The sequence below is a fragment of the Thyridium curvatum genome (assembly GCF_004353045.1).
Source record: "Thyridium curvatum strain D216 chromosome Unknown NODE_107_length_115339_cov_83.001128, whole genome shotgun sequence".
Classification (NCBI taxonomy): domain Eukaryota; kingdom Fungi; phylum Ascomycota; class Sordariomycetes; order Thyridiales; family Thyridiaceae; genus Thyridium; species Thyridium curvatum.
Window position 1 is genome coordinate 1 of NW_022156862.1, and position 115,339 is coordinate 115,339.

Below are 115,339 nucleotides of genomic sequence, written 5' to 3' on the forward strand. Positions count from 1 at the left end.
TAAGTAAAGAATAGAATAAGAGACTTTAAAGAAGGCCTATAGCGCCTATTAGAATCTGTAGTTTCTTATATAAAAGAAAGATAGAGGCTTAAGGCTTATTAACAATACTATTAATATTAATCAGTATATAATTAGAGATGCCTTTATTCTATCTAGAGCTAATAAACTATTTAAAGAGTTTGTTATATATAAGATCTTAATGCTTTATAATTTATTTTCTAGATATAATTAAATTCCTTTAATATTAGCTAGCTATAATTTAATAACTTTTACTACTCTGATTAGACTTCTTAGAATATGTACTCTTCTATAAGAAGGGATAAATTCTATTGTATAGTTTATATAGATTATTATTTAAATTTTAACTAGCTTAATTCTAGATATTTACTAGGCTTTTCTTAACAATCTTTATATTAAGAGACCTACTACTACCTATAATAATAAGAAGCTAGAGCCTAGAATATAGTATTATATTACAGAGTATATTAAGAATGTTAATAAAGTTTTAGTTAACTATAAACTTATAGATATTACTATTACTGTTTTAAAATCACAGTAGTATCACTAATTAGTAGTAATAGTTGGTTTTCTTTATAGAATAAATAGAAGAATACTAGAAGAGGCTAAAGTGGTTAAGATTTAGAAGTAGCCTTCTTATAAGACCCTTAAGTAAGTATATAGGTTTATTAGATTAGTTAGGTTTTATTAAATTTAGATTAAGGACTATACTGTTATTATAAAACCACTTTTCAAACTTATATATAAGAATGCTGTGTTTACTTAGAGGAAAGAGGAATAATAAGCTTTTAAGACCCTTAAGAAGATGTTGATAAAGCCTCCTATTCTAATTATATTAGACTATATTAGTAGAGATATAATCATTCTTACTATAGATATAAGTCTTAAAGGATAGAGAGCGGTTCTTATATAAATTAGTAATAGTAAGTATTTACTAACCTGCTATAAGAGTGGTATCTAGTTAACTACTAAAGCTAAGTATGATATTACTAAGTAGAAGTGTTATAAAGTGCTATTTACTTTAAAATATTTATGTTATTATCTTTATAGTATTTATTTTATATTAGAAATAGATATAATAGTTCTAGTATATTAACTAAATAGGACTATAACTAATCTATTAGAAGTAGTTCTTAATAACTAGATTATCTAGATTAGAATATTTAATTTTAAGGTTAAATATATTAAAGGTTGTTAGAATATAGTAGCGGACGCTCTATTAAGACATCCTACTACTAATTAGGACAGACTTAATAAGAAAATAGAGAGGGATCTCTCTAAATTTATAGAGTATTAAATTTATTTAAATAAGTTAGAAGAGAAGGAAGAACCTCTAAACCTTAAAGAGGAGTAGATAGAGAAGTCTAAGAAGATTATATGCTATCTTACTTATCTAGAGATACTAATTAGGTTAATAATTGCTAAGGACTATTATTAGTTTGTTAAGAAAGTACTAAAATACTAGGTTATAAGCTAGGTTCTTTAGTATTAAAGAACTTATAAATATAACTAATAAAGAGTTATTAACTCTAATTAATAGTAAGCTGCTATTATTAGAAATACTTATATCTATAGAGGCTACTATAGATAAGAAGTTATTATTAGCTTTATTTAGTATTATTACTACTAGATAGTAATAAGAAGAGAGATTAGTAATATAATTAGAGGCTATATCTCTTATTAATAATAAAACTCTTAATAATTTAAAGATAATAAAGTCTATATAGTACCTCCTACTATATCCTTCTAGAAACTCTATATAGATATCTAGTACCTATCTAGAGTAGAAGGGAAGGCTTATACTATTAAAGTGAGATATAATCTAATAGGCTATATAGAAGTCTAGACATTCTTCTCTATTAATTCTAAGAAGATCAGGAAGTTTATCTATAAGAAGATTGTTTATTAATATAGACTGCCTATAGTTCTTATAGTTAATAGAGGATTAGAATTTAAGAGTAAGATCTTATAGCTAGTAAAGAGTTTTAGTATTACTAGATATTATATCTCTTTCTATAATATTAAAGCTAATAGGATTACTAAGGCTAGCTATATTCTAATCACTTTATTAATTACTAAGATAATAGAAGGAATATCTAGAAACTAGCCTAAGCTATTACTAGTAATACTCTTTATTAATCAGACTATTAAGTAGGCTTCTTATAGAAAGATCCTATTTAAGTTAGTCTATAGGTACTAGCCTATTCTTCTAATTAAGATTATAATTCTATTCTAATAAGTTCTTAATTAAAGAGACAGTATAACTACTAAAGAACTACTCTAAGAGTAGATCAGAATGCTTAAAAGAAAGTCTAATAATATTAAAGCTATTGTTAAAGCTATAGTAGAATACTAGAGAAAACTAGCTAAAAGAAGATAGGATGCTAACTAATACTACTAACAGCCTGCTAATAAAGCTTTAGAGCCTAGAGATCTTATCCTACTATTTAATAATGTCTAGTAAATAAATATATCAGTAAATATTAAACTAGTATATTACTAGTAAGAACTATATATTATTAAAGCTATTAAGAATAAGAATATATATATCCTTAAGATACTTAATAGGATTAAGTTAAAGAATACTTTTAATAGCTAGCACCTTAAGAAGTTTGTTAGATTAGATAAAAGATACTAGGAACCTATTAATAAGAAGTTCTTTAAGATATATAGCTAGTTTTAATAGGATGTTAAGAACTAAGCTTTATAGTCTGATATAGATAAGTTTAAGGCAGAAGATATTGATAATATAGGTCTATATAACTTTAATTAAGAAGATAAAGACCTAAAGAACTAGAGCTATATAGCTTTAGATATAAAAGAAACCTTCTTTAATATTTCACTTAGAAGTTAGGTATAATAGTAGCTTCTACTATCTAATCTACTATATCCTATAGGTATAAATACTAAATCTTAGAGATATATAGAATTTTAGTGTAGTTTTAGCCTCTACTAACAATTCTAGGCTCTTAGGATAAGAGATAGCTTAATAAGAAAGAAATAACTAATATTAAAAGAGAAAAGTAAAACTTCTTAATAAGATATCTAGAAAAATAAGATAGTGTATAATATAGTAAACTCTAATTAATATAGTAGACCTATAAAGTATAGGATATAGTAAAGTAAAAGAGAAGAAAATTATAAAAATATAAAAAATATTATAGCTTATTAGATTTAATACTACTATAATAATATCTTTATAATAAGATAGTTTTATTAAAAGAAAATTATATAGTTACTCTAATTAGAGTTAAATTAATATATTAAGAGAAGAGTAGATTGATTTCTATTAATATTATAAGAGTTTTAAATTTTAGTCAATATTTTATATTATAGAGTTATTTAGATTTTATAAGCCTGCCTATTATCTAGGCTTATTTATTAAGAGAGAAAATAAGAAGAGTAATAGGTATCTAAAAATAAAAACCACCTAATTATATAGAAAAGCACTACCTAAATCTAGTAGCTAGATCTTATAAGACCCTTTAAAATTTTTACTAAAAGAATGTAGAACCAACTAACTACTACTTAATACTACTCTTCTCTCTAATTAGATTTCTCTTCTTTCTATATACTATAGCTCTTATATTAAGAATATAAGGGTAGGTATACTCTTTCTAATATCTCTTCTTAAGAGCTATATTCTTCTCTTAATCTACTACTAAGAAGAAATAACTAGAAGAAGTAGTCTAATTATTTAGGATAAGACTGTCTTAAGAAGCCTAATTTATATTAGCCTATAGTTTAAGCTAGTAAGACTAATATATATTAGGATTATTAATAAAAGTATACTTATAGTAATTAAGGTAGTAAAGACAGTTTCTATAAGCCTCTTCTTAGAACTAATTAATAGAGATATACTTAAAGAAGAGCTATATAATATAGATTAGACCTTTAGGATTATTAGTAATATATTTATAGTATTAAAGCTTGTAATAAGAATAAGATATAATATTAATAATACTATATAGCTATATAAATAAACTATAGATATATCTCTAATTACTAATAAGATAACTAAGAATAGAACTAAGTAGCCCTCTAGCCTAATAAGAGATGTAAATTAGCCTCTAATAACTAATAAAGAACTAATACTTATTCTAATATATTAGAGTGTAAATATCACCCTAATTCTAGTAAAGAGTACTTTAGATATTAAGAAAGCTATTCTTTATATTATAGGCAAGAAGTTTCTATTTATAGTATTAAAGTTTATTAATACTATTAAGATTAAATATCTAAATAACTTAATTTAGGAAATCCTAACTAGAGATATAGGACTAGAAATAGAAATCCTAGGAAGATACTCCTCTAATAAGCTAGATAATATATTGTTCTTTATAGACCCTAATTATCTAAGTTAGATCCTTATATTATATAATAATATTAAAGTTAGATAGTAAAACTAGTAATAGCTTCTTCTAGACATTCTTTTATAGAGTCTAGATAGAGGCTATACTAATAGACTAAGATACTTAAGATAGTTCTAATTAAAGTACTCTAGTTAGTAAAAGTAGAGAGAAAAAATATTAAGTAGGATAATAATTAACTTATTAATAGAGGGATACTTATTTATAAAGAAGAAGAAGAGAGATAAGTATCTTAGTAGTAAGAATAATTAAAAAAGTAGAGAAAAAAAGATAGATTCTTATAATAAGAATAAAAAAAGGAGAAGAAGAGGGAGAGAGATCTAAGGCTATACTATTTTCTTTTGTTAAAGTGGCTAGAGAGAGAAGAAGCAAGCTTATAATTGCCTTTATTAGTCTAATTAATTATACTTTCTATTTATTAGCTAATTTTATATATTTACTGCCCTTCTTTTAATTTAAGACTACTTACTTACTTCTCTATTCTATTTTCCTAACTCTTATTATATTTCTCTTAGTTTAATCTCTTCTATATAATATCTTAATTTTAATTAGATTGATTATTATTACTTTAAAACATCCTCTATATCTAAGTATCTTTATAAGACTTACTTCTTTAGAAGCATCTTATTAGTCTACTCTACTTAAATCTTCTTAATAATATTCTTCTCTCTTTTTATTTTCATCTTAAGATACCTATACTTTATTACTATAATAGATCTTAAGAGCTCTAGTAAGTATATATACTCTTAGAGTAAATAAGATAGAAAAATAGATCCTTCTATATTAAGGTTAACTTAAGCTACTACTAAAAAACAGTATTAGAAAATATTATTACCTCTACCTATCTAATCTAATAATTCTAATTAAATACCTAAGAAAACTCCTACTAGCTCTTAATAATTCTAAACCTCTTAGTATCCTAACCCTACTACTTTTAGTTCTACTAGATAATCTAAAACCCTAGCTAAGTATAGATAGTAAAAATAGCTTTAAAGCTATCTAAGAGCTAGTAGTTAAGTTATTAAAGTAGTAAAAGAACTAGAGCTTATTTATAGGTATATAGTATTATAAACCTCTAGCCTAAGTAGATAGAACTTTCTAGATATCCTCTTAAGTAACTTCTTTAAATAACTATTTAATATATATACTAATCCTACTATACCCTACCTACCTAAGCTAATTAGAATATATCTAGCCTGGCTAGCTTAATCTACTACTAATAAGAATAGGAAGCCTCTTAAGAAAGTGATATAGATACTCTTCTCTAGGCTGAGAGTTTAGTTATTCTTTATAATAAATAGCTGTCTTAGTAAGGTCCTTTAGTATGATTACCTAATTAGAATCTATAATCTAGAAGGTTCTCTTTAGTAATAAGAGTAGATAAATTTTAAAGATCTTATCTTAGAGCTACTCTTTATAATAATAGACTGATAAGTATTCTACTAGATGGCTACTATCCTAGCCTAGCTAATCAGCCTATAGTATAAGTTTAAGTATAAACTAGATCTAGAATGCTTCTTTAGCTTTAATCTAAAAGCCTATATTAATAGACCTCTTTATATCCTTTCTCTTTTTATTAATAATAACTATTAATATATAGCTTTAATTAATATAGAGGATAGATATCTCTACCTCTATAACTTCCTATACTATAATAAGTGCTATAGAGATTATTATATTATTATAAGAGAAATTACTATACTCTACTAAAAGGTAGGGCTCTTATAGAAAATAGAAAGACTGGTCTCTTATTATTAAAATATCACTTAATAAGCTAGAAGTTAGTAGTACTAGCTTATAGTTCTTAAGATTATTTAGATTGCTATATATAAAATCTATAGTTATTATAATAACTAGGCTAAAAGTAAAATCCTAAAAAATACTAATTATCTATCTACTATAGAAAAGACTAAAGTGGTTATAAGGGTATAGTTAAAAGCACTCTATTAAGAACTAGACTAAGCTAGAGATACTAGTAGAAAGAGGCTATAAGAACTAGTAAATCCTACAGTCCCTATATTATAGTGGAGTATATACTATAATATATCTAATATAGAAGTGAAGATTGCTTAGAAGAAGGCTAGAAGCCTAAAAGAATTACTATTAGCAGATTCTTTAGTTCTAGTAGATATGCCTCTTTAGTCTATTAAAAACAACCTAAATATTATTAAGGTAGAGATTAGACTTAAGATAATAGATATTAGCCTAAGTAGACTAGTGATACTCTTTATAGTGTAGACTAAAGAGAATCACTAGCTCTATAATAATATTACTAAGTATCTTATACTAATATCTAAAGATTAGTATACTATTATTAAAATGATTAATAGTAAGGTAATTTATAACTATAAGAGTGTTATTATAGATATAATTAGCTGTTAGAAAGACAGGAAAATAATCTTAAAAACTAAGATTATATTTAACTAGATCCTAGGTACTAGGCCTATAGCCTAGCTTATACTAACATAAACTAGGGTAAAGAAAGCTATTGCTTTATATCTTAATCTTAATAAATTTCTAGTAAATACTACTATAGATATAATTAGGTATAGAGTTAATATTAAAGAAGTCTCCTATAATGATATAGTCTAGTAGATTAATAGAAGGAAGATATAAGGTAAATCTTCTGTTCTTAACTATAGACCTACTTATTTTTAATATAAAACTAATATACCTACTTTAAAGAAACCACCTATAAAATCATCTATTAAAGATATCTTACTGATACCTATTATAACTAAAGTAGTAATAAAGGAACTAGTAATAGACTTTAAGAACATCTACTACCTCCCCTCTAATAATAAGACTAAGACTCTTAAGATAGTATAATAGAATTAATTAATAGATAAGTAGGAGTCTCTTGCTCTTATAGAGATATCTTAAGTTCTAATTAATCTAGATAGAACTAAGAAGCTGGTTTATAAGTAGATAAATAGTTATCTTATTAAAAATAGGATTATATACTACTACTAAGAAAATCCTAAGGGTTTAGTAATTATATTAGACTTTAATTAAATATTACTATAACCTAAGTCTTATTTAAATAACTATATTATTAAAGCTAAAAGGCCTATAGTAGATTTTAATAAGAACCTAAGATATCTAGAAGCTAGCTAGAAAGAATAGCTTAATTAGTATATAGATCTTCTTAAGTTTATAGAAATAGATTATTAAGTAGTTATTAAGATATATATATATAGGCTGGAAGTTTAATATATTATATATCAATCTATAGATTAGTAGTAGAAGATAGTCCTCTTTAAAAAGAGAAATAAGATGGTTAGAATAAATTATAACTAGTTTAATAATAAGGCTTATATAATAGGTAAAGATAAGATTAAGATGGCTAATCTCTACTACCTCTCTAGCTATCTTAATCTAGAAGATCTTAAAGACTCTAAATAATAGAAGGACTATATAGAGGCCTTTAATAATATTATTAATAAATTAATTTAAATAGTATTACAGTATATTAAAAGCCAGTTAATTCCTACCTATAATTACTTAGGTTTACTAAAATAGAGTATATTACCTATATATCTATTAGGATAGATTAGATAGACTAGGTATAATACACTCTATTAAGTATAGAGCCTAAGTAGGAAGGAAGTTACTTTATAATAGGTAACTAAGAGAGAGGCCTGTCTTTATAGATAATAGGCCTTAATCTTAAGATAGTAGTAAAATAGAGAGCTTAATTAATTGTAGATTAGATTTAGTATAGGAATAGAGATTGCTTTTTATAATAGTACTACTAGCTAGTTATAATTATTTAATTAAAGAGTTGTAGATATAAAAATAATAATATTAAGCTTTTATAGAGGGAGGAGTAGAATAAGTTTACTTAGATCAGCCTTCTAGGTATATATATAGGTCTATTAGCTTGAAAAATTTATTAAAATACCACACTTATTAGTTTAGCAATAAGATTTAGTAGAGAAGAAATAATAACACTCTTTTTATGAAGAAGCATATTTAATTAAAATAAGCTGTGATGTCTTGAACTCTGATTAGAGTTTAATCTTTATAATATAACTACTTCTAGAACCTCAGGAGAATCTAGGCAGTGTTGTGGTTGTTAATAGTCTGTTTAGGTTCACCCTTTTTAATATATTAACTAGTAACTAGTATTATTAATATAGGTAATATTATAATATTATACTATAGTATAGAAGAGGTAATAATAAAGGTTAATATCCTTATTAGCCTAGCTCTCTTTAAGCTAAAGAATATTATTATTACTAAAGGCTTCTATATTAATCTAGTCTCCTATAGAGTAATAAGAGAGATAGAATACTAATAGAATAATAATAACTATAGTATCACTAAGAGTTCTATATTAAAACTAGTAGTCTTTTTAACTAAATAAATTAAGAGCTATATTATAATTAACTTCTATTAAAGTTAAGAATAGACTAATAAATAGTAATTAGATAAAGCTATTAATACAGCCTTATTATAAAAGCTTATTCTAGAAAGTAAGATAAGATATAATATCTAGTATAGAAGAATAAGATATCTTAATAATAAAGCTCTAGGCTACTTATCTACTAATATTAAAGAAGTTATAATTATTAGTAAGTCTAATTAGCCTTACTAAGTATATATTAAAGCTAAGATAAAGTAATAAGTCTTAAGAAGGCTAAGTAGTCAACTAATAGAATACCTATTTAATTAAATCTATCTAGACCTCTTTATAATACTAGACTATCTTAATAGTTTAATAATAGCTTTAATTATTAAAGATAAATTCTTAGGCTTAAAAGTCATATACCCTCTATTAAATAAGAAGAAGTATACTCTTCTTAAAACTCTTTATAACTACTATAGCCTAGTAGATTAGTAATAGGATCTCTAGGTCTAATAAGATTATAATAATAATAAACTAGCTCTTAACACTAATACTATTAAGAAGTAGAAATAATATAAAGGAATTATATAGAAACTATTATTAATATATATATATTAATCTAATAGCTATACTAAGTGATTTAAAGAGATGATATAGATAAAGGCCAATATAATAAAGAAGGTGGATAGAGTTATCTATTACCTTCTAAGGATAAAGAAGCTAGACATTCTATTTAATAGGAATAACCTAGATCTCTTATTTAAAGTCTATATTAATACTTTATTTAGAGATGACCTAAAGAACTAGAAGTCCTTCTAAGAATATCTTATAATATTATTTAGAAGTATTATTAATTAGAAAGTAGTTAAGTAAAATATTATTATTATCTTATCTACTAAAGTAGAGTTGCTTGCTCTTATAAGCTTCCTTTAAAAGACTATTATTATTATATAATTCTTTAAAAAGATAATATTATAATTATTAGACTAGTTTATTATTTATTATAATAACTATTAAATTATTTATTTAGTTAAAAGTAAGAACTTATAACTTAAGATAACTTTAAGATATATTAATATCTACTATTATTAGGCTTAATAAGAGATCTAAAAAAAGATAATAGAGATAGAATATCTAGTTATTAATTAGATACTAGTTAATAGGCTAATTAAGATTCTTTTAATTAATAAGTACTAAGAGTTTATTAAGTAGTTAAATCTTTACTTTTATTCTATTACTATCTTAAAGGATAATTAGAACTAGTAAAAAGACTAGTAGTCTCTAGTTATACTAAATAAAAATAATAAACTTCTTAGATTTAAAGATATTAAAGACTTTATTAAAGAATCTAACTAGAAGTTAAATTTAAACCTCCTACTAAAAAAGATAGATATTCTATTATTAAACTATTAGAACTACTTATAGAAAGCATTATATTATTATTTTCTATATATCTCTTTCTATTATTATTTAAGAGAAGAATAAAAAGATTAATATCCTCTATAGAGATTAAACCTATAAAATCTTCTAGTCTAGTTAATCTAAATAAGAAGCTAATAAATTTAAGAAATATCCTAACTAAGACTTAGCCTAAGTTTATAAAGATATAATAAGCTAATATTTTTATAAATTAAATAGATTTAACTAGAATTTAAACTTAAGTCTTCTATCTTAAAAGATAGGTATTATAACTACTAAATTATTAGATTAGTTATTAGAAAGAGTAGAAGTTATTTAAAGCTATATAAGATATATTAAGATATATAAAAAAAATATAAGAATTAATAATAAGAAGAGATAATTCCTATAAGACCTTCTATCTAATATATATCTATACTAATATCTAATATATAGTTAAAAAGACTAAAAGTAATTAATTAATCTTTAATATTAAGTAAAATTATTAATTTCTTATTTAAGATATAGAAATAACTTTAGATCTCCTAGAATTCTAGATTCTAGAGATTTAGAGGGGTGTATCAGAAGGGGCTGGTCTACTAAGGACAACCCTAGGGCAAATTTAGTATATGGAGCTGTCTCTGCCTAACCACACCGCCCTTTAGGGCCACCCCTAAGGGCCGGCGGCCCCCCTAGCAGCCTTCCCCCTTGTCTCCCTTAGAATTAGACACCTCAATGAATAGAATTCGATTGATCCGACCCTTAGTTGACAAATTACCTTCAGCGTGGGACTTGCAGTAATTACCCATCTAGCACACTTCAGTCCCATATCACATCACCTACCTTAGGCTAAGGTAGGTAGGTATGGATGGACCTCTGAAGCTTGTGCGAAGCCAAGGAGAAACCATATCAATGCCAAGCCTACTCCAGTATGGTATCGCTTGTACAAGTACTTGTATGAGACACGGCGCCACGAGCGCGCATGGCTGGTGGGCCTGAACCCTCCAGGCAACCGAATTCATACATCTTGGCACCTCCTTCGACCTCTCCCTGAAGCCCATCTTCCCGACCAACCGACGTCTCTAGCCGCTGAACCAACTCTCTTGTGCCGGATGATCGGCAAGTAGTCATGGTTTCTGGTGGCGATTTGCTGAGCCAGAGGGCTGTGTGGTGGTGATCCCCAGCACGCCGCTTTTTTGCCACGCAATCTCGAGCATGCTGGCTCAGTGAACGACGGTGATGGTATTGTTCTGTGGAGTGGAGATTTCAATTGTATGGCACCTAGCAAAGCATGTGGACAGAGCCTTCTACGGGTTGAGCTGAATACTATGTTAACAGGGCTCATCGCGAGGGGCTGGGCAGGGAGCAATATCCCATGCGCTTGTGTAATATATCTATCCTGCATCCCATGATCGAACCTTGATTTTCCCGATCGAGCGAACGATCACGGCCCTGTTTTCGAGCGATTACGCAAGATTCTTTCTCTTGTTGCCTATGATGGGTCGAAGGATCAGTACAGTTGCCAAATGTCTTTTCCAGCCCCATAGTTCAACACTCGTGTTCGCCGGATGGCACAAATGTGGTCCAGGGTGAGACGGGCGCCACTTGGGTTTGATATGGGGAATCCATACTACTCACAAAGGGATAATAAGGGATCGACTATCGATTGGCTCTCGGGTGAGTTGTCAAGTTCGCTTCTGGTGGTTGTTGACATCCGCCGAAACAGGAGGCGCTTGGATAGTGTCCAGGCACCGAGATAACAGACCAACCATGTCAGACAAGACTTGGAGGACGGGTTCCACTCCTCTCACAACGGAGGCAGTGAGCATGCAATGCCACTTCCAGCAGTCGTTTTTCTGCAGATCTCGAGTGACTGCCAGGTCCTGTGGAAGAGTACATATATAAAGGGTCTGTCTATGGCTGGCCTTCTTGAGACCCAAACAAAAACGGAAAAGCCATCCTGAGAGACCACTATCAAATACAGTACCAACCCGATAACTGTACATACCCAACTGCAACCTCGATACAAGCAAAGAATCATGGCGACCGGTAGCTCCCAAGAGGAGACCCGTCCCCTCAACCCAGAGATGGTCTACCGTCCAGACACTCCCGCGAGCACCTCATACAATGCTCCTCGCGGAAGCAAACCGACCAAGATACATCGGATCGTTCTCGTGACCGTGCGAGTCCTTCTCTTCTTCCTGGCTCTCACTGGCATCATCGTCGGCTGCATGACCTACGGTCAACTGGGTCAAGTCTTCCTCGTCATCCTCTTCTTCCTCTGCCTGTTCTGGAACCTCGCTCTGATCCTCGGTATGCTCTTTGGCAACGTCAAGTCGAGGCTGGAGTGGTCTCTCCCCAAGTTCAGCCTTCAGATTGGGAGGCTTATCTGTCTGTGCAACCCGGAGTCCACCGATGGCGACGATGACGAGGACGAGGAAGACCCCGAGAGAGCAGTCTTGATAGGGCGCGATGACGACCACAAGGAAGTATCCGGTCCTTCTCGGACGTGGGCCATCGACTTCATCTTTGGTCTCATCGCCCTCATCATGTTCATCTGTATCATGGTGTCCTACCACCGCCGCTACGACGTCGATGAGGGTGTACTGGCCTTTGCTTTTGTCATTGCGTGAGTTCAGATCACTGAAAGCTTGTAATTATATGTATACTGACCATCAGACCAGATTCTTCGAGTTCTTTATCACCATCATGTCCTGTGTCAAGATCTATAGGAAGACTGGAAGCCAGAACGAGTATGAGTACCGTATTCGCCTTCCCACCGAACCTGAGCAGCGAAACAACGCAGGAAAGAACATCTCCGTCGCGGCTTGATCAGATAATTGACCCCTTACAAAACTTCAAGAACCGCATCGCGCCCCGTGTCACCACCGTTCGCAATGCTGAGAGTACGGCTCCTTATGATGGTGGTGAGACAACGTCAGGACAAAACAAATTGTGAAACAAAAACATAAGGCACTACAATGGCAGGTTACTACGGAGTCTATCAAGGCGTTTATATGATTTCAATATATACATGTATGGTTTAGTTCTTCCTTAGCATCCCTGATTCTTCATCCTTGCATAGTCATATCGTCGTTTGTATATCCAGTAAGAAATATCATGAGAGATCCCCTATGATCTATCTCAACATGGCCGCGACGTCATTCCCCAAAGCGTACAAACCTGCTCGCAAGACATGCACTTCACCAGCTCACGAGACAACCCACCCCAACCAGCCTTATCAGCCCTGGCGCACCTGCACGCCGCACCGCTCCCAGAAAGCCCAGCTCGTCAACACGGTAGTGCACAGCATCGCCACGCCGACGGGACCCGGCGACAGGTCGACCCACCCGACCACGGACCCGGGCAGCGCCATGTCCACCACGTCGGCCAGCAGCTTGCGCGCCACGGTAAAGACCCTGCCCTTCCTCTCCGCCGCCCGCGCGGCCCTCGCCTTCTCGAGCTCCCCCTTGCTCTTCTTCTCCTTCGTCTTGGTCTTCTCGCCGCCGCCGCCGAAGCCCTCGGCCGTCTCCGGCACGGGCGCCAGCGCGTACAGGTTCACGAGCCGCAGGGCGCCGGCGCAGGCGCCGCACGCCAGGGCCAGGAACCACATGCGCTGCGCCTCGAGGTTGAGCCGGGCCGCGGTGGCGGGGGACCAGAGCCCGACCCCGGGGATGCCGCAGGCGTCGAGGGTGCCCAGCACCTCGAGCAGGAGGTACATGCCGTTGTGCGCGCGCGACGCCATGTCGAGGTAGTCCTCGGTCGAGGGGGGCGCCGCGGCGGCGTTCTCCGCGAAGAAGCGGCGCACGACGACAAAGTTCTCCAGGAAGCGGAAGGCGCGGGTGAAGCGCCGGACGAGGTTGAGCTGCAGGCGCAGGGCGTTGAGGCCCGCGGCCGTGAGGGCGGTCGTGGGTGGGAGGAGGGAGAAGGTGGCGGTGAGGAGGACCGGGTAGGAGAGGATGATCTGGAGCAGGGCTTGGAAGAAGCGGCATATGCGGTCGATGCCGACTTGTGAGAGGAAAGAACAAATATGTATATTAGTCTGGGTCCTTCTTGTGTGACAGCGTATGAGGGCCGGCTTTGAACAGCCTGATGAGCTGTGTTGCAGTTCATGGAATGCCTGTATACTCACAGGAGTCAGTCCCAAAGCGGATGAATTGATCTATTGTACCCGCATCCATCTTTGCACTTCAAAATTAAGAACTGGCTGCTGAATCTTGCGATTTGCGTTAAGGCACCGAGGCAGTATGATAAAAATTGAATGAATATAAACAGTAAATTATGCAGCTTGAAATTGTCGCTTAGAAAAATCTCAAATGAATCTTCGCAAGGTGTGGCCCCTCTGTTCCCTGTCCTATGATATCCTTGGCGCATACCTAAGCCGATTCGGGACAGATAGAGTCACGCTATCCTCTATGATAGCATACCTCAGATGATCGATATCGGCACATTTGAAGTTGATGATGTTGCTGATATACATAGTCCAATGCCTGGCTGGCTGAACGACACTTATTATAGCTTATGGAAGAAACAATAAAGGGTATCCAAAGTTTCATTTTCGATGTTGGAAAAGCAATATTTCAAGCAAACCGTTGACGATATTGGGAGCTCAGCAGACAACAGAACAAACAATAAGATAATTAAGTAAAGATTTAACAATCATTTGAGCTTCTCAACTGTAGAAAAGGCTCTACAGATTGCTGGGTTGTATAAAAAAGCATTTTCTCAACGGGGAACCGCTGAGACAACACTGGACCGCAAGCGCTGTCATGGACAACTTCCTGAGAATATTAGGGATATTTAACTTGAAGAAGTCTCAATATCCCTCTCATACAATCTCCGATATTAAGAACGAGCTCAGAGGCCGAGCATTCGGGGGTGCAAAGCAATCAAGAACCAAGTTCCCCACGGAGTTGTCCGATGCGGCTGCCCGCGGCCAAGTCTCCCCGCATATCTTATCCGTTGTTACTGACAAACAGAGTCGTATCGCGCGTAGATCCGCGCTGCGCTTCGGTAATTCATTTTCTCGCCGAGCGACTTACACCAAAACGGGAAAGGGATGTAGCGGGGAATGGTCCGACAGCGGGCACGCGCCCCCTCAAGTGCCTCTAATTATTAATAGATATATCGAACGGATGCGCTTTAGGGATCAATCATGCCAAGGTAAGGCTGGCAACTGGTCCTTTTGTCGCCCATATCAAAATGGCAAAGCCAACTGCGCAGAAAGCGAATGCCAGAGCCACCCCTCCAAAGGGAGGAGGCAGTACGAACTGGGTGCGGCTCGCTGGCCTTCCCGTAGTCCTGGGAGCCTTGATACTTGCCAATGTGGCTGGTGTACGAGACCGGCTCGGCCTCAGCAAGCCGCCAACCCCCACGGTGACTATCAGACAAGGGACCATCCTCGGCCGCATGGTTGACGATGGCACGTTTCCCGAGCCTCTCGAGGGTTTCATGGGCATCCCGTACGCTCTGCCGCCGGTCGACAACCTGAGGTTCCGGCCTGCTGTGCCTGTGCCGTCTAGTAACCAGACTTTCGAAGCGTATTATCTCGGGCCAAGGTTAGCTCGCCTGTACTATCTACTCTCGGAGTGCATCCAATTGATCAGCTTGTGAAAACTAGGTGCCCCGGCAAGCAACTTGTGCCGTTCCTAGATGATGACGGTCTGGGCCCTGATTATGAATCTGAAGACTGCCTGACTATCAACATCTGGCGGCCAAAGGGGCACTCACCGGAGAAGGGCAAACTGCCTGTTGCGGTCCTGATCCCTGGTGGCGCGTTCAACCGGGGAGCCGCCAGGATGCACAACACCCACAGCATGCTGGCTCATTCGCCCGAGCCGTTCATCGGCGTCTCTATGCAGTATCGTATCGGCGTGTTTGGCGGGTTGAATACCGAGCTGACAGCCAAGGAGAAACTTCTGAATCTCGGCCTGCGCGATATGTATGCTGCACTGGAGTGGGTGCAAGAGAACATCCCCGCGTTTGGCGGCAACGCCGATGATGTGACAATCATGGGCCTCAGCGCGGCGGCACACGGCGTAAGCTCATGTTGAGACCTGGGTTGATTCGAGACGAGTGGCACTGACAGACACCCCAACTTGACAGATCGGCCATCTCATCATGGACGTCAACCAGCCCAAACGTCTCTTCCACAAGGCCATCATGGACAGTGGCGCACACACCGCGAGAGCAATGCACCTGCCCTCCGCCGAGCTCAACAAGCAGCACTTCCGCGAGCTCCTGGACCTGACGCCGTGCGCCCACTTCGCCGACCTGCTAGACCCGGAGATCCTGGCCTGCCTGCGCGCCCTGCCCTCCGACGTCGTCGACCGAGCCGGCAAGGAAGTCTTCGCCAGGTCGGACCCCTCGGTCCGCTGGGCGTGGCAGCCCGTCATCGACGGGGACGTGATCTCCCGCCGGCCCCTCGACGCCTGGAAGTCCGGCAAGTGGCAAAAGGTGCCCATCCTCACCGGCTCCGCCCACAACGAGGGCTCGTTCTACGTGCCCAGGACGGCCAACGCGTCGTCCGCCTTCACCGACTTCTTCCGCACGCTGCTGCCGCACCTCTCGGGGGCCGACTACGACGAGCTAGAGCGGCTATACCCGGACCCGGAGAAGGACCCGAGGTCGCCCTACGCCGACACGAGCGGCGACCGGGGCATAGGGTCTCAGTACCGGCGCATGGAGGCCGCCTACGGGCACTACGCCTACACCTGTCCCGTGCGGCAGACAGCCATCTGGGGCACCTCGCACGCCAAGTCTGACCCGCCCGTCTTTCTGTACCACTGGGCGCTGAACAAGACTGCTCTGTTCGGTGCGAACCACGGCGACCAGATGCGGTACCAGACTTATAACCCGGAGGTGCGCAAGATCTCGCCGGCCCAGGACGAGGTCGCTGGCAAATTCCACGCGTATTGCGTGAGCTTCATCACCAAGGCGGACCCGAACGCCATGAAGGATGGCAAGTTTGCCGACAGGCCCGAGTGGAAGCCTTTTGTCGGTGGCAAGGGCCTGACGATGGTGCTTGGCGAGGGCAACGACGAGCGAGCGGGAGGGACAGGTATTGGGGTTGCAGCGGCGCTCCAGGACTATCGGTGGGCTGAGAAGGAGTGCAACTTTTGGTGGAGGATATCGGGGAAATGGGAAGAGTGATCTATTCATTGGATTTCATTTACTTGAAATGGCAGAGAAATCAAAGGGAGGACCCCATCGAACGAGACATCAATGATTAAGTATCAGCTCACGAACTGTTGTTACGATCCCGCCATTAGATTTCTTTCGCTCAGAGTTACGTCTCTTGATTTTGGCGAAAGATAATGTGCTCATTGTTCGGTACCGCAATATGTAGCTGTCTAAAGTAGCCTGGGTGATGCACTTCGTTTAAGAGGTCATCCGCTTGTTGTTATCACAGCTTACCAGAACTTGAGGTTGATGAGCCTTGAGGCAGAGTACTTCATATCGAAGGAAAGGAGACAAGCAGTTCTGATCCTATTACTAACTTAAAGATAGATTCCTCCTAGTACTACGCTTGAAAGATAAAGAGTGAACTAATTTAGAACTCGAAAGACAAGACGCCAGCGGTGCAGATTCCCATCACATGACGATGATATCACACCCTTCACGATGAAGCATCCTCAGTACGAGTATCTGAAAGTCGGGTTCTCAAAGTCAGTCAGATCCTGGATAAGATCGTTCTGGTCGAATCCGGGCGGAACGCCCGCAGCATCGCGAGCCTTGTTTCGGCGAATCAGGACAATGCGCAGGATGACCGCGATGGCGCTCTGGCCAGCGATGCAGGCAATGATGACCTTGCAGCCGGTCTCATAGATGGGGGCTTCCCTGCCGAGGAAAGCATGCGGGCCAATGATGTTGCCGATGCAGTATGCGAGGAAGACGAACGCCGTCGCGGTCGTGCGCTTGGTATAGCCGCCGATGTTGGAAGCGGGCATCTGCAGGGCCACGATGAGAGAACCGACAAAGGCAGCGCACTGGCAAGGCAAATGGTCAGTCAAGATGGATACAAAGGCGGCACGGGTGGAGCATTTGTAAAAAGGAAACTTACCAGGTAATATCCAGCAAGGAGTCCGCCCTTGTTGCCGCGCGGCATCTTCCAGAAAAAGCACGCAGCGATGAGGGTGGGCCAGAGCCAAGCTACCATGACGATCGTCCGAGTGTTCTTGACCTTGCTCGCAAAGTACGGCCCCGTGAACATAAAGATGGCAGTGCAGGCACCGTAAGGGATGCCGTAGACCGTTGTGAGGAGCGCGTCGTGCGTGAAGCCTTGCACAATCAGCTTCGAGAAGTTGGCGATGCCGCCGTTGATAGTCTCGTTGAGCAAGACATAGAAGAACAGCAGCCAGACCTGGACGTCGCAGAGGGCCTCCTTGATCTGGGCGGTTTTGATCTTGCGGCTGTAGATGCCGGTGTTGTTGGCAGCGCTGCGGGCCACGAGCATCGCGCGCTGCTCGACGGTGTAGCGCTTGGCCGTGAGGATGTTGTCGGGCAGGAAGAAGAAGAGGACGACTCCCCAGACCACGGTCAGGCCGCCGCACAGCACGTAGATGATGCGCCAGATGGCCCAGCCCTTGGCCTGGCCGACGGCGTAGAACAGAATCCCGCCGACCATGCTACCGAAGCCGTTGAAGCAGTAGAACAGACCAGCCCTAGCCGGCTGCTCATCGCGCGTATACCATTGCGACACGATCAACATGAAGGCAGGAGTGATGACGGCCTCGAACATTCCGAGCAAGAAGCGGCAGACAGCGAGACCGGCGAAGTTGGAGGCCGCGGCCGTGCAGAGGAGAACGACGCCCCAGCAGAGAACACAGATGCTGACGACTTTGCCGGTGGGGAAGTGCTGTGCGAGGTACGAGGCAGGCCACTCGAAGGCGAGGTAGGCAAAGTAGAAGATCGACGCCATCCAGCTGTATTCGTTGCTCGTCATGTGGGTGGTTTTGAAGAGGTCGAAGACGGCCGAGTAACTGAGGGCTTGCTTGTCGACATACTGGAGGAGGTAGGTGCCGCAGAGGAGGGGCATCAGCGTCCAGTCGACAACGCGGCGGAGCTTCTTGACTGCGGCCTCGTCGGCCATGAGCTCGGCGAGGCGAGAGTGCGGGATGCCATGTTGCTGGAGGAAGAGTTCGGCCTCGTCGAGCTCGACGGTGACCCCGTGCTTCATATCTGCTGCCTCGACGTCCAGGTCTCTCGGCTTGAGCTCGATCTCGCCGCCTTTCGAGGGTTGAGGCTGCGGCTGGGACTGCTCGTGTTCGGCCATCTTGAGACTTGGATTGAACACCCCGTAACTCTGATAGAAGTTGATTGATCAATGATGGATCTTGAGGGAAGATAGATGGAAGTGTGCCAAGATGGACCTCCTCACGAGTCGTCCCTGTCGTCCTTATGTACACTAATGGAATGGACTAATTGGAGCCCCCTCAGATACCACTATCATGGGGTGTGGTGGAGCAAAAGCTGGGGGATTATCTGGAGATGCATCCCTGCTCCACCCCAGATAAGGCTGGCGTGGCAGCTTTGCCGATGGTGACAGAATTATCACCGAGTCCGTCTATATAAGACTCGACACGGGTCCGACATACAGTAGCTTGTAGTGAGACTTGCTAGGTTATCTCTTGGGGGTCCACTCTGCGACCGCGGCCAACGGTTCCTTGCCATGGTTGACAATTCATCGACAATCAGTTGTGGAATCGAGCTGAAAGTGGTGATATGATACTCGTTGTGCGGCTTGGAATCAATCCAACGTGGACTGTGCTCCTGATGAAGAAAACCCCCTCAAGATTTGTCTCGAGATACAATTGTCCCTTGTACGACTTTTTTGCCCATCAAAGGGGGTTCATCTCAACAAAAACTATGATCGGTGCCGAAGTTAGGGTTGCCCGACGAGGTTTCCCGAAGACTTTCCCGACTCCATCTCCAAACCAGGCTTTGCCGACCACGTTTCCCGAGACTCTGATTAACACCCCTCGACTATTACACCAAAATGATCCTCCTGCAGATCTTGGATCCTATATCTTCGCAGTAATAGGTTCCGCGCTCCACTTTTGAAGGATATCATCTACCGTTGCAACTGCTTCGATAGCCATGCCGTAGCCTGCTTGGAAGCCCGTGCCCCCCGTACCGTAATTGTGGACCGCAGCACGAGGCTCTCCGTTGACATTGACAGTTGTGCGCTCGATACGGGCGCCACCATTCCGTGATGGTCGTAGGCCAGCTACGGCTGCCAGTATCTCGAAGTTCTTGGCAGATAACTCGGGGCTCAGAGCTCGGGTTCTCTTCTTGATAGACTCCGTTTCGTGTGAATAGGTTGCGCTGTCACTGGAGGCATGTCAGCTTCGACGCGACGAAATCCGGAGCACAAAGTAATGGAAGACCCTTACCCATTGCCCTTCTGCATATAGCCTCCGAGGATGACGTTTCCGTTTGACTCAGGCCTGGGGATGATGTATGTCTCATAGTCTCTCCCGTGTCTCATCATATTGGTTCGCACATTGGGAGCCCGGGCCAGCAACACCTGACCTCTTGTGGGATAGCATTCTGTGTCTTCCACGCCCGTTAGATGTCTTGCGGCGTTGCCGATGCAGTTGAAAACAACTTTGGTCTTGGGGTTTGCAAAGGCATCCCCGATAGCCGAGATCTTCTTTCGTAAGAACCGGACGCCATATTGCAAAAGTACCTGATAAAGGTATTCCAGATGGCATGGGGCATTGACGGTCAGAGTTGTGAAGGAGACTCCAAATTTAACGCCGGAGGGCAACTGATCCTTGGGAATTACTCGAAACTGCTTTGGGTTTAGTGAATGTTCGTTCATATCAGCCAACAGGGGTATCAAGAGATCTCTTACATCCTCAAGGTACTCCGCCATGTCCTGGATCTTCTCGTGTGGGACCTCGTCATCCCAGTATTCGATCGACGGAGTGCGTCGAACAAAGGACTTGGCACCTTCCTGTGATGCTAGCTTGAGCAGATGAGCATACCCCAGCTTGTCCCAGCGCAGCGCGTTTTTGTCACGACCGGATATGGCCGAGAAGTTACACCCTGCCCTGGGACAGACGACGTGTAAGCATGGTCATGTACTCTTTCTCTCACTGCATCATTGTTCATGTCTGCTCCTTCTTACCAAGGGGATGTGTATGTGGGTGCGGTATCACCTGGCAGGTATTCGGCGATGACTGTCACACGGCTCCCGAACCCGCGCTGAGCGAGCACAAGGGCGACATCCAAGCCAATGACGCCGGCGCTCATCAAGCCAGTCAGCAATGATAGGTCGCTATCCGAGCCAGTCCAAGGCCGCACTTACCCGACGATCACGATATCTTCCTGATGTGCCGCTTTAGGCATGGTGTATGGTCGTTGGTCTCTGGCTGCTGGAACAAGCTGAGCTGATCTGGGCAGACAACTGGCGTCAAACGCTATCGAACTCTAAACGCTCAATGCAATCCTAGGGATTCCAGATGTTGATTCCGGCGCTTTTATCATTCAGTGTTTGCATCGTGTGAAGCCACCTCTCGGTTGACTCAGACTTTTCCGCGGGAAAGGCCTCGGCCCCATATCCCATATCTAGCGTGGTGGGCAGTTTACCCACAGATACACACACACACACAGATACTTTTCCCACGGAAAGGGTGCCGCTCCTCGGGAGGCCCGCCAGACCCGTTATCGGGGGTGAGCCCCGGGCGCTGTATTTTACCCCGGATTCGAGGCATCACAGATAGCTCTGGACATGGATAGGGAGCGCCGAGAGTCATGCAGAATACTCCACTGCCCAGGGTCGGTGGTACGTATCTCTATAAAACTGCACGGTCTTGAGTCTGTGGGATCCTCAACTATCGCGTCACTCTCGACCCATGCCTACTTCGCCGAAGATAAAAACCATCCCATTGTTCAACCCCCCCCTGGTTTATCTTTGTAATATCCACACGCCAGCTCGCCAAGAATGGTCGAGACCACACCATCCCCCTTCACGCCTGAGGTAAGGGCGAGGTTCCAGGCCAACGCGGAGAAGGCCTCCCGGGACTTCAGGTCCGATGTCGTAACCGTCCCGACGGAGGACATGATGAAGGTATGGTGAAAGGACCGAAAAGCATCTCGTGTGTGTATCTCGGAGGAGTACGAATTCTAAAAGCCCGTGTTAATGCGTTTCCCCTTCCGTCCGGCCAGGCCGTCCTGGAGGCATCCGTAAACGATGACATCTACGACGAAGAAGGCGACCCCTCGGTCAAGGCCCTCGAGCAGAGGCTCGTCGAGCTCACCGGCATGGAGGCCGCCCTGTGGGCCGTGTCGGGCACGCAGGGCAACCAGATCTGCCTGCGCACGCACCTGACGCAGCCTCCGCACGGCGTCGTCCTCGACCACCGCGCCCACGTCCACTGCTGGGAGTCGGGCGCCCTGCCCGTCATCTCCCAGGCGTCGACCACTACCGTAAAGCCCAAGAACGGCGTGCACTTGACCCTCGAAGACATCAAACCTCACATCATTCCCTATGGCAACAGTAAGCCAAGGCCACACCCCCTTCTCCTCCCCCCTAACAGAAGGTATGCTGCCCCGTCCCTTATATCAGCGGCTAACGCGAGCCACGACGATTGCAAGTCCACTTCCCGCCCACGAGAGTCGTCTCCCTCGAGAACACCCTCTACGGCACGGTCCTGCCCCTCGCCGACGCCCAGGCCATCTCGTCCTACGTCCGGGGCCTGCCCGTGGCCGAGGGCCAGCAGCCGGTGCGGATGCACCTCGACGGCGCGCGCGTCTTCGACGGCGTCGCGGCCGAGGGGTCCGACCTGAGGGCCTACGCCGCCTGCTTCGACAGCATCTCCGTCTGCCTGGCCAAGGGCATCGGCGCGCCCATGGGCAGCGTCGTCCTCGGCAGCGGGGCGTTCGTCGCGCGCGCCAGGTGGTTCCGCAAGATGCTCGGCGGCGGCACGCGGCAGCCGGGCATGATGGCCGCCGCCGCGCTGGCCGCGCTCGAGCACAGCCTGCCGCGCCTGCCGGCCGTGCACGGGATGACCCGCGCCGCCGCCGTCGAGCTCGAGGCCCTGGGTTACCGCTTCTCGCTGCCGCCGCAGACAAACATGATCCTGCTGGACCTCGATGCCGTGGGGATCCCGCCCGCGGCCTTTGTCGAGTACTGCGCGCGCGAGAAGATCGCCGTGTTCCCCATGGCCAGGCTGGTCTTCCATCATCAGACGTCCGAGGCTGCCGTCAGGGCCCTTGTCAGTGCGCTCACTAAGCTCATGCAGGATAAAAAGAAGGGGGTGGCGCTGGAAGACAAGAAGATTGGCGGAGGGTACAGCTGAGGAAAGTAAGGAGCCGGGGACTGAAATAGAAAGGTTCCAACCGAGCCTGATAAACAAATTGCTCGAACAAAGAAAATGGGAGGGTAGCCTTGCTTGTCGCTGTCGGTACGTTATCGTCAGTCTTCACAGTAAACAGATCTTTCCATCTAGAGATACAAAGTAAATACACCACCACCTGGTCCCTGAGAGGTAAAGAATATGGTCTACCTGATGATTCGTATGCACAATAAGTTACACAAGGGAAAATGCGGTGTTCAGGTCCGCGTTTTCAGTCGCGGGACGCCACTCCTTCTCTTCATCTTTCGCATCACCCCGTTCTAAGCCCCTTCTCTCTACCTACACATCTATTGTCCCGGGGCGACCAGCTTGCCCTGCTGCCTCGTGTTGTGCGCCCAGCCACCACCCAGCGCCGCGCCGCCGTTCTCCTGAGCAAACTTCTGCATCCGAGCCTCGAGCTCGGGCCGGAAGTGGCGGATCAGACCCTGGATGGGCCAGGCGAAAGCCTCTCCCAGAGCTACAAGAATATCGTCAGCATTTACTGCAAAACTTCCAGCTTCTTGTCAGGGTTTCGACTTACCGCAAATAGTGTGTCCCTCGACCTGCTTCGTCAGCTCCTGGAGCATGTCGATCTCGCGCTCCCGGCCCTGGCCCTTCTCGAAACGGCTCATGATCTGCTCGGTCCACTTGCTGCCCTCGCGGCACGGCGTGCACTGGCCGCAGGACTCGTGCCTGTAAAAGTGGCTGAGACGGCTGATGGCACGGACGACATCGGTGCTCTTGTCCATGACGATCACGGCGGCGGTACCCAGACCGGACTGGCTGTCCTTGAGGGCGTCAAAGTCCATGAGCTGGTCGTCGCAGACACTCTTGGGGAGGATGGGGGTGGACGAGCCACCAGGAATGACGGCGAGGAGGTTGTCCCAGCCACCGCGGACACCGCCACAGTGCTTCTCGATAAGCTCGCGCATGGGGATCGACATCTCCTCCTCCACGGTGCAGGGGTTGTTGACGTGGCCGCTGATGCAGAAGAGCTTGGTGCCCTGGTTGCGCTCACGGCCGAAGCTAGCAAACCAGTTGCCACCGCGGCGGCAGATAGTCGGGGCGACGGCGACGGTCTCGACGTTGGTAACGGTGGAGGGGCAGCCGAAGAGACCGACGGCAGCGGGGAATGGCGGCTTGAGACGGGGCTTTCCGGGCTTGCCCTCGAGGGACTCAATCAGGGAGGTCTCCTCACCGCACACGTAGGCACCGGCACCGCGGTGGATGTAGACGTCGAAGTCGTAGCCGGAGCCGCAGGCGTTCTTGCCAATGAGACCCTCCTTGTAGGCCTCGTTGATGGCGTTCTGGAGGACGGCGGCCTCGTAGACGAACTCGCCACGGATGTAGATGTAGGCAGCGGTGGCGTTCATGGCTCGGCCGGCGATCAGGCAGCCTTCGACAAGCTTGTGGGGGTCCTTTCGCATGATCTCGCGGTCCTTGCAGGTGCCGGGCTCTCCCTCATCGGCGTTGACAACCAGGTATCGGGGCTTGGTGTCCTTGTCCCAGTCCTTGAAGTTCATGAATGACTGCAGAATGACAACTAGTCAGTACATCTCTCGCGGAATTCGTAAATCTTATGTCCTCCAATCTCGCCAAGGAGCATCTAGGCGACATACCCATTTCAGGCCCGAGGGGAAACCGGCACCACCTCGTCCTCGCAGGCCGGAGGCCTTGACCTCGCCAATGATCCAGTCGTGGCCCTTGAGGATGATCTCCTTGGTCTTGTGCCAGTCGCCCATCTTCTTGGCGTGCTTGAGGTCGGGCGGATAGCGGCCGTAGAGGTTCTGGAAGATGCGGTCCTGGTCCTTGAGGCCGCCGTAGGTTCGCTTGGCCGGCGTGCCATCCTGGACGGTCGCAAAGTTTCTCGACTGCTGCTGGGCCACGCAGACCCGCGACAGCGTCTTGGCCGAGGCCTTTGACGGTGCTGCAGTCCTCGACAACATGGTTGCTGCTGGTGGTGGCAGAATTGGCCGTGTAGAAGCCCCAATCGAGCGGTCGGTTGATGCTTTCGTGGTCGAACGGCTTGGTGCGTGAGTTTGCCGGATGGAATTGGAAACTTGAGGTTGATTATGGGGATCGCAATTTGCCTAGCCGTGATTGGCTGGTGCGGGTGTGGTCTGTGCGCGGCCGTGGCGAGAGCTTTACCGCACCAACGGCGGCGGGCTTTTGGTGATGTCAAGACTTGGTTCAGTGCTGGACATCGCTACAGTCCAGGTGGGTCCGCCGCTGTACATCTGCTGTAGCGCGGCCGTGCCATAGCCTAGGTATCTCGAGCTGCATCAGACTCATCTCCTGCTGCCGTTGTCTGACCGACCTGCGTTGGCAGTGGGATCACCTCGAGCCACCCGGTCTCGCAGGAATTGCAGCAACAATTCTGCAATGAACACTCCCCTCTCACAGAGGTACCATACCAACCGCCTACGAGGCCAATAGAATCAACGGCACACACTCACGATGTCCGCCTCGGCCTCCTCCTCCTCCGCCGCCGCCGCCGCCGCCTCCAGCGCCGCCCGCCGCCAGTCCATGATGCCCTCGAGCGGGACAGCCGGCCCCAAGGCCCCCGCGCACTTCGCGTCCAACATCACCGTCGCCGACTCGTCCATCCTCGTCGGCTCCTACCCTATTACTATCAGCTCCGAGAGCGTCATCCACCCGCGCGCCCGCCTCGACTCGGCCTCGGGTCCCGTCAACATCGGCCGCCGGTGCATCGTCCACGAGCGCTCGCACGTCGGCGCCACCCCGGGGCCCGGCGGCGCGGAGGGCAGCGTGACGCTGGCCGACTTTGTCACGGTCGAGGTCGGCGCCGTGGTCGAGACGGGCGGCACTTTCGTCGGGGAGGGCACCGTCCTGGGTGTTAAGTCCAGGGTGGGCAGGGGGGCTTCTATCGGGAGGGTGAGTTGTCTTTCTAGAAAGACGAAAAGAGACGAACGCAGAGTATGTGGTCATAAGGATGCTAATCTGCAGTTTCATACAGCACTGTACATTGGCACCACAGACAGTCGTCGCACCGGGCGAGAAGATTCCCGACTTCACCGTCATATACTCGAACGGGCTCAGGCGGCAGGACAAGAGGGGCGTTTCGGAGCTTAGAGGCAAGGCACAGGCGCGGCAGATTGAAGTGCTTCGAAGATTGATACCCAGCAATCCGGCAAGATTTGCATGATACCCCAATACTATGTCTCCGTTTTTCCTCACTTTCGATCATGATCCAGAACCGGAGACAGTCAAGCTGTCGGGCCCTTAGTCGTGGAATGAAGCGTAAATAGCAGGTCATGAACCAAAGTTTTCACCGATACATATCCATCATTCCATCATAGCAGGTAGGTGATTGAGTTGTATGCGATCAACCGCCGTGGACTACGGTTCTCCCAAATACCTCCACCTATGCGCGTCCCTTGTGTCGACATCGCGCCAGGTTCGAGTCCACCAATCCCTCGTTGGAGCTCTGCCTTTGTTCCTTGTCCTGACGTCCTCCAGGCCGTCGAGTATGTCTGCAATCCTGTAGCCAACCTTCTTGGCCCTCTTCCCGTTCATGCCCGGGGGCTCCCCAAGAGCGTAGTCCTTCCACCACTCCAGGACGGGAAAGTGACCTCGGCGCGTGGGCTCGTCCAGGATGTGCTCTGTGCCATACAGCAGATCCTCGTCCTTCATAACCTCGCGACAGACATTCAGCAGCTCGACGTTGCCCCAATCCGAAGCCTCCCAGACCCCGATGCGCCGGTCCGCCGTCCCGACCGCACTCTCCATGAGCATCCTGAACATCGCCGGGTCGCCCACTGACACGGCGTACGTCAGAGACCTCCCCGACTTGAGCGGGACCTCCGGGTCTTTGAGAGCGAGGCCTCGCCACCATTCCAGGACTGCGCTGTGCCGGTGGAGAGTGGCAAGTTCCATTGCTGCTTCGCTGTATTTGAGCGCCAGCCCGGACTGCCTCCACCACTCCAACACATGCACATAGCCGTTGCTGGAGGCGGTGTCGAGCGCACGCCTGTCCCATTGCAGGTCCTGGAAGCAGCTTGCCTTGGACCACCAGTCAAGGACATCCGTCCGACCATAGACGCCAGCCGCCTTCCAAGGTATGTATGACTGGTTCATGTGCCTGAAGACTAGAGGATGGTGGTGTTCGAGGACGGTGAGGACTCGAATCAGAGAGTAGCGGAGAACGAGCTTCAGAGCGAGGGCCGAGATCTCCTCGAGGGGCTCTGGAGATTCAGACAGCTTCTTGCATATAGCATCTTCATCAGCACTCAGCAATGTCCACTCGAGTTCATGCATGAAGACCTGGGTTGGGTCGTGTGGGTTATGGGGCTCTTTATGCCATCCCAGCTCGCTGGGGAACGGAAGGTTCGCAGGAACCCCCAATGTCTGCGCCAACTCCCAGTCGCCCAGTTCCTCCATCACCATGCTCCATATCTCAGGAGGCAGCTTCGTGTTCGTGGGGACCATCTCGATCAAAGGCAATTTCGACGGCCAGTTGACCCAGCCGCTGCCCAGGGTGGCCATATCTGCGTGGTTCTTGATCATCCTCACGACGTCGTTGAAGCTGTCCCATCGAGCCATGGGCCGGCCGTTGGAGTCCAAACTCGCCTCGTCAAACCCCCACAAGATGGGCGGCACCAAACGGATCCACGGCATTTTCTTGTTCACCTTGGCCATGTGTTCCTCTGTGGCCGGCTGGTTCCAGACCTGGCTCGTCATGCCTGGGGCAACGATGACTCTTTTCGACACGTCCCAGGCACGCAGGACCTCCGAGAGCACATCGCCAGTGAAGGCCAGCGCGAGCTGCGCCAGCTGGTTCGCTCCCAGGGGTACGACCACGAGGAGGTCCGCCCACGCGGCCAAGTCGTGTGCCTTCCTCCGGATGTCTTCGGTTGCCTGGACGCTCTGCGTCAGGGTTATGGGAGAGTTGACGTGCGCGGGGAACTCTTGGATGAGCCGGTGGGTCAGGTCATCAACCAGGACCGTGATCGCGATCTTGGGTTCCTTGGACAGGCGCACCGCGATGGCCTGGGCCTGGGCGACCTCCTTGAGGCCATTGGCAGCTACCAAGAGGTTGATCTTTTCATCTTCCATGGCGACTGTATTCATTTTATGTACATCAAAGACAAAGGAGTTGCTTGTGTTGAGCATATCTGTGCGGATGATAAGCCGTTCGCCGGCAACAGTGTCCTTCGGGCTGAGCCGTGTGATGTGTCATCCGCGCCGTTGGCGAGGGTTGACTGGCCTTTCGATCGCTGAAGCAAAAACCAAGGCTAGTTGCGATGCCTCATGATTTGAGGATTCGGATGGACATTGTCGCGAATATCAAGACTTATGGCATCATGAGGTGGAGTATTTGCAGTGGTCAGACAAATTGCGAGGAACGATGCGCTATTAAGACGACCTATGCTTTAGCTGAGATGCGCCGAGCCCAATAATCAGAGCTACTTCAATTCGCATGCAAACCAACCCTCTTCCGCGTTTCTTCCATCAACCAAATAAGACAGCCGAGTCTCGCAATTTTGAGGGTTTCTGGTGGCTATGACCAGACACAAGAAATCTGCTAGGAGAAATGCAGTCGCTCGGGTGAGATACTTCGACTCTGTCCAATTAATCTCAGCCCCGAAAAATCACCTTGAACTGCTTACTTCTTTTAGGAATAAGGCGACATTTTTAGGATTACACATTCGAGACATCAAAACTAGACAAGAGCGATGGCTGCTTCTTGACAGCTACAGTGTGCAAGCTTGGGCCCAGCCATATGATACAAGACCGCTCACGAGGAAGCCATCCTCTCAAAAACGGAGGCATCCAGCGGGACCTCAGGGCCCATCCAGAGTGCCCTTGTGGTGTGGTCCTTCCTCATCTCTACCGCCCTCTCGGCCTTGCTCGTACCCTCCGCTACAACGGTGTTGGGATGCACCAGCGCCGACAGGGGCCCTCTCCACACGGAGAGCCAGGGGATGAACGCGCCGAACTCTGCCGGGCTCAAGAGGTTGACCTCAAACATGGCGATCGGGTGCGGACCTATGGGGCCCTCAAAGATGCTGTAGATGCGCAGTTCGGGGACTGTGGCAATGGTCAATATCCCTTGAACAACACGGCTGGTTGAGGTCGACTCTGAGGGATTGCTTACACTCGTGGCGGACACGTTCAAACAGCTCACGAGCATACTTGACCTGCTCAGGATTTGACTGAAAATAGTAGATGTGAACATCACTGTGTGAAAACCTGTTAGTATCTGGATTTTGCATTGGGTCGACAGAGATACAACATACAAGCCGCCTCTGATACCGTTGTCAAGAGGCTCGGTGAAACGGGTGTAGGCCTCGCTCTTGACACCAGTCTGTGCGTTCTTCAGGCTCTTTCCATCCTCGTTCATCTCACTACCCAAAGGCTCGGCATTCTCGTAGCCCTTGAGGGGTGAGGGATACGACGACACGGGCGGGTTGTAGATGTCGGCCATGGTTCGGCTCCTCAGTTCGGAAACGGATCACCCGGATGCGGTGCTGGCTGTGATGGGATCAAGCTGTTCAATATCCTTTCAAAAGAGGCAGTAGTAAGCTTTTATACAATAAATTGATATACCGAACAGCCTCCCAGGACGAATATGGAAGAACACGAGTCTCGAGCCTTTTTTGTACAGAAATGCGCGCACCCGCCGTCGGGGATGCCCTCATGCTGCACGACTCGAGGGCCCCGCGGGGCGGCGAAGAGTTGCCCCACCACCGGCCCGCCCACTCGGCAAACCACCCGCAGCGCGCGGGTGCTTGGTCAGCCAGGCGCGGAATCACCTCATTCACCACACTAGTTCGCACAAAGGGGCGCCGGACCCTTTCTTCTCCTCATAATGGGTGCGGCTGCTGGTGTTGAGAAGCGCGCGCGAGCAGTCATTTTACACGTACAGGGGATGTCGTCATAGTTGGGATCGCCTTGGGCCGAGACCTGGTAGGAGTTGTCAATGGGAAAGCGCAGGAAACGGCGTTTCCACGGGCATTACCGAGATGCCTCGATCTTGCGAGTTGCAAGGTTGCAAGGTATGCTTCCCTTCTTTCATATCAGTTGTAGAACGTGCGAGTCTTATGATGTATATGTAGTAGCCCATCCCGGTTCCATCACGGCTGGGTGAAGGCCCCGCGTATGTAGAAAGAAGCATGGGCCGGTTAAAATAGAGGATAGAAAGCCCTACTAAAGAAAAACGATGGGCTGAAGTGATGATAGTCTATGAGCAATTGAAGAAGTCCGTAGCCATACAAGACAGCTAAAGAAAATATGACTTCTCACCGCATCTCCGGACTTACCGAAAACAGCAGCATTGTTTGAACATATCAATGGCCAGTATGGGGCACCATATGCCTTGAAGATAAAGTGGGCACATGTAGGAGTGATCTGCATATATTGTGAAGTTTAACACCCTCGTCACCTTCCCGTTCCGGGTTTACAGGAGCCCGGCGGGGAAGTCGAGGTCACGTCACCTGGCAGGTTACAGGGTAGGGTACTGCACCGCGATGCGATGCATCATTGTCGAAGGGACAGTGATGCGGGAGAAAATAGAGATACTTCTTGTCCACTCGCACATCAGCTTGATCAATGCTGCGATTTAACCTGGATCGACTTCCCGGTTCATTGACAAGCTCCTACGGCAACTCCAACGGGCATCCGGAACATCCGTATCTGCATTTCCTGTGCAGAAGTAATGATAGATAAAACGCACCTCGTCACTGCGGCAATATGACCAGACCGATGATTGTCATGCTTCTCGAAATAATACTCAGCACGGCGAGCCTCGCATCAGCTCAAGCCGCGTCCGGGGCCCTCTCGTACGTCGATCCGCTCATCGGCTCCACAAACGGCGGCAACGTCTTCGCCGGCGCCACGCTCCCGTACGGGCTCGCCAAGGCCGTCGCCGACGTAGACGGGCAGAACACGGGCGGCTTCGCCACGGACGGGAGCAACGTGACGGGGTTCAGCTCCGTGCACGACAGCGGCACCGGGGGCAATCCGAGCCTCGGAAACTTTCCCCTGTTCCCTCAGGTCTGCCCCGGCGATGAGCTGGACAACTGCGACTTTCGGATCGGAGACCGCAAGAGGCACTATGTCAACGGCTCCGTGCAGGCTCGGCCGGGTCACTTCGGCGTCGAGCTGGAAACGGGTATCGGAGCCGAGATGACCGTGGCGAAGAGGACGGCGCTGTACCGCTTCTATTTCCCCAAGGATGGGCAGGGCGGAAATGGCACATATAAGAGGAATACAAACGCAACGGCACCAGAAAGTCACCCGTTGATCTTGCTTGACCTAACGGATCTGTGGCAGAGCAGACAGAATGCCTCGATCGTCGTGGACCCGATCACGGGCAGGATGACAGGCAATGGGACCTTCCTGCCGAGCTTCGGCGCGGGGACTTACATGCTACACTTCTGCGTGGACTTCTTTGGGGCCGAGATCTTCGATACGGGCGTATGGGTCAACAACAGAGCCGGCACTGAGCCAAAGAAGCTCTTTGTGACGAGGGGATTCAACCTGTTCTACCTTGAGGCTGGCGGCTTTGTGCGCTTCAAGTCACTCACCAATGACACCGTGACGGCGAGGATGGGCATGAGCTTCATCAGCGCTGATCAAGCTTGCCGCAGCGCCGAGAAAGAAGTACCTGATCCGCTACAAGACTTTGGACGCCTGGTCAGAGAGGCGGAGACTGCATGGGAAGACAAACTCAACTCAGTCTCCATAGCTACGGGAGGTGTCAGTGACAATCTGCAGAAGAGCTTCTGGAGTGGTTTGTACCGAACGATGGTTTCGCCCCAGAACTACACCGGTGAGAATCCGAACTGGGATAGCGGTCGGCCGTACTTTGATTCGTATTACTGGTAAGTTACTCCTCCCATAGCTTGATAATCAAGACTGAGATTTCTTTGCAGCATATGGGATTCTTTTCGCACCCAGCACCCACTGCTCACCATCATCGACCCGGAAGCGCAAACGCAGCTGGTCAACTCACTGCTCGACATATACAAGTACGAGGGATGGCTGCCAGACTGCCATATGTCGATGTGCAAGGGATGGACCCAGGGCGGCAGCAACGCCGACGTCGTGCTTGTCGACAGCTACGTGAAGAACCTGACTGGCGTTGACTGGCAGCTGGCACTGGAAGCTATCGTCAACGATGCTGAGAATGAGCCCCTAGAGTGGTCCTTCGAGGGCCGAGGCGGGCTGACAAGCTGGAAGAACCTGAACTACATTCCGTACCTCGACTTTGACCCTGTCGGTTTTGGCACGAACTCAAGGAGCATCTCGCGGACACTCGAGTACTCGTACAACGATTTCTGCCTTGCTACTTTAGCCCAAGGCCTGGGTAGGGATGATCTGTACGCCAAGTACATCAAGCGCAGCACAAATTGGCGTAACCTGTGGAGGGCGGACCAAAAGTCAGCCATCCACGGCACTGACACTGGCTTCACCGGATTCTTTCAGCCCAAGTACCTGAACCAGACCTGGGGCCTCCAAGATCCCATTGCTTGTTCTGCGCTGGCAGGCTTCTGCTCGCTTACTTCGAATCCTAGCGAGACCTTCGAAGCCAGCATATGGCAGTACCAATTGTAAGTCAGCAAGCAGCGGCTCAATCCAGTAATCGATACTGACTCCTTGACAGCATTGTGCCGCAGTCCATCTCCAGCATAATCTCCTTAATGGGCGGTGATGCTAGTTTCATTTCGCGGCTTGATTTCTTCCACACGTCGGGACTCGCGGACATTTCCAACGAGCCAGTCTTCCTCACGGTGTACCTGTACCACTGGCCTGGCCGGCCTGGGCTGTCGACGAAGCGCATCCACACGTACGTGCCGGCTGGCTTCAACACCACGAACGGGGGCCTGCCTGGCAACGACGACTCCGGGGCCATGGGCTCGTTCCTGTTCTTCTCCATGATCGGGCTCTTTCCAGTCGCAGGCCAGAACGTCTATCTCATCTCGCCTCCGTTCTTCCAGGAGGTCAACATCACGAGCAAGGTGACGGGAAAGACGGCGACTATCAAGAACATCAACTTTGATGCCTCTTATGAGAAGATGTATGTGCAGAGGGCCACTGTGAATGGGAAGCCTTGGACCAAGAGCTGGATCGGGCACGAGTTCTTCACAGAGGGCTGGGTGCTGGAGCTGGAACTGGGGGAGAAGGAGAGCGACTGGGGGAGCAAGGTGGAGGATCGACCACCAAGCTGGATGGGCGCCATGGATATGAACTAGGGTTGCAACAAGATACAGATAGATATCTTGTGATAATAAATGAATAATATGATACCTATCTGGTGTATGTATCTGCGTAGCTGCATGAGAGTTGCCTCCTTTGGTCAGGATTCTGAGCGAGACTGGAGCAAAAGCCCACTAAAGACTCCCACTACTTGTACAGTGTCCCGCTCTTACCCGCCATGACATCGGCCACGCCACCGATAGACGCCAATGCTTATCAACGATAACGCCCTCCAGGTTTGAAATGTGACATTACTGAACACCACACCCTCAACCTTCTTGATTCACACATTCCGCGACCGCCGGTCCCAGGCCCTCTGCCAGTCGACAAGGGAACATATTTCCAACACAACTTCGACCTCGACCGACCCCCCCTCCCCACATTATCACAAACACCCAACAACACCCTCTAACACCCCCCGGCCCCGGTTGCGCGGGACCAAGAAAAGCCCGCCCAAGATGCAAGGCTTCAACATGGGCCGGTACGTGCCCCCGGAGCACGCGGGGCTCGCCTCGGCCAACGCCCTGCACGGCAAGCACCCGCTCGGCAAGCGCGCCCGCCCGGACGGCGCCCTGGTCGTGCGCTTCGAGATGCCCTTCCCCGTCTGGTGCACGACCTGCCGGCCCCGCGAGACGCTCATCGGCCAGGGCGTGCGCTTCAACGCCGAGAAGCGCCGCGCGGGATCCTACCACTCGACGCCCGTCTGGGCCTTCCGCATGCGCCACCCGCCCTGCGGCGGCGCGATCGAGATCCGCACCGACCCGGCCCACACGGCCTACGTCGTCGCCTCGGGCGGGCGCCGGCACGACGCCGCGGGCGACGGCGGGGCCGGCGAGTCGCTCGTGTCCGCGTCGGGCGAGGTGCAGCTGCGGACGGCGCGGGAGCGCGACGCCGCGCGCGGCAGCGCCTTCGCCCACCTCGAGCGCACGATTGAGGACCGCGCCGCCCTGGCCGCGGGCAGGCAGCGCATCGGCGAGCTCGCCGAGGCCGCGGGCCGGCGCTGGGACGACCCCTACGCGCGCAACCAGGCGCTGCGGCGGGCCTTCCGGGCCGGGCGGCAGGAGAGGGAGGCCGAGGGCGCCGCGGCCGAGGCGCTGCGGGACCGCCTGAGCTTCGGGCTCGAGCTCGTCGCCGCGAGCGACGAGGACGCGCGCAGGGCGGCGCTCGTGGACTTTGGGACCGCGGAGCGGGACGCGGCGGGCGCCGTGGACAAGGCGCTGGCGCGGCCGCTGTTTGAGGGCGGGGCGGCGTCTGCTGCGGACCGCACCGACAAGGGCGCCGGGGAGGTCCTGAGGAGTAATAAGAGGAGCTCGACGAGAGATGGGACGCCAAAGACCAAAAAGCTCAAGTCCGAAGTCGTGGCGGACAAGACGAAGGGAGCTCTGGTGTCAGAGATATTGGGCAACACAAGAGCAGCCAAAGATCCGTTCTTGGAGGGCTGGAGCAAGGAGTCTACTAAGTCTCCCGGCTTGCTCCCTGGACTGAAACGGAAGCGCTCGACGGTCGAGACAGCGGTTGCAACCGAAGAGTCGTCGCCGCCTCCTGCCAAACCGACACCTGCGTCCAAGAGTCTGGTAGGATATGACTCGGATTCCGACTGAGATGGAGGAGATACAAGGGGCAGGGAGGGAGTGGCAGAGCCTTCTAAGGGGCCAAGTTGCTTGTTGGAGATATGTTTTATTATGATACCCCATAGACTTCAATTCTACATCCAGAACACCTACCACATTTAGAGCCAGTCCGTTGCGAGCACATTGCACGGCCAAGATGAATATGCAAAGCTGAGTTCCAAAGTGTGTTTTCAAGGGGCGAGGGGTTTCTATCTACGATTTGCGCTTGTAAATCCAAGCAATACTCAGCCCGCCCGCTGCTGATGATTGATGGTATGAGAACTGGCTCGGCTTCCTTCCTCGCAAAACCAGTGTACGCCAAAGGGGGAAAAGAAACCGTCCCAAAAAAAAAAAGGCAATGCATGCCCCAGGTTGGCAGAGGGTGCAAACAATCTTATGCAAACTCCAGTATTCATGACCAAGTCCCAGATAGTAAACCTCATGTCCAGTTACGCCGATCCTCTCGGAAATGGGAATGTTCCTCCCTCTTCATACGTCGTCCATCTGTCCGGCCGGCTCGTCGTCCTCGTCGCCAAAGCTGGCCACTGAGGACATGTCGTCGTCGTCCTCGCTCTCGGCACCTGCTTCGTCGGCTGCGTCCTTATTCGCATACCTCAGAACATACTCTGTATAACCACCAGGTGTGTCAGTGGGACCCAAATCAACCCGAATGTAAGCCCTAGTGTGGGGGACATCGCACCCTTGACCTTTGCATCATAGCTCTTGGGTTCCCGCATGAGCAGCGCAGCTGCCTCGCCGTTCAGAGGATCGGTCGGGTTCGGGTAGCGGAGAAGCTGGGGCAGGAAGACCTCAAAGATGTTGATCATGTCGTACATGGGCGACCAAGTCTGGTTGATGACATCGAGGCAGACAGATCCGGACCTAGCAAACAAACCCCTTGTTCAGTATTCCCCTTCCTTGTAACGGTGCTCTAACCCCACTGTCGCTCCGTGCCGGTCCACTCCACTTACAGCTCATCGATATTGGGGTGGAAGATGCGGTTGACGAATCCAATGCTAGGGGATCGGTACGGGTACTGGTCGGGGAGCTCGACGTGGACCTTCCACACTCCTCCCTCGAAGGGGGCTTGCTGTGCGTTAATACATCGCCCAACGCCTGTACTCTAGTTCGTGCAGTGCTACTCACTCTCTGCGGGTCCCTTGAAACGGACATAGAACTCTTGCCTGGCGTTCCATGGATGTCAAAATCGGGTTCCGAAAGGGGGGGAAAATGAGTGAATAGGTGGCCATACACTAGGTCGGATCATTAGCAACCAGGTGGCAGACAGTCGAGTGCCGTTCCATGGGTGACCTACTGTTGTCATTCACCAAGGTAACCTCGTAGTCGCTCATAAGCCTACAAGATGCTTCTGTCAGTACGCGGGGGGATTCGTGCGAGGGATCGTCGAGGTCGTACATCCTGCGAGTAAGGTTAGCACGGCACGTTGGTATTTGGAGAGTCGTGGTATGACGCACTTCATGACCTAGTTGCAACGAGCTCGCTGTTAGCATATTCAGGACCAGCTGTAAGTATTTGCAGAGCGCTCGCTTACATCTGTCTCAATTCTGCGCCGTGGACTCGACATGTTGGAGTGATCTTCCCGGGTTTGTGGGTTGGAGTTTTGTGGTTGGGCGCTTGAATGAGCGCAGTAGTTGAGGGCAGACAACCGGGTATTAGCGGTCGAGCTTGCGGGTGCGTTGGCGCAGATCTGAACCAGTATCCGTGGGGTTGGTGATTGGAGATAGGATCAGAGCCAGATAAGTAGAGATTGGGAAGGGTCAAGGTTTCCTCTGGTTCTCTGTGGGTGTTTGTCAGTAGAAGAGGGATTTGGGCGGCGCGGAGAGTAGAAGGGTATGAAAGAGGCGTGGTCAGAGACGTCGCGGTTGCGTGAGGAGTTGAAGGTTTCAGGCCAAAGGTCAGGTCAGGTCAGTAGGTACTTTGCAAGTGGAATAAGTACGGCAGGTTGACGTGACCGCCCATCGGAGGAGCCAGGTCACGGGCACCTTGTTAGTGAGTGATGATGTGGGCGGTGATGATAAGTTAGTCACTCCCTCCACTGACGATGCTGCTGCGGGGCTGCCTAATGAGCGAAGATAGGTAGCTGCCGGAGGCGATAAGATGGAATCGTTGGGGGGCACTGGCACTGGGGTGACTTTTGGCGTTAATCCCAAAGGGGAATTGGATTGGACCGGGTTGAGCTGGGTTCGAGATCAAAAGACGGACGAATTACTCGCATCATTACAGCCAAGTAAGAAGACAGATCACTCCGATGTAGGCAAAGGCAAAATGAGGCTGGGCCATTCCCGAGTGCTTTTAGGTACAAAGATTGAAGATCAACGTTATTGGGCTCAGGAACAAAGTGCCAACCAAGCAGGGTCATTTTCCTGGCTCCTCCTAGGTACCGCAAACACCATCAGCCTGGGCGAAACACCGTTGCTCAGCTGCTGCGGGAAAGCCAGAGCAGATGGCCCTCCTGCATCCGGGCTGAGACAAGAGAGCCAGCACAGCCTAAAACCACATGAATGACACCTCCAAGCAAGTCTCAGGCTGTTTGGCGTCTCCCTTTGTTCCTGGACGGAGGCGCTGGGAGGATCCATATGCAACCACATCACATCACATCCCATGCCTGATTGGGGCGCGTTCCTGACCCTGTGACCGTTATTCCTGTTCACACTGGATGTTGGTTCGGAATGCCTGGATGGTTGTGGGGGTGCGAGGGAGGGACCTTATTAAGAACGACAGCGCTGTGATGTTCGGCTCACAAAGTCTGCACAGCTGGCAGCCCAATCCATGCCAGTTGTCGGCATCTCTTTTCTGGCATTGACAGCCTGGAAACCGGTACATCCAGGCCTGGACATACGCCCTGAACCGCCCCTCGGATTGAGCCTCGGCATTCGGTCTCAGCGGCCGCTGCTGCCACGCTAGCTGACCACCACCCCCAACCAGCCAAAGTACCTCGCCTGGCTTTTCCCCGGCAAACCCCACGCCATTGAGCTCCCATGAGGTACAAAGGTACTTCATCCTTTGCCTTGCTGACCAGCCGCCGGGTCCCAAAACGGCTTGCGCAGGACAGGTATGGAGAAAACACCACCAAGAGTCTCAATTATACACGGTAAAAACCATCATGACCAAAGAGTCAAATAAAAACGAGTCCCCTGCGACCGGCAGCAACGCAATTCAACTCTCGCCTGTTTCTCCCTTTTATTCTCACTGCCCGAGGCCAATGGACTAGTTAAGCCATATGAAATTTCCCCCGGATTATTTATCTCGTTTGGTAGCACTCTACATATATAACAGTAATCCCCCCGCTTCCATCACACAGTGATGAATTTATTGCCGGCTGTGACGAGGCCGTGCGCCTCATTGGTCAGGAGCACGCGACCAGCTCTCCGCCTCGCCAGGCCAGCCCTATCATCACAACAACCCCAGCACAGATGGAGCTCGCATTCCCCCATGGGTGCTGCCTCTCCCGTGGCAAGGAAGAAGGTCACCCTCGGCACCATACGGTCGCTGTTCAAGAAAAAGGAGCCCATCACCGTCATGACCGCCCATGACTTCCCGAGTGCCTACGTCGCCGACTCGGCCGGCATGGAGATGATCCTCGTCGGGGACAGTCTGGCCATGGTGGCGCTGGGCATGGAGGACACGAGCGAGGTCCTGGTAGAAGAGATGCTGCTCCATTGCCGATCCGTCTCACGAGCAGCCAAGGCGGCCTTCACTGTAAGTCCATTCTTTTGCTTTTGTATGTATCAAGACCATATACTGATATGCCGTATCATAATCATAAAGATCGGCGACCTCCCCATGGGCTCGTACGAGGTCTCCCCAGAGCAGGCCCTGCAGACCGCCATCCGCTTCGTCAAGGAAGGCCGCGTCCAGTCCGTCAAGCTCGAGGGCGGCCGCGAGATGGCCCCCACCATCCGCAAGATCACCGCCGCGGGCATCCCCGTCCTGGGGCACATCGGCCTGACGCCCCAGCGCCAGAACGCCCTGGGCGGGTTCCGCGTGCAAGGCAAGACGTGCCCGGCGGCCCTCAAGGTGCTCGACGACGCCCTCGCCCTGCAGGAGGCCGGCTGCTTCGCCATGGTGCTCGAGGCCGTGCCCGCCGAGGTGGCGGCCATCGTGACCGGGGAGCTCTCGGTGCCGACCATCGGCATCGGCGCCGGCGCCGGCTGCGCGGGCCAGGTGCTCGTGCAGATCGACATGACGGGCAACTTCCCGCCGGGTCGCTTCATCCCCAAGTTCGTCAAGAAGTACGGCGACGTCTGGTCCGAGAGCTTCCGGGCCATCGGGGCGTACCGCGACGAGGTCAAGAGCCGCGCGTACCCCGCCCCCGAGCACACGTACCCCATCGCCAAGGACGAGCTCGAGGCCTTTGCCAAGGCTGTGGAGGAAAAGTAATGTCTGAAGCGTTCCGATCCTTTTCTTTTTGTTCATATGGTTAGCATATTATTCCCCAGAGCCAAGGGGATTTTCCCGCATGGCAGGCGTTGTTTTGATAGATACCTTGGTGGAAACCTCGATCCGATCATTTGTTCGGCCTGGTGGTAGTGAATAGATGCGATGAAGGTTCATCATGACCAAACACACTCCAAAGTGCCCAAGTTGTGTTGTATCGTTCATGACGAGACTTCATCCGAAAGCCGGTGTCATAGAGTACGACACATTGAGCTGGCCATTCGAGTCCTTGAAGCACTGCACATCGTTTCCGTAGAACATCAGCACCATCCTCTCCCTGAAGGGGACCCTTCCCTCGCGAAAGGTAAAAAAGGGCACCCAACATAAACATGACACCACACACACACCCATAAGATTCCAAGAGAGATGGGGAAAAAAAAGAACTCACCCTGTGCAAGTTCCCAACGACCTCGTCCAGCGCCGGCGCAAACGTGCTGTTGACGTACAGGAACACGCTCTCGCCGGGGCCGACCCTGAGCACCCGGCGCAGGTACGCCACCACGGCCTCGAACTTCTGCCCCGCGCTGATCTTGCACAGCTCCCTGCGCACGGCGGGCGCCGACCCCACGGGCTTGAACCGCACGACGACCTTCCTGTCGCCCTGGCCCTGGCCCTGGCCCTCGAGCGCCGAGACGGCCTCGGCCGCCGCGCCCAGGGCGTCGCGCGGCAGGCGCGTGAGGACCGCCGAGGCGGTGAGCGTGAGCGGCAGGTCCGGCGACTGCTCGCGCGAGGGGATGGTCGGGGAGGCGGCGGCGGCGGCCGGCGGGGAAGGGGTCGGCTGCCTTTCCTCCATGGCGGTTTGCCTCGGTGGCTTTCGGGGATGGCTTATGAGAGGAGAACAGGGCGTGTGTATGTATGTGTGGGAAAGGTGTCTCCCCCCTCCGGAAGAGGCCTTGATATGGGCTGGTCTGAAGACGTATCGGTATTGTTTTCGCTTTTTTTGTTGTCCTCTTGGGAGCGATGATTTTTGAGAGAGTTAAAGACCCTTTCCGAAAATATGCTCACACTTCTCAGCCACACCGTGTGGTAGGTAGCCTGTCAAGATATGGATAACTTGGGGTGAGAGGCTCAAGCAGCACAGGTCATATTTAAGCTGGAGGTCGTTCCGGCCCCACCAGACCCCTATGATGTGCCACTAATAGCTCCCTACAGTAGGCGGGTGTGGCCTGGCAAGTAGGGATATTGCCAGACCTGAATCCAACGAACAAGATATTCATATGATTGATTCATGGGAGAATAGAACATGTTTGATACATCAAATAACAAGTAATAATTCTATGCAAACCTAAATCTTAAAGATCAAAAAAATTCATGGCATTTCAGTTGCTGTACTTGAGTTTCTATCATACAGTTATGCACATGCATGAATTATATCTACAAACCATCCACGTATTGGATGGTGAGGTGTAAGTCTTGGAGGCGTATTTCTCGCCTTGATATTCATGAGCCACACAAAAAGAGCAGCGAATAGCAATCGCCATGTTTGTTTCAGACAAGCAACGCTCCGGCCCTCCGCCGCCATTGACCATCCCATGTGCCTATATCTCTGTCGTCTCTGCCCTGCTCGCCAAAAGTGAACCAAAGAGGTGAAAAAGGTATACATCGAGAAACCCGAGTCGCCGACCTTTCAACACCCGCGCCAAAAGGATGCCTGGTTGTAAATGCATTTGTCCGACTTGATGCCATGCAATGTTATGCGGTGCCGAGGTGCCTTCCATGGAACCCACGGCTTTGTAATGCTGGATTTTCAGGGGTAAAAGGAATATAAAAAAAAAGGTCAAAAATATATGCGTGAAGGGGTATCAATGCTTCTGCTTCGGGATATCAGAAGTCTTGAGGGTATGAAGCCGCAGCCGCAAACGCAAGATGATGCCCGCCGAACACGTAAAAGATAAGGACAAGAAGTAAAGCAGGGAGAACAAGGACCTCGGGATCGAGGGATTCGCTGAGGATCCGAGGTCCGGGTATTGGCCATGAGAAGATGTAGCGTTTCTTTTGGTGGGCAGTTGACAATGCTGAAGCCAAAAACAGAATGATGCCATACAGTATGTTGGAAGACCCGATGCAAGGGCCGTTGAATTAGCCGTCATGAAGTCAGTCGAGGTTTAATGCGCGCTTTTTACCAGCAATCATCATCGCCGTCGACTTCATATTTAGGAATTCGCTTGAGATGGGAAAGCAAGGCGTCCAAGTGAGTCCAGTTGTCGTCGTTTTCGGCAAACCTGCGATGCTTGCGAGAAAGAATATGCTGCCGACAGGGTCAATAATGATCAAAGGGGAACCCAAGTGCCTACAGATACATACATCGTCAAAATCGTCAAACTTGTCCTGGCAGTTTTCGCAGTACCCCGGCTTGGGATCACGCTTCTTCTGCTTGGCAGCCTGCACGGGAACACTCTGCGTGCGCTTGTGCTTCTCTTCACGAGACTGCGACTGGTCGTCAATCACTTCGAGCTTGCGGTGAGTAGCCCGGCCAAGGCTCTGTGAGCGCGTGTAAGACATGGGGTCCATGCTGTTCTCGGTCATTCTCCGGGAACTGAGATCCTGCGAGGTGGGGGCACTCTTCTGGAGCACTTTCCGCTGCAGGCCGTGGATCTCCTTGCTTGTTCCAGCCCTGGAGCCCAGCGTGCCCGTCGCCGAAGAGATCATCTGAGAGCGAATGGCAGATGTGATACCCGAGGGCTGCACGCCCGAAGCTACCGGCTCGCCGGCAAGGAACAGACCAGTCTTGGCGCGACTTGTGAATGCATTCTGAGGCTGGAAGTCAACAGACGGGGCCATGGCAGCCTTGGCGGCGTCGAAGACCTCTGTCGGCCGCACGGTAGCATAGGGGCGGCGGTTTTGCCCGTCTTCCATCTCGGCCAACGACCGCTTTCCGGTGACAGCCCTGGGAGGCTCAACTGCAGGTGGCTGAAACCTAGGAGCAGACTCGACGGCGGGTTTAGCGGCGGCCTCCCTCATTCGCTGTCGCTCCCTCTTCTCCGCGGCAGTCTCGTAGTCTTCCACAAAAGGGCAGCGTCCCGTGCTGCTGGCTCGAAACTGCGGCCAATCGCCTTGCTTCTTGTCTGCAACCTTGTTGTACTCCCTGACCATGATCGGCTTCTGCTTCTCCTCGATATCATAGACGTAGATGTAAGGGCCCTTGAAGTAGTTGAGCTCGCGTGTCGCCACAGTCGGATCGCGGTCGGATGGACCGTTGACGCGCTCCTTATTGAGCAGCTGCAAGAGCGTCGATTCCTCGGTGGTGCGTGACGCACCAGCACCCGCGCCACGCGAGCCAAAACCGAGCGCCGCACTACGGTACGGGTCTGGCTCGATGAGCATGTCGAGAACCTTCTGCAGCTTTTCCAGGGACCAGATCCTCTTGCCCATCTCGCGGGCGCGGTGGAGCACATCCGCATTCCTGCTCGTGGTAGGCTTGGGTCGTCGAACCGCCTCGTCCTGTGCCTGGAGCGGCATTCTCCGGCTTGTGGCAGTCTCGAACAGTCTTCGCGTGGGCGCAAGGGAGGTCGTAGGGACTGAATTGGCCGAGCGATGCAGCAAAGACGGGTTGATAGTCTGGGGTTGCTCGTGTTCAACCTCGGCGGACTCGACTCGCTCCTCTTTCTGAGCGACTGGCCTTTCGGGGGGTACCGAGCGCGATGTGACGACGTGGGTAATGTCGATGGAGAAGAACTTGGCTTCCCGCTGTTGAACGCGTCAGTTTGTCTGGCTCAGCGACTTGGAGAATAGTGTATGGCTTACAGCTCCAAGGTGTGCCACCTGCTTGGCCAGCTTCACGCGTTGCTCGTCGGGAATGCTTTCAAAATAGAAGACAAGCTTGGGGAACCTGGAGCGTTGGCCCTGCTGCCACTTGCGGACCTCGTCGACCTCCTTCTCGGACGGCTTATGTACGGAAGAAGACTGGGATGGTCGCTCAGTGGTAAAGGAACGGGACGTGCCGCGCTGGACCAACGTCTTGGACTTGACGGGGGACCTCAGTGCCGTGCGTGCACTGGGATCGAGCATCTGCCTCTTGGCCGGAGGAGGCTGTCCATAGGCATCCTCTCTCTGGGTGCTCGCGTAAGAGCGTCTCTGCTTAGCATTGGCAGCTGCGAGGGAGGCAGCAGCTCCCCGCAGCGGCGAGTTGGCGACATTTGGGTTGGCGGAGAGGGGGACTCGTCGAGAAGACATGACCGAGAGAGGAAGGGGAGAAGGGGAGAGAGATACTGCTGCCATATAATTGACCGACTGCTGTGGACATGCTCTATGCAGTGGTTCTGGAGGGGATTGATTGAAGCAGATGCTATTATGCTGCTGCTTGTGTTTGGCCTTGAATCCCTCCCTGTTGTGGGAAGAGGTGGTTGGGGGGAGAGGTCCGGGAATGTTATGTGTCGAGGGCAGATTTGGTGTTAGTTATGGGGCTGGCCTTGGCTGCGAGGGAGGGGTTGCTGTGGACTACACGCGACGTGCTACTGGCAAACCCAAACACGCCCTGCTTCGCTGCCGCTGCGTGCCTTCCACAGTGGGCCAAACAAAAGGAACTCCAGCTCAAGCAAGGAACTCGCACAGAAAACGACGGTGCAGAAAAGTGCAGTAAATGGGAAAAGGAAAAAGAGAGAGAAAAAACTAGGGCTCAATTGAGGCTTATCCTCTTGACAGTCTCGTTCCCGAGAGCTACGGAGTAGGTTTAAAGCTGCGATGGTGGTGTGTGTGGTCTTTGAGGGAAGCTTATTGAGCACAAGACGCAAGAGAGAGAGAGAGAGAGAGAGCAGAGCAAGACCGTGTCGTGTAAGCAGGCAAAGCTCGAGTCCCCTACCGTGGACCGCGCAAGGGCGTTCCCTGGGCGTATTTTCGGGGCAGCGTGCCGGATCTGGTTTGTCAGTCAACAATAATAATCCCACTATGGAAAGGCTCGCTGCAGCACGGGCCACACGACGCAGGCACCCACCGCCCGCACAGCAACCGCCGTTTCCCAGCGCAGGCCACGCCCACAGCTGTGCGAAGTAAGGTACCTATCCGGCAATCGCGTGGAACATTTCTAGAAGGAGTCAGTCCAGTCGCCTGTGCTTCGTTATCTGATATCAATTTGTACTTGTAGACTACATGTAAAGTCGGGCTATCCTCTCTCCAAACAGCCATCCCACTCAACTCACGGCACTGCGTGTTGACATCAGTCGTGAAATTGCCTTGTCTTCCTTTTCTTATCGTCAAGGGTGTTCAGTCATGAGATTCCGGTAGCAGACATCCTTGGTTATATATCTATCCGTATCTGGCTGCGGAACAAAAACGTGGGGTATTTTTGTTCTTCACACACACGCCCCAACTTCCACTACCGATCATAAGATCATGCGCCTCTCTTGATTGAACCGGCTCACAACAATGAAGCTACGGGCCGGCCCTCTCGGGCAATTAACACGGCAACATATACCCCGGACCGCCGCGAGGCTACCTATACCCGTACGGACCAGGCAATGCACAGCCCTATCCAGCATATCGCAACCATGGCCCAGAAGATGCTACGCTTCCGCCGTCTCGGCCTCGGACCTCACCTTCGGCCAGCCGGTATATGAGACGCATCCCCACCTCCTCAAGCCCGGCGAAAGTAAGCAGCCACTATTTATACAGTCTACAGCACCGGCCTTCCTCCCCCTAATATCTCTCTCACAACAGCTAGCTAACACGCCGCTCTCTCCTCCTCCAAACAGTCACCCCAGGCATATCCGCCCAGGAGTACCACGACCGCCGCGCCGCGCTGGCCGCGCAGCTGGCCCCGGACTCGGTCGCCGTCCTCGCCGCCGCCGACCTCAAGTACCGCTCCGGCGCCGTCTTCTACCCCTACCGACAAGACTCCAACTTCCTCTACCTCACCGGCTTCGCCGAGCAAGACTCCCTCGCCGTCATCCGCAAGACCGGGCCCCAGCCGGAGGACTTCCTCTTCGCCCTCTTCGTCCGCCCCAAGGACCCCCGCGCCGAGCAGTGGTCGGGGCCCTGGAGCGGCACCCAGGCCGCCCAGGACGTCTTCAACGCCGACGAGGCCCTCGACATCAACGCCGTCGACGCCGAGCTGCCGCGCCTCCTCAAGGGCGCCAAGAAGGTCTACACCGACATCGAGCTCAGCCGCGGCGGCCGCGACACCAAGTTCGCCGCGCTGCTCGGCCGCCTGCGCGCCCAGCCCCTCGCCCCGCTCGTCCACGCCCAGCGCGCCATCAAGAGCGAGGCCGAGGTCGCCAACATGCGCCGCGCGGGCCGGCTGTCGGGCCGCGCCCTGACCGACGCCATGCGCCGCCCCTGGGCCTCGGAGCGCCAGCTCGCCGCCTTCCTGGACAACGAGTACGCCCTGTCCGGGCTCGACGGCCAGGCCTACGTGCCCGTCGTCGCCGGCGGGCCCCGCGGCCGCATGATCCACTACGTGCAGAACAACGCCGCCCTCCGGGCCGACGAGATGGTCCTCGTCGACGCCGGCGGCGAGTACGGCACCTACGTCGCCGACATCACGCGCACCTGGCCCGCCTCGGGCCGCTTCGCCCCCGCCCAGCGCGACCTGTACTCGGCCGTCCTGCGCGCCCAGCGCACGGGCGTCTCCCTCTGCCGCGCCGCCGCGGGCCTCAGCCTCGACCGCATCCACGCCGTCGTCGAGGACGCCCTGCGCGCCGGGCTGGTCGAGCTCGGCTTCGACACCTCGGGCGACGCCATGTCGGTCCTCTTCCCGCACCACGTCGGCCACTACGTCGGCCTCGACGTCCACGACACCCCCGGCTACCCGCGGCACGTGGCCCTGCGCCCGGGCCACTGCGTCACCGTCGAGCCGGGCGTGTACGTGCCCGACGACGCGCGCTGGCCGGCGCACTTCCGCGGCATGGGCGTCCGCATCGAGGACAGCGTGTGCGTAGGCGAGGAGGACCCCTACATCCTCACCACCGAGGCGGTCAAGGAGGTCGACGACATCGAGGCGCTGCGGGAGCAGTAGGCGGTGGTGACCCATCCCGAGACTGTGGGAGCAGTTGGGGGTGGGAGTATGGGATAGACTAGATCATGAGTCGGTGGTGAGGATAGGAGTGTACGAGTGCATGATAGATGCTGTCAATTGCGCAGCGCGCAGCAGGTGTATTGATCAATATGTAATATTAAAAGTACAAATGTAGAAAAGAAAAGTTCGACAGAATCATCAAGCCAGAGGAAGAGATTCGCTCAGTATCAAACCCAATCCTACATAGATATTTATACATCCCCACCAGTCAAGGTTGCTCAATATTTCAATGCTCGGTGAGATTTGATCGTGCCGGCGTCAGAAGACGACAATGCGGATATAATATAAAAAAAAGTAGCTGCTTGGTACGCTTCGTAGAATCATTAAAGACTTTCCGCGTCCCCAAAAGCTGATGCGGCTCTGTATCTCTTTCTCGTTCATCAAAGCTCCCATACAACTCTCTTCTCACTTTTTGATATTCCCCCCCCTTAATTTCACCTTGCGCCTGATATTGCGCCATCTATCCGTATGTATATGTAACAGAACACCTTCATACAGTAGTTATAGTCCTGGGCCCCAGTGCTGCTGACGCCGTTTTTCCCATTCGAGATCGGCCGGAGTTGTAAAAAGCAACGCTGATGCAACCATTCCCGTGCATCATAAATGACCAAAAGACATTCAAGAGTTGGCATATCAGATGGACGTTTTCTCAAAAGACATCGTTGAAACTCCGGCGCAACGAGTGTTCCTAGGTAGACAATGACCGTAAAGACCATCGTATGATCGTAACCCTCCTTCTTCGAGTCCACACTTAACAGAATGCTCTGGGATCGAATAAAGTCCGGCTGTACATCGGCATCTGGTAGGATGGTCGGGCGGTAGCGTTGAGCAGCTGCTCAAAGGCCTGCAGCCGCCTCGACAACTCCTGGTGTTGCTGCATAATGGCTTTGTTCTTCTTCTCAAGGTAGTGGATGTACTCCGTGGCCTTGGTCAGCACAGTTCCCTAGGAGAATATTCGTGTTAGCTTTCTCCCCGTGAGAACTTGTAGCCACACACGGCTGATCTTCAATGCAGGACTTACCTTGCTGACTTTGGGTGCTCTCGACGGGTTGTTGGAGCTGTCCCCGTCATCGACCGAGTTCTCAGGTATCGTGCGCAGTGCTGGAACCGCGTCTCGGAGCTCCGAGATCTTGTCCTTCAGATTCGTGCGATATTTACGCTCGATATCGTTGTGCGCCGTCCTGTCGCCCGGGATGGGTAGGGCCTTCTCCTTGCCCTTGTCTGATGCGCTCGGCTTGGCTGATGACGCCTGCGCGCGCGAGGATGATCCCTCAGCATTCTGGTCCGAGTCCTCTGGCGGCTCGGGTTTCGGGTGTGGTGCCATGTCGGTGATCTGGTCCATCCCCATGCTTCCGAACCCTGAGCTGAAGTTGGGAGGGTAGGCCGCCCCAAAACTGAAGGGGATATCGGAGCCCAGCCCGCCCATAGAGCTGCCCGAGTTCATTGCTATCGCTATCAGCCGCCGTTGTTCTGCCTCGTTCAATGACGGCGGCTGCAGCCCCATGAGAGAATCGAAACGGAGTCCCATCTGAGGTTTCTCCCAGCTCAGGGGTGTTGAGTAGAGCCCCTCCCGCTGTGGTATATCTGCCGGTGGCATGGACTCAATCTTGGACATTTGATCCGCCAAGCTCATAGAAAACAGGTCATCCTCGTCTGATAGGGCCTTCTCCAAGGCTGTATCGTCGGCCGACTCCTCTGCTTTCAATGGCGCATTGGAAGAGGAACCTGCTGCCGCCGGTGGGTTTGACGCTTGTCTAGACCTGTATTAGTACATAATGGAAGCAGAACAAGGAGGAAAGAGAGGGAAGTATTACTGTGAGGCCGCCGTCCGGCTCCTCTTATGCGGGTTCGACATGTTTGAGACGGATGGTTCAGCACTTGAACTGTCCGCCACGGGGTCCTGATTGCCGTCAAACTGCAGCCAGTAGTCGACCGAATCAAAGGGCGTCGACTCGGTGCTCAGTTTTGAGCGTTTCCTCTCACGTCCGTCCCTCGACCTCGGTGTCCTCGTCGGCAAGATAGGTCTAGGCGCCTGTCCGTATAGAGGGTGACCGAGCGTCGAGGCACTGAAGGATGGCGTCGTCGGGGCCGTGGACTGAGGATAGTTCCCAAATGAGAAATTCGACGGTATCGTCGACGAACCTGCTAGCGTGCCATCGACATTGAGAGCGAGGGGGTCCCAGAGGGAGGTTGGCTGCGTGGAAGACGACCCCGCTGGGTCAACAGACTGGTCACTACGGTTGGAGGTCTGGTGAATGTCAGCATGGAGGGCCGCTAGGTGAGGAGCCTGACAAGGCACTTGAGGCATCTAGAACAGCCCGTACCTGGTTATTGGGAACCGAGAAATATTGCATCTGTCGGAGGAGATTGGGATCCATGGTCACCTGAGCATTCCGCCTTGGTGGCTGTCGTGGGGTGATGGATCCAATCTTCTGCAGGACACTCCTGGGCGTTGGAACGACGCCAAAGCCGGCTGGGATGAGATCAAAGGGTGGTTCAGAGACAGACATGCATGGTTCGGCGGCGCGCGCGAGGGAAGGTCAAGATCAGAAGGCGATCGAGGATCTTGTAGGCTCGGTGGTGCTAAGCGATCGGTGGTGCTCGCAAAGGTTAACCCAATCTAGGTGGGAACGGGCCCGGTAAGGCCACTCCGGATATCCCTACGTCGTTCAAGCTGGGTTCCGATGCCAGTCACAGGCGAATCGCATGCAACAGAGGACCTCTGGTGACGAGCGCCGAGGCAGCGGATGCAAGCGGAACTTGGTTGGGGCGCTTCGACGTGGGTGGATGGGGTTCAGAGACGTTGGCAAGTCGCCACCGCTGGGGAGGTGTGCGCAGACAGGTGATGCCGGGCCCAGCTGAGGAGAGTGTCGGATCGAGGAGCAAGGACTGACGAGTCGCGTGCGAGCTGCAGAGTCGGATCGTAGATCGCGAGGGGTGAGAGCGACTGGAGACTGGACGGTCGTACACAGGCTGGGAGCGCGTCGGCGATGGGCTGCTCGAATGCGTCAAGTGCCGAAATTCGTGGTGCCGAGAGGAATAGGTGTCTCTCAATGAGCTGTACAGCAGCAAATTGGCATGCGAAAAGAGGGTCGACAGGCGGGATCGAATGTCGGACGGGGGTGGTTCACACAGAGGAGCGAGTCGGAGCGGTCGCTTTGTCGGTCTGGCGGTGGTCTGCGTGTCTGGGAGGCTTTGGCTCTGGCCTTGCTTTGCTTCGCTTTGCTCAACGCAGCTCAACCAGTGGCGTTCGGGTGCTTGTGGGTAGAGAGGCGAGAGAGCAAGAGAGGCAGATGGAGGGAGAGAAAGTGGGCTGACTTTTTGGTGGTGTGTCTGCGACAGTCAAGCAAGCCTCGCTCTCGCGGCAATGACAGCAAGCGGTTGCACTTGAACAGAAAAATTCCCGGACAGAGGGCATGAAACGACACACACAGCACGTATAACCCACACACGACAGCGGGATGAGGGATGGAGGGATGGGGGAATGAATTGGTCTGCTACTCTGTGGCCTCTCTCTCTCTCGCTGTCTCTCATCAAAAACTGTGTCCGCGTCCCCCTTCTTTCCCAATGCACCACCCTCCTACAGCGACGGGAATGGCATGGCCTGACCTGGAGTGGATGGAGTCTTTTTCTCTGGGTGGTTCCTCTGTGCCAATGGTCGCTGTGTCTACTGTTGCAAGAATTGCAGAAATCAGACCACCTGTGGAAGGCTGAGGAGGGGAATCGTACAATGCCCACCCGAGAGATTGCGACAGGTAGCGCCCGCGAACAGGAGACCTCGTCATCTGGCGTGCCACTGACTCGCCGGCTGCTCTGCCGGGGGTAACCTTGACATGGCAGTTACTTGGGCTAATTTCGACAGCGGCAGCGCCCCGCCGCCAGGGTCGCCCAGGCGGGTCGCTGATTGGCCTTCTGTCAGAGCACAGGGTCGACAGCCTTGCAGTAGCGGTCCCCGACTAGGCGAATGAGCTGGCGTTCTAGACCCGATCTTCCGTGCTCTCCTTCCCCCCAAAGTCGAAACAGGAACAAGAGAGAGGATAAAAAGCACAGGCACTGATCATGATGACCTTTTAGGCGGTTTCCTGCAGCACAGCACCACTCACCATCCACTCGCCGTTATGCTTCACCTTGGGCGCACGCTAGACGGGTTGTGGTTGGTTGAGGTGAGTCTTCCAGTATCAAGCTGCTACTGCTGTGAGCCCGTGACCCAAATGCACCACCCACTCTGTTGTCGCTGCCAAACTCTTTTCCGACGAGGAAACACTACAATGCATCGGTTGAATCCGCCCACGGTCTCCAACGGACCTCGCTCTCTCTCACGCCTCCGAGAGAGAGCACAGGGTTGGCGAATAGCTTGCGAATTCTTTTGTGTCGGTATTCGGACCAATGCGAGTTGAACCAGGCTCGGTTCGTGCCTCTCCAGGTCTCTTGTGTGCACACTTGATTCGTGGATCGCTAGGCCGGCGCTCCACACTGCGTTTCCCGACCGAGTTGCAGGTGTTACAAGTACAGCACATGAGAGCAGGAATCGCTTCAACCAACCTCTGTTCAGCTTTTAATAATACCTTGCTCATTCGTCCATGGCTGTATTCTTGCTGTGCATCAGTTCCTGCTCCCCTTGAAATTACGGACGGAACGTGGTCAGTCACAGGATACTCCGCCAGGAGGAGGATGTCAGTCATTTCGGTACCAGGTGCCTTGTGTAATCCTGAACAACCCGCAACTTCAATCAAGAATAGGTAGGTAGGTATTACAAGTAAGTAGCTGGGACAGTAAAAATTGACTCGAAAACGGAAGCAGTTGGGCGTGCAAAGCCAAGCTTCTCAAAGCGAGTAGGCAACAACGGATCAAGATATGAGTGTGAGGCTCGCTCTTGCTATGTCAGGCATGTCACGTCGCATTTTGTACCTGTAAACGGAAAGGGCGAAACAGCTGGCCAGCGACCATCACCACCCGCCACCATTTGTCAATTCCGTTCAGCCTCCCCATCTCCCATCACCGTCGCAGAACTGATGCGCTGCTTCAACCAGGTAGACTAAGTGCTCTGCCGACTCTCGACCATGGCGTCTTTCTTCGGCTTGGTTCAACGCATGCGTCAGGCGTTCAATCCGCCCGAAGCACCCAAAACTGCCGATGCTCTCAAGTTTGGCATCCTGGGAGCTGCAAGCATTGCGTAAGAACTCTAAATCCTCGTGCTGGGGGTACTGAGCATCCTTCTAACAACCACCTCCAGTCCCGTCGCATTTATCACGCCCGCCAAATCGCATCCAGAGGTTATCGTTCAGGGCGTTGCAGCGCGCGATAAGGACAGGGCAATAGCCTTTGCCAAGAAGCATGGCATCCCCCAAGTCTTTGACAACTACCAAGGTAGCTCATCCACCCCTCTCTCCCATTCCTTCAGGGCAGGAGTTTGAGTGCACTAACATCGGCAAAGCCATCCTCGACGACCCTTCCATCGATGCAGTCTACATCCCACTCCCCAATGGACTACACTACGAGTGGGCCCTCAAGGCCATCGCCAAGGGGAAGCATGTCTTGCTGGAGAAACCAGCCACGTCCAATGCCTCGGAGGCCGAGTCTCTCTTCCGCCATCCTCTCCTCAAGCAGCCCAATGCACCTGTCGTGATGGAGGCTTTCCACTATCGCTTCCAGCCTACATGGCAGTACTTCCTGTCCCTCGTGGACAGGCCGAATCTATCTCACGTGTATTCCGTGGTGAGATTGCCGTCTGTCTTCCTCGACAAGAATGACATCCGCTTCAAGTACGAACTTGCCGGTGGCACAGTCATGGATCTCGGCACCTACCAGCTCTCCGTCCTGCGTGGAGTCACTGGTGCGGAGCCGGAGGAGTGCCTCGAGTGCACACTCAGGAAGTGTCCTCCACCAAACGAGCTCTGCGATTCTGCCGTCAAGGCCAAGTTCAGATTTCCCGGAGGAATCGTTGGAGAAGCGGAGGCCGACCTGCAGGCCGGGTGGAAATTGACAGTGCCCCGAGTCGAGGTCACTCACAACCCCGTCCCCGTGCCCGATGATCAACTGCCAGCCGAACAGGAGAAGACACGGGCCCGCAAGTTGAAACTGCACAACTACATGGTTTCCGGCTTCTGGCATCGCATTGACCTCGAGGACGAATTCGTGTTGCGCGAGAAGAGCAGCGGCAACGTCATCAAGCGATGGACGACCACCGAGTCCAAGAAGATCTACACTTTCCGCGATGCTGGCATCCTCGACCAGCCAAGCGAGCCGTACTGGTTGTCGTACCGCCATCAGCTCGAACAGTTTATCAACCGTGTCCGCGGCCGTCAGGGCTCTGGTCTCTATGTCGAGAACGAAGACACCATCTCCCAGATGAAAATGGTGGACATGGTGTACGAGAAGTCGGATCTGCCCCTGCGACCGACTAGCAAATTTGAGTTGAGCGGCTGAAGGCTGGGCCTCGCTCCTTGGACGAGTGCTGTCCTCTACTTGTGTTTAACGGGGTGCGAGATGGCTAGTGGTCTGTTGCACGTCAATGCCTGAAGATCGAAGGTCGCTAAGTCCATTTTTCATTGTCCCATCTTATCAGGTTTTCTGTACGATTGTCATTGGGCTTTCCGGGCCCTGTTTTCTCACTCATTGAATATACCCTCTTCTTGCGATGAACGTGTGATTCTTGACGAGTTTCTACATTCCCATGCTGCATTAACATTCTCTATATCATAAATATCTAGTCATTATTTCCCAGCGGAATATCTTGCCAGCAAGGCCGTGACTTCATTTGATAAACCCTCTATCCCCCCCCGCCCAGCCGATGAACCCTCTATCGTCCCCCGCCCAGCCCGCGGCCGCGGACGCCGTTTCAATCTAGACGTGCCGTTTTCCACCTGATCCCTGAAGTCCTGCTGGGTAGGCCAGCAGATCTTGTTCATCAGGTACAGCAGCCGTTCAAAGTCCTCCTCCATCATCCGGCCCTCGAACGTCGCCTCGTGGTCGTAACGGTGCGTGATGGGCTCCGTCAGGTGCACCGAGCTGAGCCCCTGCACCACGAACCGCCCGCACGGCGCGCCGGCGTCCTTCTCGCAGTATAGCGTGCCGTGCGCCGTCTCGGCTGGCTCTGGGTTGGCGTCGTCGACGTCGCGGATCGAGACGCACTCGTTCCGCCGGCCCGAGCGCAGGCGCGCCGCCCCGCGCCCCGAGTATGTGTAGATGGGCAGGGCGGTGACGTGCGTCGCGTAGACGCCCACGACGACGACTTTCCGGTACTTGGAGTGCACGGTGCCGAAGCCGGTCGCCGTGCAGTGCGGGTCTGACGCGTCGAGGAAGGAGACGCTGTTGCGGGCCCGCGCGGGGTCCCAGGGGGGCAGGCCGTCGGCGACGGAGCTCCGACGGCTCCAGGCGGGCGACCACAACACCGGGGAGAACGCGCCGCCGCCGTCGCTACTGGCGGGGCTGCTCGGCATGACGGGGCTGTAGAAGACTTCGGGAGGGGAGCACTCGCCGCCGTTGATGGGCGTGCGCATGCCCGAGTCGTCGGATCCCGCCTGCGAGTGGTGCGGGATGCTCATGATCTGGCCCAGGAAGTAGTCGCGCCTGTCATGCCGCCGGTCGCTCGTCCGGTGCAAGGCGAGCACCTTGCCTTCCGAAGCCTCGACCTGCGCGCTGAGCCTGCGGACCGTGCGCCGGAGCTCGGCGAACCGGTCCCCTGGGGTTGGCCTGCGCTGTTGCGAGCTGGAGCTGCCTGGGCGCGGGGTCGTCGGGGTAAGGGGTTGTGGGGAGGGCGTGCTGGGAAACTGGGAGGGGTCATAGGGGTAGAAGGGGAGCTGGGTGTTCCCCGGGGACGTTGGGCTCGCGAGGGCCAGACCAGCTGGCGCGGTCGTAGCCGAGGCCGGGGCCCGGGCGGCGGAGACAGATGATCTCCTGGGCGTCCTCGCCTCCTGCTGCCGAGCGGCGACGGCCCTGCCCTCGTTGATCAGCACCTCGTTCCGGAGGGAGGTGGGCCGCCGGCTGGCGGTCGAGATGGAACGCCTGATGTCCCTGGACTCCCTGGCGCTCACCTCGGCCCGCGAGGTGGTCGTGTATTGCGGCCGCCTGGTCGAGTGGTTCGAGCGGCTGGAGCTGTCCCTGCTGTAGGACTTCTCGACTCGCGAGGGACTGCCCGCGGCCGGCCGCGAGCCGCCGATGCGTTTCCCCCTTTCCCTCTCGGTGTGGTTCGAGGCCACGGAGCTGCTTCTCTCCTTCATTTTGAACTGTCCCTTGCTGGGAATATATATGTGTATATAGATGTGAGAAACCTGGCCCCTAGTAAGGTTGGATAGGGGGTTATGATGGTTAGTGATCTCTTTACTGAGTCGCTGTTCTCGTGTACGGTTCTTCCAATGTTCAAGAGCACAACTGTCCCCCCTGAAAGGGGTCATCATGATGAACTTTATACGGCTCCATGGGCAAAGTTTCATCTCCCTCAACTTGGATGAGTCTGAACAAAGCCTGGCCTGGCAGTATGGTTCTCTTGGTCCTCTCTTTGTCTCAAGTGCTCATGAGGGTTGTGCTGGGACCGCAAGGCCATATGTTTACACGAATGTTGAGAAAATTATTCAGTTGCCCAAGCGCAGACAAAGAGACTCCTGGCTCTTTGGTCCGAGAATAGATCTAGAAACACACAAAGATGTGTTTGAAGAAAAGGAGATTCAGGTAGCAGCCACGCAGCGATTCTAATTATATGCAGCGACTCCTCAGGAACAAAGAAGGGTTCCCTCAGGAGCAATGCAAGCAAGTCAAAGAGTGGCATCCGACACACTGACCTTGAGCGATTGCCAAGAATGTTTTGAGAGGATGCGCTATGAGCCTGGAAGGAGCTCGCGAAAGGCTGCTTGTGATCCTCATTACCGTGATTCATGTCCCAATCATCACCACCATCACATTTTCACGGACATGTTCGGGCAAAAGAGTTATCTCAACTGCTTGATAGAATTTCCCTACTACTCATTGACGACCCACAACGCATCCCAACACAGTCTATCTCACCAATAGTTTAGTTACTCACACTCAACTCTCGTGTATATCTCTTCTCTATCATGCAACATCAAGCTATCCACTATCAAATTAGGAGGTTGTCTAGCAAGGTCAGACCAGACGAACCAGTCAGCCAGCCATGCAGTGCTGTCATGTCCATGTCCACACAGCAGAGAAAACAAGTCCCAGCAGCCAGACCTAGCAGCCATGGCTTAGCGAGATATCAGGAGACTGTAACAAAGAAACCAGAGTTGTAGTAGTCTATCAATGATCAAAATGTCCGTGCCTAATCAGGAAAAAAATAAGAAAGAAAGAAAGAAAGAAAAAGAAAAAAAGACCAAGGGGGGTATCAATGGAGACACCAGAACAAGAAGGGGTTTGAAAACGCACACAGACATTGCGCTTCCGTCCGTCCCATCCATGAATAGTCCCATGCCATGCATGCAAAGAAGATAGATGCTGAAGTTGCAGAAATCTCCCAGACGCGCAAAAACCCATCTAGTATGAACCCGTCATTTGTGTCGTTCAGCTGCCCGAGGCAGCGTCATGTTAACCAAAAGAAGAAAGTAGCAGGGCCGAAATTGTCGTGAAAAGAACAGTCCATCCGGTCCTTTTTGTCCGAGGTTGCCATATACCGATCATTAACCCAGCCACATCCAACCACCCCCCCTTTGAATCCGTCTCTTTTATCCCCTGCCCCTTCCGCAACCGTCCATCCCGATACGAAAAAGACCCCCGCACACGTAGTCGAAATCTGCTCACTTACTCCCCCATACCAGCCATGCCCGACGTCGGCGCAAAGCTACCGTACATCTCCTCGTCGCTGCTGTCCCCGCTCTCGCTCTGCGGGCTCTGCATCCCGCTGCCCCCGATGCTCGGCAGGCCGCTGTAGCTGCCCACGCCGCTGCCGGCAATACTACCCCCTCCCATGCCCATGCCTATGCCCATGCCGCCGCCGCCACCACCACCGCCGTCGTTGCCGAGCGCCAGCATGCTCTGCCGCCGCGCGGCGTCCATGTCGGCCATGCTGCCGCTGCGGCTCAGGATCGGCTTCTCGGGCAGCTGCTTGAGCAGGCCCGTGCTGATGTCGAGCATGCCCATGGCGAAGTCGGTCAGGCCCCGGCTGCCCTCCCCGGGCTTGGACGACACCGACAGCGTCCAGCGGTACTCGCCGAGGCGGCGGCGGTACCAGTCCGCCTCCTCGCGGCCCGGCGACGTCGCCCAGAGCAGGGAGCCGAAGGTGCCGATGAGGGCGAAGTTGGTCTTGGAGGCAAAGTACCAGAAGGAGCGGAGGTGCTGCGGCGTCAGGCGGTTGACAAAGTCCATCGCCGAGATGAGGCGCGCCTTGGCCGCCGAGCGGCAGATGTGCTGCACGTACGGGTCGACGGCGCCCTGGCCCGAAGGCGGGGTCGAGGGGTTGACCCCGTTGGGGCCGGCGTCGGCGGCCGCCATGGAGCGAATGATGCGGCGGTGGAGGGTGATCTCGGTGGCGAAGTAGGCGAGGTGCAGGTAGCCGATGCTGGACAGCCGACTCGAGGGGGTGTTTGTGGTCGTCAACGACGAATCCATCCTGATCTGCTGAGGGAGGCCAGAGTACCAGTCCTTGAGCTTCAACTGTATGGGTTTGGCAAGTGACAAGACGAGATGTGTCCCTTGGGCTCCCGCGTTTGTCACCGTCTGATTTGCCTGCAACGTGTAAAACGTGTACAGAATCTCGGCCAGGATCTGGGACAAGACGACCATTTGCGCATACAGCGTGCGTCCCTGCTCGATCTCGATCCTCTCCTCAACGCCGTCCTCCTCCGATTCGACGTCCGGAAAATCATTCGGTGTCAGAGGCTGCACTGCCCAGTTCGAAGTGAAAATATGCGAGGGCCGTCCATGGACCAGAGCGCCCCATTTGTCTTGCATGTACAAGGCCCAGGCGAGTCGTTTCCTCAGCCCCTTCTCCCAAGGTGGGATCTTCCAACCAGAGCAGTCCAGGTGAAGGCCTAGCTCCTGTGCGATCGCGACCAGTTGCGCCGTAGGTGCCCACTGATCCCCCTCGGGCCGTTGCGACAACAAGAGCCCAGCTTGTATCGTCGAGAGCTTTGGCCTGAACATCGCATCTGCAAGTGTCGTCCTTACCAGCCTCTCCAGCTCTCGGACCTTGGGTCGTGGGTAAGCAGAGAGCGTCTCATCCTGGTCCCACCAGTTGATCGCCAAAAGGTAGATCGCAGCGAGAAGACACGGCGCGAACTCCCGGTATGACCGCTCGTACTTCTCGTAAAAGACTGTTTTCTGGATGATGGGAAACCCCGGGTGCACGACCCGAAAGTATATGTCTATTAGCTTGCGGCCGTGTGGTGCCACGAGCCTCTCGATCTCCTCGAGGTCTTCGGTAATGTGCTCATACCCAGGCGTGAGGTTGTCGGGTAGCATAAGAAAGGTGTCGATATCGCTGACTTTGCGGAGAGTGCCCCTCGCAAGGAGGCTTTCATCGTGCGGGTCAAAAGACGACAGGTTGATCAGTGACGGCTCAAAATCAGTCGTCGGTCCGATGTACTGAGAGTACCGGTCTTGCTGCAGACCTAAAGTCCGCTTGAGCAGGTGCGGCCCGCCTATGTTGGCCATGTCTTCAATAAGTGCCGCACTCGTAGCAGTGCTCGATAGGCTGGACTGGTGCGGCCTCCTCCTCCTGAGGTCGGATCTTCCAGGTGAACTATACGGGCCAATCGGGTGTTAGATAATGACTTCTGCGCACAAAAACACACATGGCTGTTCGGGGAATTCGAACGCGCAAAAGGATAGCAGCACATAACCAACAAACAATGCAGACGAATAGATCGGATAAAAGTACGCAGTCGGGCTCAAAGAGGAAGAGCCCGACATTCAGCTCCTATAAATTGCAATTGCGAAAAAGCGCGAACTCGGGATGCTGGGGAGTTCTTACCCGCGCTTGTTATGGCTCTCTTCCAGGTCACCATTGAGCTTCCTTTTTAGCGGCTGCGGGCTTCCGACAAGAGAGCACTCGTTGCCGTTCACCTGGCATGAAATGCAGCTGCCGTCGTCGTTGTCCGTGGTGACGCACTTGATGCGGCGACGCTGGCAGACGTCGCAAGGAATCGACGAGTGTCCTGTCAGCGGTGAACCGGTGTCTGGCGAGTCGAAGCCCGCCCCAAGACTGCTGGCATATCCCTCGCTGTATATAGCGCTACCTTGACGGCTGGGAGGGTAGGGTGGACGGGAAGGTTTGGGTGCAATGGCGATAGGAGCCGTCCGGGCGACGGCACTGGGGGTGGACATGGTGGATGCTTTAAAGGAAAGGAAGACGGGGGGGATCTGATCGGTGCCGGATAAGCAGACCAGTCACAGGAATGGCAATGCTGGGGAACAGATAATCAGAAAACACCAGATGGCCGGCGTGGCCAAGCAGGGCTGCGCTGGACCAGTGCCCGGAGCTAAGCAGATGCCACCGCCGCGTGCCGGGATATCTAGGAGGCAAGGACTGTCTCGATATCGAGCCCCGCGGCAGGATGTGATGTAATGGGTCTCCAGCGAACCAAGCAGAATCGATCCTGCTTATGCGAGTACAGGGTCCACGACCTGCCGAGACGCGGATGGCCTCGTCCGAAGCGTTGAGATTGCACCGCAAGGAGGGAGGGAGGGACTGATAAGGAACGGGATGGGGAGATAGATAAGACCTGTAAGAGGAAAGAAGAAGAGCAATTGGGGGGGTTGAAGGAGCGGGGAGCACGCGACAGACAGGTCAGACCAATGCTGCGGTGCAGTGGTGTGTTGCTTCAAGTCTATCCAGACCAGCCCACGTTTCTTTCTGCGTGCCTGACGGACCCGGGGCGCGGATTGGGGGAGAGAAAGTCACAGATCTTTGACAGTTACACACAAGGCTTGAGCTTATCAGTGTGATAGATCTGGAGGGGGAGCAGACAGGGCGCGGAGCCCCTCTTGGGGCAAGTGGATGGATGGGGTCTTTTGAGAGAGATAAAAGGGTCGGGAGCGGAGAGGCGCAGCAGCAAGATGCACGCCGTCGCCGTTGATGAGGCGGCAAAATGCTCCGTAAGAGAGAGGCGCACCCCCAGAGAGCAGATCGAAAGGTGGGTTGGCGTGGTTTGGGTGGTGGTCCTGGGTCCAGCCGGTTATGTGACGATCGAGACAAGGATAAGACGAGACTGGCTTATCCGCGTCATTGGATTGGGGCTCTCTTGGCCGTAGAGTAAGAGGACTCGGTCACAACGTCTTTTGTCTTGACCCGCAATGACAATGACAGCCACAGAGATAGCTGCGTTCAGCCAAGCACGAGCAGGCCGCAGATCCGTGTCCGATTGGGGCAGACGGCCGGAAAAAGAGAAGCAGCAGCTCGAGATAGGGTTGTGGTTCGAGGTATTTAGAACAGGAGGTCCCACCAAGACTGGACAACGAGATGAGGATTCAAGGTACGGAGGTATGAGGGAAAAGGGAGAGTGCTAGGGGGTGGTCGCAAATCCGCCGAATGGCAAATAGACTCGCAGAATCGTTGTCATATGCCTTATCTAAGGTTGGATTGGTGGTGTTGATTACCTACTTGTACTTACTTTAAGAGCACGTAGCGGAGCCCTCGAATTGGCGCGGGTGCTGGTGCCAGCAAGCGCACCGGCACCAGACTGGACGGACTGCCGGTGCGTAGAGTTATTGAGGCAACCTTGGAAGAGCATAAAAAATGACGCTAGGCTACGAGGACGCGGGAGAATACGGTGACTCTAAGCGGGACCCTAGTCTGTCTTAGCTGTAAGTCAAAACGGGCCATGGAATGTGCTGTGTCGTTGCGGTGTAAATTGGAGATACCTACCTTTGGATGCATGCATATAGATAGATACCACGTACCAGAGGAGGTGCAGCCAGCCAGAAGTGGAAAACCCACAGACTCTTTGGTAGCCCTAATTACAAGGTACGTACGTCATGTAACTAGAAAAGGGAAGATGTGGTTTGTACATGTCAGTAAGCAGGTAGACTGGGTTGATCAGGCTTTAACCCCCCATGATTTGCAGCAGCTGCGGGACACCACCGGGGAGAAAAGTGAACAGAGATGGACGAATAGACCATGACGAATGTGTATGGATACGGAGAGTGATGGATGTCTGGCAGCTTCGCCTCGGAGGGGGGCCCGCAACTCGAGGAACGAAAGCGGGTTCAGCGTTGCTACCTCGGAAGCGGTGGCCAGCTGTTCCTTGTCTCTCGCCATTGTATGCCTGCACCGATCACCATGACAGGCAGTGGTGATGATTTTGGTCAGCATCGTGCGAGCGAGATGGTGGGAAAAAAGGGTCCTGCACTGCAGGGACCACTGAAAACAGGAGATGGTGACTGATAAGGAAAGCTTGGCCTTATCATGTTTGAGAAAACATTTCAACACAGAAATACATAATGGTAAAAGCTAAAATACCATGGTCCGCATGGCCGAGTCACTGGGACCTGCCCGCGACTCTGGGGTAAACTGGGGCCTTGGGCCTCACTTCTGGGAGCATTCTAGGTACCGGCTGCCCGGTACAGCGTTGTTCCTCGTTGACAAGAGACGAATCCGGACCCGAGTCTGGCAGGGTGGAGAACAGCGCATCGAGATGGAAATTAAGTATCGCACAAGTACTCGATACTCGCAGCGCCAGCGTTGGCGTGCTTGGTGGAATCGCAGCGATTGACCACAGCCAGAGCCCATTACCAAATGGAAAAAAACCGTGGTCCAGTTTTTGGTTGGATCAGAAAAACCTGTAACGTAATCGCTCGATAGCGCCGAGTCAGAATGTACTTGGAAGACGGCGCCAGCTCTTCAACGACTTACAAGACATTTATTACCGAGCAGAAACAGCTTCCATCAAACTCTCAGCCAGATGCCAGTACGTATTCAACTTGGCATGAGCTGAGCTCTTTGCCTTTGCACTTGATCTTCTGGTAGAGCCGTCATTGTTGTCGTGAACCGGGATGCAAGCTTGGATGCCCCTCTCTCTCTCTCCGCCCCCGCGGAGCAACCCGCGGAGCAGCCCAAGGTTGGACGCAAATTGCTTCCCCCGTCTTGCAAATATTGCTGCCCTCGCGTCAAAAAGCAAAAAGCAGTCCGATCATCCTATCATTGGCGGCGCTGCTTCCTGAACTTCCTCGCCAAGCCGGTTGAAGTAAGGTCAAACAAGACACGACCTGCCCGCGTTGCAGGATATGCAGTCATCGATGTTGCTCTGCGATCATGCGAGGTCTCGACTGGTCGGCGGCCCGTCTCGAGCTTGGATCGATAGGCACACTTGGGCAACGTTTTATGTCCCCGAGTCTGGAGACGAGAATGAGCGCGGCCCTGATTGGCCTCGGGGCTGTGCCAGCAACGGTCTTGGGGCTACCCTGCCCCGCGAATCAGAGAAACGGCAGCAAGCCAAAAGGGACACCGCCAAAGCTCCTGCATATGACCCCCACAGCCCAATTCCTGCTCCGTGTGGTGATGCACACATTCTGATGTGTGCTAACCAGTGAAAGGTAATGAGCACACGCACAAAAGCGTGTCGCGGCGGGTTGAGGACGCGGCCCTGTACGAAGTAGGGTGTCGTGTGCTCGAGCCCGAGTATCCTGTATCCAATGTCCTGCAAGGGTGGTGTGTTTCTCACGTCTTGATCTCGATCTCGATGTGCCTCTCGTCAGACGGCTTGAGCATCGTTTCGCGCTGAAAGATTGCCATCATGTTTGGAGCGAGCAACATCTGCCGTTCGGTCGCTGCCGGCATCGTGCTCTCAGAGCCTCAGCCGATCTTGAATAACGGCGTCCGGGGAGATGTGTGCTATGCTTCCAGGCAGGGTTAATGCGGCACCAGGTGGGTCCACGATGCTTGGGACCGGTTGAAGTCAAATTCGTTCGTTCGGCGCGGGCCGGCCTATCAAATCCCCGAGCCTGAATTTGAGGGCACAAGCATGTGAAGGGCTGCTAGTGTATTTCGAGATCTCTTGTTTTAAAAGTCGCGAGAGGACATCCCGGCATCACCAACGATGTGTTGGCCCCCAAATGGTAACCCTAGGCTGCGTTCACAGCACACCTTTGCTTTCGTCCGACACCCCACGAAGAGATTCGCTCAGGGTGACATCCCAGACGGGTTTGGCAGACAACAGCCCAGGACCACCGATCAGAAGGTCGTCTCAAGTGCCAAGCAGGGCTGGTTGACGAGCAATTCGAACTTGTTGAGTGTTTGCTAAGTGATGCCTGTGTTGCCTGATGTCGGTGCTGAGAACGGGTTCCAGGAGAAGACGATAGCGACATTGGCCACATTTGGAAATGCGCAAAAGATGAAGCCCTGCAGAATTACTGTTTTATCTCTGCAAATGCTAACAAACGAGACTGGCAGGCAACACATATTTTATAGCAAGGGAAGGTGGGCGTCTGCCTTGGTAGAGGAGAGGAAGGCGCAATGGGCCAGGATTCACGGGTGATGAATTGCGTCATCACGATGCGCCAACGATATTGATCAACCTCCCTTCTTTTCTGCTTGTAAATCATCCAATTAGCAAGAGATCATCGCCTTGCAGATCTTGCCGACTGAGTGCTTGGGTTTTGCGAGGCTCCAAGGGTAGACGCCCTTGGGTGCTGCATCCATTTGTCTCAACAGCGCTGTCTTGTATCGGACACCGGTATTCAGAGGCTACAAGGGCTGGAAAGTATGCAGGGTCTCTCTTTGGAGCATCTCAAGCTGGCCAAGCGATTTCTTTCTCTCACGATGTGGCTTTGCATGAGGCTTTCTTTGTCTCCGAAGCGAGCCCAGTCTTTGTGCTCGCATCAAAGGCCTTGTTCGTCTTGTTCCCAAACCTTACCATTGTTCACAGTGGTAATTTGCGATTCATGGGAGGGCCTTTTTATGATAAAAAGACGATCGGAAGATGTAGCTCATTGGGTCCCGTGGTTGGCTAAACATCTATCACTCTCCTACCGTCAATCCCAAGCGTAAGATATCATCACCCTAACCATCACGATGTGCGAAAGATGCACGACATCATTCATCTGCGGAAACTGCCGCAAGCCTATTTACAAAGAATATACATTCAATGACAAGGTCTCCAAGGTTTGGAAGGAGACGAGACCTAGCAAGCAGATCACCACGACGTACTGCGGCAAGGCTCCTAGCCAGTTCGACAAGACTTGTGGAAAGATCGAGTTTCATGAGCGGGAGGCCTTTTCGATATGCAAGACCTGTATCCAATGCTGAAGCAGAAGATAGAATAAAACTCTTTAACTCTTATAGTATCATGCCTAATCCTGTGCTCTGCCGTGCTCAATGGATCGTGGATACAGTCAACCGTCTGGCTGTAGCTCAGAGAGGCTAACAAGACATTTCATATGTGGTTCAACAGGATGATTCGGAGATTTCAAAGAAATGGCACAATCTGCCAAAAATATTAATCTACTCTCCCTATTTTCCCTTTGATATCCAATGCGAAGTTGCCTATGTATGTAGAAGTGCTGCGTAGTGGAAGACCGTAGCATCTAACCAGCCAAATAACCCCCTCCTAGCGTACCCAACCCGAGAATATCAAGATATACCCACCACATAACCCCTTGAAAAGAAGGGTTCCTACACACAGGTCCCGGGGACTCCGAGACAAGTAAATTGCCGAGTCAAAATCCAACACCTGCTGAGACACTCCTCTCCGGCCGTTCGTCACACCGTCAAAGCCATTAACTCCGTGCCCTGGGTTCACCACTCGCCAGTTTCGGCTCAGTCTGACCGAGCTCGGCCGCCGTATCCCTCTGGAGTCGTGATTTTGACAGAATGCCGTTGCACCTCGCCAAATTTGGGCAGTTCAGAGTTGCTCCTCCGCGGAACAAAGTCTCGGGCCTTGATGTCCGCCTGCAGGCTCGGGACCGACTCGACGGGCACTTTTGAGCCATCATCCTACAGTCCAATGTTAGTCGACGAGTCCTTTTCGCATCATATTTGTGCAATGTGAAGGTGTTCCGCCTGAGCTTAGGACCTCTGAATGCTGCAAAACCCCTGGAAGAAAATAGAATTGGCACGTACCTTGTAGATCTCCACGCGAAGACCTTGCTGCAGCATGTCCACAACGTCCGTGGACTGGTCGAGTTTCACATTCTTCCTCTGTAGTTGTCTGCGCAGGGGAATAGAAGAATGGAAACAACCCTTTTCGGGCATGCCCAGGATGGCTGTCGTGCCCACTCGTGAGTCGCCCAGGAAGATATCGATGGAACATGGCAGCGGCAACTCCTCTCGCTCAACCTTGATCTCTACCGCATAGTCCTTTGATGCAGGCTGCGGGGAACCCTTGGCAGCATCGCTCCTCTGTTCCAGCGCACCGCGCGCGAATCGAGAGTACTGCCAGCGTTTGGTCTTGCCCGCGGAAGCGGCCGAACCACCTCCGTACAGAAGATTGACCTGCTGGATGACGGCTCCAGATAGCTGATCGCGTGTGTACGCCCAGTCGCGGATCTCGGGGTAGGTATATCCGAAAGTCTTGATCTGCTCAACCGTCTTGCTGGTGTAGAAATTGCCGCTCGCATCCTTGAAAGGCTTCAGTGGGCTGTCGGGGGTAACGGGTCCGTATGGGACGCCATAGAGTGCGAAACCGTTTGCGGTAGATGTAAACATGCTGTCGTTGTAATGGATAGCTTGCCACATGGCTATCAGCCGATCGACGTTGGTGTGATGCAGCATGCTGTTTGTGAACTAGGTTAGTCGGTAAAGCCATCACAAGAGCATATTGATGGGACGACTTACAATATGGGATCGAATGCGGACCATGCGAGCTGGGACATATGTCCGTATCGGTTGTTGACTCCGAAGCAAGCCACCTCGTTGTGGACAGAGTTGTGAGGATCCTCGAAGCTCGGTCCAGAGTTGGAAGAGGTTGTCATCTCCTCAAAGCTTTGGGCTTGGGTAAACACATCGTACTTTTCGTAATAGATGTCAGCGCAAAAGCCTTTGTAAAAAAAGGCAAAGAATGGATCACTTACGACTGCGTCCCTAAACCAATCGGCCGAGCCTGACAGCAGAGAGTTCGCCTTGGTCCAATCCTGTTCCCCCCGCCTGTTTGCACATCGTTTCGTTTGTGGATATCTAGTCAATTGACCATGGCCGCCAAAGTCTGGATCCGTGAATGGAAAGGTTTGGAAACCGTAAGCGTACAGCGGGTTGCGAACCGTCGCAGGTCCGGCGGCGGTGTTGATGGTGAGCGTAGGCAGCATTGTCACAGGTGGGAAGGTCGCCTCGTGCGCCCAGTCCCAGTATCCTATCCGGAAGTTTGCCGCCGCAACCTTGTATGCCGGGCCCTGGGTACCAGTATAGTTGCTTGCCGCCCTTTGTACATGCTGTGCAAGGACTTGCTGGGATTCGGTTCGGTGTTAGTAACAAAGCCGTTTGGTATTTGACAACCTCTTCTGAAGAAAACAAAGCAACGTACCTCGTAAAGGGCGACATAAGGACGATGCCACGTTCCGAAATTGATTTGCTGTTCAGCAGTTAGTTAGTGCCTCCATATCTCATGAAAAATAGCAGTTGACTTACACCGTGAGGGCAGAATCCTATCCGAGCTCCTCCAGGAACTTGCTCGACCCCGTTGTACCCCGTGAAAGGAAGGCCGTGAATACCTACAGTCAGTAGCACAGGCGTCAGTATGTTCTTCTCATATCTCTTTTGCGGTATCACCATCCCCGAGACATACCCATTATCTGGTAGTACGACGACCAGTCGCTCTGGTTGACGCTCTGGAGGGATATCAACCCCTGAATGTAAAGATCCCTGGGAAGGTTGTCAGGAAATGGAGTGTTTTTAGATTAACTATTTGTTTAGGAATCGCTTACCACGCAGGTCCTCCCTCTGCATAAAGGTCATTGATGTTCCGCCTCGCCGGTCGCTCGCCTGTTGACACGTTGATGCCTGTCAGGATGCCAACCACTTGAGCGCTGACGGCCGTGGCCGCTGTAAGGAGAAGTGAGACTCTTGGTAGCCGCATGACTAAGGTAATGAGTGTTTTATGGCAAGATCCTCAGTCGTGAAAAATTTGACAGGGCACAAAATCTCAGATATGGTGAGATGCAGCGACTTCGTCATGAAATGGAGGACAAGTGCGGTTTTATATCTCTCCGACTCTAGTCATTCTTCACTCTCAACTCTCGGAACTTCCAAAGCACTTTTCGAACAACTAGAGAAGCTCTTCAGCTACACAGCCCACCCGGGCTGTTGTAACAGCACCACAGGCCATGCGCTGTTCGCGCCATGGTGAGCTGTACCTGCATGGAGCTGATCTTTCACCGTCACTTCGCCAGATCTCCACCGTACACGAAAGGAAGAGGACCCAAACAAAGCAAAGGAAGGCTTGAACGGTACGAATGTTACCGCCTGCACGGTGGGAAGAATAGCCTGGCAGATCTCTTTGTGCCCGCCAAACTCGATCCCGACTAGGGGCGCAAACCGCTCGGAGCAACGTATGACAACACTCGTGCCAGCGACGGTGATGGCGGTTCCCTCCAGAAGCCACTGCCAACGTTGTCGGCGCTATTGACGCATGGGTTGGGCCTGTTTCGTACACCTCAACCACTTGAGGCCTTCACCCTTGGCATCCTCCAATGTGAAGGGGCAGCCTTGCGGGTCGCCAGCTTCGTATCCCACCCGCCTCCGCATCGTCATTGCGCGCCAGGTCAGAAAGGACCGAAGAAAAAGCAAAGGTACGCGCGCTTTTCTTTTCCCACATCACCTGCATTTCATCAGCTCCCAACGAAAATGGAGTCCCCCAATCGAGCTGCACAAGACGGTTGCCGGCAGGAAGCAAGGATCGTATGAGCTCCCGGCTCTGGTCAGCCGTCGCCTTCGTCTGCGCCCGGCCGTATGGTTGCGGTTTTGGCCGCTCCATGCTCGCTCAGCGTGCCGCTTTCGTTGTTGGCTCCCGAGTCCACCACACTTGTTCGAGGACTGGTGGCTTGTTCGTGTCCGTAGCATGGCGAGTACGACGTTTATTGGTAGCACAAGAGCCCACCATGGCTTCGTCCGACCTTCCACGTCTTCCAGTTGGCATCTTTCTCGATTACATGCCATCTACCTTTGATGGCAGATTGCAGAGCGAGACAGAGGGGTTCTTTTCCAGGGGTCACCGAAGCCCTTTGGGGAATGGTTCACCCGAATGCTCTCCCGAGAGCGTCAGCCAAGCCGGTTTCGCGCATGGAACCCCGCGAGGTGGCGTCCACATGGCATGTCTATGTTTAGACAGCAGCACAGGCACTCGAGGCCAAATCTCCCAGGCCCACGGAATGGAGGGTCACAGTGTCGGGTATGTGCTGTTGGGCTGCGCGTCGAGACCAGGGTGTTCCCATGAGCCTCACGTCCCGTGATGCTCGCTTCGAGTTCTCCTTCAGTAGTGGGCTACATATCATATTCTCAATACAATACAAGCAACTCCCAGCCGGTCCCATCCTTGACCTGAACCTCCCGGAGATAACATCAAAACCTGGAACATTCTCCGTCAGTGACAGCTGAGTCGTTTCGTGAAACCATCCCCCGGAGGGTTATTGGCGATGTGGCGGCTGGGGTACTTCTCGTGAAGCAGTCAGCCTTCTTAAGCTATTGAAAAGCCATCACTACCCTGCATATTCTCTGCATCGGCCTTGACCGAGCGAGCCGGGAACGAAGCCCGAAGCTAGAGAAAATTGTTGAGCCCTCGAGTTTACGGGATTTTGCAAAGGGCTCGTGAATAAATGAAAAAGATAACGTAACCTCGCGCATGTGGTGTCAGCATTCACGACTTGAAAGGTGCTTCGAGTCCAGGAAAAGTACCGGACCAAGGGGTGGACGCTCACGTAACAGCTCTGGAAAATTTACATGACTTGGATACGTTCAAAAAAAGACCTGGAGATTGTCTGTGTTTTCCCCTCCAGCCTCGGTGGAACGAGCTGTACAACATGCAATCGCCTGCAACAAGGGCAGCAGACCACACTGGAAGATTGATAACACTTTGACTTGTTGTTGAACGGACAGAGTTGCTAATCGTGCAGATGAAAGCTTTCCAGGGAAAAGGTCTGCAAGTAGAATAGGTGTTATGACCGACAAAATGGCTTGATAATGCTGACTTTTCATTAGGGTTCTTGGGCAGCAAGGACATGGCTCGGCCCGTATCACGTTCCCGTGGTAGGTACATTGCGCATTGTGGTACTGGTTGGGCCGCACCGTAATGATGCCGAGGACAGAACCTTATGATAGATATGCTATCCGGCTCACAGCATAAGGTTTTCACGGCGATTACGCGTGTCGGAGGACTCCAAGGCTTCCCACTAGACCTTTGCATCTGCGTACATGCTGCCGTGCTGACTCGAACGGCACACAGGAGGGCACACAAGAGGGCACTCGTCTCAGTGAGAATGAATGGGGGGGAATGGGGAGAGTTGAAATGTCACATTGCATCCGAGATATGCTCCAGTGATCATTAATCTGGTCCTGATATCCGATAACAACGATCCCGATCACCATGTGCGAGTGTCATAAAGTCTTTTCCAGCAGAACTAGCTCCCTGAAACCTTGCTTCCACTTCTTGGACTGCTCTGCCGTGGGCTTCGGCAGAGGCGACCGGGCATACCCACCATAGCCCATCCACTCCTCCAGCCCGGCCTTGGAGCCGACGACACCCCCCTGGATCGCCGTCCAATCTCCCTGTGCGACGATGTCCTGCACCTCCTGAGCTTCGCGCAGCTTGCCCTGCCGGTAGAGCTCGATGGTCTGCAGGCAGGCCTTTGGTGCGATGTTGGCCAGGCCGGCGAGTATGCCGTGGCCGCCCGCCACGAGCGACTGGAGCGTGAAGTCGGCCGACCCGGCGAGGACAAGGAACTCTGGCCGGCGGGCGTCGTAGTTCTTGGCGAGCTTGCGCGTGGCAGACACCACGCGGTTGAGCTTGCCCGTGTTGCCGCACGTGAGCTTCACCCCCACAATGTTGGGGTGTGCCGCCAGCTCGACGATGAGATCGGACGAGAGGTCGAGCCCGCCCACCGCCCCCGGGAAGTTGTAGATGATGATGGGGATGGGCGAGGCGTCAGCCACCGCCGTGAAGAAGTCGAGGACCGTTCCGCAGGATGGTGCGAAGAGCGGGGAATAGTAGGACGGCGGGAGCACCAGCGCGTAGTCGCCGCCTGCTTCCCATGCCTCGCAGCAGTACTGGATCGTCTCGCGGGTGCTCTGGCTGCCGCAGCCAACGACGATGGGCAGGTGCGTGTACCCGGCATCGTTCAAGGCCTTCCGGGTAGTGGCAGTGACCAGCTGTCTCTCCTCGTGGGTGAGGTGGACCGCCTCGCCGTTCGAGCCCTGAGTGGCCAGGCCGGTGACACCGGCGCGGGCCAGTCGCACGGCATGGCGGGCAATGGTGGTTACATCCACGTTCTCCGTGCCGTGCTCGAAGAAGCACATGGTAGGGACGTAGACTCCCGGGACCAGAGGTCGATCAACGTGCAAGTCTTCGTCGAGGGAGCTGCAGTCGTAGGAGCTGCTCAGGGGTGATGGCGCTTCAGCTGTAGTGAAACCCCCCAGACGAAAATGAGAAGCTGCAGAGTGCAGAGGGAAAGCATTGAAGCCGCCGACGGCAAAGCTGCCGGCCGGTGAGGGTGCGTCATTGTGAGGAGACATGTTGCGAGTGCGCGGCGGCAAAGATCTTGGGGGCCGGATCGCCTGCGTACGGCCGACAGAGGAAAGACCAAAAGCTCGACTGCTGCTGTCAAAAGGAAAACAGGATGGCCAGGCAAGACTTCTTGACGGAAAGAGGGTTTTTATATGTCATGTTTACTACTCTGAGGCCTGGCTGGTCCTTCGGCAAAAGCTAGCGAGGATGTTGGAAAATATTGGCCGACTCGATCAGGCCTAGATAGGAATACTTTGAGTGTACATCGCTCGAAGGGAGGAGTACAGCCAGGACGCAAGCACCATTATCGGCCATCATCAGGCCGGGCTCGGCAGCATGCGTGCACCTGCTCGATCGAGCCCGCCGCGTCGAATCAGGCTTGTCCTATTCTGGCCTGCGTTCGACGTAAGCAGATGGGTGCAAGGTACCTAGCGACTGTACGGTCGAAGCCGCAGGAACTCCGACATTGTGCTGGGCATTACCCAATGGATGCAACTGGCAACCTGGCAACCAGAGATATCGACGGTTGCAACAACCCTGACAATGTCTTGTAGGGAAGCGATATGCAGTGGCTTGTCCAGCTTTCGGATGTGCGCGGGACGACGGTGAGCTGCAAGGTCCAAGTACCGTTGCAGAAAAGCGACCTGTTATCAGATGAGCCCGCTTGCAACACCACGGCTCACAGAGCTGAGGAGAAGGATCAACATCACCAGGCGAGCACCAAGCACCGAGCAGGGATTTCTCCAAGAACCTGGTCAAGGAATTGTGGTTCTGTGTGGGGGTTAGCTCGGTCAGTGAGGGTCCATTTGAAGCATTCGGGGTCTAGGTTGGGCGATCCCATACATTCTTTCAACCTCATCAAGGAACCCGATACCTCTCGTGTCCTTGAAGTGCGTGGGAGAATACTCCAGGCCGTGTCATCGCAACGGACCGTCACCGCATCCGTCAGACACGCCAAAAATGGCAGACACAGATGTCCGACTCGAAATTGCTACTTACGATGGAGGACCAAGTGATATCTCGTGCAGAAGGAAATGCAGGACCGACAAGGAACCGACATATGAACTGCCCACACTAGGTCTTCAAGCTGCAACAGTCATCACGCCAACTCGAAGGGGGCCCTCAGAACCCCAGCATCCCCGAGAGGTTTCGTAATGAAACGCCAGCACACGGCCTGAGGGAGCGGCATCGGGCATAGCTCGAAATTGCCGAGCAATCATGTCAGGATTCCGTCACTCCTCTGTGTGCTTGACGCAGGGACGTGCTTTTCTCGCCATTTCCGCGGGGTACTATGGCCCTGGGTCAGACAGCACAGCTCGCAGGACTCGCTTGACGGGTTAGTATCGGGCGAGTCCAACTTGGGCAATGTGCCGTTTGCTTGTTACATGGCCTTTGAAGGATATCCTGGGAAAACAACCTCCTCGCATCCAACTGATCTTACGTTGCAAGTAGTCAGGATCTGCATGCCAAGATCTGGCTTCAAGTGCCTGCCCCTTGCCGCTGCCTGTTGGCATCTCTCTGTACGAGGACGCATCGCTGCCATGCGATTATGTTGTGCATTTTTGCTGCATTTGCTCTGTCATGTGTCTCACTATGTGGTGATCGATGCAGTCTGAAGATGTCACACATCATGTGCCTTCGCGAAGTCCGGAAAGGCGCTTCATATGGCCTTGTCGAGCGTGGTGGGGACAACAATTTGGAATATGCACATCTGAAGATGGCACTCGGTCTATTGGCGACCTTGGGAGTCTCTGTTGTGTGATTCTCCGCAAGAGGGCTGTGGTTGGCTTTCTCATTTCGTCCCAGCCTGTTCGTGACGCCCTGGGTCGGTGAGAGGGACGAGATCGCCTCGTCTGACATACGGCTCCTCTTCCAGGCGCACGAGTCAGAGAAGAGATCACCAGCCAGCTACTCAGGATGCGTTGTGCACCATTCCGCCACGGCGTCGGAGTCGCTCGCGAGATCTTCATCCTGTTCTTGTTTTTGGCCCATGTTGGTAGTAAAGACTGTGCCTCCATAACACATGAACGCTATGCATCAAAGCCCGATGCTGACTGTTCCCTGCGGTCTGGGTCTGAAGCCCAGGGAACGAGCGGACCTGCTTTGAGGCATTACTGATGGTCCCATGCCTTGTCATGCATAGCCTCACGTCGAAAGATAGGATGTTGTCGGGCTTCTTTGGACTGAGAGAACCAGAAGTCCCCGTCATCTTGAGCGGATATCATCGCCTTTTCAAGTGATGACACTTTTCATTTCCCAGCTTACTCGGCAGTTACTGAGTCCATATCCCGTATCATGACATTGCCACACTCGAAAGAGAGCACATCAGTCACCCCACGCCAGATTGACACGGCGTACAACATGTGGCAGACCAGCTCCGCTTACTTGAATCGAGCGGCTAGGAGGAGGGTCCAAAGACATGGTCTTGGGATCGAGTCTGCCGATGCCACGCCGTGGGGGTTTAGGTCCGTGCTTTGGGATCTCGAAACATTGCTGCTTCAACTCTGATGCCAGCCAGGTAGGTGATTGCGGACAAGTTTTGCTGATCAACTTTTCATCTGAAACACCGCCTGTCTTTCTGAGACTTGGCTACCATGATGCAGTGGTCGATTCCTTGAGTTCATCAAGCAGTGCCCTATGGACTATTCTTCTGTAGCCCTGAATTTAGGCCCTCAGGAATGATAATGCTGGGAAGAGAGGACGTCCATGAGGTCTTATCCTGGTGAGAAGATGGAGCCGGGCTCTCTCTGTGGTCGGTCTGACTGGTCGGACCCTTGTCTCTTGAGCCAGGCTGTTGTTGGTCGAAACAAGTCTGTCTCCTCGAACCAAAGTCTATTACCAGGTGCCCAAAATATTTCTGTCGTTAAGAAGCGCGGTTACCGCAACTCGTGCAACTTCTGCATGATTTCCGAGGCAACGTCGAGCACCCCTGAGCCAACGACTGAACAGGGAGGCCTGGAGGGAATCAGACCTCCACCAGCCCAGATGCTCGTGGTCCAAAAGGGTCAGCTCAGCACTCGCATCTGACCGCCGGACTGTCCGCGTTCCAGCCACTGCCATCTTTCCCATACACATCATCAGCAAATGAACATTGCAGATCTGTGGCATGGACTCGCTCCCGGAACAATTCGGGGGCGCGGACAAAATGGTGGTGCCCCAAGTTGTCGTTTTGCGGCTCTCCTCCACCGAGCAAATGTCTGACATCCAATTGTCATTCCGGGATTGAGAGGTTGTGTATCCTCGCTCCTCTGCGAATCAGGTGTGCAACAAAGACGATTTCAGCTTGAGAAAATCAAAGTGCTGATCACCGCCATTTGACAGGCGAGAAACCCCCGGCCAGTCACCCCCACGCTACTCGCGACTCGAACTCACGCCACTCGATCCTTGTCTATTCAGAGCCCCAGGTCCTTCCTTGAAATCCCAACGCCCCAGATGCTTGGCCTCTGGGGTGCCCCTGAGTGGCATATTTGCAGCCCAATCATGGGTTTTGCGCACGCAGGGGATGCTGAGTGTGGCCAATGCACTACCTACGTAGCTTGCTGTCCACAGTTCGCCGCCTGGAAGCCCAGACGTCCAGAGTTACGCATTCGGGGACGCTATGAGGAGTAGCCATAGCTCTGGGACTGTGGTACTTCAGAGATACCTGCAGTCGTGGCTCGCCGTCCACATCAGCCTCTTGGGCTCTGCCTGCAGGATCGAGAAGTCTATCCTCCTGGGGGGCTCTCGTCCCTTTCGACCCTGACGCATCGACGATCCTACCTCGATCCTCCTAGGTTCTCTGACGCTATCTGACGCTCGTCGGCTACTCCAACCTTCGCGAACTCGTTGCCGACCATCGCAAAGCTGGCCTCGTGATCCCCGATCCATTGTTTAAAGAACTGTACGTCTGCCCAACGAGCCCAAGGACATGAATCCCTTTGACACTATTGGTGGAATAGCTTTACAAATGAGATATATTTGGGCCTGCGTGTGAGGTCCACTGCGTGATGGCATCACATCTGGAGGCCTCTAGCCACATCGAATACCGTGGTCAGCCAGCCGCCTGCAGTCCTCTCGTCCGGCAGTCCGCGTGATCGTATGTCTGCACCCCGTCGACATCCACCTGGGCGCGTCTTATTGCAGGTTTTGTCTGCAAGCACTTGGATATTCCCCACCCGCTTGCAAATATCCTTCTTGACTTTCCCCGCCCTTCGTCCCCCCAACGGTGGTGTGGTGGGCACGGGAGGAATGCGGCCGATTGACTGCTGTCCCGGCACGTCTCACTGGTGTCTTTTCCCCAGACCGAACCCGATCTTCTCCGCAGCAGCTCTGACTTGGCCGACATGTCGTGTGGCTACCCCAGACGCGTACAGGCCAGAGGTGCCAGTCGGGGAATTTACAACCCCTCCATCCTCGACACCTCCTGGATCATATGTTCGACTCGGTCAAGGACAGTCTCCGATGCCTGGCTGGAATCAGTCTTGGCCTCTCCACACCGGTCTCAAAGTCCGATGGTTGACATCCTGCATTAGGATTCTGGGCCAAACACACACCCAACATGACAGAAAGCCAACACAGACAGAGTGTCTGGTTCGCCTGGACAACTCTCGTCTGCCCTCTGCTGGCTCGAACGAAAGGCCCCCAACCTGTGTTCCACAATATAGTGAACATTCGGTTCGATCTGAGCAGTCAAGTTTGGTTCCGTGAGCCCATTGCTTCTAGGACATTCCCCTGAGCTTGGAGCGCCTGGCCTACCAAACGCCATGATCTTGCGAGCATTTGTCCAGTGCAATGCTGCTGTTGTTATTTGAGCACATTACTTACGTCAGACATACCACCAACAGACGTCGAGATCATCCCTTTTTGGAACGGGCAAGGCTTCACTTTCGAGCAGACAAGCTTAAATTTCCATTTGGAAAGCATGAAGCACGCTGTGGGAGAACACAGCCTATGTTTTGAAAGAATGGAGATCCGAGGCTAGTCATTACTTGCAGCTCACTGTCCGGGTTAATCTCATCCACCGTTCCCAGCTCTGTTCCGATATCGCTTGACACAAGGAGTTGAGAGCTGGTTGCAGCCACAGTCACAGTCACAGCATATTTCCTGCATCTTGTCTCCTATCATTGCACAGTCAGTTCCAGCGAGTCTGGCCGGCTCGCCTCTTTCACTTCTATCCCTTCTTCCCTCCCTTGTACGTAGTACCGAACCTCTCGAGCATGTGTTCCTCCACAGTCGGAGCCTCGCCACCGTCGCACCCACTCCCGTCAAGCGGCGCCAGGCGCACGTCGAGGTTCCCGTCGAAGAAGAAGGGCACGGAATAGCGGTCGCCGCCGGAGCGGTTGATGACGCGGTGCAACGTGCTCTTGTAGATGCCCCGGGTCCAGATGGCGAGCATGTCGCCGATGTTGACCACGTAGGCGTCCGGGTCAGGAGCCACAGGTACCCACTGGCCCGTGGAAGGATTGCGCACCTCGAGGCCGCCCATGTTGTCTTGATAAAGAAGTGTGATGGCACCTGAGGGAAGAAGCGGCGGGGGGTTAGTCGTGAGAAGAGAAAAATCAAATCCAGCGTTGGACAAGTGCTCGCAAACCTACCGAAGTCGGTGTGCGCTCCAGCGCCGAGCTGGAGCTCGTCTCGCGACGTCTGTGGCGGGTAATGCAGGAGCCGGAGGGTACAGACTGGGTCGTTGGAGACAAAGTCGTCGAAGATGCCATCCCCGTAGGGCAGCCCCTTGGCAAGGATCTCTATCACCTTGAGCGATAGCTGGAACACGGCCTGAAAATATGATTCGGTGGGCTCCTTGATCTCCGAGTCTGGTACGTTGGGCGGAAATACGTTCTCGCCCATGAAAAAGGGGTGCCGTCTCGCGCGCTCGTCACCTGCCGGGATCGGTTGTCCGATGTAGAATCCCTTCCTACTATGTTAGTGTATGATTTGTCCCCTTCCGGCTCCCGAAGCCATGGAGCAGGACGGCATACCTCCTTCAAGTCTGGGAGAGCCCCGGGTTGAAGCAATTGGGCTCCAATCACCTCATAGCCCCTGTTCTTCAGCACAGTGCCGGTGGAAAGGGCTCTTTTGTCTTCGAGTGGGAGAGAGAAGAGAGACTTGGCTGCTCGCAAGAGCTGCTGCTGAAGCTCCTTCGAGATCCCATGACCCTTTAGAGAGAAGAAGCCAGACGTGGTGCAGGCCGTTTTCACATCTTGGACCACCTGTTGCGCCGCTTCAGAGCCCGGATCGTCGAGGTATGGCCCAATATCGACAGTCGGGATGACAAAGTCTTTTGTCACCAAATCATCCATCGTGGCTGTTGCATTGACCCATCAATGCAGTAGTATCAATCAAAGCCTGAGTCAAGTCCTACGTGACATGTCAACTCTCACCCCGATGGCCGGCTGCACTCTCAGTTATCATCACAAGATGAAACATGTCGTCCGGGGATACCGCGATCCTACCCTTTCCCGCACGCCACCAATCAGCTTCCACCATTGGGCAGGAAGTCGCAACATGCGCTGCTTCCTCGTCCTGATAGATATCGGAGGTCGCCACCTGCCGATCAGAGACGTCGAGTGAAAGCGGGGGCTGCTAATGGAGGAATTGGCATTAGCACGGGGTTCGAAGCTAGACAAACACGGGAGCTGCGACCCGCTCCTCCAGGCCAGCAACCTCGGGCCAATGGGGACGCGAGAGAGGCGAATAGCTAATTATCCCATGCGAAGACAAGGTTCAGCTCTCCACATGCCTCGAGGTGGTCTGTTTGAGACCCCTTTGCGCAACGCGCGCGAGTGGCTACAGACTTGGCCTCGATGGCTCTGGTGTAAGCGTCCTCTGTGCGACGGAAGGGGGGCCGCGATGCGGGAGAGAAGTGGGATGCGACGGGCCGAAACGCACGACGCCCTCCCCGTTTCCGGCCGGGGCCCCTTGGACGACACGACGTCGAAGCATGCTCATATGCGGTGTAACAGTTCACCGCCTGGCTCGGCCTGTCTCGAGCGCGGATGGGACAGGGTCGCCGATGGTGTATGCAAAGATTGGAATGATTTGCCAGCATGGTCAGCATTCCCGCAGTTCGGGGTGCGGGATGTGGGCTTTTTATGCGATCAACTGTTCTCACGTGTCGTGGCATCGAGGGCTTCCAAGCCCTCCATATCAGTCAGTCATTGGCAAATGTTTGCACTGTCTATTCTAGACAAGGCGTTACAGGAAAAGAGGCTGGTGGGAGAGAAAATTATGCCGAATCAACCGCGGAACACCCTTGAGCAAATTCCACAAGCCCATAGACCATGGGAATGGTCTTGACGATGCCCACTCGGATCCAATTATTCGGGTTCTGTCGACATGTGGAGGACTGAATCCTCTCAAACTTGCCTCATCGTGACTTGATGGACCTTATTTGTGGTATGGCTAACGATTCATATGTTATCGCTTCTGATCTCTCATTGAGAAGTGGCATCGGATTTCCGGCTTTTTGTGCGGAAACAGCCCACGAGAACCCCATTTGCTTAAGCAGAATAACGGCCTTCACCTCCCTGTAGATCGAGAGGCGGTCACATTACTAACATCGGCTGATAAGCCCTAGCCGAATACGACTACATAAATGCCACGATACACACGTCCGGCTGTGTTGGCAGTTGAAGCTCACGAGTCAAAAGCGGCCACCGATCGACCAGGAAATCGGGTCGAGGCGGGGCTCTCCTCAAAACGACCGCAACATGGTTTCAAGAACGATGGCGATGTCCGCCAAACCAATGTTGTGGCAGCACCAACCTAATGATGAGTGAAAGTGATGGTCCCAGTTCGACGCGAGAACAGTCGTCGACTTGTCATTTCGCAAAGTATCCATGTGCCCAGAGCGTGAGAGTTCCCGAGGGGCGAACCTCATAGCCATCCGAGGAGCACTTGTTCACTAATCAACCATTGCCAGAGATTCTCCTGTCGATCTACACTTCTCTGTCTAGAAGCATATTCGTACAGACCTAGCAATTGCCCCCTGCGGGCCTGGCGATAGGGTTGGTTTGGACTGAGCTGAGTTTGCGTGGAATCGGGCGCCCGTCTACCTTAGTCAGACACGCGTGGTCGAACCTAGAGTTTAATTGCGCAGCAGGCTCGGCTCGAGCGTGTACATGCTGCTTGGTAACTTTGAGACCACCATGGTAGCTCTCGGAAGGTCAAGGTTAAGGTCTTACAGCCACAAAACAGGTAGCCTCCTGACTCGGCCCCATTTCCACCAAAATACACCCTTTCCAAAGCTCTTCTAAACTACCTAGGTATCCTGCTTCGTCCCAAGTCAATGATCTAGCCGGACTCCACTCATCTTAACAATCTGGTTCTGGCCATAATTCTACTCATTGCTTGCCTCCCGGGCTATGGAAGTCCTCGCTGGTCTAGTTGTAACTCAAGTATTAAGGACTTCTGCTACGGCAAGTTCCAACCTCGGACAGGCAGTGTTTGGTCGGGCCACGAATTTGGGTAACTGCTCAGGCTGGAGATCCTCGGGCGAGCTGATAACGCGAGCTAGGGTTAGAGCCGTCAGAGGTTCTTATAAGAGAAAGCCCGCTCCCAACATTGAATTGCAGGTTGATCCTTCTTCCTTCATTCCCACTTCCCACGATCTACCGGGTTGCCCATCATAGATTCACATCTATGCCGCAGGAGGTTTGTATCCTAGGATCCTCTCCTGAATACCGGCCAAGTCTTCTTCTTACTTCGTGTAGCAGACCAAGTTGCTGATCACACATTCATATCTTGTCGATGCCACCTCACCGAAAGAGCCCCTGGTTCGACCGTCTCCAACAACCGTCGTTCAAGCCGCCGCCGCCGCTACCAGCCATACATGCCATGGTCAAAATTAATCATTGGATGGATGAGGCCAAGGAGTGTGGGGGACAACCACGGCACCGCAAGTCTCTTCCAGTCCCAGATGGTCCTCTTGAGAAAGACAATTCCAAGTCCTCTATCTTCCCCCGTACTCGTCCTTTGAAAGGGAAATCAAACTTTCCCGACAAGAAGCTCTTCCCAGCCCGTCCGCTCGAGCGGGCTCGACTGCCCCTGGAGCTGGCATTGTCGCCGGGACTCTTGAGATTCCTAGACCCTGTAGTGCTCTGCAGCCTGCCCAGACTCGACGACCAGAGCGGTGCGTCCAAGGGCAGGGCCTATCACTACGGGACGAGGGGCCAGGTCGTCAAGGTTGGCCACTACATCCAGGAGATGGAGGCTATAACTATGGCCTTTGTCGGGTTCTACACCGACATTCCCGTGCCACAGGTGTATATGGTGCGGGAGGCGACGAAGGATGAGGAAGGATTGCTGGTGACGGATTATGTCGAGGGCGAGCAGCTCAACCAGGTGTGGGACGACTTGACCGCCACGGAGAGGGATGACATCGTCTCCACCGTGGCCGACTACGTCCTGCAGATGCGCCGCCTTCGGTTCCCCTACATAGGTGCCCTCGACGGGAAGGGCGTGCCCGACCCCTTCTTCCACGAGCGCGGCTCGCGGGCCTGCTACAGCGAGGAAGCCTTCCTCGAGATGCTGGTCGCCTTGGTGGAGCGAGAGGTGGAGGGCTCCGACGACACCGACGAGGCCGATGACGCGGTCGCCGGGCTGCGGCGCCTGCCGAGGGGGGAGAGGAGTTTCCCCATGACGCACGGCAGCCTCAACGCCCGCAACATCCTCGTCAAGGACGGCAGGGTGACGGCCGTGGTCGGGTGGAACGCGAGCGGCATCTACCCGTCGTGGTGGGAGGTGTGCAAGACTGGCTTCTTTAGCCAGCAAGAGTTTGCGCGCCGCCTTCTCCTCGAGCTGGAGCCCTGCTATGAGCAGAGAGATGTCATGGATCAAGTCCGAGACGTTGTGCACTTCTATGACAACGAATAACCCTGGCAAAGGAGACGCGGTATGCGGCAGGATATTCTGTCTCTAGATTTTCTCTTTGGTTTGGGGAGCGTTTTGATTGTGGGATCGAGTCCGGTACGTTACTCGTGAACACCTCCCTGCTCTCTGTCTGATTCTCGGGTATCGTCTTGCACTGTGGTTCCTGGTCAGATTGATCCTGATCATTAACACCTACACAACCTTGACCCTCATCGAGGCCAGTCAAGGCCCTTGTCCCTGACAGTATGGTGCCCAAGCATCAGAACTTCATACCCAACGAAGCGAAGCTACTTATTGACTTGTACCAGTCAATTCGGACCAACCGCATTCAATCGGACAGGCAGACCAGGACATGAAAGAGCCAAATTCTCACTCACCCGACTGAGTCTTGTCCGCAACAGAACAATCAAATCGCTACCATTCTATCTCTCCATGGTCCCTCGAGCTGGAAAAGCTCTCTACCAACGATGGCTTTGCCTCGCCGTTCAGTCTTAATTCTTTTGTGACTTCAGCCTTGATTGTCCTGGAACACAAGAGATGACATTCTCCTCACTGCTACCTCCTTGCACTGATTCCTCCAGTCTACTAAGTCTCCAAGATCCCTCGTTAATCGACACGAGAAAATTCCATCGACCAGACTGTGCTTAGCACCTCTATTTCCGCCCGCCAGCCGAAGGCGTTCTACAACTTTCTCTCAGATCTGCTACAAACGTAAAAATATCAAATCCTTACCAATCTCATCTTGGCAGGCGAGACTCCTATGGTCTTCCGAGACCCTTGACCAAGCATGAAGGACACTCTGAGAAAGAGATACCCACATCAAGCTCTACGATACTTGATTGACACTCTTTCCCAGCACCAAGTTCGCAGGACCCCGTGAGAGAAGCTCGATGCCACTCGAGTTTCTCAATAACGCAAAGATGGAATATTCTACCAAGAATGAACCAAGAGGCCTACTGTCACCTGCTAGCTGCTATATCAGGTATGTCGGTTGTACAGCAGTGACTAGATTGATACTCACAGATCACAGTCAACTGTGTACCTACCATTCCTCACTTTCATGAACAGTCCCGGCGTAGAACGTTTGCTGGAATTGAGAGCGTCTTGGGGACTGTAAACGGGGCAGGAGCCACTGTATCACTCGGAGGATAAAAGCACACTTCTCACCTAATTGTCGGGCCAGCCCCAATGCAACAACCAAATCTTACCCCTGCTTTTTCAGGACACATGGGCCGATGTTGCCTTGAAAAGAGCATTTAGAAAAATAGATAGTGCCTTCTAGAAGCAACAGACAACTGAGAATTGGCCAAGGCTCCTCTCGGACATTTTTATTTAGCGTAACCGTTCCAAAGCCGGGCTACCGTATCGTGACTATCACCATCTTCATTCTATCTACCGAATGCCACGGAACATCGTGGTCGTAGACTTGCTCAAAAAGAAGCTAGTAATGCTCCCGACATCTTGTGTACCACCAACTGCACTTGTAATTATGTACAACTCTTACAAGATGTACCTATACCCAAACGTCCCCTCGATCTCCGTCGCCGTCGCCATATCAGCCAGCTGCTGCCCCTTGTCGTCCCCGCCGCCGCCGCTCGCAACGGCCGCCGCCTCGGCCCTCTCGAACTGCTTGTTCTTCCACACAAAGTACGTCCGCAGCGATATGGCCAGGAAGGCGTTGAAGAACATGAAGGCGGCGCAGATGGCCATGCCCTTGACGTAGTAGGGCTTGTCCGTCACGGGGAAGACGCGCGTGCCGAGCAAGGGGCCGCACTGGCCGATGATGTTGAGCATGGCGATGCCCACGCCGCGCTTGGCGTCGGTCCCCTGGTTGTTGAGCACCCAGGGCAGGATGTTGGCGATGCAGGGGAAGACGCCCGCCGCGGCGAGGAAGACGCCAAAGTAGCGCACGGCGACTGTGCGCACCGTCGCCAGCAGGATGTAGCCGACGCCCGCGACGACGGACAGCGCGACGATGACGAGGCCGCGCTGGCCGGTGCGGTCGGCGACCCAGGTGGAGCCGATGCAGACGAGGAAGGAGAGGAAGTAGGGCGGGGCCGACAGGCCCTGGGCGTTGATGCTGGAGAAGCCCATGGTGGTGAGGATGGCGGGCAGGAAGACGGGCAGCGAGGCGTACGAGACGTTGCAGCTGAAGTACATGAGGGGCTGGATGAGGGTCTGCGGGTTCCTGAAGGCGGCGAGGCTCTCCCTGACCGAGAAGTGGCCGACACGGTCCTTGCCCTCCTGGCCGCTCTGCTGGACGGAGCGGGCCTTGGCCACCTGCCGCTCCTCCTCGGTCAGGAAGCGGGCCGTGTCCGGGGAGTCCGGGAGGTAAAAGTAGAGGAACACGGCGAGAACTATGGTCGGCAGGCCCTCGACGATGAAGAGGAGGCGCCAGTTGGCGATAGATGGGTGGCCAGAGGTGATGCCGTATGCGAGCGCGCCTGTTGGCTTGTGTTATTCACTATGCCATGCCTGGACTGGAGGATAAGAAGCGGTTGAGATTGAAGTCTTACCGGCAAAGGTGGTAGCCAGAGGTGCAGCAGAGACATAGAAGGCGACCCTGACTCCCAGCTCCTGACGGTTGTAAAAGAAGCTCAGGAGGTATGGCGCGCCTGGCGCGAAGGCGGCCTCAGCCATGGCCATAAACCATCTGCAGACCATAAGGCCCTCCCAGTTGAAGGCGGCGGCCTGAAGAACAGAGGCAAGACCCCTGTGGCACTTCGTGTTAGTGACCCCATACTTCCATTCCTGCTCAAATGCCCTCTTCAATTAGACTGAGAGATTTAGATAGCGCGTACCAAGTAAAGACGTTGACGGCAGCCCAAATGTCTATGTAGACAGCAAGTCAGTCAAAAGTGTCGCCTTAATGACAACCTTGTTTAGACTCACGGGGTGGCACGATTTTCCAGCAGATAGCAGCCCACTCAAAGAGAACTACACGGTGCGATTAGTTTACAGTCATGCCTGGGTTAGCAAAAGTGAGTATGAGCGTACTGTACGGAATGTAGAAGATGGTGAGGAGCCACTGTAGTCGCAACATTAGTATTAAGAGCAGATTATTGTCTCCATGCATGTTGATTGTACCTGATATTGAGCATCACTAAAGTTGAGGTCCTTACTCATGCCCGCGGTCTCGGCGTTGCCAATGTTGGACCGGTCAAGGAAAGCAAGCAAAACTATTGTTGGAGTCAGAAATGTAAGACCTCTGGGAGGGCTCAAGACGACTTACAAGCCACAAACATAAAGACCGGAACTCGTCTGTCCAACTTCTTGATTACCCGCTTCTCGACGACGGGGTCGATGTGGACATGTTGAAAGCCTTGCGGTGCGACGGGGCTACCTTCTTCGGCGGCAGCAACGGCCGATTTGTCTGCTTGCGCCGGATCGGTCGACATGGTAAAATGGGAGATAAAATTTAGATACTCTTTAGAAATAGAGCTTTGTTGTTGTGTGTAGAAATGCGAGACAAGAGATATGCTGGCTCTCCTAGAATGCACGCGCTCTGGCTTCTCTAATAAAGCTTCTTGCACTGAAGGATTGCGTGGAGGAGTGCAATGAAGGATGCAAATATCTTCCTACGGCGTAGGACGAAATGATCGGAGCCGACGATCGCCCTGACTCCCCAAATTTCTACAAGCGGGGAATGGTGGCGGGATCGAATCCCCGGATCTAGTCGCGGTATGGCTTCGCATTGGTTGAGCTTGATCGGGAAAACAATGTGTGCCTAGGTATTCCCGAAGGAATTGCACGCAATTGACAATATGAGTGAGGTTGTTGAGGTCCACATGCTCCACGGCCTAAGAAAGTACGCTGCGGTGTGGCCATGGATCTCCGCTACCGGCAATGCAAGGGCAGGAGGAGGTTGGGAGCCATGGGAAAGCGATTTACTAGGTAGTGGATGGGTTACACCCGCAAAAGGCCTGCGTCCGGTCCGAATGAATAAGGTTTCCCACAGCGCAGAATTCAAGGTTCCGGTGGAGATGACGTTCAAGGTTAAATAAATTGAGCGGACTGGAAGCGACCAGCAGTGGTTTCCAACGCTGCCCGTTGCCAAGTGCCGTCCGGGGCGCGCTACACCGGTGCCCAGCCGGGCCAAGCAAAAGGAAGTGTCGGGCCCTCGCCGGCTTGTTTTGCGGGCCTGGAACTTGGCTTTACAGGCCTCTCCAGCTGGGGCGGAGCGCTGAACCACTGGCCCGCCCATTCAGCGCATGAATCGGTATCGGCAATTTGTGCCATCTTTCACCGCCTTGGCGATAAGAGGGTCACTGCGCACCCCCTGCATTGCATAGCGATACGCATCTGACCGCCACACTTGGAGGGGAAGTCGAGACAAGACCGATTCATTCATGCGACAGAACTAACTGGCCACGCCGCCACGAGTATTGCAACGGAACATACCGCCCTCGGAAGCCTTTTGGAAGTCGGCGATACTCGGCGGCATCGACTCTTTTGTCTTTTTTTCTTCCAAACCACCTCGACCGCTCTGTCCCGGAGCCCCATCGCCACAATGAAGGTCTATTACATCGGGGTAGGCAGCCATCATTTCCTGGTTCATGCTGTGAAGGGGTTTTTCCTCGACATCGCTGACACAAGGGCCTCTTTTTTGTGCGCGCTCTCTCTAGATTTTCGACAATGTGCAGAAGCCCGCCATCCAGCTCTGCGGCGAGCACGAGCTGAGCGAGTTCTCGCGCTTCACGAGGAACGAGTACGCCAACTTTATGACCATGGTCAGCAAGACCATCGCGGAGCGGACAAAGCCTGGACAAAGGCAGAGCGCGGAGGAGCAGGGTATGTTGATATCTCCGGAGATGGGCTGTCGATCAAGGGATGAGAGAGGGTTGTTTCTGACGTGCATCACTCGCCAGGCTACATGTTCCACTGCTACGCGCGCTCCGAAGGCATCGCCGGCGTCATCATCAGCAAGGACTACCCGTCGCTGACGGCGCACGCGGTCCTCTCCAAAGTCGTCGACGAGTTCCTGAACCAGTACCCCAAGCCCGCCGACCTCAAGGCGACAAAGGACAACGAGGTCGCCTTCGCCCCGTTGAAGAAGCACCTCGAGACGGCCCAGGACCCGGCACAGGTCAGCAGCATCACGGCGATCCAGCAACAACTCGACGAGACCAAGATTGTGCTCCACAAGACTATCGATAGTGTATGTTCCTCCGGAAGACTCAGGACATTACGTGTTTGGGGCTGGTCGAGATACGTGACGACTAACACAGGCTAAATAGGTGCTTCAACGAGGAGAGAAGCTCGACGATCTGGTCGCCAAGTCGTCTGACCTGAGCGCACAGAGCAAAGCTTTCTACAAGAGCGCCAAGAAGACGAACTCGTGCTGCATCGTCATGTAAGCACTGGTTTGTTACTGATGGGCCTATGAGACTTGATGGAAGTGTGGTGTGTAGACAAGGAGTCGGGAGGACGAGAGACCCGACCTCGACTCAGGGCGTGTCAAGGGCGCAGCCGTACGACCCGACAACCTAATGTACCTTTCAACTTATAATCCGGAAGGCGTTTTCCCCCCTACAATTGCATACAAATGAAGCGAGAGAGCACATGTCCAGAATACCCGTGCCGTGCCGTTGGCCGTTCGTGATGTGAAATTGTGATCATCGTCCGAGAGCCCGGGAAACCTGATATTGCATCGCGAAGTTTGGCGAGGAAGACCGAATGTTCCATCGCATCGTAAGTCCTGTACAGCTGGACAGGACGTGGTGCAAGTGGCACTGTTCGAGAAGCTGGATAGCTCAGAGGCTGATCGCATTTGTGCTGATCTACCTAAGTGGCTCTGCCCGCGGTATCATTAAACTGAGGTTGTAGGTCTTTGTGCATGTATTTGTCGATCACCTGCTGGTGCAAGCTCAGGCAGTTCTGTTGCTCTCTTGCAGAGTCATCCATTTGCAGTCACATATCCTCAGGTCGATAACGATGAGAATATCTCCCTATTGACCTCTGAACGACCTGGACCTGGAATAGAGAATGACTACTCCGGCCCCCCCTCCTCGTCTCTTCCGGCCCCCCTAAAAATCACACTTCCAAGTCAATTCCTTAAGGAAAAAACACTTTCTCTTTATAAAAATTATATCAGAATATTTTAGATTTTTCAGGCTTTAAAATAATACTCTTCTTATTTATTTTAATAAAAATATCTTAGAATAATTTAAGATCTAAGATTAGTGGGCCTTATGGGGCTCTATCTCTTTTGGGATGAAGGCACGTGAATAGTGGGCATGCGGTGGGGCGGGTGACTTCTTTTGCCATAGAAATCTTAGTGGCCAAGAGGTATCTTTTTAGGAGGCCGGAAGAGACGAGGAGGGGGGGCCGGAGTAGTCATTCTCCCTGGAATATCCGACAAGCCTTGCTCATCACCACGATATGAGCCCGGTCGACGCTGTTCGGTTAATGAGAAGAAGACCGCAGATCGGTATTTCAGAGACTCGTAAACACGACTCGAGACCGAGCGCAACTTCCTGGTATTGATGACAATCGAACAAAGGCACACTCCGTCTCCCCGAACAGGATCGATTCAGTCCTGGAAGGAGCAAAGACTTGACGGCAAAATACATCGCTTCGCACGGTGATAGTGAGAGTGCTTGACTTGATGCCATTTCTAGAGCACGCAGAGCCAAGGCCGAGCCAAAGAATTTCCATACCGCCAAAGTTTCTTGACGGATTTGCTGGCGCCCGTCTTTCTGTGCTGTGGATATGATCTGCAACCTACTTCGTATCTCTGCTTCTGAATCCTTTCGTGTGGCCCGTTCGAAGTCGGAAGAAGAGTGAAGGCAGGATTTCTAGCCGCAAAAGAGAAGTGGTCATGGCGGTAAGGAGTGGTAGCTCCGATTATTCATGAGCCCCCCTGTGATCAAAGGCGAGAACCTACCTTAACTCCTTGAGCGCATCTTCCCGATGCTCCGGGGCCTGACAGACCCCCCCAATCTTGTCGACTGGAGAGAACAATCCTCCCCAATCCAGTGCCACGCAGCGAAAGGACCCTCTCGGATTGTGGGGTTTCTTTTTCTCTCGGGAGTTTTTCTTTTCAATGACGGGCAAGTCCCGGAGGATTTTGAGCATCACGGCCGTCATGGGTTGAAGTTGTCAGCGGCGTGCCCGTCTGGGGCGGAAAGGATCGCGGCAGACCAGGGCCGAGCGACTGGGTATAATTTTAGAGTGGCGTTACACGAGAGTCGTTCTCTAACCCAAAAAGCGGCCTCAACCCCACGGCGAAATGCGTCTAACTCGTTGTGAGATGGGAACAAGGAGCAATGGTCTGGGTCTAGTTACTCCGTAGGTAGCCTGGTGGGCGACAATAGGACAAAGCGCAACGCACCAGACCAGTCTGTTCGAGGGTCTGGTGCCTTCGGGTCCTGTGGACGCAAGTGGAGCTTGTACCTAAAATTATGCCCAGGCTAAATGTCTTAGAGGGTTGGCTCAAAGATCAAGCATAAACACACAAACAGCCATTCAACTAATGTACCTATGCCCCATTCCAGTGCCAACGTGCTGTTTGGTGTGGGCTGGGATGCCATTCTTTTTGTGTGCACAGCCCCAATGCCGGCATACCACATGCACGCGCCAAATTCTCACCCACCTCACAACACAGCAGAGCATCACGAGAGGACAACCTTCAATACCGCCCACTCCCTATGCAAGCTTATTGAGTGGTCTGCCAACCTGTTTCACCGTGTTTCGTTGACAGTGGCAGTGGGCAGTGGCAGAGAGGCAGCGAGGGCAGGGGGTTGGTCCCAGGGCCTGCCGTGATTTGTGCTTGCTGGGGCCGAGATGAAACGTTGCTGTACCCAATGGCCATGCGCATTCGCTCCAACGCACACAGCAATTTACCAAAATGATTGTACGGCGTATGGACAGTAAAGCCGGATTTAGGACCGGATCCTTTCGTGAACGGCAGGACTGTGCCGGAAGGATTGATCACGGGGGGGACAGAACGTGGAGGAAGGACAAGGGAGAGACAAACGGTTTCAGAGTTCCAAGAAGCCAGCGAAACGCCGGCCCAATAATACGGAGCAGGGCAAGAGGACAGACAGTTGACTGCTTGGTTGTTGGAGAGCGCGAATAACGCGCTGCAGTAGCCAAGCAATAGCTATTCAGTGGTCACAATCTTTCTGAGTTTGTGCCTTCGATGACCGTGAACAGTGTGCATCGCTGGGACGCCATTGCATCATCGACACACAGAGATCTCGTGGCACACATCGATCAAGAGAGAGAGGCGAAGGGAACTCATACCTAGGTACGGTACACACGATCGTGCCCTACGAACACGGCAGAGTCGAAATAACAGACGGGGGGCCAGAGGGTCTGGGGAACAGTGGTGCAACGACGGCGACCTGTACCTGCGCTGATGGCACATTAGCCTGGACTTGGCGCAGTTTGGGCAGATTGCGCCGAGGCTGGGTTAGGCTGGTTTCCAAGACCCCTATCGTTCGTTAAGGCTTAGCTGATCATAGAGGGCGGAAACCCGGCGTCTGCAAGAGATGATCAGCGGGCCTCAATGCGGGCGGCGGTACGAGAGAGGGCGAAAGAAGAAAAAGTCCTTGCTCTGTACGGGCTTCCAAGGTGGATGTTTCAGTGATCTGCGGGAGCGGGGAGAGAGAGCAACAGGAGGAGGAGAGCTGACCGGGAAACGGCACGTTGCTTCAGTATCATGATCAGAGTACGGATTAGGTAGACAGAGAAATCTCGTCCCAAGCAACCAGCGATCATCGGTGCACAAACTTCGATGATGCGCCAGCCACATTTCGGTAGGTCGGTTGCACTGCGCACGCCCATGTGCTGCTGTGCTCAGATGGTGAGCGAGCCGACAGGCCAACATGCGGTTCTGGCATTCTTGCATGCCTGAATGACAAAATGAGCCTGTCTGTCTGTTGTTGGTCGTCCCCTGTAGCTATTCTCTTCTGGGTGATTTTTTACGGCAGAGAGATCCGCACGCCGAGCCCGTAGGAAATGCTGAGATACTTGGCGGCCATCTCACGGGCAAAAAAATAAAAGTGTGTCATTCGCCGGCCAGAAGGTTCCTCGTATCCCGCCTGCCATTGGTGTCATGAGGTGACTTCATCAAGGGGTCCCCTCCATTACAGGCCGGGGGGCCGAGCCTAATTCGGTACCGCTAGCAGGGATGCGTCCTTGCTCTGGTTTCCAGGGCCACCAAAGGCGAGTCCGGGTCAGGGGTGGGTGGGGTGAGAGGTGAATAAGGTACACCACGCTTACACGCGCCGCAGGGAGGGTGGAGGCCTTCGTCCAGGCTGTCCTTTGCTTGCCATCTTGTCAGCAGTGCCACACATCCAGAGCATTCCACACTCGCAGACGGTGCCAGACACGGATCGTGGGATCGAGCCATGGGAATTCGGACGGCGGCTGGGGATTGGCCCATCCCCCTTCCAGACTGGTCCTTGGGCCTATTCTTGTCCTTGGAAGCCCTTAGGTAACTATTCATTGGACTCGACAGCGGCTGACAGTTGGTTCGCTCGTATGTCGGTACCTGAGCTGGCACGGCTTGGTATTCACATCCCCATCTCAGGGGGGCCCTCGTGGATCTGATGCCCCAAACCCACCCTCACTTCTCACATCGTCTCCACTGCCCTCTGCTTTGTCCGTCTGCCAACCGAGTGCCTGGCCCTCCAGTCCTCGTGCTTCTGTCTCTTCTAGCCAGGGGGGGTTGGAACGGTGGAAGAAGCAGCCTGCTCAGCCTCCAGATGGCCCCATTCCCCCGTCCCCCCGTCTCCTGAGCCTTTTCCTCTCACCCCCCGTTTGGATAAAGTCCTCACCTCGTCCCGTCGAGTCTCGTGTTGCTTCTTCCCACTCTCTCTTGCACATCACTTCTCCATATTTCTTGCCCTAATACGATCAGCTTTTTTGCAGCTTCCGTCTCTCGTTAATACAACAGCCCTTTTCTGAACGTTCGCTCGCTCTTACCGATCTCCCTCAAGATCGTTTTATATCCACTTTCTCGCAGTTTCCCGAGACCTAGACAATAGACTAGCCACCCGAGATATTGACCAGCATTCCTCGCGCCGGCTTTTGAAAAAGGGATCCTGACGCCCTTCCCCATTCCAGCACACATAAACCTGTTCCGCGCCCCTCTGAACAGGCTTTCTTCCTCCCTTTGACAACCATACCCACGAGGACCCATCCGCACGGTAACAGCAGTCTATTCACCATGCTCGTCAAGTTCACCACTCTGGCCCTCGCTGCCTCCAGCCTCGTTGCTGCTCAGACCTTCACGGAGTGCAACCCCCGTGAGAAGAGTAAGTGGTTCTGTGTCTATCTCGGTGGTTGCTGGCTTTTCGACGCGTCTCAGCAGCTACTACGATCGCGTCATTCCTCTCTTGTGTGCGTGTATGTAGCCATAACTAACATATCAACTATCAGAGTGCCCTGATGACCCGGCTCTGGGCTCCTCCATCACCGTCGACTTCACCAAGGGCAAGAACAGCTTCTTCAAGGTTGCCGATGGCACCAGCCTGACCTACGACGGCTCCAACGGTGCCGTCTTTGCCTGCGGCAAGGAGACTGACGCTCCCACCATCACCTCGTCCAAGTACATCTTCTTCGGCAAGGTCGAGGTCGTCCTGCAGGCCTCCAACGGCCAGGGTGTCGTGACCTCGGTCGTCCTGCAGTCGGACGACCTCGACGAGATCGACTGGGAGTGGCTCGGCGGCGACACCACCCAGGTCCAGACCAACTACTTCGGCAAGGGTGACACCACCACCTACGACCGCGGCGGCTTCTCGCCCATCGCCAACCCCCAGAGCAGCTTCCACAAGTACACGATCGACTGGACCAAGGACAAGGTCGACTGGCTCATCGACGACAAGGTCGTCCGCACCCTGACCTATGCCCAGGCCAAGGGCGGCAGCACCTTCCCCCAGACCCCCATGCAGATCAAGCTCGGCACCTGGGTCGCCGGCCGCAAGGACGCCCCCAAGGGCACCGTCGAGTGGGCTGGTGGCTACACCACCTTCGGCTCGGAGCCCTTCAAGGCCTTCTACAAGAGCGTCACCATCACCGACTACTCCAAGGGCGCCACCAGCTACACGTACGGCGACAAGACGGGCTCGTGGGAGAGCATCAAGATCAACAAGGACGGCTCCAACAACAGCGAGCAGAGCGACAGCTCTTCCTCCAGCTCCGCCTCCTCCAGCAGCGCCGCCTCGAGCACCAAGACCTCGAGCTCCGCCGCGTCCAGCAGCACCGGCAACTCGTCCTCGACCGCCACCACCATGAGCACCTCGTCCACCGGCGCCTCCACCAAGACCTCGGCCAGCCAGACGGGCTCCCCCAGCTCCACCAAGTCTTCCCCCACCGGCGCCGCCACCACCACGCCCGCCACTACCACTAACAGCGGTGCCCGCGCCGCTGCCAACGTCGTCGCCGCCGGCGCCGCTCTCTTCCTGACCTACATCGTCCTGTAAATGGGGACTTTGTGTGTGTGTGTCTGTGTGTAATGGAGTGAGATGATCTGCGCGCGTGTCTTTTTTGTCAAGTTGGCTAGGCTTTCAGGCATGAGGGATTGAAACACTCAAAAATCTGGCACTTCTTTTGGAGAGCACCAACAAAATCTTTTTTTTTCTTGCTTCACCCCGAATCTTTTCTTGACGAATCCATGGATACTCATGACGAAACCCTCTCTCTCTCATCCTCTCCCCCTTCTCGTGTTGGGGCCTCTACCGATACCAACTGGATGGCATTGATTGCCCTCTGGGCAGAGACACTGATATGGGTCGGATGACCAGATTTTTTTTGAAAGACACTACCACTGTTTATAATATCCCCGGTTGTTACTGCCAAAAGAGGGAGGCGGCCAGAAATATTGTTTTGTTTTGCCCCGAGAAAGAAAGAAAGCCAGAGCGTGTAATGTCATGTGTTGATTAGAAGAGTTTATTTGGAAAGAAAGAATAGACAAGTCAGAATTCGCGAGGCACACCTGCCGCCGAACGTTTTTACACGTTTTTTTTTTCTCTCGTAAATCTACTCACCTAAATCGTTCAAGTTGTGATGACAATCTCGTATGCAATTGTGTTTGATGTTGCGTCGAAATAGAGATCTGTACGTCCTTCCACAACACAACGCTCCCGTGTGCGCTGCCGTGTGTTCAAGCGCGTCTCTTGGGACATTGTGACACACACCTTCTTTCATTGTTTTGCCAAGTTTTTTGATGAATGGAGAACCCCCAAGAGTCTTGTCCCAAAGTCCAACCTCCTCGGCCATCCCAAGGTTACACAACATTCCAAGGGGGGCCAAGCGTCTCGGCGGCCAATGGCAAGGGGGCGGTTAAGAAAGCAGAGGAAATGACTCGGTAGGGCTCAGCATCTCCTTGGGTGGCCCGCGGCCAAGCGGTTTGGTGATCTCGCTTCGCCAGATGAGTTCCATCCTCTCCATCTAACTAGTTCCATGTGGTTGCTCATTCCATCAATGTCTGCAGATTGAGGGTGGGTACGAATCCCATGGGGCCTTGTGGTCTGCAACCTCCTGTGTAACCATCGTCGTGTATGCACGCGAGAGGCGTGGCCGGATGGGGTCCTTCACGGGGATGACTACTCCGTATGAGGCCCCAGGCTTGGTTTGAGACCTTGAACTGGCATGGGGACCATAACCTTGGCTTTGGTAGGGTCACACGTCCGTTTGCTTTTCGCTCTCATCCGGCAAGTCTACGTAGAATACAGGGCCAGCATCGAGTCTATTTTCCGGTTTCCGGACTAACACGAGCAAGCCCAGCGGAAAAGACGTGGAAACGGAACTAAACAACAAGACTCTTAACATCGAATCTAACTTTTTGGCATCTAGCAAAACTAATCATACAGTTCATCCTACCTCCCTTTCCGCCCCCGCCACCCACCCGACCCTCTCCGTGCCTGGCCTCTCAGTCTCAGGGCAACCCCTCCTGGTTGAGCACCATGGCCATGAGCGCCCCGGACGCGCCGAGCAGCAGGCTAGAGCACACCTTGAACACGGCGCCGTGGGCGCCGGAGGAGGAGGAGGAGACGAGCAGCGCCGCGACGACGAAGAGGTTCAGCGGGATGCGCATGAGCCCGTACACGCGGCCGCGGACGGCGTCGCCGACGAGCCGGCCCTTGAGGTAGCCCATGCACGGCCAGTAGGCGCCGACGCAGGCCTCGAACGCGCAGAACAGCCAGAAGGTGCGCTGCTCCGTGCTGCCGCTGCTGCCGCTGCCGCCGTCCTCGGGCTGCTTTGGCTGCGGCTCCCGCGCGAGCACGAAGAAGACGAGGTGCGAGGCCACCATGAGCCCCAGCAGCAGGGAGCTGTAGCGCACGAGTCCGCGGCCCATGACGAGGTTGAAGGCCAGGCTGGCGGCGAGCACGGCGGCCATGAAGCTGGCGAAGATGATGCCGTAGGGGAGGTCGGCGGCGGACGAGGCCGAGGCTGCTGCCGCCGCCGACTTGAGGGCCGGGGTCCAGTAGAAGACGAAGAGGTACATGGACCCTTCGAAGATGGTGCCCGCGAGGCCGAGGGACAGGATCTGCGGGTCCGTGAGGACGTCCTTGAGCGTCTTTCCGCCGCCGCCGCCAGACGCGCTTTTGGATGCGTCGGCATCCTTGTCTGCTGGTGATGCTGCTGCTTCTCCGTAGTTCTCGCGCTTCATGATTAAAAATGTCAATAATGTTACATGCGAGAGACGAGCTGTAAGACAGAAGAATGACAGAAGCCAAAACAAAAACACTCACAAAATTGACCATAATCACCCACAGCGCCGTAAGCAGCAGGACGACGCTCGCCGCGAACGGCGCCTTGCGCGTGCCCGCCGCGTCGACGAGCCACTCGCTCAGCACGCCGCTCGCGATGGCCACGACGCTGTTGGTCGTGCTCATGAGGCCGAACACGCGCGAGAGGTCCCCCCCGGCGGCGGCGCCGCGCCAGTTGGCGTCGGCGACCATCCACGTCTCGAAGACGCTGAAGAGGATGCTCGTGCTGACGCCGCCGAGCACGCGGCCCAGGAAGAGCAGGGGCAGACTCCCGCCGGGAAGGATGGTCAGCAGGCACGAGCCCGAGTAGAGCAGGCAGAAGAGCATGCAGACGGCCTTGCGGCCCCGGCTGTCGGCGAGGGAGCCGACGAAGGTGCCGCTGACGGCGCCGGACACGAAGCCCGTCGTGAAGAGCGTCGAGACGGTCGAGGGCGCCACCTTGTGCTCGTCTGTGTAGAGCGAGTAGAGGAAGGGGCCCTTTTTTTATGTATGTAGTGTGTTAGAAATGGATGTGTGTCGTGTTGCTGTGCTGAACTTTTACCTGTAGCCAGTCTGCGCCCATGACCAGGGCGTAGACGATCAAGAACGCCCTCTGAGAGGCCTTTGCGGCCTCGCGGGCTTGGGATGTTGCTGCTGCTGCTGCTTTGCTCTTCTCATCCTTCTCTTCAGGCTTGCTTTCAGCCGAGGTTGAAGAGTTGCGCTGGGCAACGAAGAGCGCGGCGCAGAGGGCGAGAAGCCCTGCGAGGTTCATTTGGTAGATCTCCATCTTGAAATTCCCAACTGCAGCAATGAAAGGTACACACACGATTCCAGTAAGTAAAGAAAACGATCAGAAAATCGATATTTCACAGCTTATGATCTACAGAAATTTACAATTATGAGATTGTCCTAGACAAAAGGGATATCTGGCAATTGGGCCAAAGCCTGTCAAACACAGGAGGCACCTTTGGGGTTGGCTGCGACGTTCGGTGTATGAGAGTTCAGGGGTCGGGCACCCCGACAACCACCAACGAATAATATCTGCCAACGACACGATCGAATGCAAACTCCAATCCCGGGGACAATTACAGAGGAAATCATATACAAGTAGACTCCACGACGCCACGGTTCCAAAGAAATCCGAGAATGCAAAAGCAGGTATTATAATTCAATTTGTTCGACCTCAATGTCTTGGCGCCACGGAGGTGGGGAAGTCCTGATGATGTCTGAACATCGAAACGGCGCACAGCAAATGAAAGGCTGCAAAGAGCGAATCGAAGCGATAGAAATGATTCAAAGGCAAAGCCACGGTCTCTTGTATCCGGGGGTTGACTTCCATTCTGAACGCTCGTTACGACTTCACAACTACAGACAGAGGGTCTCCCAGTTCGTTTATCGAAACGATCGACAATGGAGACATGAGATCCAGATAGCGCGTGCCGTACTGCAGGTCCCGTCCCATCTTCATTGGCCAGACGAATGGTCAGACCTTGGTGATCTTCATTCGCCGAGTTTCCTGGCTCTCTTGAACACTACAAGTACTGGTCCACATCTGCATCAAGGGTGTTTTTGTCACCCATGTCTTATTGCTCGACTCAGCAATAGCAAGTCTAGAACTCACCTGTGGCGAGCTCCAGCTCAGTCTACGGCCGATCAGTGCCTTGCCTGGCCCAAGCCCTGTTTCATGCAGATGGACAATGGACATCTTGTTTCCGACGGTGGCTTGGACCGTTAGAACGATAGGTTCATGGCTTTGAGCAGTCTTATGAAAGGCCCCATGAATCTCCGATATTGGGCGGGGACGCCCTCCACGAGTTCATGCCCACGCACGCGGGTGGCTTGATGGTGGTGTCGCGGAACGGCATATTTGCCGCCGTCTGCGGTTCCATTCTCCTGCCGCACCGGGTTCAATGCAATTAAGCTTGTCCGGGAAGGGGGGGGGGGGTCCATGCACGAGATAGACCTGTTGCAGTGCGGGATGCCCGTCGTGGATAGATCTGGACTCACATGGATGCAATATGTGATGGTTTCGACTTGAACAACCCTGCTGGGCTGTCTCTGTTCGTCGGGGCCAGGCCAGGTGATGATTCGCGGCGACAGAGAGGAGGGCATGCAAGAGGCGAGGTGAGTACAAAGAGGGCGATATGCCTCGCGCCTCTGGACGGAGATCAGAGGGCGTAGAGGGCGTAGAGAGCTATAGAGTCCACCTCCTCTTAGTATCTGCTGCAATCAAAGGGACGGCGCTGCTTCGGACTGCTCAGACTCCCCTTCCACCATGGCGCTATCACTCTTCTCCATCCTCTCCCTTCTGCTCTCCACCTCTACAGTGGCGGCACACCCAGTCAGCAACCGCCCGCGGGACATCCAGATACCGGACGGCTTCGTCCAGGTCCTCTTCCAGGACAACTTCGCCGCCCTGAGCCCGGGCTCGCTCCCGGACGCCTCGAAGTGGACCATCGACGTCGGCACGGGCTACCCCGGCGGGCCGGCGCGCTGGGGCACAAACGAGATCCAGACCTACACCTCGTCGAGGGACAACATCGCCGCCACGGCCGCGGGCACCCTCAAGATCACGCCCCTCGCGCTCGGCGGCGGCGGCGGCGGGCGCTGGACCTCGGCCCGCATCGAGACCACGCCCGCCCACGACTTCGCCTGCGCGCCGGGCCGCCGCCTCCGCATGCAGGCGCGGCTGCGCGCGGGCGCCGCGCCCGCGGCCTCGCAGCAGGGCATCTGGCCCGCCTTCTGGTCGCTCGGGGCCGCCTTCCGCGGCAACTACGGCGGCTGGCCGGGCGTCGGCGAGATCGACGTGCTCGAGACGCTCAACGGCGCCGCGACGGCCTGGCAGACGGTGCACTGCGGCGTGGCGGCCGGCGGGCCCTGCCGGGAGACGGACGGCATCAGCGCCACGGCGGCCGTGAGCCGCGGCGACTGGCACACGGTGGCCGTCGACGTGGACCGCACCAACGCCGGCGGCGACTGGCGCGGCGAGACCATCACCTGGCTCGTCGACGGGCGGCCGACGAGCAGCGTGTCGGGCGCCGTGGTCGGGGACCTGGCGGCGTGGACGAGCCTGGCCCGGATGCCCCGGTTCCTGCTGCTCAATGTCGCCGTGGGAGGGTCCTTTCCCGACGCGATTGCCAAGGTCAAGACTCCCAACGCCGCTACAAGAGGCGGGGAGGGCTCCGAGCTCGAGATTAGTGATGTCGCGGTGTTTTCCACTTGAGAGAGGTGGTGCTCAAAAGTGATACATAGGCCTGGATTGTAAAGGATTCTTTCGCTGTTGCATTATTTGTACATGGTAGACTTGCATCGCAGCAGGACTAATGGGCCAGACCTACACCTTGCGAGTGATTTCAGGAGCTGAGCTTGATACAATCCAGACGCCCTCAGCGATATTTCTTCTTTTTAATTATACATGAGAACATACCAGTCCTTACCACCTGCGCCGCCGGTCATCAGACTCGCCAGCACGTTCTCTTTCCAACATGGCGTCAAAATCCTTTTGCGCCTGCTCCTTCGGCAAGGATCGATCCTCCTCGGCTTGGGAAAATGTGTACTCGGTGCCTGACTGTCCCGTCCTTGAGCTTTGCCTCTGTACCTGCTGGCGATCTCCCCAAGATCTGGTCTGCGAATCCCTGCTGCCTCTCTCCGCCGGTTCGGGGCGGGGAGCCCCGGATTGTTGCCGAACCCTGTCCCAGGCGGTGCCAGCAAAATAAGGGGATGAGGAGGTCTGCGGCTTCTGCCTTTGCGACGGTGCCACCGGCGAGGCATCATCAAAAACGTATGCGTCATCTTCAAACAGCTGAGAGGGCTGACTCTCTTGCGCCGCTGGGGGAGCGGGGCCCTGATATGAATCGCGAGCCCATGACCTCTGCGGCGCAGGCTGCGAGCGCGAAGCCTCAGCATATGAGTCTTGGTTCTCCGAAGACGCCGGCTGATAGTCTCCCGAGCCCTCGGCAGGGATCGGTGAGCGCCCCGGCAGTGGGCGCACATCGCCGGAAGCCGCACGCCGTTTGAGCTCGTGCTCAATCTCTGAGCGGGCTACCTTGTTGAACTCGTTCAGCCTCTCATCCCTCTGCATGTGTGCTATCCACGTCATGTTTGAGTACGACTGCAGGAAGAGGGAGACGAAGAAGTGCGTGACCACGGCGTAGGCACTGGCTCGGCATGCATGCCACGCCGCCCTGGCCGTCGTGCCCGTGAGCAGCGGGCTCATCTTGGAGGGGAAGACCAGTGGCTCGAAGCCCGGCTTCGGCTGGTAGAAGGGAAACTTGAACGTGCTGCGGCCTCGCCTCTCGAGCACGAAGACGGCACCGAGAAGGATAGGCACTTCCATGCTGCGCGTGCGGAGCGCCTTGGCCATGTGGTAACTGAGGGCGTCGATCTCGGGCTGCTCGAGCTCCCGCTTCATCAGGTGGGCTCCGGCAATGACCCTGGCGGCGATGTTTGCCCGGAACCATGGCTGGGTGAACCCGCCCAGCGGGCCCCAGAAGGGAAGCTGCGGGAGGGCCTCCCAGGGAATGGTGAGCTTGGTCGAGTTCTGGAGCAGCCACTCGCGCGTGTGCGTTGACGGGATGGGACCCGTGTTGTAGGGGTCGTTGTTGCTGTCGTTGCTCGCCATCGTCTGAGTAATATGGTCACACGGCAGCACAACTTGCGAGTCTGTTGCCTTGTGTCGGCGGAGATTGTTGGGTCATCAGACGAAGTTTTGTGTGTGAGGATGACGTCGAGACGGATTGAGAGCTAAGGGACATGCGGCGACAACGGATAGACTGGAGGCTAAGAAAGTGTGGGGTGATCTTGCTCAGGGAGCTTGGGCCAGCATGATACCAGCTCTGCACACCCCACAACTCATCGCAGAGTCGTTGGTCTGCTGAGTCAGGTACTCAGGCAACTAGGTACACCTACCTAGGTAGTTAGGTACAAGTACTTGTAAAACGTTCCCGCTCCAGCCCACTAATAATTGAACGCTATCTTATCGCACTCGGGTGGCTGAACGCGGGTCAGACACTCGTAAAGTAATCGCGTCTTGCACCGCGTTGGCCCATTCAATTGGCCCTGCAGCACCAGCATCCCAGCAAGCAAACAAACCACCCGGCATCACAACACATCGTCCCATGGCAGATCGAAGTCCCATTCTTACACAATACCCCTAAGTGCTGTCTGCTAATACAGCCATGGGATTCCAAAATGACACTCCAGAAGTCGTTTTCTGAGCAGAACCGCTTTTCCAGAGTAACTATGCCTCTGAACATCTCCACCTTATCAAGGGCAGAGTGTACTGATCTTGTCTACAGCGACCCCAATGGAACCGGTCAAAGAGCGGCTCAGCAGTCGGAGGACCGAGGACTTCGAGGCCGCCGAGGCCGCCTGTACCAATATCTGAAGTCACCAAGAACAAACTACACCAATTCGAGTTTCAGCCCGCCGTCGAGGAAACTAGTACGACTGATGCTACCAAGGGAGAATCCGACAAGGAAAACCATGGGAGCTTGAGCAAACATAATGTGTCGCCGCCGGCCATGCCCAAGCCTTTGGATGCCATGACTCCAATCGCGCGGCTGGCCTGGCAAGACCTGATGGGCGCAACAGACAATGCCAACGAGGAGGAGGACACATCGCCAACCGAACGCATTCTTTGGCACAACGAGCGGGACAAACTATCCGCCGTCATCTCGCCAATGCTGCACAGGACAGGAAAGAAGAGGGCTAGGAGCTCCTCCCCAACCTCGTCTCCCAGCACCTCGAAGCCAACAACGCCAGCCGTGAACATGCGACGGCTAAAAGAAGCACTGAAATCACCACAGGCGGACCCGGCGGTGGAGCTGTGGGATCGGTTCTCATTGAGCGGTACTAGCAATACCCCTCTTGGGCGGGCAAACCCCATGCTGGCCAATCTCATGGTGTCGTCTTCACCGAGACCGGCCCATGCTGGAGCCAACGGACCCGACGAGAAAGGCTTCAGGCGAGCTGCTAGTTGCGGCACCAGCTGGGCAAAACGGAGGAGGGTAGAGAAAGGTAACGGGCGCTCACCGAGCATGCTGAGGCAAGAAGCCTCCGATTCCAAGTCCTCCATGGTTTCTGCACTGCTCAAGTCCGTCACTGGTGAGCTCGACAACTCCGAGGTCGCAAGGCACACATTACTACAGAGATCGCCGTCTCCCCAAAAGCGCTCTACACCAGAGGCTCTTTCTCCCAGCAAAGCGCCCAAATGTGTGGCAGCTGGGACTCACAAGGCGGACACATTCGAAGAAGACTTTGGCGACGATGATTTCGACGATGACACGTTGATGGAGCTTGATGCAAGTCTGATCCCACAGGAGGGAGGCTGCAGCTTCAGCGACGCGGCAGTCGTGCCTTCGGGCGATAGCAAGGCAGCCAGTCCGTTGCCAGTCGCAGCTGAAGACGAGGAGGACGAGTTTGGAGATCTTGATGATGATGTCTTTGCTGCGGCCGAGGATATCATTGCAGATATTGACCAAGCTGCCTCCCAAATGCATGAGCCAAAGATCAGCGCTCCTGCTGCATCAGGACAATCGCCTACCGATATTGGTGATTCGGGTGGCGGAGCTACTGAGGCAGATGATGCCTACAGCGACGACTTTGGTGACTTTGACTTTGATGCTGCCGAATTGGCAGCTACGCAGTCCATGAAGCCGCCTACTTCATCTACATATTTAACGAATGTATGTACTGGCTGATAGCTCAATCGTAAATACGCGTGCTAAAGCTCTCCCAATAGTCATCCCAGAAGTCTAGAATCATCCAGCGATACCTTGTCACGAACGTGCTCGACAGCTCCTACGAAAATGACGCTGGTCGAGAATTCCCCGAGAAGGTAAAAAAAACATTGCCTTCATCTCAGATAACCATGTTGACCAATCTACCTAGGTTCTTGTTATCCAAGCAGAGAGGACGAGCTCTATCATGACTGTACATCTCCGTGGCGACTGGGTGGACACGCCTGTCAGCACCAAGTCGTATGTCCACATCATAGGCAAATTCGAATCAACCGGCATGTGCATCATCGACAATACTCAGAACATGCTGATCCTTCATCCCGATCAGCTGATCTCCTCTACAGTCATTGCCGACTCATTCAGTTGTATGCGCCGCGCGGTGCTGCAAGACCGTGTCAAGGCTACAAGTGAAGCATCGCCTGCTCTCGTCTACGGAACCCTCCTACATGAGATCTTCCAGGAGGCATTGATGGCCAACAGCTGGGATGCAGAGTTCCTGGCGTCCAAGGTCGACCGGGCCATCCAGAAACACGTCGAAGAGCTCTACACCATCAAAGTCAGCGTGACTGACGCCCGAGAGCACTTACTGACGAAGATGAAGGAGGCGAGATACTGGGCCGAGGCTTTTGTCTCGGGGCATCCCCGGTCGGACGCCCTGGTCGAGGATCGCAACGGCCAGAAGATCAACATGTGCGTGAGCAAGTTGCTCGATGTTGAAGAGCACGTCTGGTCGCCCATGTACGGCCTGAAAGGCAACATCGATGCCACAGTTCAAGTGACGATGCGCGAGGGACCAAATCGACGAACGCTTACTGTTCCGTTCGAGCTGAAGACCGGCCGCAACGTCAGCAGTAACCATCAAGTCCAGACCATGCTTTACAACCTCCTCCTCTCCGACCGCTACGATATCGAGATCGTCTATGGCATTCTCTACTACATGGAGACCTCGCAGACATTCAGGATACCCGCTATCCGGCACGAACTGCGCCAGATGATCCAGCAGCGTAATCAGCTCGCGTGCTACATTCGGGAGCGAAATGTGCAGCTACCACCCATGAAGAAGGCGAAGCACGCTTGTAGCAAATGCTACGCTCAGACTTCCTGTTTCATCTACCACAAGTTGGCAGATGAGGGGGACGGCGAGACAAGCGGCATGGGAGACAAGTTTGACGAAGTGGTCAAGCACCTCACTCCTCCTCATCGCGAGTTCTTCCTCAAGTGGGAGAACTTACTCACAAAGGAGGAGAAGGAGAGCCAGAAGCTTCGAAGGGAGCTTTGGACCATGATCAGCTCTGAACGCGAGAAACTCGGACGATGTTTTGGTGATGTGATCATTGAAGAGGGGTCAGCTTTGGAGGATAAGAGCAGTCCAAAGATCAACCGCTTCCAGTACACTTTCATCAAAGCGAAACCCGCGCCGGGCTTCTCCTTTCTGGACTCGCAGCTCGCTGTCGGCGAGCCCATCGTTGTTTCCGATGAGCAAGGGCACTTTGCACTGGCTCTTGGATATGTCACAACCGTCCGGAAGCAACGCATCAGTGTTGCTGTTGACCGGCGCCTTCACAATGCGCGCATCCGTCAGAGGGGCTTCGACGAGAACGACAACCAAGTCTTTGCTAGTATCATGGAGGTTGTCCCTGAAGGTGTCCCAACCCAGGCATCGGATGGTAGGATCAAGGAGCCCCCTGTGCGCTACAGGCTCGATAAAGACGAATTCAGCAACGGCATGGCGATTGTGCGGAATAATTTGGTCCAGGTCATGGCCGACGGACCGTTTGGTTCTAGGGAAATCAGACGGCTGGTGGTTGATCTGGTGCCGCCCACGTTCAAGGCCGTGCCGACGCAATACACCATTACAGACGACAGCAGCCTCAATGTGGACCAAAAGAAGGCCATTCAGAAGGTCATGAGCGCTCGAGACTACGCTCTTGTCTTGGGTATGCCGGGCACCGGCAAGACAACGACCATTGCTCACATCATCCGGGCTCTGATCAGCCAGGGGAAGAGTGTATTGCTTACGTCCTACACCCACACCGCTGTTGACAATATCCTCTTGAAGCTGAAGACCGACAACATCCCCATTCTGCGTTTGGGAGCTCCGGCCAAGGTGCACCCTGAAGTTCAGGAGTTCGCCGTGCTCGCGGGCCAGCCCATGAGCACGTTCGAGGAGATCCACAGTGCCTGGCACGACACGCCCGTGGTGGCCACGACCTGCCTGGGCATCAGCCACCCCGTCTTCGGCGAGCGGACCTTTGACTATTGCATCGTCGACGAGGCCTCGCAGATCACCCTCCCGATCTGCCTGGGGCCGATCCGGATGGCGCGGACGTTTGTCCTCGTCGGCGACCACAACCAGCTGCCGCCGCTGGTCCAGAACGAAGAGGCCCGGCTCGGCGGCCTCGACATCTCCCTCTTCAAGCTGCTCTCGGACGCGCACCCGGACTCGGTCGTCAACCTGGAGCACCAGTACCGCATGAACGAGGACATCATGGCCCTCAGCAACACGCTCATCTACCAGGGCCGCCTCAAGTGCGGCACCGAGTCGGTCCGCTCCCGCACGCTCGACGTGCCCGACATGGACGCGCTCAGGCGCTTCCACTACACCGACGCGGCGACCTTTATGCGCTTCTCCTCCTCTTCTTCTGCCGCCGCCGCCGGCGCGCAAACCGGCCCCGCCAACTCGTTCTGCCCGGGCGCCCGCCGGGGCACCTGCTGGCTGCGCGACCTGCTCGACCCGCAGACGCGCTGCGCATTCGTCAACACGGACGCCATCGCCGGCGCGCGCGAGGAGGCCAAGGGCAACCGCATCGTCAACCCGACCGAGGCGCGCATCGTCTCGCAGCTCGTCGAGGCGCTGCTCGCCGCCGGCGTGCCGGCCTCGGAGGTGGGCGTCATGACGCACTACCGCTCCCAGCTGTCGCTGCTCAAGCACTGCATGTCGCGCGGCGCCGGCGCCGGCGGTGGCGACGCCGCGGCGCGCGTCGAGATGCACACGGCCGACCGGTTCCAGGGCCGGGACAAGGAGGTCGTCGTGCTGTCGCTCGTGCGCAGCAACGAGGCGCGCAGCATCGGGGAGCTGCTCAAGGACTGGCGGCGGATCAACGTCGCGTTCACGCGGGCCAAGACGAAGCTGCTCGTCGTGGGCAGCCGGGAGACGCTGCGCGGGTGCGGCCCAGGCGGCCCAGGCGCCGACGGAGTCGATGACGGGGAGGTGGAACCGGAGGAGGGAGGAGGAGGAGAGATGCTGGCGCGCTTCGTGGCGCTCATGGAGCAGCGGGCCTGGGTGTACGACTTGCCGGCCGACGCGCTGGGCCACCACGCCTTTGAGGACGGCGTGGCGGGGACGGCGGCTAGTGCGGCGTTGGGCACGCAGCAGCGGACCACGTCGCCGCGCAAGACGCCCAAGAAGAAGGTGGTCCGAGGGTGCGGTGGTGGTGGTGGCCGTGGTGGTCTGCCCGACGGCAAGGAGAACTATGGGGCGGAGGATGAGGGCGGCATCGGCATCGGCGGCGGCGGTCCGAAGAGGGCGAGGATCGGGGAGAGGGCGCTGCTGAGGGGCAAGCCTATCCTACGGGACATCCTGAACGACATGGTGGGCGGTGGGAATACGTACTAGTGCCATCGTCTGTCTTATACGAGTGGAGTGTTTTTGTTCTCTTTGTTTGTTTGGTTGGTTGGGAGGGATGGAGTAGAAGTGACCCCCCCTTCCCTTTTTTTTTTTCATTGTTAAAGACACGGAGATATGATATTGGGCGCATGAAGGGACTTCGGGCGGTACTGGACTGGACTGGACTGCCTTTTGGGAAAGGGCAAGCATTGTTTGTGTATGGCATTTGATATGGGTCTCCGGGTCTTCGTTTTAGAACATACGTTGGGTAGTATGTCTATGTCAGCGGTCTTAGATATCATCGAATATGAGAATGTCTGATATGAAAGTCCCTGGAACCACCTGGCAAGAAGTCGAGCGCTCTCATCAACAGTCGCCGAGATATATCTTTAACCCCCTCATCATCAATCTCGTCAGGCCCCATCTCTCCACAAACCGTCGACCTGGTCTTTCACACACACACACACACGAGAAACGAGGGGGGGGTGTATATGCATATTCTCCCGGCTGGTATTTCACACATCTCTTGTCCGACTACTTCACGCAGTTATATACCACTGCTCCTGCAAGAATTCGACCGCTCGGATAGTTAAGCCTGGATACGTAACGTTTCCCCGCCATCGACGTAGGTTCAAGATACGAATCATCATCGGCTGCTCTCTCAAGTAAACAACAGGCCCTCCCTCTCGCGCCGCCTCCACCCGCTTTCTCTCTCTCTCTCTCTCTCTCTCTCTCCCTCCCCGCTCGCTCCCTGCTGTACTGGGCAACGGAGAAAGCTGACAAAAGAAGGAACCCTCAACAAAGACACCACAACCTCCCCCCCCCGCCGATTTTCTATCTTTCAAGGACTCTCTCAACGCCACAACGAAACACACGCTTCTCAAGTCCTGTTTTGCAAATCTTCCGTGCTTTCCCTTCCTTCCTTGCCTGGTTCCTTCCTGGTCCTGCTAGTAGATTCCATCCTAGAGAAAGAGGATATATGATCTTTCTCTCGAGTAGTCTAAAAAGAAAGAGAAAAAAAAAGGGGGCCCGACCGACAAATGGGGAAATCTGCACCGCCATATACATCAGCAGTCAAAAGGTCGCACCAGATTTGTAGTTTGACCCCATTTCCCCCAGATGTTCCTGGGAAGGGTGTACATTCCCGGCGGTAGAAAACAAAAGCCAGACTTTGTGTGTCTGGTTATATGCTCCGGTTGTCGCGAAAAAAACAACAAAAAAAAAAACACAAAAGCAAGCGGGTATTGCTCGTGTATCATATGCACGTCATCGCCTATCCAGAATAAGCAGCCCGCCCGGTAAAGGGCAAGTGGTGCCAACAACTGCAAAGGACTGTGTTTCCTTGGTGCTGATAAGGGGGGGAAAGATAAAACTTGCTCTTGTCATGATAAGGTCGTTCGTTGGCGGCAGGTGCTGCTGCGCCGAACATGCATGCGCGGAGAGAGAGATTCGTCGTCTATATCTCCTCCTCTTCCTCTTCATTCACGGCCGCCGCCTGCTTCGTCTGCTGCTGCTGCTTCTGCTGCTGCGCCGCCTCTGCCTTTGCCAGTACATCGCCCAGTGCCGGTGGAAAGCTCGCGGGGCGCGGCGCCTCCTCGCTCTCGTCTCCGATGCCGTGTATGCTGGCCCGGTGCTTCTTGAGCGGGCTGCCGACGATCGCGTCGTCGAAGCTCTTGCCAAACATACCGGCGGTGCCCGTGGCCATGCCCCCCGCCGCCGCCGCCCCCGACGACGACGACGACGCGCCGGGGATGGGCTGTCCGCCCTTGGTCTCGGGCGGCGTCTCGGAGCCGCCAAAGGGCCCCGCGCTCGGCGACTTGCGCGGCATGCCGGACGCGGCGAGGCTGCCGTCCGGGTCGGCAGAGTGCTGCCTCTTGAGCTTTTTCCTCGGAGTCAGTTCATCATCGTCATCCACATCGCACGACAGAGCAGAGAGACCTACGCGGACACGATCCACGCCCTCGGCGAGCTCGCCGGTGACCTTGGCATCCTCGGGGTCGACTTTTGACTTGACGACCTTATCGTCAACGTCCTCCATCCTGCCCAAGATCTGGTCAGAGTCGTCGTCTGACTCGCTGTCCTCGTCCATGCCGCCGACGCTCTTGCGCTGCTTGCGTCGCCTGCCCGAGTCGTTCGCGTTGTCACGGAATGTAGAGAAGCCTACAGTGCCGCCGGTCTTCAGAGGTCCGAGGTTAGAGAAGTCCAGCTGGGCAGATCGCCGCTTGTTGGACGTGGGAGTCGCCTGCTGGCCCTTGGAGGACGGCAGAACACCCATCTTTTGTAGTTGGCCTACGAAACATTGTTAGCATTTGTGTGGAAAGGGGGGAAAAAATCTGCATGAGGAGCTGCTGCACTTACGTTCACCGCGGTAGAAGAAGGTAAAGGTGGCGTAGGGCTTCTCCGGGCCATCGATCCCCGTGACCGTCTGGGTCGAGATGGTCTTGGGGTCCAGCGTCTTGGGCTTAGCAAAACTAGTGGTGTGCTCGACGTCGGCGTCGATCGAATTGCCGGTGTCCGCCTTGTTTCCACCTTCGTAGTCGTCGTCGTCGTCGTGCGCGTCGAACTGCGGCGAGTACTCCCCCTTCTTGATCTCACCCGAGGCGAGAACGCGGAACATAGCCACCTTGATCTGCCCGGTGGCCTCTGGGGGCTCGTCGTCCGAGTCCATCGAGTCGGAGAAGTCGTCCGAGACCGCCTCGACCGGCGACTGCGAGTCTGCGCTGCCGTATCGGAACGTGTCTCGCGACGCCTTGGCCTTGCTGTCCATGTCGAGATCTCCTCCGCCCTGCATGGCCTCCTGCCGCCGTCGTCGCCTCTCGAATTTTTGACGCCGCTTCTCCACCTTCTCGGCCGCGTCGTGGCCCTCGAGGTCCAGTCCGTTCAGCCATCGCTCCAAGCCGACCTCGCGGAAGAGGAACTCTCGCTCGGCCAGGCCGCCGCCCTCGGAGATGGGGACCTGGACCCATCTACTATTGACCCAGGTCTCCTCTCCCGGTCGCAGCAGCGTGGCCACCTCCTCCTTGGCTCGGCCGTCAAAGTAGATGTAGGCGGCGATGGTCTCGTGCTCCGAGTTGGTCATGGGTATGTAGGGCGTGACGACGCCGGACATGCCCCGCTCGGCGGTGGAGGGGGGAAGGGTGCCGACCAGCTGGGGCTTGGGGTACGGGTTGGCCTCGGTGGCCTTGGGCGTCGAGTAGGGGATGGCGAGGCCCGACGTCAAAAGGGTGATGGATATGGCAAACTTGGCGGGCTCGGGCTTGCCCGAGTCTATCTGGGGCGGCGGGACGGGGATGTAGGAATTGATGCGCGAGACACGCGACTGCTTCTGCATGCCGTACTCGGGGAGCGGAGCGCCATTTGCATGGATGCTGACCGCGATGCCCTTGAAGCAGGGCATTTTTACGGTGTGCGGACGGGCAGGATTTCGCGCGGGGAGTCGTCGCACACGGGCGTGTCAAGAGAGAGTTGCAGAGACTTCCAATCTGGGTGTCGCTTGGAGAAACAAGGAGTGGGAAGCTTTGAAGCTTTCAGAGGCGGGGGCGGGACTAGCAAGAAGCGGTCCAGGATCGGCTTGTCTGCTTCGAGGCTCGAATTTCCGCTCGAAATAAAAAGGGTTACGGTTCTGAGGAGAGAGTGGCCGCTTCAAGGCTTGCTGGTGAGGTCAACCTTGCAGTTTGTGACAGGTTGGACCATCTGAACGGGCTGAGCTCGGGGATTATATTTACGTCAGGCCGAGCAAAAAGTGGAAGAAGGGCACATAATAATAAGTGCGAGCACGGTTCGCCTTTCGATGACAACGTCTTTGTCCGGTGCTCGGTCAGGCGCCCACAAGAGGCTTGCTGGTCAAAGAGGAGGAACCGCCTCGGCCTGTTCCTGGTGTCGCCGGGGTTCGTGTGCACTCTAGAGTATGCTGCGAAGCAGTGTCGCCGTGCCCAAGAAAGAACATGCAAAAAGAAAGTGCTGAGGCTGAACAGTTTGGGGGGAGGGGTGGTGAGAAAGAAAGTGGTTTTTGGTGGAGGCTGGCCCTGTTTCAAGGTTGTTGCTGGAGCACAACCGGTTAGCTTCACTCGGGTCGTCTGCAATCTAACCACCGGGTCGAGGTAGTGGAGATGGCGGATGGGGTAAGATTGACGCAGAGACACGCGCATCGATGAGGATGGGAATTGAGGAGGAGAGGGGGGGGCGGTTGATTACGTTGGAGTCGCTCATTCAAGCCTCGAGCAGACGGGAGACGGGAGACGGGCAGCCAGACCTGGAGACGGAGGACGGTCCAATCGGTCACTCGCGGGAGCTGGAGGTCCCCCCGTGGTTGGGCTCTTGGGTGGGTTTCCTAGCGCGAACACGCTAAAACCATCCACTGCGAACACGCTACCGACCGCTACTGGTCAGCAGGACATCCTCCAATTCTAGCAACCTTGCACCCAGCGCTTCTTTTGCAAGCTCGGGATTGGCAGATTAGCGGTGAGCAAGTATAGTACTAAGTCATGGACACCGGGATTCATGTCTCGATGAATAGGTAGTCAGTCCTCTTCACTCCTTCATGCATTTGCTTATTCGGCGAGCAATCAACAGTGTTTGTCTTCACTCGTGCCACTCAGTGAGAGCCATGCTGCGTTGCCTACCTTTGCTTGACATCTTCAGCCATGCCGAGCGAAGAATCCACAACCTGGTAAACGTAACCTGTCATTACGCTCGGGTATCATCGAAAGGTGGTAGCCCGTCTAGGTAACACGAAAAAAGAGGTAAGTGAAAAGGTACCTAGGTAGGTAAGGTAGGCTCAGGAAACCGAGTAAGCCAACCGGCCAAGCACCTAGCACCCGGCAAAAACTCCTCGTGACTCCCCTCCCTCCCACGTCAACCTCTAACCCCCGGGCCGCCGCCTCGTGAACCTCCTCGAGTCCTTCTAAGACCCCGGCATGTCCCGCTCTGCTATCCTCCGCCGCGCCAGCCCCTCGGCGCCCGCCGAGCTGTAGCCCGTCGAGCCGGGACCAGACCGGCCCGGGCTCGCCACGTCCTCCTCGTCAAACTCGTTGGCCTCGTCGCCGGCCTCCTCCCCGGCCGTCTCCTCCTCCTGCTGCGTGGCCTCCCGCGACGACTCCAGCTCCTTGCCGGAGTACGAGGGGTACCCCATCAGCGTCCGCGACGAGCTCCCGCCGTCCGTCTCCTGCTTGATCTGCGCCGTCCTCTGCGAGCCGCCGCCGCCGCCAACGGGCTGCTGCGGCCGTGGCTCCCTCTTGACGACGGGCCCGCCGGCCTCGGCCGAGATGTAGGCGATCAACGCCGTCGCCCCGGCATACGCCAGCACCATGAACAGCACCTCGAACAGCCAGAACAGGGTCGTGAACAGCGCCGCCGACGACACCCAGTAGTGGTACATGAACCACCGCAGCCCGCTCAGGCGGGCGACAAACGTCACCTCGGCGCCGTACGTCTGCAGCGTCTGCCCGGCCTTGACCTCCACGTAGAGCGATGCCGGCACCGCCGCCGCCGACGCGAACGCCACGCGCTCCATCATCGGCACCTTCAGCGTGAGCGTCTCCGACCGGGCCGGGTACAGCAGGTGGTAAGCCATGAACAGCAGTCGCGAGGCCTTGAACGTGGTCGGGTCCGTGTACGGCAGGACGGCGGGGCGGAACGAGGCCGACAGGACCGGCCGCGTCTCCATGAACTCCTCGGTCGTCGGGGGCACGAGCGCGGGGAAGGCGACGTAGCCGCTGCCCATGAGGTACAGCTCCACCATGAAGTTGCCCCTCTCCATGTTCACGGGCGACCGCGGCAGCGATAGATGCACCGTGATGTCGTAGTTTTGCAGCTCCTTGAGGTTTCGGGAGCGCAGGTCGGCCATGCCGTAGGGATTCAGTTGGTATCTGCACCCACGCCAGTACTCGCATCAGTCTCCCAATATGTCTCCCTAACAACCCCAGGGGGGATCCCATGATCCCAGAGTTTCTTGCTCTTACCCATATTGTAGATGTACCGGCACCGTCGTGATCTGGTCCGGGAGGTAAGCATTGTAGAAAAAGATGTACGCCACGAACGCGAGGCCCAGGAGCACCGCCGCGCCGCTGATCAGGAGCACCGCCGCAAAGACCGTCTTGGCCAGCGTCTTCGAGGTTGGCGACGAGGCGGCGCGGTATGCGCTGTCGATGTAAGAGCTCGCGACGGCCTGGGAGAGACGCGGGAGCTCCGGTTAGCACGGCGTCACGTCAGCGAGTGAGGGAGAGGCTGGGGCGGACTGACCATGGCTTTCCTATGATAACGAGCACTGTACGGGCATGAGTCGAGCTTGAGCTTGAGCTCGAACTTCGGTTGCAGTGCCCGAGAGCTTATGGTGGAATGATCAAGCTTCTAAACCGCGTCGGCATGTTGATTGCGGCGGGACACGCCTGATAATAGATGGGGTGGACGTTGACGTCGGTTGCAGGGATGACAGCTGGATTGGCATGTGCTTGCTCACTAAATTCTCGAGACACCTCAGTACTTGTAACGTACCGCAGGCATTTCCCCAACACAACTAACCACCAGGGCCCTGCCAATCACGGAATGAGCTCAGCTTCAACATCTAAATATACTTGGGTCACTTCGCACAAGGACAGGAATCTCAGGCTTCGGGACGATTTTATAAAGATCATGCCTCTTTTCAATAGAATCAAATGGTCAAGTTTTCTTTTCCTAGCTTACAAAACAGTCTTACACCCCGACAGCAGCAAGAATGATTGAATACGATGAATGCATTGAACGCTAAACAACATCGCAGGCAGGAAAAGCGCCATACATGGAATTTGCAGACACACTAGAAACCATTGTATCCAGTTCATGATCCCATAAAAAAAATCATCAGCCATGATCTCCAACAAGTCAGGATTCCATGAGCCTAGGATAGAGAAACTGGAAAAGCCACCCATGGCAATTTATGTGCAGACCGATTCCCGGGGGAGGGGGTTGAAAAGGACAAAACTCCCAATTGATGCGTTGCTTTTCGCGCACACACGTCTAACAAGGCTGCAGGTAGTTGCTGGGTACCAGCCCGACCTGACCGCTGCCTCCATGCACCGTCGCCTCCCACCACCCGTCATCCTGGTGACGGAGAACGGCCAAGACGTCGCCCTTGGCGAAACCGAGCTCCTCCGGGATGGCGGCTTGGTAAACGTACAATGCTCGGGCTAGGTGGCGTGTTAGTCTTCATCTGTCATATCAAGCTTGCAGCAGGCGGAGGAGTGGTTGTTAAGACTTACCAAAATGCATGATGGGACGGCCGTCTCGCGTATACTGACGACTGGGATCAGCCACGCTCTTGCTGCGCTGCCGCGACGCCGGCTGCACCGCTCCGCCGCCTTCGTAGAAGGCCATGGCTCCCCGAGAGCCGGTGCTGGTGCCAGGGCGGCTTCCTCGCCCTCGCTGGGATCCGTACCCGTCGTCTCCCACGGGCGCCAGCTGGACGGCCATGTCATGGTTCATCTGACTGCTAGCGGGACGGGCGTAGTCCGCTCCGTAAGGCGCCGGGGACGCCGTGCGAGCCATGTTGTTGGGCGAGTTGTGGCGGTAGTAGCCCTGGTCGGACCCGCGCTTCGAAGACATGTGCGACGACTGGCGCTGGCTCCCAGAGTAGGCAGACTGGCTGCCGGAATAGGCTGTCGGAGACGCAGACATGTGCTGCCTGGTCTCCGCGGCACGGGTGCCGGGGCGCGGAGACGCGCTGCGCGGGGGGGCCGGGGATGCCGTGCGCGGCATGTCGTGGCCTCTGGTGCCGGAGCGGCTCGGGGAAGCGGCGTATCCGCCCGAGCCGGAGCCCGGGCGGCCCTGCTGGCCACCAGGCGGGCTGAACATGTTTCGAGTCTGCTCGACAAACTTCTGCGACGTCTCCTTCATGGCCCGTGAGGTGACTGCCGGCTGGGGAACCCCAAGCCTCTGGACCTGCTGGTCGTACGACGGGGGTGGCGTGCCCCTGAGCCCGGCTGCCACTGCACTGTTGCCTGCAGCCGGCCCAGACCGCGAGAACGCCTGGGTGCCAGGCGCTGGTGTGGCGATACCGTGGTAGTGGTCGGCAGACTGCCTCGTAGATGACTGTTTGCCGAGGGTAACGCCCTTCAGTTCAGCCAAGGCTAAAGCGATCGGGTCGTCATCGGGCGGCGCCTGGCTCTCCACAGGCGCAGCTTTGCGCTCTCTCTCGGGGTTCGAGACGGGGAAGACGTTATTGCCAACATTGAGTGCCAGACTAGCATTGGCATCAATGGGATCAGGGCTGGCAGTGTTGTCACGGAGCAGGTTCTGCGATGATGAATCACCCCCGTAAAAGGGTCCCCTCCTACCAGACCCAGTGCTGCCTTGAGAGTTAGATGGGTGCCAGGTGTTCCTGTTGGATGCCGCAGGCGCCGCCACCTCCTTGGTGCTCTTGCGACGGAACGGGCTGTGGTTCTGGAAGAAGCCGCTCTTCTTCTTGAGGACCTTCTTCTCCGGCTGCTCGACGACGGCCGGCTCTTGCTTGACAGGTGAGACCTTACCACTCGGCGGTTCCTGACTAGAGAATGATGTCGGGTTAGAATAGTCACTGTGCGAGTCTCGGGACGAAGGTCGCCCAGAGTGAGCGGAGCTGACATGCGAGCTAACTTGAGAGCCAAGGTCTGAAGTTGGTCGAGTCCGACAGAGCATTGTCATCCCGTCCATCGGGTAGGGGTCATGGGGAACTGGAGCAAAGTCATTAGCATCATACTGCGGGCTCTGGACCTGGTATCCGTCAGGCTGTCCGCCCCGGTGCCGGTCCTGGGCTGGCATAACGGGAGGAGGTGCCATCTTGGCCGGCGTCAAGGTCTGCTCTCGACTTGGCGGGGTATCGGTGATAGCATGTCCCATCTCCCGAGCCAGACTTGAGTTTGGATCATGGTGCGACTCAAAGGTTGAGGGTTGTGGTGATGAGGATCGGAATGCTGGATTGATGCTTCTTGGGAACTGAGCGACTGAATAGTTCTCGTCCTCTGAGACTTCAGACTGGGAATCGATATCGCCCCGGCAGAAGTTGATGTACTTGGGCGCATCGGGAATCTCCTGTCCGGTGCCTCTCTCCTTGATGAATGTTGCAATGTCTTTCTCAACCTCCATCTTTTCGAGCGAGAGACGGATCTTCTCGCAGGCTGCATCATCGCTGACACAGACGGTGGACGCAATGTTTGCAAAGGTCCACAGGCTGCTCTTTGTGAAGTCGAGTCTCTCCTCCTCGAGGTCTTGGAATTTGTCGGCAGCTGCCTTCCACTCTCTATTCCACCTGGCAGTCGTGTCCTCGAGAGCCTTGACGGCGCTTTCGTACTCGGTGTTGGTCGTAGCAAGGCTGATCTGGGTCTTTTCAAGCTTCGCCTTGTTCTTGCGTTCTTCCTGTCCCATGACCATGTGTCCCTGAGCCAAGTAGCCTTTGATCTTCAGACACTCCTGTTCATAGCGATCGCGTGTCTGTCCAAATGTCAGTAAATGTTTGCAACGTTCATTGACTGTCGGAGTTCGGGCCAAATTTACCTTGTTCACCATCTGTGTCTGCTGAACCTTGACTTTCAACAGCTTCTCCACCGTGTTCTGAATGATTTTGCGACGTTCCTTCATGCCGCCGGCGAAAGCGGCGAGGGGCTCCTCAAGCTCCGTTTTCATCTGGGCAGCGATGCTCTGATGCTGTTTGGCCATGCCCTCCAACTCGCCCCTGACAGTATCAAGCGAAGTCTTCAAAGTGCCCATTTCTTGCGAGCCCAGGGACTTCCGGCATAGTGATAGGAGCTTCCTCGCATATTCGTCTTCGATCGATGCTCGAGCTGGAATAAACGAGTCAGTAACAATGTTTTGCCATTGATGGCCTTTGGCGCACTAGGACATACCGGCATAGAATGATCTGAGCTCGTCATTTGTCGATTTGGCAGCGGCCATACGGCCGAGAAGGGGTCCTACGCCGGCATCCTCCTTGCCCCAGAAGTTGTTCGCAACTAGATCATCCAAGTTAGCAGGAGATTGTGAGCAGTATTGCGCTGGACAGTACATACACGATAGAGCGACCGAGGGGCCATCCATCGTAGCTGCTGGCATCTCGCCCCAGCCCAACAGTATGATGCGACTGTAGATTTGTTCCTTCTGTTGCTGACAAGTCTAGTTGATCGTCGATATCTCGATAGATTCGATGTAGATGTTGCAGGCGAAGGGCGTCTCCTTCACGTGCCTCTTTCTAATCCTGCTAAGTATTATCAGAGCAGGTTGCAAGACTGGTGATATTAGGAGAAGTAGGTAATAGTGTGCAGTAGGCAATATGTTGGGTTGGAATGTGAGAATGACCAGGGTGTCTGCATTGATGAGGGACGGGAGAGCGCCTCAAGTGAGGTTGTTGACTTTGGGGTGGTGCGTTGCCCAGCAACTCGAGGCGCCAAGCGTTAGCCCTCACTGTTCCCCGGAGTTTTTGGCGCGGACCACTCGGTTTCGCAAGGGTCCCCACCCCCCACCCAGCGGCCTACGAACCTCGCCCGGTTTACAACGGGGCCGGCCCCAAATGATCATTGATGGTCAGATCGATTAATTGACGAGCTGCTAACACAAGTATTTGACTAGCTAGGTACCTATCCATCACACCTATTCGGTCCTAGATGGTGAGATAGCCCTTCCGAGTCTCAGAGCAAGGATTTTCATCACTAACCTCGAGATATCTCCTGGTGGACTTCCGTCAACTGTTCTGACCCCCGCTTGTGACACTTGGAGTCTCAACCGCACAGTACTACCTTATGTACCTAATAGGCCATCCTGTGCTGACAGCATGACGTCGTGAGGAGTAGGAGAACATCAATGATGTAGAGTCTTGTTGTCACGCCGGATCCGAGCACCACAGGCGAGCACATAAAATAGCTACTGTGACCTCTTTCCGTAGACTAGTCTTGACTTCATACACAGGTGGATTTGCCATCTTCTCAACATGAGACACTTTGCTAAGAGAATGACTATTCTTGCACCCCCCAACAGCTACTCTTGCACCCATGCAAAAAATACCTATTCTACCACTAAAACCCCCACTAAAACTAAGTCACTACACTGAGGCCTTATCGCTAAAGGTCCACAT

The 115,339-nt window shown here is 53.5% G+C and overlaps 30 protein-coding genes across 30 annotated transcripts; 13 read left to right on the forward strand and 17 right to left on the reverse strand.

Annotated features, from left to right (window-relative positions):
- Positions 1–12,176: 12,176 nt before the first annotated feature.
- On the forward strand, positions 12,177–12,969 carry E0L32_011450 (uncharacterized protein; the record flags this gene model as incomplete). The annotated part of the gene is made up of 2 exons (XM_031134180.1): positions 12,177–12,766; positions 12,822–12,969. 2 exons carry the CDS (start codon positions 12,177–12,179, stop codon positions 12,967–12,969), a joined length of 738 nt encoding a protein of 245 aa, XP_031000546.1.
- Positions 12,970–13,333: 364 nt separating this feature from the next.
- On the forward strand, positions 13,334–14,152 carry E0L32_011451 (uncharacterized protein; the record flags this gene model as incomplete). The annotated part of the gene is made up of 1 exon (XM_031134182.1): positions 13,334–14,152. One exon carries the CDS (start codon positions 13,334–13,336, stop codon positions 14,150–14,152), a length of 819 nt encoding a protein of 272 aa, XP_031000547.1.
- A 1,187-nt stretch (positions 14,153–15,339) lies between these two features.
- Positions 15,340–17,289, forward strand: E0L32_011452 (uncharacterized protein; the record flags this gene model as incomplete). The annotated part of the gene is made up of 3 exons (XM_031134183.1): positions 15,340–15,695; positions 15,758–16,175; positions 16,243–17,289. 3 exons carry the CDS (start codon positions 15,340–15,342, stop codon positions 17,287–17,289), a joined length of 1,821 nt encoding a protein of 606 aa, XP_031000548.1.
- A 482-nt stretch (positions 17,290–17,771) lies between these two features.
- Positions 17,772–19,411, reverse strand: E0L32_011453 (uncharacterized protein; the record flags this gene model as incomplete). Its single annotated transcript, XM_031134184.1, has 2 exons — positions 17,772–18,125; positions 18,200–19,411. The coding sequence occupies 2 exons, from the start codon at positions 19,409–19,411 to the stop codon at positions 17,772–17,774; spliced, it is 1,566 nt and encodes a 521-aa protein (XP_031000549.1).
- Positions 19,412–20,159: 748 nt separating this feature from the next.
- Positions 20,160–21,492, reverse strand: E0L32_011454 (uncharacterized protein; the record flags this gene model as incomplete). The annotated part of the gene is made up of 4 exons (XM_031134185.1): positions 20,160–20,469; positions 20,532–20,932; positions 20,996–21,194; positions 21,452–21,492. 4 exons carry the CDS (start codon positions 21,490–21,492, stop codon positions 20,160–20,162), a joined length of 951 nt encoding a protein of 316 aa, XP_031000550.1.
- A 595-nt stretch (positions 21,493–22,087) lies between these two features.
- Positions 22,088–23,444, forward strand: E0L32_011455 (uncharacterized protein; the record flags this gene model as incomplete). The annotated part of the gene is made up of 3 exons (XM_031134186.1): positions 22,088–22,213; positions 22,312–22,642; positions 22,741–23,444. 3 exons carry the CDS (start codon positions 22,088–22,090, stop codon positions 23,442–23,444), a joined length of 1,161 nt encoding a protein of 386 aa, XP_031000551.1.
- A 344-nt stretch (positions 23,445–23,788) lies between these two features.
- E0L32_011456 (uncharacterized protein) lies at positions 23,789–29,928 on the reverse strand (the record flags this gene model as incomplete). Its single annotated transcript, XM_031134187.1, has 8 exons — positions 23,789–23,958; positions 24,022–25,009; positions 25,100–25,539; positions 25,937–26,436; positions 26,860–28,659; positions 29,243–29,531; positions 29,599–29,681; positions 29,741–29,928. 8 exons carry the CDS (start codon positions 29,926–29,928, stop codon positions 23,789–23,791), a joined length of 4,458 nt encoding a protein of 1,485 aa, XP_031000552.1.
- Positions 29,929–31,193: 1,265 nt separating this feature from the next.
- E0L32_011457 (uncharacterized protein) lies at positions 31,194–33,697 on the forward strand (the record flags this gene model as incomplete). Its single annotated transcript, XM_031134188.1, has 3 exons — positions 31,194–32,326; positions 32,378–33,055; positions 33,109–33,697. The coding sequence occupies 3 exons, from the start codon at positions 31,194–31,196 to the stop codon at positions 33,695–33,697; spliced, it is 2,400 nt and encodes a 799-aa protein (XP_031000553.1).
- A 462-nt stretch (positions 33,698–34,159) lies between these two features.
- E0L32_011458 (uncharacterized protein) lies at positions 34,160–35,302 on the forward strand (the record flags this gene model as incomplete). Its single annotated transcript, XM_031134189.1, has 1 exon — positions 34,160–35,302. The coding sequence occupies one exon, from the start codon at positions 34,160–34,162 to the stop codon at positions 35,300–35,302; it is 1,143 nt and encodes a 380-aa protein (XP_031000554.1).
- Positions 35,303–35,800: 498 nt separating this feature from the next.
- On the reverse strand, positions 35,801–36,896 carry E0L32_011459 (uncharacterized protein; the record flags this gene model as incomplete). The annotated part of the gene is made up of 7 exons (XM_031134190.1): positions 35,801–35,937; positions 36,012–36,193; positions 36,283–36,401; positions 36,458–36,564; positions 36,627–36,730; positions 36,787–36,794; positions 36,864–36,896. The coding sequence occupies 7 exons, from the start codon at positions 36,894–36,896 to the stop codon at positions 35,801–35,803; spliced, it is 690 nt and encodes a 229-aa protein (XP_031000555.1).
- A 1,868-nt stretch (positions 36,897–38,764) lies between these two features.
- Positions 38,765–39,712, forward strand: E0L32_011460 (uncharacterized protein; the record flags this gene model as incomplete). The annotated part of the gene is made up of 2 exons (XM_031134191.1): positions 38,765–39,031; positions 39,101–39,712. The coding sequence occupies 2 exons, from the start codon at positions 38,765–38,767 to the stop codon at positions 39,710–39,712; spliced, it is 879 nt and encodes a 292-aa protein (XP_031000556.1).
- Positions 39,713–39,943: 231 nt separating this feature from the next.
- Positions 39,944–40,562, reverse strand: E0L32_011461 (uncharacterized protein; the record flags this gene model as incomplete). The annotated part of the gene is made up of 2 exons (XM_031134193.1): positions 39,944–40,006; positions 40,158–40,562. The coding sequence occupies 2 exons, from the start codon at positions 40,560–40,562 to the stop codon at positions 39,944–39,946; spliced, it is 468 nt and encodes a 155-aa protein (XP_031000557.1).
- A 1,326-nt stretch (positions 40,563–41,888) lies between these two features.
- E0L32_011462 (uncharacterized protein) lies at positions 41,889–43,942 on the reverse strand (the record flags this gene model as incomplete). Its single annotated transcript, XM_031134194.1, has 3 exons — positions 41,889–42,017; positions 42,074–43,456; positions 43,514–43,942. The coding sequence occupies 3 exons, from the start codon at positions 43,940–43,942 to the stop codon at positions 41,889–41,891; spliced, it is 1,941 nt and encodes a 646-aa protein (XP_031000558.1).
- Positions 43,943–45,252: 1,310 nt separating this feature from the next.
- Positions 45,253–46,718, forward strand: E0L32_011463 (uncharacterized protein; the record flags this gene model as incomplete). The annotated part of the gene is made up of 2 exons (XM_031134195.1): positions 45,253–45,313; positions 45,457–46,718. 2 exons carry the CDS (start codon positions 45,253–45,255, stop codon positions 46,716–46,718), a joined length of 1,323 nt encoding a protein of 440 aa, XP_031000559.1.
- Positions 46,719–47,529: 811 nt separating this feature from the next.
- Positions 47,530–49,288, reverse strand: E0L32_011464 (uncharacterized protein; the record flags this gene model as incomplete). Its single annotated transcript, XM_031134196.1, has 4 exons — positions 47,530–47,721; positions 47,800–48,532; positions 48,593–49,026; positions 49,103–49,288. The coding sequence occupies 4 exons, from the start codon at positions 49,286–49,288 to the stop codon at positions 47,530–47,532; spliced, it is 1,545 nt and encodes a 514-aa protein (XP_031000560.1).
- A 2,550-nt stretch (positions 49,289–51,838) lies between these two features.
- On the forward strand, positions 51,839–53,204 carry E0L32_011465 (uncharacterized protein; the record flags this gene model as incomplete). The annotated part of the gene is made up of 3 exons (XM_031134197.1): positions 51,839–51,951; positions 52,012–52,145; positions 52,213–53,204. The coding sequence occupies 3 exons, from the start codon at positions 51,839–51,841 to the stop codon at positions 53,202–53,204; spliced, it is 1,239 nt and encodes a 412-aa protein (XP_031000561.1).
- A 45-nt stretch (positions 53,205–53,249) lies between these two features.
- E0L32_011466 (uncharacterized protein) lies at positions 53,250–54,997 on the reverse strand (the record flags this gene model as incomplete). The annotated part of the gene is made up of 2 exons (XM_031134198.1): positions 53,250–53,276; positions 53,642–54,997. 2 exons carry the CDS (start codon positions 54,995–54,997, stop codon positions 53,250–53,252), a joined length of 1,383 nt encoding a protein of 460 aa, XP_031000562.1.
- A 1,531-nt stretch (positions 54,998–56,528) lies between these two features.
- Positions 56,529–59,051, reverse strand: E0L32_011467 (uncharacterized protein; the record flags this gene model as incomplete). The annotated part of the gene is made up of 2 exons (XM_031134199.1): positions 56,529–58,467; positions 58,699–59,051. The coding sequence occupies 2 exons, from the start codon at positions 59,049–59,051 to the stop codon at positions 56,529–56,531; spliced, it is 2,292 nt and encodes a 763-aa protein (XP_031000563.1).
- Positions 59,052–64,479: 5,428 nt separating this feature from the next.
- On the reverse strand, positions 64,480–66,730 carry E0L32_011468 (uncharacterized protein; the record flags this gene model as incomplete). Its single annotated transcript, XM_031134200.1, has 8 exons — positions 64,480–64,656; positions 64,783–65,434; positions 65,497–65,669; positions 65,733–66,101; positions 66,179–66,226; positions 66,283–66,365; positions 66,440–66,516; positions 66,579–66,730. 8 exons carry the CDS (start codon positions 66,728–66,730, stop codon positions 64,480–64,482), a joined length of 1,731 nt encoding a protein of 576 aa, XP_031000564.1.
- A 2,513-nt stretch (positions 66,731–69,243) lies between these two features.
- On the reverse strand, positions 69,244–70,377 carry E0L32_011469 (uncharacterized protein; the record flags this gene model as incomplete). Its single annotated transcript, XM_031134201.1, has 1 exon — positions 69,244–70,377. The coding sequence occupies one exon, from the start codon at positions 70,375–70,377 to the stop codon at positions 69,244–69,246; it is 1,134 nt and encodes a 377-aa protein (XP_031000565.1).
- Positions 70,378–75,518: 5,141 nt separating this feature from the next.
- Positions 75,519–76,647, reverse strand: E0L32_011470 (uncharacterized protein; the record flags this gene model as incomplete). The annotated part of the gene is made up of 3 exons (XM_031134202.1): positions 75,519–75,862; positions 75,943–76,258; positions 76,327–76,647. 3 exons carry the CDS (start codon positions 76,645–76,647, stop codon positions 75,519–75,521), a joined length of 981 nt encoding a protein of 326 aa, XP_031000566.1.
- A 2,536-nt stretch (positions 76,648–79,183) lies between these two features.
- Positions 79,184–80,221, forward strand: E0L32_011471 (uncharacterized protein; the record flags this gene model as incomplete). The annotated part of the gene is made up of 1 exon (XM_031134205.1): positions 79,184–80,221. One exon carries the CDS (start codon positions 79,184–79,186, stop codon positions 80,219–80,221), a length of 1,038 nt encoding a protein of 345 aa, XP_031000567.1.
- A 1,497-nt stretch (positions 80,222–81,718) lies between these two features.
- On the reverse strand, positions 81,719–83,616 carry E0L32_011472 (uncharacterized protein; the record flags this gene model as incomplete). Its single annotated transcript, XM_031134206.1, has 7 exons — positions 81,719–82,662; positions 82,735–82,931; positions 83,020–83,050; positions 83,111–83,155; positions 83,216–83,246; positions 83,306–83,397; positions 83,451–83,616. The coding sequence occupies 7 exons, from the start codon at positions 83,614–83,616 to the stop codon at positions 81,719–81,721; spliced, it is 1,506 nt and encodes a 501-aa protein (XP_031000568.1).
- Positions 83,617–84,728: 1,112 nt separating this feature from the next.
- E0L32_011473 (uncharacterized protein) lies at positions 84,729–85,575 on the forward strand (the record flags this gene model as incomplete). The annotated part of the gene is made up of 4 exons (XM_031134207.1): positions 84,729–84,749; positions 84,862–85,009; positions 85,087–85,376; positions 85,456–85,575. 4 exons carry the CDS (start codon positions 84,729–84,731, stop codon positions 85,573–85,575), a joined length of 579 nt encoding a protein of 192 aa, XP_031000569.1.
- Positions 85,576–90,395: 4,820 nt separating this feature from the next.
- E0L32_011474 (uncharacterized protein) lies at positions 90,396–91,650 on the forward strand (the record flags this gene model as incomplete). Its single annotated transcript, XM_031134208.1, has 2 exons — positions 90,396–90,483; positions 90,608–91,650. 2 exons carry the CDS (start codon positions 90,396–90,398, stop codon positions 91,648–91,650), a joined length of 1,131 nt encoding a protein of 376 aa, XP_031000570.1.
- Positions 91,651–93,104: 1,454 nt separating this feature from the next.
- E0L32_011475 (uncharacterized protein) lies at positions 93,105–94,705 on the reverse strand (the record flags this gene model as incomplete). The annotated part of the gene is made up of 3 exons (XM_031134209.1): positions 93,105–93,833; positions 93,922–94,416; positions 94,481–94,705. 3 exons carry the CDS (start codon positions 94,703–94,705, stop codon positions 93,105–93,107), a joined length of 1,449 nt encoding a protein of 482 aa, XP_031000571.1.
- A 1,497-nt stretch (positions 94,706–96,202) lies between these two features.
- Positions 96,203–98,539, reverse strand: E0L32_011476 (uncharacterized protein; the record flags this gene model as incomplete). Its single annotated transcript, XM_031134210.1, has 2 exons — positions 96,203–97,136; positions 97,356–98,539. 2 exons carry the CDS (start codon positions 98,537–98,539, stop codon positions 96,203–96,205), a joined length of 2,118 nt encoding a protein of 705 aa, XP_031000572.1.
- Positions 98,540–99,108: 569 nt separating this feature from the next.
- E0L32_011477 (uncharacterized protein) lies at positions 99,109–104,274 on the forward strand (the record flags this gene model as incomplete). Its single annotated transcript, XM_031134211.1, has 4 exons — positions 99,109–99,153; positions 99,216–100,604; positions 100,661–100,756; positions 100,810–104,274. 4 exons carry the CDS (start codon positions 99,109–99,111, stop codon positions 104,272–104,274), a joined length of 4,995 nt encoding a protein of 1,664 aa, XP_031000573.1.
- A 1,447-nt stretch (positions 104,275–105,721) lies between these two features.
- Positions 105,722–107,662, reverse strand: E0L32_011478 (uncharacterized protein; the record flags this gene model as incomplete). Its single annotated transcript, XM_031134212.1, has 2 exons — positions 105,722–106,554; positions 106,624–107,662. The coding sequence occupies 2 exons, from the start codon at positions 107,660–107,662 to the stop codon at positions 105,722–105,724; spliced, it is 1,872 nt and encodes a 623-aa protein (XP_031000574.1).
- A 1,506-nt stretch (positions 107,663–109,168) lies between these two features.
- E0L32_011479 (uncharacterized protein) lies at positions 109,169–114,309 on the reverse strand (the record flags this gene model as incomplete). The annotated part of the gene is made up of 7 exons (XM_031134213.1): positions 109,169–110,132; positions 110,226–110,431; positions 111,289–111,428; positions 111,501–113,706; positions 113,770–114,056; positions 114,120–114,224; positions 114,282–114,309. The coding sequence occupies 7 exons, from the start codon at positions 114,307–114,309 to the stop codon at positions 109,169–109,171; spliced, it is 3,936 nt and encodes a 1,311-aa protein (XP_031000575.1).
- Between the last annotated feature and the right edge of the window lie 1,030 nt (positions 114,310–115,339).